Here is a 133,262-nt window from a genome sequence, read left to right as displayed (position 1 = left end):
GAGTCCACTCTGGGCTCCCATCAAGTCTTATGGACTGGTGAGCCAAACTGGCATTCTTTGCCTGGTCTTGCCCAAGTTCTCTGTCCCCCTCTCATCTCCTGGGAGAGCAGGAGATCTGTATTTATCCACCTCCTTTCCCTTCCCTACAGAAGCCCTTGTCCTACACTCCCTCCCTACTCCAAGACAGCTCCAGAACTGGGCAAACCTTGACCCAAGAGGGATGGAGAAGGCACTCTAGGCAGGAGAGACACTAATGAGCCTGGCTATGGAGTGGCCTTGGAAAGGCAGGCCAGAGTGGCTGAGAGGCTGGGGGTGGGGGGTACCTGTTCTCTCAGTGATAGTGATGGGGGTGCCTTTCAGGGGGTGGGTTGGGGCACCACAGGGGTGGGGGTAGATAGGGTACATTCAGGAGGATTTGCCTCCATTTCCTTTTTCTAACTGCGTGGATTCACCATTGGATTTTGTAAATGGAAAACAAATGAACAATGCTATATTGGATGTTTTCTCTTTCTGTGTGTGTGTGTGTGTGTGTGTGTGTGTGTGTGTGTGTCCTGTCTGTGTGACTACATGTGGGGAGGTATGGTCAAGTGAGACAGTGTATCTGCGTGACTTTGTTGGGGGGCACTCCTGCCTGGGGCACACATGTGAGCAAATGCCTGTATGTGGAGACATATACAGTGCACGCGTGCACACATGTACACATATGCACCTAATTGAGAGGGGACAAAATAGAGTATGTGCCTGCAGCAAGAAGTAGAGTGTTCGGAGAGATGGAACTTGAAAACGGTACGTATGTATGTAGCAAGAGGGTAGACTCCCATCTCATAAGATCTTCCTCCCTTGGCCCAGGCTCTGAACATGGGCGACAGGATACTTGAGTACCCCATCTCTTTCCAAAGGCTGGAGCCCCCAGGTACCACTCCCAACTCCTGTATCAGTCTCCTTTCAAAAAGCCAGATAAGGTGTTCCTGAAAGTGGACCACCATGGAGAATGGAGACTGGGAATTGGGGATCAAACTATTGGGGTTAGGTAATGCCCGCCCCCCAACACACAAAATAATGGCTTCTGGAGGGACTGCTCAGTCTGGGATAGGAGCCCTTCGGAAGGGTCCACTATATACAGCTCGGATTTTGGTAAGCTTTGATTAAATTCAGAGGGAGGGATGTCACAGGGGAAAAAAAAAAAAGCCTGGGAGTCTCCCCAGCCAGCCTGTTCCCTGGGCATTCAATTACTTTACTCTCTCAGATGCACAGAATTGAGTTGACCATACTCCTCAGTTCTTGGCACACTATATCATCATTGGTTCATATGAGGCCCTTATATTTTTTATTTCGTTTTGTTTTGTCCCCTTCATCACCCATCCCTGATCCCATGTCCCCTTCCACATAGGCACCCACTCTCGTGTATTTAACGTACCGTCCTTCCAATCCACCGTTCATGTGTTTATTTACATATATGTGTATCTGTGAAAATGTATGGTATTGTTATGTGTTTTAATTTACATAAACAGTATTGTACTATAAATCTTGTTCTGTTTCTTTCTTCACTCAACATTCTGTTTTTGAGAGATCCAGCCATGTTGCCGTATGTAGACCTAATTCATTCTAGTGGTCCATCTTATACATGTATCACATTTTTCTTATTCATTCCCCTGGGTGATGGGTCTCTAGGTTGCCTCCAGTCCTCTGCTACCACAAGCCTGCAATGGGCAGTTTCCTACATGTCTTTTTAGGGACTCCTTATTTAGAGGAGAGGAAACAAGCTCAGAGAGAGGCAGTGATTTGGTTAGGGTTTAAGTGAGGAGCAGATGCTTGACGCGAATCCCACACCTAAGCCAGAACCCCACCACCATGCCTCACGAGAGACCATCCAGCTGGCTCCCCAAAATCTAAAATAGAACTTAAAACAGCATACACTGAGGAAATGGAAAGGAAAGGATGGGAAGGAGAAGTATGGAGTCGATGAACACATAGAAAGTCCTAGAAAGATCTAGCAGATGAACTGAATCACAATCATTTTCATGACGCAGAGGAAGTTACTTTTTTTGGTGCGATTATTATTGCTAGAGCTATTTTGCAGAAATGGGAAACGCCACGTCAAAACCTGGCCCCAAACCAAAGACCCTCGATTTCTAAACCCCAAGCTCCTTGAGTGCCCCCTGAGCCGCGAGGAGCCGCCTCCGAGTTCGCCGCCGCAGGGGCGAAAGCCAGGGCTGGGGCAGGGGCAGATTTAAGAAGTGCGTAGTTGCTGACGGGGAGGGGAGAGGAGGGGGAGAACGACAGCGAGGCTCTCGAGAGTCTATCTGAGCACATCCTGCTCACTGCTTGCGCTTGTTTTTTGTTTTGCGTTTGGGTCTTCAGAACCACTGGTACTTATCCCATTGGATAAGACGTCGGCAGGGTGAGGTAGAGGGTCTTCTTCCCTTCAGCTCTCCCCGAGGCCAATAGTCCTGCACCGTCTCTAAGGTCGCTAAGGGAGGTGGCCCGGTGACTGGCGGGCCCGAGGATAGCCAATGGGAAAGTGATGAGGTGCGGTGTTGGCAAGCAGATTGCGTGCGAGCGGGCAGGGGGCGGGGGGCCGCGAGAGCAGCCGCGGCGGCTGGCAGCCAATGGAGAGGCGGGATGGCCCCTGGCGTCAGCGAGGGGGCGGGGTCTGGCGCTTGGCGCGGAGGGAGTAGGGCAGGCGCTGTGGGAGGGAGCGCCAGAGCGAGGCTGAGAGCAGAGCTCGTCGCGTGAGGCGCGGCTCTGCTTCAGGTGTGACAGGCAGCGGCGGCCTGGCTGAGAGCGAAGGGGCGAGCGCGAGCCCCTGAGCTGTGCGAACGCGGTCACGATGGACGGCCCGGATGAGGGGCCTCCGGCCAAGGCCCGCCGCCTCAGTAGCTCTGAGACCCCTCAGAGCGAGCTGCCGCCGCCGCCGCCGCCACCGCCGCCGCCGCCGCCTCCACCTCTCTTGCGCCTGCCCCTGCCTCCACCTCAGCAGCGCCCGAGGCTCCGGGAGGAAACCGAGGCGGCACAGGTGCTGGCTGACATGAGGGGGGTGGGACTGGGCCCCGCTCTGCCCCCGCCGCCGCCCTATGTCATTCTGGAGGAGGGGGGGATCCGCGCGTACTTCACCCTGGGGGCTGGGGGTCCCGGCTGGGAGCCCGCGATCGAGTCAGGGTACGGGGAGGCGCCCCCTCCCACGGAGAGCCTGGAAACGCTTTCTCCCTCGGAGGTTTCTGGGGGAAGCCTGGAGATTGACTTCCAGGTGACGGAGCCCAGCAGCTTTGCAGGAGAGAAGGCCCTAGAAACCTGTAGCGCAGGGGGGCGGGGGTACCAGAGGTTAGCCGGTCCAAGGGGGAGGGAAGAGACCGTCATCATCGTGGAAGACGACGACGAGGATGAAATGGAAAGTGTGAGGAAGAGGAGGAGGAGGAGGAAGAGGAAGCCCAGGAAGGTGAAGAGGGAAAGCCGAGAGAAGAATGCCGAGAAGATAGAGTGCATCCTGCAGGCGCTGGAAAACATTCAGCTGGACCTGGAGGCGGTGAATATCAAGGCGGGCAAGGCCTTCCTCCGTCTCAAGCGCAAGTTCATCCAGATGCGAAGACCCTTCCTGGAGCGCAGAGATCTCATCATCCAGCATATCCCAGGCTTCTGGGTCAAAGCAGTATCCTTGTCATCTATATTCATGGGCCAGGAGCCCATGACCAGAAATGGGGGGCGGTGGGGGGGAGGGACAGGCTGGGTGAAAGGGTGTGGGGGCGGGCCCCTATTGGAAGAATGACGAGGTCTGGTGGAGGAGGGATGGAAGGAGTGTGGCAAAACATCAGAGAAGCTGGACTGGAGATGGTGAAGGGGGGAGGGGGGCAACACAGCATAAAAATTGGACCACAGATGGGAAAGGGGGAGAGGAGGAGCATAGCATAAAAGAAAATGGATCACAGACGGTGAAAGGGGGAGGATAGTAGAGGGGCACACAGCAGAAAAATTGGACCAGAGATGGTGAAAGGAGGAGGGGAGGGTCACACAGAAGATAAACTGACTCAGAGACAGTGAAGAGGGAGGAGAAGGGCACACAGCAGAGAAATGGCCCAGAAAGGGTGCCCAAGTCACACATGGCTGTGCAAGCCTAGGTCTCTGCTTAGATACTAGGCAAACCCCAATTCTGGCTGGAGAGGAGGGGGCTAGTAAGGGACTGGAGCCCTGAAGGATCAGGAGAAGGAGTAGCTAGGAATGGAGAGAAAGGAGTTAAATGAAGGAAAGGGAAAAATAACAAGAATTCACTATTGGTGATAAGCTTATCTCTAGGGGACCATGCAACATGTTAGGAACACATGGATTTAACATCCTAATAGAATTATATGGACACAGACCCTTGGCACTCTCAGTATCACATGATCACAGGCGCTCAGTACCCAGGCACAGTATTATGTGGCCACAGGTCCTCAGTACATAGACCATAACATCACCTGGAGACAAACCCTCAGACTCAGATACTCAACATCATGTGGACACAGACCCATAACACCCAAATATATATAACATCGTGTGATGACAGGCCCTCAGCAACCAGATATAGCACCATTTGCACATGGGCCTTCAGCCCCCAGACACACAATGTCTGGTGAACACAAGCCCTCAGCACCCAGAGACACAACATCACTTGGACATAGACTCCCAGCACGCAAACACACGGCAAATATGAACCATGGCAAGGCCACTTAATACAGAGGTTTGACATTTTATAAACATAGGCTCTTACCACACAGACAGTATCATGGGAATAAAAGTATGGGTCATGTCCCATTGACCACAAAAGGAATTCTCCTTCTCCAGCCTCTCTTTTGTTCAGCCCTGCCTAGCCCTGACTGGCCTTCCTTCCCTCCTTCTCATTGAACAGTCACTCCTTGACCTAAACTGCTCCCTCCATCAGTTCCTCAACCACCCCAAAATTTCAATCTTGATCAACCAACGTGATGAAGACATTTTCCGCTACTTGACCAATCTGCAGGTCAGGCCAAAGAGATATCTTTTCTACCAGGACCGGGCAAGGAATCTGGTCCTTGGAGGTGAGGGGAGGTTGGGTGGGAGGGGTCACGGTGTGGTGGGAATTCCACCATTACCCCCACCCTGAGCAGGTACAGGATCTCAGACATATCTCCATGGGCTACAAAATGAAGCTGTACTTCCAGACAAACCCCTACTTCACAAATATGGTGATCGTCAAGGAGTTCCAGCGCAGCCGCTCGGGTAAGAGGCAGTCCCAGAGCAAATTCATGCCCCCCGCCCCATCTATCCTTGTCCAGCGCCCTCTCCATAGCCTCCTTTCCCCCCAGGCCGGCTGGTGTCTCACTCCACCCCAATTCGCTGGCACCGGGGCCAGGAACCTCAGGCCCACAGGCACAGGAACCAGGATGCCAGCCACAGCTTCTTCAGCTGGTTCTCAAACCATAGCCTCCCAGAGGCTGACAGGATTGCTGAGGTGGGGCCCCTCCTGGCATTGCCAGGGAAGGCCTTGCTAGCTTGCCCCTGGGTGCGTGGGGTATTGGGAGTAGGCTCTGTGACATGTACTCATAGCTTTGTTCTCCCTTCCCCCGTCTCTTTCAACAGATTATCAAGAATGACCTGTGGGTTAACCCTGTGCGTTACTACATGATGGGAGAAGGGGGCTACAGGGCAAGCAGAAAGAAGCAAGAAAAGGAAGAAAGGTGATGGTGGGGGTTGGTGGCTGAGAGGTGGTTTGTTAGGGGTGGGGCAAAGACTAGGCTAGTGTCACACAGTATTTGTAGAGCCAAAAGGGACCTTTGAGATAATCCAGTCCACTATGTTTTACAAGTGGGGAGTGATGCCCAGAAATGGGGTGTGATTGGCCTGAGGTTATGTAGTCAGGGGCAGAAATAGGACTTTCCCCACCTAGCCTCGTCCCTGGGAACCCCTGTAGCCTACTGCCTCCCCAGTTGCTTACCACCTTTCAGTGTCTGCTCTGGGAACACCACCTCCCACCAACCCTATACTCAACCCCAGGCTTCCCCACAGTAAAAACAGGGATGAATATGAGGTGGTGATCGTGGAAGACTCCGATGACTATCACATCATGGAAGACATTACTGGAGAGACCTCAGACAGTGATGGTATCACCGACAATGAGACCATTCATGACATCAAGATCTCTGACTTCATGGAGACCACTGACTGCTTCGAGACCACTGACAACGAGATAACTGACATCAGCGAGAGCCTCTGTGACAGCGAGTGCCCTGACCACAATGGGAGCATTGACAGTGAGACCACTGACAATGAGAGCCCCAATGACAACGAAACCACTGATAACAATGAGAGTGCTGATGACAACGAGACCACTGACAACAATGAGAGTACCGATGACAACAATGAGAATCCTGATGACAACAACGAGAACCCCGATGACAACAATGAGAACCCTGAAGACAACAACACTGATGACAATGAAGAGAACCCTGATGACAACGAAGAGAACACTGATGATAACGATGAGAACGCTGATGGTGACGAGAACACCAATGGTGATGATGAGAACCCCAAAAGTGGCAACCACAGCAGCAACGGCAGCAACCAGGACAGCAGCGACAGTGACAATGGAGACAATGACGGCAGTGATATTGAAGATAACGATGGCAACGAAGGTGACAGTGAAGGTAGTGATGATGATGGCAATGAAGGTGACAATGAAGGCAGCGATGATGACGACAGAGACATTGAAGACTATGAGAATGACCTTGAAGACTCTGACAAGGATCACCATAACAGCGCCAACCAGGATGACTATGAGGACGAGGTAGAGAACATCTCCGTAGAAGAATCATCAGTGGAGGAAGAAGAGGAGGGCAGTGAGGAAGGTGAGCTAGACCCTCACCTCTTGTCTTACCTCCTTTCTCTTCTCTCAGAGAAAATCTGCCCATGGTCAGAGTATCAAGGCATGAGCACAATCTGCTCTTGTAGAGAAAAGAAAAAAGCATTCTGAGTAAGTTTTTAAATAGAGCAAGGTCAGGGAACATTTAGCTCACAAATGTAACAAAACCAAAACAAATTTCAATTCTTGGTGATGGGTAGATAGGTTGTAACAGAGCACAAGACAAATGAAGCAGAGAGAAGAGATAGGAGGCAGTGGGTGATATACTAAGTAAGACAGGTTCTCACACAGAGAGAGGGGAAAAAATGTCAAACATATTGCAATTCAGCACACTCTGTACCCAGCCCTGGCCTTCTGGGAACTCCCAGGCTTGTTTGGGGGGCTGGGGGTGAAGTGAACAGTGTGCTCAGTGAGTCCAGAGGAGGGAGGAGCTAATTCTATCTCCAGAATCAAGAAGGAGAGAACTAGAGAAAAGAAGTGACATTTGAATTGGAGGCTGCCTTCACATTAAGGAGCATTATGGGGCATTCTTGGTGGAAGGGATCACATGAAAAAGAACCTGGAAGGGTGAAAATGCATAGTATGTTGGGCAGGGTTTCCCAAATTGTCATCTGAGGACCCTTCACTGGTTCCAAAGCTGCTCACAAAAAGGTTCAGTGGTCAAATATGTTGGGGAAATACTGCATACAATAATATCCTTATGTAGAGTCACATGTATGTTGGCACCTTAAAGGCTCTGATAAGTCCTGCTCTAAGAAACCTATTTAAACATTGTGGAAGTCAGCATTTCCCAAACATCTTGATCACAAAGGCCATTGTTCACTGTCCACCAAAGAATACATTTTGGGAAATGCTGAAGAAGGGTTGCATATGGGGGGTTGAGGGAGAAGGCGGTATTTAAGGTGACTGCTAGGTTTGGTTCTGGCCTGTATGACTGGCCAAAGGAGGCACCATTTCCTGGGATGGGGAAGGGCGTGGTGGTGGGATTGATGGGATGCAGGGAGGAACATGGAGTTGGAAGGGCTTGTTGGACATAAGGTACGGGTGGCTTAGAGGCAAGTGGTTGGTGATATGCCTGGGAAGTCAGAAATTGTAAAGAAAGGAGATAAGCCAGAGCAGAATCCTACCTCTGGATTCTGGAGCCAGTTAACATTAATTGGGTCCAATTAACATTAATGAAGTATTTACTATGTTGCCAGGCACTATTCTAAGTGGTTTTCTTGCTTTGACTAATTTAATCCTCACAGCAACTCTTATGAGGTAGGTACTACTAATCCTTTTATAGATGGGGAAACTGAGGCTCTGAGAGAGTAGAGTTAGGAGGAGCACTAGGTCGTGGAACATTCTGAGAAGGAGGGGATTGTCACCGGTGTCCAGTGCTCCTGAAAGGTCAAGTAAAATGAGGACTGGGATGTGTCCATTGGATTGGGGGCTGAATAGATCATCTGTGGCCTTGGAAAGAGTAGTTTCAATGGATTGGTGGGGTAGAGCCAGACCACAGTAGGAATGGGAAGGAAATGAACAGGGGTTAAGGCAGTAGGGTCAAACCTTGGCTAGGAAGGGGATGGCAGAAGGCAGACAAGGGATATGTTTGAGCCTGGCTGTAGGCAGGCAGATGGAGGAGAGGCAGCCCCCTGGGGTAGGTGGAAGGTGCAGGAAGACCAACCACTCCTGGGGGTTTTGGCCATGGGATCCCTGGCAAACTTCCATTGAGGGCACTGAGGAAGGAGGAATTGAATGAGCAAGTAGACACAATCTAGACATATTTCTAGGTAGGGAAACGGAGAGAATTGCTGGCCCCATACCCTCCTACTCGGTGGCATCTCTTCTTTCAGAGAAGGGGAGGCAGAATTATCTGTACAACCCTAGGGTGGGAGCTGGGGTGGGGAATTGGGCTGAAAAAGACAGACTGAGGCCTATTTGGATCAGACTGGGGAGAAAGAGAGAGGGAGCTGCCTCTGGATGAACAGAAGTTCTATTCAGCTGAGGTCAGAGCTCAGGAAGAGACACACATTGCATACAGGGGGTGAAAAAGCTACTTTCAGAGATGTATCAATTTTGATAGGACAGAGGCATCCCACTCTGCCTTCCTGCTTCCCTCCCACTTGCCCTTACTTTCTGGACTTGAGTTCACACAGACTTGGCTGCTTGTTCCAAGCAGAGGCTTTTGGCGAATGGTCCCGCCCCTCAAAAGCCCTGACTGTGGACTCTGTTCCCTGTTAAGAGTGACATCTACCTGTCCACCTAACCATCCTCCTCCATTTTTCCCTCCTTACTTCTCTCTCCCCTGTACAGGCAGTGAGCAAGAAGGTGAGGACAGTGATGATGAGGAAGGAAGCGAGGAGGAGGAAGGAATCGAAGAAGACTCAGAAGGAGGGGAAGACTCAGAAGACTCCGACATGGAGGAGGTGCTTCAGGTCCCAAACCCTTGGGCCAACCCGGGGAAGAGGGGCAAAACGGGATAAATGTCTTACCTTTGCGGGGGCTGCCTCTCTGTATCCCTCTCCCCCTGCCCCATTTGCCCTCCCTATCAGCTAGGGCCGAGCGGCCCCATATTGCACTTCTGGGGGATGACTGACTTCGTACACGGGTTTAAAGATTATTTTTATGGTTTAGTAATTGCAGAGTTCTTATTTTGGGGGGAGGGAAAGGGGGATTCCCCCTTCCTTTTGGCCCTCCTCTCCCGCAGGCTTCTGTGTGCTGCTAAACGTATTTATTGTGATGCCTTGGTCAGGGCCCCTCTATCCCCCTCCTCGTGCTGTGTGGAGTGGACACCCTTGATCCCAAAGCGGGGAGGGCCGCTGTGGCCTTGGGGGTCTCTGCCGCCACCCTGTTCTCCCGTCTCTCTTTCCCTCCATCCCTCGCCCTTCCCCGCTGTGCCCGCTAGCCCGCCTCGGTGTCTATGCAAGGCCGCTTCGCCATTGCGGTATTCTGGTCCCCCTCCCCCAGAAGTCCCGCCTCGTTCCCTGTGAACCCTGGTAATCCTAATAAAATTCTGAGCAAATTCACAGTGCTGCTTCGAGTCTTTTGTCCCATCCGGTGCGCGGTCCCCAGCAGCCAGTCTCCCTTCCCACAGGCCCGCAAGTAACCACCTCGCCTACGCAGTGGCCTGCAAGATGGTAGTTGCTGGGGGTGGGGGTGGCTGGCTGGGGGCAAGCTCCGCGGGACCGCAGAAATGTTGCGTCAGGCCAATGCGGACCATCCTGGCCAATGGCAGGGCGAGGCCGAGGAAGCCCCTCCCTCTCCGGGCGGCCGCAGCAGACCCAGGCAGGTAGCAAACAGCATCCCACGCCTTCCCCTCCGCGCACGCGCACAGGAACGCCCTGGGCCCTAGAACATCCATTTATTCAGTGATTCATCTTTTTATTTATCGTGCGTCAAACCTTTCCTCGGGCCTAGTATGAGCTGAGTGTGGGGGAGCCAGAGGAATCCATTTTTCTTGTTCGCATGTAGTAAAATAAAAATGATACCGGTCGGGACTTAACAATCCAATAATGCCGGAGTGCTCTCTCGTCTTAGGAAGGGGGTGTAGGATCCCTGGAGCTGGACTTGGGAGAGAAGGCAAGAAAAGACAGCCCAGGCTGGGGAGTTTGCATAGAGATAAAAGAAAAGCAAAGGAAAATTACTATGTAGCTGTGTGACCGGGGGGGGGGGGGGTGGTCGGGAGTTGGGCGTCTGAAAGACCCAGTGGCTTTAAATTTTGGATACAGTAACTTTATTTCCACGGACACCAGAAAAACCTCCCAGATTCTTTCTGGATCATAACGATAATTTACACAGATATCCAGGTATGTCTTCTGTAATATACCTCCCGAACTTTCCATCCAACGCCCTTACTTTGCTGGAAGTCTTCAGACTCTGGTCAGATTTGCGTTGTACAGAATGCCCTCTGCTGGCTGCCGGGAGCATAGATTGGAGGGAGGGAGAGCAGTGAGGAAGCTGACGCTATACCTAAGGTGAGAGTGGCGTGATGGGAGCAATAATGGAAGGTTTTTAAAATAAATTTTTTCTTTTAGAAGTTTTAGATTTACAGAATTATCGCAAAGATAATACAGAGAGTGTCCGTATACCCTACAGCCAGTTTCCCCTATTGTTAACATCTTACATTAGTATGATACATGTAGGTGGCTCCGTGGCGCAATGGATAGCGCATTGGACTTCTAGTATGATACATGTGTCACAACAAATATCAATACATTATTATTAACTAAATTCCATATTTTGTTCAGATTTCCTTAGTTTTTACCAAATTTCCTTTTTCTGTTCCAGGATGCCATCCAGGACACAACATTACATTTAATCATCATGTTGCCATAGACTTCTCTTGGCTGTGACAGTTTCTCACACTTTTCTTGTTTTTGATGACCTGGAGTCATCAACATTTGAGGACTACTAGTCAGGTATTTTGCAGAATGTCCCTCAACTGGGATTTGTCTGATGTTTTCCTCATGATTAGACTGGGGTTATGGGTTTGGGAAAGGAAGACCACAGAAATAAAGTACCATTCTCTTCATATCCTATCAGGGGTACACGCTATCGATATGCCTTATCACTGTTGATGTTAACCTGATCACCTGGCTTAGGTAGTATATGTCAGGTTTCTCCACTGTAAAATTACTCCATTCCCCCACCTTCCATACTGTACTCTTTGTAAGGAAGCCACTAAGTGTAGCCCGTGCTTAGGGAGTGGGGAGTTATCCTCCAACTCCTCAAGGGGGAAGTATCTACATAAATTAATTGGAATTCTCCTGTACGAGAAATGTGTGTATTCTGTGATTTTAAGATGCTGGAATCAACAGGCTTTAGATATAAGAAGAGAGGGATTGAGAGAAGTCAGGGGTGACTGCCAGGTTGCTGTGGGACCTCCTCTGTGAAATGGTTGGAATACCAGATCTTGGACATACTCCAGATTCTGATAAATGTTTTGGGGAGAGCATGGAAGCTTGGATGCCTCTAGTTCTGACCTGGGACCACACTGTCAGAAGTGGATAGAGGAGACTCTGGCTCAGAAAGGAGAACATCTTGCCCCAGGGCCAGAGCTGAGAGTGCAGGATGCTGAGTCAAGGCATCTTGTGCAGAGGGAAGAGACACCTATGTGCAGTATCTGGAGCCAGTCCCAATGAGTATGTGATGAAGTGGAGGGGCAGAGTAAGCAGGAGGGGCAAAGGACCTGGAGTGGGCCAGGAAGAGGTCAGCCTGGCAAGAGGATCCCTGTCAGTTCAAGAGGGAGACGGCCTGGGTATCCTTGCCTCAATATACTCTGGCTCACAACGTGACTTCCTCACCCTCTATAGAGGGTCTCAGTTTTCCCATCTGCAAATAGGCTAATCATGCTGGGGGATCAGCCCAGCAGAAGCAACCAGCCTAAGATCCCAAGATGGAGTCTAGCTTTGAAGCAGACCTCTGAAGCCTGGCCTTCATCATGCTCTTACCTGATTCCTCTCTGTTTCTCTAATCAAATCCCTAGCCCCTCGTCCTGGCATTTGAGGCCCCTCTTCACTCACCCTGTTAGAGAGGGCCTCTGACTTCAGGGACACTGTTAGGACCCAATTATGGGATTCTAATATAGCTGGCCAGGATGCTCATGTCCTGGACTGAGGCATGGGAGGAGAAGATGTTCTTTGCCTAGGGTGACATCTTTTCCCTGTGCCCTCACTCCTCACTGTGTGGTGTGGCTTCATTCAGGTCCTTCCTAGTCTGGTCCTCCAAAAGGGAAGACTCTCCTAGAAGGTCTTTAAGGTCACATCCAACTCCAAAATACAGTCTTTGCTGAAGACCAGTGAAGACAGGCCCTTTTGCTGGGACCCCAAACAGAAACCAGGAGGAGAATGAGGAGTCATAGGCCCAATGTGCCCCAGGGCCTTTCCCATGCTGAAGCTACTTGTCCTTGTATCCTTCACAACTCACCCAACTCCCTTGGAGCAGAGGGCCCTGCTCCTGAGGGTAAGGTTCCAAGGACTTCCTGGGGCCAGACCTTAAAAGTACCACCCACTTCTGTGAATAAAAGCAGATTGGCAGGGACAAAACTAGATTCAGGAAACTAGATCCCTCTTTCTTTGGTGATCAAAAAGGCCATCAGTGGCTCCCTCAGTTGGGGGTGTGGAGGATCCTGTTTTTCATTAGGAAGCATCCTATTTTTCATTCAGTAAACATTACTGAGCACCTGCTGTGTGCCTGATAGAAACTCGGTGATAGGACTACAACAAGGAAACATGAATAGACCAAGTCTTTGTCCCCCTGGAGCCCAGAGTTGAAGACAAGTGTTCTTAACATTTTTTGTGTGCCATGGACCTGTTTGGTGATCTGGTGAAGCGTATGCATCTTTTCTCAGAAAACAATATCTTTTGAATGCATAAAATAAAATACCTAGAGCCACAAAATATTGACTATATTGAAAAATAGTTACTAAAATATGGAAAAGCAAATACGTTATAGTAATATATATGATCCTTGTGAGATCTAATGGAGAGTCTAATGACAGTCATGATTTTGAGATAGAGATGAGATTACATGATATTTCAAGAAATGTACAACATCTATAATATGATATAAAAATCTCTGTGATTTCTATTAGTAACAGAGTCACAGGGACTATCACTATTATACTATGGTCAGTTACATTCTTTACTGAAAAGATGCTAAATTTCAATTAGAGGAGAGTGAAAACAAAGATGTAATTTTTTTCCCATCCAAATTCATGGACCCTTCTAAACCCTGTCCCTGGACTGGATTGGAGGGAGATCTGTGAACCCAAATTAAGAAACCCTGGTAATAGGAAGGGCCTTCCTGTATCTCCTTTCTTCTTAAACCCCTTTCGTTTGGAGGAGAGAAGCCTAGGTTTTATGCTGGGTCTTATTGCTGTGTGACCTCAAGCCAAACAGTTTGCCTCTCTGGGCCATAGTTCCCTAAGTCTGAAACAACGGCAAAGGCAAGAATTGGGAGGGGAGACCTTAATTATTTATGCTCCAGGCAATTAATTTATGTTCTCTCATTGAATCCTCCATTGAATGAGTGGCATTTTCAGGGAAGATTTTTTAAAATTATCTTCCCATTTCACAGATGGTTAAACTGAGGCTCCAAGCGAGGCTGTCACTCGACCAATGTCTTAATCAGTAAGTAGCAGGGGCTGGTGGGTGACTGGCCAGACCTCTATAACCACCTCATCCTCCAGGGATAAAACTAGGAACTACGTTCACTTTGAGAGAGAGAAACCTGGCTCAGAAATCCCTGCAGGTGGGGGTAAGCTATGGAAAACTGAGGGCAGAGTCGTGTCTCTTAGCGGAGCGGTGGCTTACGCAAGGTGGCTTACGGAGAATAAGACGTCAAGAAGCCGCGCGCCTCCGATTGTCTTGTGACTCGCGCCAGGCCTCACTTTGGGGTTCGCGCCTGCGTGCTCCCAACTAACCGCCCGAAGACCTGTCGAATGGACTGGCAAAAAGCGATGAAGATCCTCCTCCTGGCCAATCCTATTAGAGGGTGGGCTTGGCTTATAAACCAATCAAAGACCCCCAAAGGGGCGGGTTTTCTTCGGCCTGGATCCTGGCTTGGGGGGTAAAAATAAAGTGTGTCCATCTCCAGCCAATCCCAGGGAAGACAGGAGGGCACTCCTCCAATGGGAGTCTGGGGCCGTCGGTAGCGGTGGCGGCCTGCGACCCCGCTAGCGCTCTAGCAAGCGGGAGGGACGCGTCCAGTGCATTCGCGAGATCCAGCTGCCGGTCCCTGGAATCTACTCGCGCGAGGCAGCGGCTGCACCGACGGCCCGAGGTTCCCGGTGAGACGCTGTAAAGACGGGGGGTGGAGGACGCGGTGGGAAAGATGCCGGGCCGGAGCGCGTGAGGGGTGGGACCTGAGCGAGCTTTTACCTGGGCGGCCTCTCAACCCTAGGTCAGCGGGTTGCGGAGTATCGTGCGGGTAGCAAGGGGAGGGCGAGTGCTCCTGCGGCCCCCAGACGACAACCAGGTGAGTACCCTGCGGAGCCCACCGCCCATGCCCACCCTCCGCGCTCCCCCAATTCCTGTCTCTTGGGAAACGGTGTACTGTGCAGGTCTGCAGCTCACGTGATCGTCTGCTTGCGTGTCTGTAAGTCTCCGTCTGTCTCTCACTCTCTGCCCACCCCGTTCCCCCTTCCTCTGTCTCTATCTCCATCTTTCTGTCTGTTTGTCTCTATCTTTCTGTCTGGCTCCCTCTCTGAGATATAGTAGACCGCCCAGACCTATAAGGCTGAATCCTGACCCAACCAGTTAAAACTAGCCGTAAGACCTTGAGCCTCACCCAGCTGGGCCTCAGTTTCCCCATCTGTCAAATGGGAGTCTAATAATCTCCGCCTGAGACAATACAGTGCATCACTTTGCCCAGTGCCTGGCCCCTTGAAAAGTTTCAATAAATAATGACAGTTATAATTGAAAAGAATATAGTCTCTCTTGGCCTTTGGCTTTATTTTCTCCCTGTCTGTCTCTGACCCTACCCCCACCCCAATTGGTTCTTCTTTCTGAATGCTTCTGTCTTTCTCTGTTATTGCTTTTCCTTTTTCTGCCTCTTTCCCATCCCTAAACAGGTTAGAGGTGCATTGTTTATAGCAATGAGCTTGGCCTGAGAGTGCCTATGAGCTTAGTCTGGGGTTCTTGTCTGTTCTGGGGGTAAACAAATGGAGCTGGCCTTAGGCTGCTTCTGGCCTCATTGAGGAGACAACCCTTTTTGTTCCCCACCCTACTGTGTTAAACAGGTGAGACACCCCCCCCAGGGTGGGGAGCAGCTTAGATGAAAAAGTGGATCAGGCCCTTATCCTGTATCGTGTTAGTCTCCACAAGAAGATCAGAGACCAGGGGTCTCCTAGTTACATTCCCATACAGCCCTGGAATTGACCAGGCCTCTGTAACTCACCTTCAATCATCAGCAAAATCCCCTTCATTCTCTCCCTGATTTCTGAATAGTCCCATTGTTTTCTTGCCATGCCTTAGTGGTTCTCATACCTTTTGAACACAACACTCCATTTTTATGATGTATGTTTTGAAACATCTCTTTCACTGTTCTGAATTGAAGTACATAGATAATAGAATCTGTCTACACACATAATTCCCCCCCAAACCAATAAAATGTCTAATTCAATATAAGGGAGACGTAAAGGGAAAATAATTTATAATAAAACAATATGTATTTCAATATGTAAAGGCTGGGATATAATTCCACTAGAAGACATAATGAAATGGTCTTGCACATACGATGCTTGTACCTGGGAGTGTGACAGCTACACTGTGACTCAGAAACCATGGATAGGGTGATGCAATTTTCCTAGATGATGAACAATTCTTCATAAGGTTCTAAACAAAACAAAGTGCAATCTTCCCTCAATTTATATGGTTGTTGAATTACTGTAAAAGTCATTATATATTAAAATCCATGATCTGGCTCCCATAACCTCTCTGACCTCATCTCCTACCACTGTCCCCATTTGCTCCCTCTATTTCACCCATCCTGACCTCCTCTAGGCTACTTGAACATATTAGGCACACATCCACCTCAGGGGCTTGTACTAGGCCATCCCTTGTACCTAGAATGCTTGCCCCCCACCAATATCCACAAAGCTCATGCCCTCACCTCCTTCAGGTCTCTACTCAGATGTCACTTTCTCAATGAGGCCTACCCCGACCATCCTGTTTAAAATTGCAACTATCCCCTAGCACATACCCTTATCTGTTTTTTCCATAGTGCTCCTCACCCTCTTACATATCTTTATTATGTTTGTTGTTTATTGTTTGACTCTCCCACTAGATTGTAAACTCCAGAAGGGCAGAGATGGTTGTCTTTTTTGTGCCTTGATGCATCCCTATTACCTAAAACAGTGCTTGGACACAGTAGGCTCTCTCAATAAATGTTTGTTGAATGAATGAATGAACACGTTTTTCACCTACATGATTGTCTGGTGGAACATTCTAAAGTCATATGGGATGCAGTACGATTCTTTGCTGTGTGGAGCTGTCTTGTGCACTGCAGAATGCTGAGCATCCCTGGTCAATGCCCACTAAATGTCACTATAATCTCCAATTATTTTGACAGTCAAAAATGTCTCCGAAACACTCCTTGACTGTCTATTCAATCCCCCACTGAGAACCACTGCTTGAATAGAAATCTGGCTTTCCCCTGAGCACTCTGCTCCCCCAGCAGCCTCCTCATACCCCTCCTGCCAGGAGGCCAGGACATGGGGGTAGGTGTCCTCACTCTATATGTCCTTCCCAGACATTTTCTCTCCCTCCTCCTTAAACGCTCTGGTTTTTTAGAATTAAAATTTTTTATTTTTAATAATTTCAGACTTTTAAAAAGTTATAAAAATAGTACAAAGAATTCCCATATATCCTTCACTTACATTCCCCAAATGTTAAGAAATTATACAAGTACAGTTCAATTATCAAAATTAGGAAATTAGCATTGGTACAATACTCTTAATGAAAGTACAGAACCTATTTGAATTTCATCAGTTTTTCCACTAATATACTTTTTCTATTCTAGGATCTAATTCAGGATCCCACATTGTGTTTAGTTGTCATATCTCCTTAGGCACTTTTAATCTGGGACAGTTCTTTAGTCTTTCTTTGTCTTTCATGACTTTGATACTTTTGAAGAGTCCTGGCCAGCTATTTTATAGAACTTGGGTTTGTCTGATGTTTCCTTGTGATTCAAGTTAAGTTATGTAATTTTGGCAAGAATACCACAGAAGAGATGTGTCTTCAGTGCTTTATATCAGGAGGCACATGATGTCAGTTTATCCCAATACTGGTTTTGTTCACATTGACTATTTGTTTAAGTTAGTGTCTCCAGGTTTCTCCATTGTAGTTACTCTTTTTCCTTTGTAATTAATAAGTAATTTGTAGAGAGATACATTAAGATTATATAAATATCAACCACTTTGTTTTAAATCTCAACTCATCAGACTATACCATCACCTACCTGTGTGTTATAGTCAGGTACAGACATACACACATACCTGCCCCGGTCACGCCTCATTCCTAGAAGGATTTAGCTACTAGCTCACTGTCACTCTATAACACTACTCCAGTCCTACTTCTTGGTGATTTTAATATCCTCGTAGATGACCCTTCCAGTGGTCTTGTCTCTCAGTTCTGTCTGCTCTTCTACAGTGCTCTTGCCTTTCAGCCCCACCTCAGCCACGCACCCTGATAGTCTTACCCTTCTTATCAGTATCTGTGACTGCATCTCCTCCATAATCTCAGTTTCAGGCATCCTGCTCTCCAACCAGTACTTATCCTTCTAGCTCACTCCCTCTAGCACCCCAATTCCAACAATCCTTCAATGCCACTGGAACTGAACGTTTTCACTACCCTCTACTTCCTCCATGTTCCCATGTCCTTCCTTCAATCAGCTTAGATTCCGTGGTCCATCATAATAATCATTCCCTTGCATACATCCTCACTTCCCTTGCCCTCTGTCACTTTAGCATACTTATCAGGCAAAACCCCAGCCCTGCTTAAATCCACCTCTGCCAGCTCCACTGTACTTTCTTAGGCCATTCACTGTCCTATCCTTCTAGATAACTATTTCATACCTTCTCTCTCCTCAAATCTCCGACACCTCCTCTCCCATCCTAGGCTCAGGCTGCATACTTGACTGAAAATTTTAAACCATCAAAAGAAAACCTCCACTGATTCCCACTACCACATCCAACCACCAAGCAGCATCTGTACTCATATACTCTGCCTTCTTTTCTGTTATTATGGAAAAACTGTCCCTGCTGTCATCAAAATCCTGTCCTTCCACTTTGGCACTAGATCCCATCCTCTTACCTACTTGAGTACATTGCTTCAGCAATATCTCCCTCTCTCTCCTACCTCAATTTCCCCCTCTCTACAAATTCATTCCCATTAGCACACAGACATCCTGTTATTGCTTCCATCTTTTTGTTACAGCTTTATTGAGATATATTTCACACACCATAAAATTCACCCTTTAAAAGGGTACTATTCAGTGGTCTTTAGTATATTCACAGTGTTGTGCAGCCCTCACCACAATCAATTTTAGACCATTTTTATTCCCCCCTAAGAGAAGCTTCATACTCATTAGCAGTTACTCCCCATGACTCCCCTCCCCACAACTGTAGGCAGCCACTAATGCACTTTCTGTCTCTATTGATTTGTCTGGTCTAGACATCTCATATAAATTGGATCATACAATATATTGGCCTTTATGAGTGGCTTCTTCCACTTAGCATACTGGTTTTGAGGTCCACCCATGTTGTTGCATGTGACATTTGCTTTTATTGCCAAATAATATTCCATTGTGTGAATATACTACATTTTGTTTATTCATTAGTCAGTTGATAGATATTCCAGTTGTTTTCACGTTTGGCTATTTTAAATAATGTTGCTCAGGACATTTGTGTACAAGTTTTTGTGTGAATGTATGTTTTCTTTTCTCTTGGGTAGATACCTAGGAGTGGGATTGCTTGGTCATATGGCAACTCTATGATTAACTTTTTGAGGAACTACCAAACCGTTTGCAAAAGTGGCTGCACCATTTTACATTCACACCAGCAATGTCTGAGGGTTTCAATTTCTCCATATCCTCACCAACACTTCTTATTGTCTGTCTTTTTTATTATAGCCATCCTAATGGGTATGAAGTGGTGTCTCATTGTGGTTTTTATTTGCATTTCCCTAATAATTAATGATGTTGAACATCTTTTCATGTGTTTATTGGCTATTTGTATATCTTTTTTGGAGAAATGTCTATTAAAATCCTTAGCCCTTTTAAAATTAGATTATTTGTCTTTTTACTGTTAGATTGTAAGGATTCTTTATATATTTTAGATACAAGTCTCTTAGCAGATATATGAATTGTACATCTTTCCTTCCATTCTGTGGGTTATTTTTTCACTTTTTTTAAGTTTTTTTTTTTTTTGATGTGAACCATTTTTAAAGTCTTTATTGAATGTGTTACAATATTGCTTCTGTTTTATTTATTTATTTATTTGGTTTTTTGGCCACGAGGCATGTGGGATCTTAGCTCCCCGACCAGGGATCTAACCCGCACCCCCTGCATTGGAAGACGAAGTTTTAACCACTGGACCACCAGGGAAGTCCCTGTTTTTTCACTTTCCTCGTGGTGTCCTTTGATGCACAAAAGTTTTTAATTTTGATGAAGTTCAATTTATGTGTTTTTTTCTTTTATCATTTGAGCTTTTTGTGTCGTATCCAAGAAACCACTCCATAAACCAAGGTCACAAAGATTTATTCCTTTTTCTTCCAGGAATTGCATGGTTTTAGCTCTTAAATTTAGGCCAGTGATCCATTTTGAGTTAATTTTTGTACATGCTGTGAGGTAGGGAGTCCAAATTTCATTATTCTACTTGTGGATATCTAGTTGTTCCAGCACCTTTTGTTGAAAAGAGTATTCTTTCCCTCATTGAATTGTCTTGACAACCTTGTGAAAAATCAGTTGACCATAAATCATAAATGTAACAGTTAATTTTTGGACTCTCAATTCTATTCCACTAATCGATATGTTTGTCACTATGCCAGACCACACTGTCTTGATTAAATTAACTGTGTAGTAAATTTTGAAATCAGGAAATGGGATTCCTCCAACTTTGTAATTCTTTTTCAAGATTTTTTTTGACTGTTCTAAGTCCTTTTCATTTCCATATGAGTTTTAGGATCATCTTGTCAATTTCTGCAGAAAATCAGCTGAAATTTTTATAGGGATTGTGTTGAATCTATATATCAATTTGGGAAGTATTGCCATTTAACAATATTAAGTCATCTGATCCATGATCATGGGAAATCTTTCCATTTAGATCTTCTTTCTTTCAGAAGTGTTTTGTAGTTTTCAGCGTACAAGTCTTGCACTTATTTTGTTAAATTTATTCCTAGGTATTTTATGCTTTTTGCTACTATTATAAATGGAGTTGTTTTCTTACTTTCACTTGCTGATTGTTAAGTGCTAGTGTGTAGAAATACAGTTGATTTCTGTTTATTGATTTCTGTCCTGTCACATTTCTGAACTTGTTTATTAGTTCAAATAGTTTTTAGTGGTTTCCTTAGGATTTTCTATGTATAAAATCGTGTCATCTACAAATAGAGATAGTTTTACTTTTATTTTCCAATTTGGATGCCTTGTATTTATTTTTCTTGACCAGTTATCCTGGCTAGACCTACAGTATTGACTAGAAGTAATGAGCGCAGACATCCTTGTCTTGTTCCTGATCTTAGGGGGAAAGTATTGAGTCTTTCTCCATTAAGCATGTTGTTAGCTGTGGGTTTTACATAGATACCCTTTATCAAATTGAGGAAGTTCCCTTCTACTCCTAGTTCTCTGAGTGTTTTTGCTATGAATGGGTGTTGGATTTTGTCAAATGCTTTGTCTGCATCTACTGAGGTGATCATGTGGAGTTTATGTTTGTTCTATTAATATGGTATATTACATTGATGAATTTTCAGGTAGTAAACTAACTCTGCGTTCCTGAAATAAATCCTAGTTGGTCATGTTATATAATACTTTATATATGTTGCTGGACTTGGTTTGCTAGTATTTTGTTGAGGATTTTTACATCTATATTCATAAGGGATATTGGTCTGTAGTTTTCTTGTGATGTCTTTGATTTTGGTATCAGGATAATACAGGTTGTATAAAATGAATTGGGAAGTGTTTCCTCCTATATCTTTTGGAAGAGTTTGTGAAGGATTGATACTTGCTTTGTGTATGTCTTATGTCTTTTCTGTTTCTTTGTTCTTCGATTCCTCTCTTCTTATGTATCAAGTAGATATTTTCTAGTATAACTTTTTAATTTCCTTGTTAACTATATATTTTTGAGTTAAGTTCTTAGTGGTTGCCCTGGGGATTACAACTAACATCTGAACTTGAGAAAATCCACTTTGGGTTAATTCTAACTTAATTTCAATAGTATATAAAAACTTTGCTCTAATATATCTCTGTTCCCTCTCCTTTCCTTCATAGTATTATTATCATACAAATTACCTCTTTATACATTATAAGCCTGCCAATGCAGTTTTATTATTATTGCTTTATGTAGTTATCTTTTAAAACAGATAGGAGAATAAAAGTATTACAAACAAAAGTACTTTCTCTTATAATACCTGTGTAGTTACCTTCAAGTTACCATTTAGTGTCCTTTAACTTCAGCCTGAAATTAGTATTTCTTGTAGGATAGGTCTACTAGCAACAAATTCTTTCCGTTTTTGTTTATCTTAACTTTTCTTTTATGTTTGAAGGACAGTTTAGCTGGATAAAGAAGTCTCCATCTCTTTCTTTCAACATTTTGAAGATATCATTACACTGTCTTCTGGCCCCCATGGTTTCTGATGATAAATCAGCTGTTAATCTTATTGAGTATCCCTTATATTCAATAAGTCATCTTTCTCCTGCTACATTCAAGATTTTCTTGTCTTTGACTTTGATCAGTTTATTCTACTTGAGCTTCTTAAATGTATAGATTAATATCTTTCATCAAATTTGTGATGTTTTGGCCCCTTTCTAATCCTCTTGTCCTTCCAAGATTCCCATTATGTATATGTTGGTACATTTGATGGTGTCCCACAGGTGTTTGAGACTGTTTCTTTTTTTTTTTCATTCTTTCTTCTTTCTGCTTTTAAGAAATGGATAATCTCTATTTGACCTATCATCAAATTTACCTTTTCTCTCTTCTGCCAGCTCAAATATGTTGGTGAGCCCCTCTAAGTGAAATTTTTATTTCTGTTATTATAACTTTCAACTCCAGATTTTCTATTTGATTTTTTAAATGATTTCTATCTCTTTATTGATATTCTCTATTTGATGAGACATTGTTCTCACACTTTCCTTCAATTCTTTAGATATTGTTTCCTTTAGTTCTTCAAAAATATTTATAATAGCTACTAGTATAAAGTCTTTGTCTACTAAGTCCCAAACATTGGCCCCTTCAGGGACATGTTCTTTTGGCTGCTTTTTCCCCTGTATATGTAACATACTTTACTGTTTCTTTGTATGTCTCATAATTTCTTGTTAAAAATTGGGCATTTTAGGGCTTCCCTGGTGGCGCAGTGGTTGAGAGTCCGCCTGCCAATGCAGGGGACCACGGGTTCGTGCCCCGGTCCTGGAAGATCCTACATGCCGCGGAGCAGCTAGGCCCGTGAGCCATGGCCGCTGAGCCTGTGCGTCCGGAGCCTGTGCTCCGCAACGGGAGAGGCCACAACAGTGAGAGGCCCGCGTACCACAAAAAAAAAAAAAAAAAAAAAAAATTGGACATTTTAGATATTCTACTCTAACAACTCTAGTATCAGACTCTTCCACCCTCAAGGTTTGTTGTTGTGTGTGTGTGTGTGTGTTGTGTGGTTGTTGTTATTGTTCTTGTTGTCATTTATTTGTTTGGCAACTTTTCTTGACAAATTCTGTGGATTCTATATTCCCTGCATTATGTGGCCTCTGAGTTCTCTGCTACCTTTTTTTTTTAAAAAGATCTTGTTTTTATTTTTAAGCCTGGATTCCTAGGGGTCACACCTGGTAAGTATAATTTGGTGGTCAGCCAGTGATTGGTCAGATGTCCTTAAATACCTTGTCTATATGTCTTCTACCCTCTGCCAAGGGGATCTGTGTGAGAAAGCATGCCTTCAAACTTCAGCCAGATTATAGGCCAGCCTGAGTTCTCACTTTCTGCTTGCACAGGGCCTCACAGTCAGCCATAAGTAATGACTTGGGCCCTCTCCTTTTCCAGCTCTTTCTTGTGCACAGCCCTTTAGATTCCCAGGAATATGTCAGAACTTTTCAGAGTTCTCTATAGTTGTCTCATTCTCCAGGATTTCCTTTTAAATTCCTGACCAAGGCATCTCTCTGTTTTCTGGAATTTATTTAGCTTTTGGCTACTGAACCACTAAGCTGGAGAGGGAGGGAGGATGGGAATAGCCACAAGTTAAAATGTCACACACAAAAAAGGCACAGAACCTGCTGTCTTGCCAAGATTCAGTCGTTTCTCTTGGATCAATGGTTTTCACTTCATTCTATGCCTTTGTTAATTGCCAGAGTTTTGAACTGATTGATTTTAGTTTGTTTGCCCTTATTTTCATTGTCTTAGAGGGATAGCTGGCTCACCAAAGTCCTCACTCTGCCATTCCATTGATCTCCTGTTGCTCCCATCTTTAAAAAATGTAAAACTCTCTTCATCCCACATCCCCTTGCAAATATGGCTTTATTTCTCTATTCCTCTAACAACAAAACTCTTCAAAAGAGTTGTCATTCTTCACTTCTTCCTACTCTTCTCCCATTCCCTGTTTGTTCATATAAAATATCTTACACATATAGTAAAAGAATATATACATTATGTACATAAGTTATAGAGATAATGAAAACCCAGGAACTCCAACCCCGCCCAAGAACAGCATTAATGATAGCATCTATCCCTGTGTCATTTTCAGTCCCATTTCCCACCCCTCCTGCCAGAAATTAACACTCTCCTAAGTCTTGTGTTTAACATTCCCTTGCTCTTTTTGATTTTTTTTCATATTTGTGGAGATGCTTAACCAATACATTGTGGTTTTGGCTTGGTTGTGAGCTCTGAAAAAAATAGTATCATACTGTATGTGGTCTTCTGTGACTTACTTTTTTCATTCATCATCGTGTTTCCAAGATTCACCTGTTTTGCATGTAGCTGTAGCTTGTTCATTCTCAATGCCATATGATATTTCATTGGGTGACCTTAAATTATTCATCCATCTACCTGTTGAGGGACATTTGGGTCATTTCTAGCTTTTTGCTCTTATAAAAAGTGCTATTATGAACATTCTTGTACATGTCTCCTTGTACACATGGACACCCATTTTTCTAAGGTATATACCTATGTATGGAATTGCTGGTTAATAAGACATGTAAACATTCAGCTTGACGGGATTATGCCAAAATGTATTTTAAACTCTTGGTACCAATTTACACACCTTTCAGCAATTTGTAAGAGGTCCCATTGATTCATATACACCTTATTAATACTTGATATTGTGCCACTTTTAATTTTTTGTCATTATAGTGAGTCTTTGTGAACTTAATTAGCATTTTTCAAATTACTAATATAATTGAGCATCTTTTCACGTTTATTGGCCACACATGTTTCTTCTTCTGTGCAATGACTGTTAATATCTTTTGTCCATTTTAAAAATTGATATTTTTATAATTTTTATTGATTTACAGAAGTTATTTAATTATTTGCATACTCATCATTTGTCAGGTATATGTGAATATCTTCTCTCAGTTTGTGGCCTTTTTTTTCTTTATAGTGTCTTTGCATGAGCAGAAATTCCTAATTTTAAATGAGTTGAACAATTCAGTTTTTTCTCTGTAGCCAGCACTTTTTGTGTGTTGTCTTCCCTAACCTATGGTCATGAAGATATTCTTTATTTTCTTCTAATAAAAGTTTAAAGGTTTACCTTTAACTTTTAAGTCCTTAATCTAACTGGAATTGATTTTTGTGTAGTGTAAATTATGAGATAGGAACCCAGTTGTGTTATTTTCCCCACAGATAGCCTAATGATCTGAAGTGCCACTTCTATCATACATCAAAGTTTCACATCTGTGTAGGTCTGTTTCTGGGATCTCTGCTACTGGCCAACTTTTTGCCCCTGAATCAGTACCACACTACCTTTAATTACTTTAGCTTCGTAAAGAATCTTGATATTTGATAGAGCAAAATCTTCCCATCATATTTTTCTTCAGGAGTATCATATATTCTTGGCCCTTTGTTATTTCAAGCACATTTCAGAATAAGCTTGTCGTGTTCTACAAAAATATTGGAATTGGAATAAATCTGTAGATCAGTTTGAAGAGAATTGATATGTTTATGATGTTGAGTCTTCCTAGCTATAAACATGATGTATCCTTTCATTTTAAATAAATTATTGAATGTCTTTTGGTAGAACTTTATAATTTTCTGTATAAGGTCTTGCATATCTTGTGTTAGATTTTTTTCCTTGGTATTTATGGCTTTTACTGCTATTATGAATGAGATCTTGTTATTTAATGTATTTTATCTCTTTTGCAGGTATATAGAAATGAAGTTAATTTTTTATATTGTTATTATAGCCATTCACCTTGCTTTATAAACTTTCATTACCTTTAAGCAAACTTTTAATTTTAGAATAATTTTAGTTATAAAAAAGTAAATAGAGACAGTATGGAGAGTTCCTGTGTACTCTTCACTGTGATATTTTTGTCAAAACTAAGAAAACAACATTGGTATATTACTATTAACTAAACTTCAGACTTTATATAAATGTATCAGTTTTCCCACTAATGTCCTTTTTCTGTTCTAGGAGCCAATTCCAAATACCACATTGCATTTAAGTTGTCATGTCTCTTTAGTGTCCTATGGTCTATGACATTTTCTTAGTCTCCTTGTTTTTTATAAGCTTAACAGTTTTGAGATGTACTATAGAATGTCCCTCAATTTGGATTTGTCTGAAGTTTTCCTCATAATTAGACTGGGGTTGTTCTTGGAAAGAATACCACAGAGTTGAAGTGCCCTTTTCATCACATCATATCAGGGTTATGTGAAATCCCTATGACATCCCTGGTGATGTTGACCTTCACCACTTAGTTAAGGTAGTGTTTGCCAGGTTTCTCCACTGTAAAGTTGGTATTTTTTTTCCCTTTTCATTCTCTGTTCTTTGAAAGAATCTAGCCCACCCTCAAGAAGGGAAGGAATTAAGCTTCACCTCTGGAAGGGGATGTAATTACATATATTATTTGGAATTCTTCTGTAAAAAAGATTTGTTTCTTCTCCTTTATTTACTTACTTATTTATTCAGTTACTTGTTTATATCAGTATGAACTCATGCCATATTTGTTTAATAATTTGAGATATAAATCCAATACTGTTATTTGTCTTGTGGCTCAAATTGTTCCAGCTTTGGTCACCGGGGTTTCTTTTAGGTTGGCTTCTGTGTCCCCTTGACATGGGCCCATCCTTTTGTTTTTAAGTACTTCCTTACTTGTCAGCACTACAAGATACTCCCTACTCATCTTTTATCTTCCTGCCCCAGTCCCAACCCCAGAATCGACCATTTCTCAAGAAACCCTGCTTCCTTTTAAGTTGTCTACATATTCTTTTGTGTCTTCTATGTTGACAACCATATCAGCTATTAATAATGAGAGTTTTGTTTTTTCCTTTCCAATCTTTATGCTTTTAATTTATTTTTCTTGTCTTACTGAGATGGCCAGGGCCTCCAGTACAGTGATGAATAGAAAAGATGCAGTGGGCATCCTTGTCTTGTTGGATATTTTAGAGGAAACACCACTAACTTTTCTCTAGTAAGAACGATATTTGCTGTAGATTCCTACAGGCTTTATCAGATTAAGCAAGTTCCATCCTGTTCCTCCATGCTAAGAAGTTTTTGTTATTGTTTTTAAATCATGAAAGGGTGTTGAATTTTTTATCAGATACATTTTCTGTTTCTTAGGATGATTATGTTTTTTTCCCTCCAATAATCTGATGATGTGGTAAATGACATTTATAGATTTTCCTTATGTTAGACTACCTTTGCATTTCTGGTATAAACATAACTTGGTCATGATCTTTTCCTTTTTCTATAATACTAGATTCAGTTTGCTAATATTTTGTTTAGGATTTCTGTATCTGTGTCCATAAATTGGTCTTTAATTTTCCTTTCTCATGCTATCCTTATTTGCTTTTGGCATCAAGTTCTGCTGGTATCATAGAATGAGTCAGTGTTTCCTCATTTACAATATTCTGGAAGATGCTATATGACTTTGGAATGATCTGTTTGGTAGAATTCTCCTGTAAAACCACCTTGGTCTTTTCTTTTTAATATTAAGTGAATATTAAACTTCTAAATAAAATATTTTCAAAATTTTGAATGAGAAACTTGAAATCTGCTTCCATAACATGTTTATTTTATATCAGGTTTTATGCTTAAAATGGCTACAGAAAAATCCTGATCAAGACTTTTTAATGATGTATTCTTCAAATTCTTAATGGTCACCATCAATACAAATCTTTCTTTGTACAATTAGGTGATAAAGTATTTCAAACCAACTTTTAAATTGTTCAAAAATGTTTAAAAAGTGAAGTTATATCTAACAGCTTTTCTTTTTATTTCACTGACAAATATATTGTTAAAAATATCTTGTGATATGATTAGATTTCAAATCCAATTGAACTCTTTCATATTAACTATTTCAAAATAATGATAAAGCTCTTATTTGCAGAACATGCATCATTGTTAGAACCATCACCCTGCAGCTAGCTTGGACACCATTAAAAGGGCTCATCAGCTGCAAATGGATAGAAGTATCTGATATTCGCGAAGACAGAGTTTCAGGGCTTCTACCTGGAGCTACACTCTCCAAAAGCCCCTGCTTGGCCTCCCTGCACCCAACCCTACCCCATCCAGTCACAACTTGGGTCGTGTGGTGTTTCTTGGCAACTGGAACACAGACTCCTCCAGCAGCTCCGCAGGCCCCTTGTCCTCAGTGAGCAGAAGACTACAGAAGCTGGCTACTGAAGAGGCTGTCCAAGTCTTAGAGCTCCTCTTCGGCCCTGCTTAGCACATTTACTACAGAGCAGTAACTGAGTGCTGGATGTTACTCATTCGCGTTCACCACCTGCAGGGACTGCAGAGGGATTTGTCAGACCCCATTTCACTAAGGGCCACCCTCTAAGGATCTCCACAGGAGGCTGCCCATAGAGAGAAGTGGCCTGCCTAGGGTCTCCACTGCCTTAAGGCCTACGTGGACACTTCCAGGCCTAAGGGGATTAATATTTCTTCACCTACCTGTCATCCACATATCAACTGGAAAATTCTCCCTCCTGTTGTTTTTTGTTCTTTTGTTTGTTTTTTAGTAGGAAGAGTTTTAACTACTGCTTCAATTCCTTTAGTAGTTAGAGGACTAGTCAGCATTTCTTTTTCTTCTTGAGTCAGTTTTGGTAAGTTATAGTTTTCTAGGAATTGGTCCATTTTGTCCGCCTTCTCAAGTTTATTGGCATAGTTTCCTTATTTTTTTATTCTCTGCTGTATACAATCTGTAGTTATGTCTCCTTTTTCATTGCTGATATTGGTTATTTGTGCCTTCTCACTTTTTTTCTTGATCAATCTCACCAGAGGTTTGTCTATTTTACTAGTCTTTTCAAAGAACCAACTTTTGGCTTTGTTGCTCCTCTCTATTTTGTCTTTGTTTTCTATTTCTTTAATTTCTGCTCTTATCTTTTTTGATCTCCTTCCTTCCACATTTTTTGGATTTATTTTGTTGTTATTTTTCTAATTTCTTAAATTGGACACCAACCTTATTAATTTTCAGTCTTTCTTGTTTTCTACTTTGCACATTTAAGGATGTAACTTTCCCTCTAACTACTGCTTTTCTACAAGTTCAGCCATGTCATATTTCGTTACTGTTCAGTTCCAAGTATTTCAGCATTTCCATCATGGTTACTTCTTTGACCTGCAAGTTGTATAGAAGTGTGTTTCTAAATGTTTAGAGATTTTAAAGTTTATGTTATTGAACTCTATCTTTAATTGCATTATGGTCAGAGTATGTGATCTGTGTGATAAAAATTCTGAAATTTATTGAGACTTGTTTTATGGCTTAATAGGTGATCAATATTTTTTAATGTTTCCTATGTGATTTATAAGAATGTATGTTCTCTAACTGTTGAATACAGAGTTCCACATAAGTCTGTTATCAAATTTGTTAATCATATTGTTCACATTTCCTATATCTAAACTGATTTTTTGGTCGTAATATACCAATAATTATAAGGTATGTTAATATGCAGTTATGATGGTGGATTTGTCTATTTCTCCTTGTAGTTCTTTTTTTTTCTTTTACTTATTTTGAGGGTATTTTATTAGGAATATTCAATATGAGAATTGTTATATATTCCTGGTAAACATGTAATGACCCTCTCTATTTCTGATAATGCATTTTTTCCTTGAAGTCTATTTTATCTTACATTAATATAGCAACACAAACTTTTCTTCTTCTTAGGATTTGTGTGGTATATAATTTTCCATCCTTTTACTTTTCAACATTTTCATGCCTTTATGCTTTAATCATATCTCTTGGAAATGGCATATAGTTGGACCTTTTAAAACATCTAATATAATAATCTCTGTCTTTTAATGGTCAAGTTTAGTCTGTTTACACTTATTGTGATATATTTGGACTTGTTTCTACCATCATACTTTTTTTTTTTTTTGCGATACACGGGCCTCTCACTGTTGTGGCCTCTCCCATTGCAGAGCACAGGCTCCGGATGCGCAGGCTCAGCGGCCATGGCTTCCGGGCCCAGCCGCTCTGTGGCATGTGGGATCTTCCTGGACCGGGGCACGAACCCATGTCCCTTGCATCGGCAAGCAGACTCTCAACCACTGCGCCACCAGGGAAACCCCCATCATACTTTTTTATTTCTATTTCCTACCACCACCTTTTTGATGCTTCATTTTTCTCTTTTTTTTTTTGCCTGCTTTTTAGTTTTGAAATTTGTTTGTTTGCTTTCTTAATCATTTTTTTTCCTCCCTACTGTTTGGAATTTACCTATTCTTTTTCCTTTCTTTCTGTGGTTATCCTTGAAATTTTACCATGCATGTTTAACTTACAAGGTTTAAAGTTAAACAGTATTTTAACCTCCCTCTTGAAGAATGCAGGAACCTTAGAAACCTTCAACTCTAGTCATTCCTATCTTGACCACATGTTATTTTTTTGAGTGTGTTAGTTTGTTCCTTCTTCCCCTGACCTCACTATTATATCATCATTAGTATTAATTTATATAGATGGTATGTGTTTGGATTTACATGCGTACATTCTTGCATCTCAGAACATCGTTCTGGGATCATTTTCCTTCATTATGATTACGATGTTTAGATACTCTTTTAGTACATATCTGTTGGTGTTAAATTCTCCTAGTCTCTGTTATATGTAAATGTATTTATTCTCATTCTTAAAAGGTAGATTGTTATAGGTAATATTAGAAGTCCACTATCAGTCTAATTGCTGTTTTTTGTAGGTGTTTTTGTTTTCTTATATTCTGACTACTTTTCTCTCTCTCTTTTTTTTGGAGGGGAGGGGTATATTCAGGGGGTTCTGCAGTTTCATTCTATCAATGTTTAGGTATGTATTTCTTTTTTATTATTCTACTTTGGAAATGTGCTTTATGCCTCTGGATTCATGTTTTTCATAATTTCTGGAAAATTCTCAGCCATTATCTCTTCAAATATTGCCTTTCTTCCATTCTTTCTATATTTTCTTTCTCAGAATTCAGTTGGTCATATTTTTGACCACCTCATTCTATCTTCCATATCTCGTAACATTTCATTGATATTTTCTATCTTCTTGTCTTCCTGCACTTCATTCTAGGCAATTTCTTCAGATATATCTTTCAGCTTATTGATTCTCTCTTCAGCTCTGTCTGATCTGCTGTTTAATCTGTCCACCGAGTTTTTTATTTCAAGAATTGTATTTTTCATTTGTACAAACTTCATATATTTCACTTTCTAATCTTCCTAGTCATCCCTAATAGCCTCTTGTTGCTTGCTCATCTTTGTGGTTGCATTTATTATTTCTTTAAACATGTTATACAATTTTTGTTCAGCCAGTAATCACTGTTTGTCTAAGTATGGCACTGTAAATATTGTTCACATCCAAACAACATAGTACAGTCTGATTACATATCCTCTGTTGTATACCTTTTTGTTTTCCTAGTAGTTGTCTGTTTTTTTTTCCTTTGCCTGGTGTTCTAATACCATTACTAGTTCTTCTCTGAAATTCTTTTTTTAAAAAACTTTTTAATTTTTTGGCTGCGCCACATGGCATGTGGGATCTTAGTTCCCCAACCAGGGATCGAACATGTGCCTCCTGCATTGGAAGTGTGGAGTCTTAACCACAGGGAAGTCTCTGAAATTCTTTTTAAAATCCATATCAGATCATGTCCCTCCTTTGCTCAAAATTCTCCCATGGCTCCCGGCTCCCTCAGAATAAAAGCCAAAGCCCTCACTGTGGCCCAAAATTCTTTACACAGTCTTGTCCCCATCATCTCTCTGACCTTGCCTCCTATCACTTTCCCCATCACTCACTGTTCTCCAGCCACACTGGCCTCCTTGCTGTTCCTTAAACATGTCATGTATCCCCCCTCTTCAGAGCCTTTGTACTTGCTAGTCTCACTGTCTAGAACATTCTTCTTCCCAGATAATCTGATGACTTGCCCACCCACTTCCAGTAGGCTCAAATGTCACCTTCCTAGAGAAGCATTCCCTGACAAACATATCTAAAATAGCCCCATTCACCAGCACTTTCTATCCCCTTATCCTACTTTATGTGTTGTGTTTTCCTACAAAGCACTGATCACCACCTGATATACTTTATTTATTTATTGTGATTAGTGTTTGTCTCTCCACAATAGACTATAAGCTCCACAAAGCAAGGACTCTTGTTTTGTTCATTGTTGTATCTCTAGTGCCAAGAACAGTGCATAGTAATATTTAGTAGACACTCAATAAATATTTGTGGAATAAACTGAATGAATTAATGAATGAATTAATGTGGAGGATAGAGGGAGAAATGCATTGAGAACTAGGCTAGGCATGAACGCCTTTCATGGCATGCAAAGGAGCTTGGGTGTCATTGTTCAGAAGGGTGAGGGCTGTAAAGAAGCAGTGAGGGTAGCTCCTGGGTTCTTTTGAGAAGCAAGTTCAGAGTTGGTAGGGTGGTAACAAAGCCCCATGTATGACTCGCTCTGTATCCTGGGCTCCTAAAGGTGGACCTGCCTCTTTTTCAAACAGCCCTCAAACTGCTGTGTTGTCATGCCTGCCTGTTACTTAGTGAAAACCAAAGCCCCAGCTCTCATTAGGCCTTCTGGTCCCAGCTAGGATCCTCTTTTCTCCTGCCTGTGAGAAACTGTTTCTTGGTCCCCAGGCCAAGCAGATCACCCCCATTAGACTTTTTCTGTGGTACTTGGGTTGTGGGGGAATTGTACAGGAGCTGGTATAAAGCCTGGTACATAGTAAGTGCTGTCATAATGGTGGACACTTCACGGAAGTAAGTTTCAGCTCAGAAAAACTTTTTTCCATTGTAAAGGCTACAACAGATTGTGAGGTTTTAGTCCTGACTTTCTCCCTAACCCCTTTGGGAGCCAGCATGGCTCCAGTGTTTCTGTTTGTCCATGACTGTTTGGATACTAATTCTGTTTAATGTGTGGACTACTCCCCTGGTTTTTGTGTAACCCACTAATTTCATCAGAATGCCATCAATACACACAGGTCCCTGTGGCACACCCCTAGAGACCCCCCCCGGGCCAACATCAGTTCATTAATCATTATCACACTGGGTTTAACCAGCCAGCTAGTTATAAGTTCACTTGAGCAAAGTTGACTGAACACCTACTATGTATCAGGCCTCCGGTTCTGCACCGAGGACACAGAGATGAACAAAGTGTGTTCTCAGACACAGAACCATCATTTCAGGGCAGTGTGGTCAATGCAGTAATAGTGATGGGTACGAGAGACTGTGAGAGCCCCTATGGAACACATGACCCAGCTCAGGGGACCGAGGAAGGTTTCTTGGAAGAGATGGTATATGAACTGACTCTAAAAAGATGAGTAGGAATCTTCTAGGTGACTAACAAGGGAGAGGAGGGCAGCCCAGGCAAAGGGTACAGCATGGGCAAAGGCCCAAAGATGGGAAGCAGCATGGTGTACACCAACCTAACTGCATTCACTGTTCACCTTTCTTTCTACGAGATCATTCTAGGAGACTCTGGCACATACCAAAATTCTGACATGAGGAGTTTGTGACCTCCCTTGACATGCTAATCTGTTAACTCTTCAGAAAGGTAATGAAAAGTTGGTTGGACACAACTGTCCACAAACTTTTTCATACCAGCTTCCAGTGTTCCTGGCTTCCTTATCTAGATGATGGTGTCTATGTTACCTGCTTCCTTTGTAACTCCCCTGGGGTTGGGGTCATTCCCACTGTCCTGGAGGTTATGGAGTCTCCCTCAGCTCCTTGTGTGGAGATCTCATTGTGGAGAGGAGTTTTTCTGACTCCTGCTACCAGCTGTGGCATAAAGACTATTCATCTTTCAGGGAATGGGCAGGGCCTGTCTGTCTTGTCCTCAGACATTAGGGTTCACCTCCTCTGGGATTCATTCATACCTGTAATAATCTAGGACAAGTTGGTTGTGGAGTCTGGTAAGCCCAGCTTCAAGGTATGGAGCCCTCATGTCTTGGTTGTGTGACCTTAGCCATGTCACCTGTCCTCTCTAAGTGTCAGTTTCCTCATCAGTAAAATGAGTTGAATACCAATGAGTTGGATAGTTGTTGTGGGTGTTAGAGCATATGTGAGTTACCTGGCACCTGGCTACCATTTATTGAACACCTACTACTATCAATATTAAAGGGACAGTGGCCTGCCTAGTGGTTAAGAACATGAGCTGAAGATCCAGACCAACCTGATTTTGGATTATAGCTCAACTACTTACTAGCATTGGGACCTTGGTCAAGTTTCCTAACCTTTTTTAGCCTTAGAACATTTGTAAAATGAAGTTACTGTACCTACCTCAGAGTTATCATGTGTGTTCTTGTAGCAGGTTATATATGCGAGGTGGGAGCCTTCACAGGCCCCAGACTCCTCCCCAACCTGCCCTCTCAAGAGACTGCCCCCCCATCCCCAGGGGACCTACCTTTAGCTTCCCCCTCTCTCTAAGGCTAACAAAGAGGACTGAGCTGGCCTCTCAGTGTCATAGGGCTACCTCGTTATGGAAGCTTTCTAATGTTAATTGGCTCTTGCATTTCTGGAGTAAACCCAACATTTTTATCTTATGCTAAATCTTTTTTTATTCATTTGGTTTACTAATAAATTGTTTAGGATTTTTGCACCTTTCGTCATCTACCATGTTTGTCTGGTCAAGTTTATTAGTGGGCTCATCCAGTAAATAAATTAGTTGGTCCAGTTCATCTAAGTTTTCAAATTAATCGTATCCTCTTATTTTGTCATTTCTGCTGTATCTTTTATATTGTTCATATTATTTATTTGTGCCTTTTCTCTTTTTTTCTTGATTAGTCCCTCCAGAGATTTTTTTAGCGGTTAGTCTAGAAAATTTACCATACACATTCAACCTAAAGTCTAAAGTTAAACATTATCGTAATCCCCCACCCAAACAATACAAGGATTTTATAATTTTCTTTTCTAAGGAAGATATTAACATATACACTAGATGGACATTAACAATATTATTATTTTGTGCAGTGTTTAAATGCTTGTTTACTATTTTATTTGTTCACCTTCCTTCTTAAACCTCAGACCTCCTTTTTGGGGATAATTTTCTTTCTTGAAATATATACTTTAGAAGATCCTTTAGGGCGATCTCTTTACAGGAAACTGTCTGAATCTATTTATCTGTAAATGCCTTTATTTCACTTTATTCTTCTTGAAAGATAGGTTTGCTAGGTACTCAGTTCTGAATTACCTTTTTTTTTCTCTTAACACTTATAAAATATTATGGCGCTGTCTTCTGGTTTCCACTATTACTGTTGAAAAGTCTGCTGTTAGTCTAATTGTCTTTTTTCTTTCAGGTGTTCTTTTTCTCTGGCTGCTTTGAAGATCCTTCTTTGATTGTTGCTTGATTCTAAGGGCTTTTTATCATTGTTGTTCTCTGAATGTCCCTTTGTATAGCTTCCTGATCTTGCTTCATGAATACAATATTTTTTCTTGTCACTCTGAGGACATTAAATAATAGTGTCTTTCAAAAAAGTGTTCTTTTCCTTGCATAGTTTTTGTTTCCAAATATGTGTATTTGGGTGTCAGTGGCAGTGAGAAACACTCACTGGCTACCAGATTTGGCCAAAGGCATCACAGATACCAGAGACATAACCTATTCTGAAGCCCTAGAGAGAGTTTGTATGATATTGAGGGGGGCTCCATTAGTGTTTAAGCGTGGGTCAGTGCCACAGTTGTCACTTGATAGCATGGTAGTGCAGTATACTCTAGAGCCAGACTGCCTGGGTTCAAATCCTAGATCTGCCATTTCATACCTGGGCAAGTCATTTCACCTCTATATTCTTTAGTTTCATCTTCTGTAAAAACGGGGATAATAATAGTACTTACTTCACAGAGTTATTGAGGGTATTTAATGAGTAAATATATCTAACGTGTTTAGAATAGTGTCTGGCAGATAGTAAGCACTATATATGCATTTGCTATTATTACCATTATTACTTTTGTGCTGAGGGAATTGAAGGGAGAAGAAGAGCTTCTATGGTGCAATGAGGAAAGCACAGAGTATATCTTGCCCTGTGTGTTCTCCTAATATCTTAAAATAAAAGCCATTAACGAAAAACACAAAGTCGGGAATTTAGAGGAGTTATTTGGGTACTTTAGGCTGTGGGATATCAAGTTCATTAGGTAGTCAGGATGGGTTAGGGTTCTTCAGTGGGAAAACGGGAAGCAGGGTTTAAGGGTAGGCCCCTCTTGAGAGGTGACCCACATTGGCTACTTCCTCATTGGAGCAGAACAATACCAAATGGGCGAGCAGTGACAGTGAGGGTTAATCTAGGGTAAGGGATTTCCTAAGCATTTAATAGTGCTTTTCTCTTTGGAACTAACCTGTCAGGTACTGAGAGGCTTTAAAGGGTGTGATGGCTCTTCAGGCTGGGGACATGACTCTGTTGAGGGGCAAGTCTGCTCCCAGGAGTTGATTCACACTCTCAGAGGTAGGACTGACCACATCAGAAATGCTTTCAGTCTTTGTTCTAAATTCTCCTGGGCCTTCTCTGAGTTTGGGAAAATTCCCAGCCTCAGTAACTATCTCAGACACAATCTAGAGGATATGAACAGGAGGAGTGAGTCATACTGAAAATAAGTGCTTGGTGGGGAGGCATATTTGAGGAAAGAGTCAAAAGTGAAAGTTCAAGAGATGCAAAAATTTTAAACAAGATTTTATCAAATCAAATCCAGCAATGTATTTAAAAAGATATCACAACCAAGTGGAGTTTATCTCAGGAATGCAGCATTGGCGTAACATTAGAAAATAAGTCAATGCAGTTCACCATGTTAACAACCTCCCTCCAAACGCCATATGATTATTGCAATAAATGCAGAAAAACGTTTGACAAAATCTAATGTCCATTCCTGATTTAAAAAGAAAACCTCTTGGTAAACTAGGAATGTAAGGGAACCTCTCGACCTGATATAATAGGGCATTTACAAAAAACCCACAGCTAACACTATATTTAGTGGTGAAAGACTGAAAGTTTCACCCCCCCCAACATCAGAGACAACACAGGGATGTCTGCTTTCACCACTTCTGTTCAGCATTGTACTGGAGGTTCTTGCCAGTGCAGTCAGACAAGAAAAGAAAATGCAAGACATCAAGAAAAGAAAAGAAAAAGCAAGCCATCCAGATGGGAAAGGAGGAAGTAAAACTATATTTTTTATAGTTATAAAAAACTATATTTTTATAGTTATATAAAACTGTATTTTTATAGAAGATGACATGACTGTAGAAAATCCAAGTGAATCTACCAAACAGCAAACTACTAGAACTAATAAGTAATTCCCCAAGTTGCAAGATACAAGATCAATATACACAAAACAATTGTATATGCCAACTGTATATAGCAATGAACAATTGGACATAGAAATTTTTTAAATTCCAGCTGTAATAACATCTAAAACTATGGATTAGGAATATATCTGACAGAAAGACCTGTACACCAGTATTGCCGAAAGAAGAACAAAATAAATGGAAAGATACACCTCGTTCATGGGTTAGAAAACTCAGTGTTGTTAAGATGTCCATTCTCCCCAAACCAATCTGTACATTCCTCATAATCCCTTTAAAAGTCTCAGCAGGCTTTTTTGCAGAACTTGACAAGGTAACCTTAAAATTCATATGGAGGGACTTCCCTGGCAGTCCAGTGGTTAAGACTCTGCACTTCCAGTGGAGGGGGCACGGGTTCAGTCCCTGGTTGGGGAACTAAGATCCCACATGCCACGTGGGGTGGCCAAAAAATTTTTTTAATTAAAAATTTTTAAAATTCATATGGAAATACAAAGGCACTACAGAATGTGTTACAGAGTACGGAAGCCTTGGTTAGGGTCCAGCCTTCCCACAGGATCAGTGCTGTCAGTAGAGCCCACACTGGAAAAACAGTAGAGGGGCCTCCACAAACAGGCCTACAAAGGATATGAACAAGCGATTTCCTGAAGTAGAAAACTGAAAAAACTAACGGGCATAAGAAAAGATGCTCGGGCTTCCCTGGTGGCGCAGTGGTTAAGAATCCACCTGCCAACGCAGGGGACACGGATTTGAGCCGTGGTCCGGCAAGATCCCATATGCCGCGGAGCAGATGGGCCCGTGAGCCATGGCCGCTGAGCCTGCGGGTCCGGAGCTCCGCAACGGGAGAGGCCACAACAGTGAGAGGCCTCCGTACCGCAAAAAAAAAAAAAAAAAAAAAAGGTATGCCTATGAGGTAGGATTTGGGGTGGAACGGGAGTGTGGATAATAGGGAGTAAACAAAACAAGCAAGGGAGAAAGAAAAAAATAAACAGGAAGCATGTATTCCTTTGTCTTAGGTCACCTACTCTCTATGGCATTCATCCTTTAGCATCTGCTCTTCACTAAGGGGGAAACAGCCCCATCTGTCCTCTGTCAACCTGAGGACAGAATGCCCAGGTGAGCCTGACTCAGAATATCTGGACTTTGCAAATTTGACCACATGCTGCCGAAGCTCCTGCACCCCCTCCCTCCAAGTACGGCACAGCCTGGATCGGGCATGCACATACATTCCACCCAACAGAAGTTATCTGCTGTCTTCTGCTCTTGCGGGGGGAGCAGGTCATGGGGAGATGAGAAGTCAGAGGGGCCCACTCCCCATCAAACCATATTGTTACCAGACAACTAATTTTTCTGGTCTGCACAACAGCCCTCTGGTGCCCTGACTGTGGTGAGCCATGTGTGTTTCCCTGGACTCACATGTGACCTCACCCCGATGACCTCCCTAGACTCGGCTCTTAAACTCTTAGGGAAGCTGGAGCCGGACTATGACCGAGAGACTGTTCAGCTTATCCCTTCCTGGGTATCTTCACCTAACAGTAACTTCAGTAACCAGCTAGGTGTGTGTTTGCCACTCCGGTTTTCAAAACAAAATAATATATATTATTTAGGTAAACTATAATGAAAAGCAAAGGAATGAGTAACACAAAAGTCAGGATAATGGTTTCCTCTGGGGCAGGGGAAGGAGGTATGTGAAGGGATACACAGGCGGCTTCTAAAATACTGTAAAGTTCTAGTTCTGAACCTGGTTGGTGGGTATATGGATGTTTTATTATTCTTCCTTAAACTGTACAAGTAAGTTTTAGAAACTTTTCTATATGTTGAATGCAGTTAAAATTTTCAAAGGAACACAGTTTTCAAACCCAATAATATTTACACCTGACAGAACACATAGAATCGAAGAGAATCACAGTGAACACATTAGAATATCTACCTATGGAGGCAGAGGGTTGGAAATGGGAGTAGAGAATGAAGAGAAAATGGAATGCATGGATAAATAAATAAAAAGACATCCATTCTAGTGGTCAAAGATAACGTGGAGTACAGTTTCCTCTACCTTCTGCACCTGAATATTGAATTTGAATATTGAATAAAGCAGCTGGGCCTTATAAATCTGTCCAAAACCAACAGGTGCAAAGTCAAATCACATGAAGATTATTATAATAAAGGGTCGCTACAGAAAATTTCCCAAGGCGGAGGATTTTGAAGGCCCCTCTGAGTGGTCGTCTCTCCAAAGTTTTATCTGTAGACTCCTACCCAACGTTCCTGGAGGATTCCAATACAGCCCTTGGCACACCAGCCCATTTCACAATAAAACTCAAAAACAAGCAGAGAAAACAGGAGACTAAAGTCATGTCCCTAGAAGAGCAGAAGAAGCAAAAGAAATTTCCTCTATAGTTTTAAAAACAAGAAACAAAAAGCTGGCAGTTGGGAAAATGAGTGCTTGAGTAAACCTCAGCCATCCTCAGCCTGGAAAAGAATCATGGGGGTTACGCTGAGTCTACTCACATCACTCCTAGCCACACTGTTTCGTTTTATCCCCCAATCCTAGCATCCCCATCTACATTGACTGGCAAATGGGCATTTCCCCCTCAATACTAAGGCCACCTGCTCTACCTAGTCTCCCCATGCTCAGTTTGCCTCGTTAGGTCTGTTGTTCGCTGGGATTGAAATTGAGATAAAGCCAATTATCCCTAATCTTAGGAAATGGCTCCCTATTACTGTGTTATATACAATATACCTTCCTGCCTCACCCCTGTGTGTCTACTAACATATCAGGTAGAAATACTACTTACAAATGAAGCATAGTGATGTGCTGTAGGCCAGTTGGAGTATAATGCCCTCTGTAACAACCTGATCTGATCCACAGTAGCCAACTTTCTGGGTTGGGCTCTTACAGATGTCCCAGTCAAAGCTGACCTTAACAAGGGGGAGCAGCTGCTTAGGACATTCCCATTAAAATCAAAGTTACACAGCATATGCTACCGCCTTCCTGTCCCAAAGAGCCTGTCATCAACGTCCTCCTCAAACATGGCATCTTTTTTTAAAAAATTATACTTAATTTACAGTGTTTTAATTTCTGCTGTACAGCAAAGTAATTCAGTTATGTGTGTGTATATATATATATATTCTTTTAATATTCTTTTCCATTATGGTTTATCACAGGATATTGAATATACTTCTCTGTGCTATACAGTAGGACCTTGTTGTTATCCACTCAAACATGGCATCTTAATACCAACTCAGAGTCTATGCAATAGCCCTGTCCTCCTGGTAAGAAAGGCAATTTATTCCTAAGAGCCAACAGGTCTGCCACCACGTTCAGGACCCACACCACATTAATGAATATGTCACCCCTTTCATCTCAGAGTTCTAAACCCACCATCATCTTCTCCATGAATCCAGCTCAGACTCCTCTGAGATTGATCTGAGCATCTCTTTGTTTCTCTGTTTCAGGACACTCCAATTCCCCAAAACTCTGTCTTCACCCACCATTGACAACAAATAACTTGAACTGTCACTTCCCAGGCTGTACCATCCATAGGGAAACTAGACTGTCCTGTTGGTCCTCGATATGCCTCAGTGTCACCTGAGAGCAGTAAGTCTCAACTCATCAGACCCAATGTACCTTTTACTCTCCTGAAATGGGATTCACTACTAATGGAACCCACCTACACAGTTCTCAAAAATCAAGATAATGCACTAATTTCAACGTAAAAGGAATATATCAAATGATTTTTTTCTGCATCAATTGAACTAATCTTATGACTTTTATCCTTTAGACCATTTATATAGTGACTTTTGATATTGAACCATAACATCCTTATATTCCTGGGGTAAACTCTACCTGGTTATAATCTATACCTTTGAATATACTGTTAATGTCTGTTGGCTAACATTTTATTGGGGATTTTCATTTCATAAATGAAACAGCCCTAGAATTTTCTTTTCTTTGTTCTCCTTATCTGGTTTTGCAATCTAGGTTGCACTAAGCTCAAAAAATTAAATGGATAGGTTTCACTCTTTTGTTATTATGCATAAGATTGGAAACTTGAAAGTTTGCTACAGCTCACCTATAAAATCAACTAGGGTTTTGAAGGAGAAGAGTTCCTTGACTACCATTTCAGTTTCCTTAATACTTGCTGGACTATTCAAGACCTTTCTTTTGTGCCTATTTTAGCATGTTATATTTTTCTAAGAATGTATCCTTTTCATCCAGATTTTCAAATTCATTGGCATATCATTCATAATTCGTCTTTTAAAAGAACTTAATTCCGCATTTTGCTTTTGTATTTTTCTCCCCCTTCCCCCTTTTTTTCTTGATCACTCTTGTCAGAGGTCTGTCTCCCTTATGAGTCTTTTCAAAAACCAATTTTGGTTTGGTCAGTTTTCACTATTGTCTGTTGTTCTCTATGTCATTTATTTCTGCCTTATCATTATCATTTCTTTCTTATTTCTTTGAATTTAGTAATATAAACAGTGTGGCACTGGCACAAAAATAGAAAAGTAGGCCAATAGAACAGCATAGATACAGACCTGTGAATATAAAGGAACCTAGTGTATAACAGATCAATGGAGAAAAGACAGTTGCTTCAGTTGATGGTGTTGAAAAAACTGACTCTTGACTTGGAGAAAAATAAAACCAGACCCCTGCCTCACACCATGTAAAAAAATGGACTCTAGATAGAGGACCTAAATGTGAAAGATAAAACTCTAATGTTAATAAGAGAAATTGTAGGAGGATATCTTTGTGACCTAGGGGCTTGGAATGACTTATTAGATAAAACTGCAAGACTATAACGCATATGGTAAAGAGTTGATTGATTCGCTTACATCAAAATTAAGGATTTGTGCTTGATGAAAGACACTATGGACAAAGGTAAGAGATAACCTACAAATTGGGAGAAGGTATTTGCAATGTCTAAATCAACAAGGGATTTGATATCTAGAGTATCCAAAGGCTTCCTGTGGATCAACAAAAAAGAGACCACCACCACCAGTTGGGCAAAGCATAGAACAGACAGTTTGCAGAAGAAGAAATTTGAAAAACCAACAGCATATATGATGAGGTATTCAAGATCATTGGAAATCTGAGAAGTTAAAATAACCGTGAGATATAACTTTACATTTATGAGACTGACAAAATTAGAAAGCAGGATAATGCCAAGTGCTGGTGAGGCTCTAAGGACCTATAAACCCACCTGTGTGGCTGGTGGGAGTGTGGACTTGGGCAGCCATTCTGAAGGCTGTCTGGCAGTACCTTGCCAAATGAAATATGCATATACTGTATGACCCAACAGTTCTGCCCCTGAGTATAATAAATCTTAGGGAAATACACACATATATAAGGGGACATATGTGAGGGTGTTCATCACAGCATTAAACCCAAAAAGAAAAGGCAAAAAACTAAACGTATGTCTCTTCAAATGAGAAGCTTCCAAGGGCAAAAATACAAGCCTTCACTCTTTAAAGTGGATTTTCCCAGCACATGTGTCCAGGAACCCTACAGTGCTGCAAATCAGTTCCACGGGTGGGAGTTATTGATAGCTGTAACTTTAAAAATAATGACAAATGTTTTAAAAATATCTCTAACATTTACAACTGGTTTTTTAAACCGGTTTTAAAATACTTTGAAACTATATTTGAACAGTACAGTACTCGCGTGGTTTTCTCTGTGAACTTCTAGATCCCATGATTATTATGCTGCCAGGAAAGACTCCATGCGTAGCTTCCACCATCAGAGAGCGGCTCTGTGCAGGCTGCACTATGCAACACTCCTCTGACCTCTGGGAATCGTTCCACTTAATATGATTTTTACTTTGCTCCTGCTCATCAAGATAATTTGTTTTGTGTGCATAAGTGTAATATTTAAATTTTTATTAGATTCAATCTGGGGTTTTAATTTTTTTACATTTTTTTCTAGTAATACAGAAGTTATGGAAGTTATATCTTATCAGAATCATCAGCATCTATTAGTAGATGCTGCTATAAGGAACATCATTAATTTTGTTTATTTTCTCTGTTGTTATCTCCCATTCTCTCTTTCCCCTCTCTCCCTACCTTCTTTCCTTCCTTTCTTCCTTCCTCTGTCCCTTCTCTTATTCTTTATTTCTCTCTCTCTACTTTCTCTCTGTCACTCTCTCTCCCCAATTTCTCTTTTTCCCCATCTCTTTGTATTACTGGATTTTGATGTTAACAATGAACCAAATGCTGATTTTTGATGGAATTTCATTCTGGGTTATCATTTACTTTTAGAAAAAAACTATGAAAACATAATAATGGGATTATTTAATTAAGTCTGAATGGGCTGTTATAGGCCCTTATCACTTCAAAAACGCTGTTATTCAAAATATGTTCATATGTGAGTATAAGTAATATTTATTTTGAATATTTAAAAGTTTTAGAATTTTCATTATGAAGTTAACCAAAAATTAATATTTCATTTACCACATGTGGATTTTTTAAATGTCAGTGAAGTTCATTTTAAGTACTCTTCATGCATCCTAATATTAAATATCATTTTTGAGAACCTAACATATAAATAGATTTAATTTATAAAAATATTTGTTTCCAAATCTGTATTAGGGTTCTCCAGAGAAACAAAACCAATAGAATGTGGGGGGGGGTGCAGAGAGAGAGAGAGACAGACAGACAGAGAGAGAGACAGAGGTATTTATTACAGGAATTGGGTCACACAATTATGGAGGCTGACAAGCCCCAAGATCTGTAGGGTGAGTGGGCAAGCAGGAGCCCTAGGAGAATTGATGGTGTAGTTCCCATCCAAAGGCCCAGGAAGAGCCAATGTTTCATTTCGAATCCAAAGGCAAGAAAAATCTTGATGTCCCAGTTCAAAGGCAGTCAGGCAGAAAGAATTCTCCCTTAATCTGGGGAAAGTCTGGCTTTTTGTTCTATTCAGACCTTCAACAGATTGGATGAGGCCCACACACATTGGGGAGGGCAATCTGCTTTATTCAGTCTACCAATTCAAATGTTAATCTCATCCCAGAGCACCCTCACAGGAACACCCAGGATAATGTTTGGCCAAATAGCTGGCAGTGTGTGGCCCCGTCAAGTTGATACATAGAATTAACCATCACAAGTTCACCCCCTGTCAACTTGACACTCATAGGCATCTCCTTAAATCACACTTAATCTCTAAATGAAGATAATAAAAAGGTTATCCTTCCACCTAACATGATACAACTATCCTGTATACAACCAAAAATGCACTAACCCCTTCCCCAGAAGAGGAGGTAAAGTCCTTGTGTGATGTTTACTCTTCTCTTTGACATCCCATAACTTAAATACTATGATGTAAAGTTAACAATACTTAAATATTATGATATAAAGTGAATACATCTTATTTTACATGATAAGGGGATAAGAAAGGGAAGAAAACAAAGATTTTATATATATATATATATATATATATATATCTCAAAATAAAGAGACACTAGTCATGAAAGTTGTCCTCATTTCTGTAAATGACCATATTGTCATGGCTGGTATTTATAACCACCTTCTTCCACTACCCATTCCGTATTTCCTTTGCCTTTAGCAAGCACCTCAGCTGGTCGTAGTTCTTTACCCAATGGAGTGACGCAGTCCTTCATTCCTGAAGGATCTGGACCATTACTAATCCTGCCTGGATTGGGTTGTTGTAGTTTTTCATTTAGTTTAATCACAGGATATATAATACTAAGAGATACCTAGGGCATCTCCTGTGTTGCAGACATGCTCTTTCTTACCTCTGTTATGGAGTAGCAGCCCAGTTTTCCCTTGGTAGTCGAGATGAGTCACCCCAACCAGCAAAGTAACTCCCTTCTTTGCCTATTGATTCAGAGGCATGAGGAGCCCAAAGTGGTGGGGCAGCTGGTCTTAACTCCCAGTTCAGTGGAATCATTGTTGTGTGTCCTTGTGGAAGCATTCCTCCCTTTGGGACTAAGCCCTCTAGGCCAACAGAGCATAAGGTCATGGGAACGGGAAGCAAACATTTTGCTAGTGAGTCACCAGGGATAATTTGAGTGGTGCCACTCCTGTTTCTACCCGATTCCTGGACCCATGAATCCTGACTATGGGAGAAACAACATCACATACTGCTCTAGCCCTGCAAGGCATTGCCACCTAACTGACCCTGTAACTGACTCTTCTAAAGGCCATTCAACTATTCATCAGGCCAGCGGCTTTGGGATGGTAAGGAACGTGGTAACACCAGTGAATTCCATAAGCATGGGCCCATTGCTGCACTTTTGGTGAGTTCCTTTATCAGAATCAGTGCTGTGTGGAACACCATCATGGTACATAAAAGAAAGCATTCTGTAAGTCCATGGGTAGTGGTTTTAGGAGAAGCATTAAGTGTAAGGAAGGCAAACCCTTATCCAGAGTAAGTGTCTATTCCAGTAAAGACAAAATGCTTCCCCTTCCGTGCTGGGAGTGGTCCAGTGTAACCAACCTGCCACCAGGCTGATCACCCCGGGGAATGGTGCTGTAGAGGGGGCTCAGCGTTGGTCTCTGCTGCTGGCAAATGGGTTATTCGGTGGTGGCCGTAGCCAGGTCAGCTTTAATGAATGAAAGTTCATGTTGCGGAGCCCCTGCACAACCCCCATTGCTGCCACCTTGGCCACTTTGTTCATGAGCCCATTGGGCGATGAGACAGGGGTAGCTGGGGAAAGAGGCTGACTGGTGTCCACAGAATGGGTCATCCTATCCACTTGATTATTAAAATCCTCCTCTGTTAAGGTCACGCTTTAGGGAGCATTCACATGGGATACAAATATCTTCATGGTTTTTGCCCATTCAGAGAGGTCTATCCACATACCTCTTCCCAAAATTTCCTTGTCACCTATTTTCCAATCATGTTCTTTCTAAGTGCCTGACCATGCAGCCAAACCATTGGCCACAGCCCATGAATCGATATGTAATCACATGTGTGGCCATTTCTTCTTCCAAGCAAAGTGAACAACCAGGAGTACTGCCCAAAGTTCTGCCCACTGGGAGGAATCTCCTTCACCACTGTCCTTCAGGAATGTCCCAGAGAGGGGCTGTAGTGCTGTAACTGTCCTCTTTAGGGTGGTGTCTGCATGTTGTGCAGAACCATCTATAAACCAGGCCCGAGACTTTTCTTCCTCTGTCAACTGATCGTAGGGAACTCCCCATGAGGCCATAGGTGCAGGAGAGAAGGCAGTGTAGGGGGAGAGAAGGCAGTGTAGGAGTGGGGGCCGTGGACATTTGGGCCACTTCTTCATGTAACTTACTTGTGCCTTCAGGACCTGCCCGGACCCGATCATATATTGTATATACTAATTCCATTTGATGATGGAGTGTTGCTGTGCACGCCCAACTTTATGACTGGTGGGTCACATATGCCTAGTTCATGATGGGAAGCTCAGGTCACATGGTAACTTGGTGGCCCATGGTCAAGTGTTCATTCTCTACTAAGGCCCAGTAGCAGGCCAAGAGCTGTTTCTCAAAAAGAGAGTAGTTATCTGTGGATGATGGTAGGATCTTGCTCCAAAATCCTAAAGGCCTGGGCTGCGATTCACTTATAGGAGCCTGCCAAAGGCTCCAAACAGCATCCCTATCTGTCACTGACACTTCAAGCACAATTGGACCTGCTGGATGACATGGCCCAGGTGACAGAGCAGCTTGCACAGAAGCCTAGCTCTGTTGCAGAGCCTTCTCTTGTTCTGGGCCCCACTCAAAACTAGATTTTTGGGTCACTTGGTAAATGGGCCAGAGTAACACACCCAAGTGACTATGTTGCATCCCAAATCCAAAGCGGCCCACTAGGCACTGTGGCTCATTTTTAGTTGTAGGACCTCCGGCTACAATAATTTACTCTTCACCTTAGAAGGGTTATCTCAACATGCCCCATGCCACTGGACCCCTAGAAATTTCACTGACATAGAAGGCTGCTAAATTTTGTCAGATTTATATCCTACCTTCTGATGTGTAAATGCCTTACCAGTAAGTCTACAGTAGTTGCTACTTCTTGCTCACTAGATCCAGTCAGCATAATGTCATCAGTGTGATGGACCAGTGTGATATCACATGGAAAGGAAAGGTAATAAAGCTACGTGCGAACTAAATTATGACATAGGGCTGGAGAGTTGTTATACAACTGTAGGACAGTGAAGGTGTATTTCTGGCTTTGCTGGCTGAAAGCAAAGTGCCTCTGGTGGGCCTTATGGACAGGGATGGAGAAGAAGCATTTGCTAGGTGAATAACTGCATACCAGGTACCAAGGGATGTGTTAATTTGCTCAGTGAAACCACATCTGGTACAGCAGCTGCAGTCGGAGTCACCACCTGGTTAAGCTTGCAATAATCCACTGTCAATTCTCCAAGATCCATCTGTCTTCCACACAGGCCAAATAGAGTTGAATAGGGATATGATGGGAATCACCACCCCTGCATCTTTCAAGTCCTTGAAGGTGAAACTAATCTCTGCAATCCCTCAGGAATGCAGTACTGCATTTAGTTTACTATTTTCCTAGGTAGAGGCAGTTCTAATGGCTTCCATTTGCAATTTCCCACCATAATAGCCCTCACTCCACAGGTCAGGGAAACAATGTAGGGATTCTGCCAGCTGCTGAGTAGATCTACTCCAAGTATGCATTCTGTGACTGGGGAAAGAATCATAAGATGGGTTTGGGAACCCACGAGGCCCACTGTGAGACAGAGCTGAGCTAAAACTCCATTGATCCCCTTACCTCCATAAGCTGCTACTCTAACTGGCGGACCAGAGTGGTCTCCTGGAAACAGTGTCAGTTCAGAGCCAGTGTCCAGTAGTCCCCCAAAGATCTGATTATTTCCTTTTACTCAATGCACGGTTACCCTGGTAAAAGGCTGTAGGTCCCTTTGGGGAAGGCTGAGAGAAAGATTAACAGTATGAACTTTTGGCAGTGTTCCTCAAGGAGACCTGGGCTCACCATTCCAACTTTCAGGATCCTATTCGTTCCCCATCCATGCTCTCTCACTTTAACAGGGGACACACCCTGTAAGGCCAGGAATTCAACTTGTGTTGAAATTCAGCCAGTTGCAGGATGAGATTCTGGGTTTGATTTTCAGCAATCTCAGCCCTGCAACTACAGGAGATAAGGGTCTCCAGGGCACACCTACAAGCTTTCAGGTCATTTATGTGGCTCTTGTGCTGGGAATTCAAATCCTTGAGCTGGTCTTTACTTTCCCCACTTTGTAGAGCAACATTAGGAGCAACCAGCCAAGCTCATTATAGTCATTAATTTAAGAAACATGTTCAAAAATACACAGTCACCCAGATCCTTGCTTCTTATGAGTGGTTGATTATGAGTATCCACTGGTAATATTTTGTGTATCTCTATAAGCAGTTCATGCGATGGAATATCCGTGCTCTCTTTACTACTGGGATAGTCATTAGTGTCTCTAAAATCTAATCAGATTAGAAAGCCAATTCCAGAAACCCCAGAACCAATTCAGAAATTCATCCTTAAATTCTGTTCCTCTAGGGGCTTCCCTGGTGGCGCAGTGGTTGAGAGTCCGCCTGCCGATGCAGGGGACACGGGTTCGTGCCTTGGTCCGGGAAGATCCCACATGCCGTGGAGCGGCTGGGCCCGTGAGCCATGGCCGCTGAGCCTGCGCGTCTGGAGCCTGTGCTCCACAACAGCACAACGGGAGAGGCCACAACAGTGAGAGGCCCGCGTACCGGAAAAAACAAAAAAAAAAAAAAAAAAAGGAGGAAAGGAGAAAGGATAAAGTACTCAGTATATGGCCTTAGGAACACTGGTTATCCACTTGGTTTTTCCTCTTGGCCCACAAAGCCTAAAATAGTATCTGACACTGTTCTCCCCCACCACAGAGAAATGCACTTCAGAAACATGTTTCCAAAAAATGTTGCTAAGGGTTTTATTTCTAACAAGAGGAAAATAATAAAATAAAATTAAAATAGGCTTCAGTTGGAACCAAGTTTCTTGTTTTGCTTTTTTTTTCTTTTGAACAAATTAATTACACACCAACAATCTTCTTTTATTACAACATGAACCCAGGAGGAGGAAAGGAGACAGGGCAGGACATGGAGGGAAGATCAAGGTGGTAGTGAGGACAAGCACCAAAAGCTTTCTTCAGATCACAGGGAGCCCTGCTCAGCTCCCAGCCAAATTCATTTAAAATAAAAAACTGTGAGCACAGCTATGTGAAGTTTCCTCCTCCTGGGTGGAACAGTCAGGGGAAGGGAGGAGAAGGAGGCAAAGGGAGGAGGGAGGCAGGAGAAGGGGGGAAGGAGGAGAAAGAGTGAGAGGGAGAGGTGAGGTTAGTGTAGCATGGCCTGGCGAGGGCCACAACTGGGGAGAGAAGGGAGAGGAGATTCCCCCAGTTTGCATATGCACTGGCCGTGTCTCTGGAATGGTGCCGGCCCAGCCCCAGCCACCCCCCTGCCCACCTGCCCATCTGTCTATCTGCCTCAGGTGTCTGGGAATGCTGGTTAGAGGCTACCAGGGAGGGGGACTCCAGGGGCCGGCCCCCAGGAGCTGAGGTCTGAACAATACCTTGGAGTCAGAATATAAAAGTCAAGGGACTCGGGGATGGGCTGGGGTGGGGGGGTGGCCATCCCCCCTACTCGCCCACCTCCCAAGAAGCAGGCCTGATGGTCAGAAAGAGGATCCTTGAGGCCAAGGGGTCTCTGTTGGGGTCTGTGCTAGGCTCAGCCACTGTCACAATTGTTGCTGAGGCGGCTGCTGCGGGCAGGGCACGTGCAGCCGGGGAGTCAAAGTGGAGAAAGGGGCCGAGGAGCCTGAACTGGCCCCTAGCACTGGCTCCAAGCCATTCTGGTTCTCCTGGGTGCCGGGGCTGTCAGTGGTGGGCAGGGGTGGGCCCTCACCCCCAGTCTCCTCCTCCAGCTCCTCCTCCTCCTGGGCCTCCTCGGCCTCTGGCCCTGAGCTCCGTACCCTCTTTGGCTCTAGCTCCTCTCGGGCTGGGTCATCGCCCTCCCCACCCCGATCCACCTTCCGCCGCCGCCGCCTCTCCAGCGCCCGGCCCCGTGCTCGGCTCCCATGGCGCTCTGCCTTCTCCAGCTGTGATCACCAACGGGCAAAGAGAAGTGCGGGACAGTGGTCAGGCCTGGGCTCCCTGCCTGCTTGGCCTGACCTCCCATCCCTGCCCATGATCCCTCCTCTCCTCACCTCCAGAAGTGTGCGGATCCGCTCCAGGTTTGGAGGCTGCCCAGCCTGCAGCAGCTGCCAGATGCTGTGGTTCTCATCCAGGGTCACCTCAAGCAGATCCCCCTCCAACATGAGCTCCTCCAGGGGGGCCCGGGTTGCCTCAGGCAGCTCCAACACAGGGCCAGTCAACTGTGGCAACAGCGAGGACAGCAGCTCCAGGTCTGAGGGGTTGCGGGGACAAGCTGGGTTAGAGGCTGCTCCCGGTCGTACCCTCCCCCCCGACAGAGCCGAGGACCACGTGGGTCACTCTGGTGAAATCCAATAAACAGCCTACCCACACCTAAACCTACCTCTCTTACCTGAGCCCTCCCCCGGGGCTACCTTCTCGGGACTGGTCATGCTGTCTCCATTCTCCAGCAACCCCTGCACCTGCCGAAGAGAGCAAGGACTGGTAGCGGTAACTGAAGAACCAGGCCCGATTGCTCCCCCACAACCTCAGACTTGGGACCCTCCACCTCCGGGAGGAGGGCAGACACAGGCTGCCGGCACGGAGCATTGCAGGGATCTGGAGAGGAGGCAGAACGGGGCAGGGAGGCCAGGCCAAAGGAGACCAAAAGTCATAGAGCAGGGACAGGGCTGGAGCCTAAGTAAGGGTGAGGGCTAGGAGACAGGAATTTGAGGGCGAAAGAGCTGGGCTGTGCAGCTCACCTTAGGCATATCCTTGCCACTGCCTTCTCTGAGAGGGTCAGAGGCAGGGGCTGAAGGGTAGGTAGGGGGCTCCTCGGGCCTGGGTTCAGCCTGCAGCCGCTGGCGAAGCTCGGCCAGCCGTCCCAACACAGCAGTCACATCCTCAGAGGCCAGAGCCTGCCTGGCACGGCCTTGCCAGCTGATGGCCCTCTCTGTGAGGCACTGCAGGGCCTCACCCTCAGGCAGCCGCACAGGCAGTCTCTGCAGCGCTACCAGCAGTGCCAGGATGGTCTCCAGGCGTGGGCGCCGTGAGCGCATGCACAGCGGACACAAGAATTTGGTGTCCCACTCCCACCAGGCCAGCAGTGGGGATGAGGTGGGACTGGGCCTTGGGGAACTGAGGAGGCGGGGTACCGACACACATCGCCCATGGAACCAGTCCTGACACAGGTCACACTGCAGAGCTCCCACCCCAGCTGGCACCTGCCCACACACACAGATGGAGGTTGCAGAGGAAGCTGTGGTCGATGATGCCAGTGGACTGGGCTTGGCGGAGTTGGTGCGACGCAGCTGCAGAATTCCCTCCTTCTCCTTCTGTTCCCCCTCCTTGAAGGCCACGATCTGCCGTGCCCAGGACAGGGGAGGAGAGGTCAGCACCCCAACCCTCCTTCTCTGGCACCATGAATACCCCACTCCCAAACCAGGAGAACTGAGGCCCAGGGAGCAAGCAGTCTGCTGCTCATGGCCACCTGGCTCAGACACTACTGTCACCAGGCTCTTCTCCCCATCTGGGCCCAAGCTCCTTACCACAGAGCCTGGGTCCCTGAGGTCCTGCGCAGACAGCCCCAGCAACTCTGTGTCAGATTTGTACAACCCCAGCTCCTTCTCCATCCACCGGCTGCGCTTGGTGCTGTCTGAGCCGGCGTCTGCACATGGGCAGAGCACCTGAGGCAAGCAGACAAAAGAGGAATGTCCAGGCTTCCCCTCACTCCCACCCCCTCCCTCCCCTGCCCAGCACCCCCAAAGCCCCACTCATATGAGCTGTCTCAACAGCTGGGCCAGAGGCAGGAGAGGCTGTGGGTTAGGGTCCTAGGCCTCACCTCCAGCAGAGTGTAGCAAGAATTCTTCTTGAGAAAGGTCTTGGAGGCCTTCTCCCTCCAGGAGTGTGCCGTCAGTACCTGCAGCTCTAGCTGTCTCAGCTCCTCCAACCCCACAGGTAGGTCCCGGCCAACAGCCACCAGGCCCTCCAAGTCATCCAGGCAGGGGTAGTGATCACCATTCTGGGACAGGGGCAAGAGAAAGCTCAGTTCAACTTGCCAACATCTATGATGCTACTCTGTGCCTGGCCCTGAGCTGGGAAGACAGACTGGAATCAGTCTTGAGGCAGAAAAAACAGGGATCATCCTAAGGAAGGTACACCCACCTGGCTCTCTCTTACAACTCCTACATCCATTGGCTCAGCCTCTGGATATCCAGTCAGTCCCCAGGACCACCAGACTAGTTATTTTGTTGTGGTTTGCCTCTTCTATCCTCCCTGCCCCCCACCATTCTCATCCTAACCAGCATCCTATCTTCCCTCAGGCCAGCCTTGCAACCCTTCTTCACAATGCTCACCAAGCACGTTTTGCCTCCTCACGATGTGCTGTGACCCCTTCCTCTTTCTAGCCAACCCAACTCAACCCAGCACAAGGCAATGTATGCCATCTCTCCCAGCTGGACTGAAGGTGTCGGGTGAACGGGGCGGGGGGGGGGGGGTGTGCAACAGGGTCCTCACTTGGATCTCGTCCACATCAGCAATCCAGGCCCGGGCCTTAGCAAGAGCCTCCTTGAGAGCCTGGATGTTGGGCAGGTGAACAGGGATGTTTTCTGCCTCATGAATTATGGCCTCAAGCGTGGCTGGTGGATGCTTCTGCCTAAAGGTAGGGAAAAGAGAGGCCTCAGTGTGGGGTGGTCTGCCTAACCAGAAGCCCAGCCTGACTTCCAGATACAGCGGTATGAGCCCCTGGGGCTGCTGCTTGGGCCTATTTGCTTGTATTTTGCCTACGCATGGCTGTCAGTCCCTGCTTGCTCCAGATTGCACGCACCCAACTTCTGCCATACCTCCATGCCTCTGCTTGTCCACCAGTCTGTCAGCCTGTTGGCAGTGCCTACACACACAACCTGCAGTATTAACCTGGTGCTGCACTTTGTCAGACTGTCCCATGCATGGTGTCTTTCTACTGACACCTGTCCATCTGCCTTTTGGTACTTGTGCTTGTGAGTGTGTGCACACGTCAGCCTGTGGAGCTAGTCCTCTATATAGCTCTGTATCTGTCCATCTCTGCTTCTCCGTAAGACTATCTCTGCCTCTACGTGTACTATGGAGTTTAAAAAAAAAAAAAAGATAGGAAACAAAAAAGGCGAGGATAGTCAATACACCAACACAGGAGTCTGGTGCCCAAGGCCACCCATGGGAATCATCTTCAGCTTCTCTGCTAAACTTTGAAGGTTGCAGTAGAGCAGGGAGGGGAAGAAGCTAGACCCACCTGGCCTCCAGGCAGAGATGGGCCTTCTCCTCCCAGCGTTCAGCAATGGTCAGTAGCTCCTGCAGTTCAGCTCGGGCCTTGTCCACAGCAGGGCTAGGGGCTACACTGGCACCCGCGACCAACAGTCCCCGCATGACAGCCAGGGTGCCCCTTCGGGCTGAGGGGGCCAGTGTGCGTTTCATCTCATCCAGCCATCGCGCCTGTTCCACCTGCCGCTGGAGCTGCTGGGCCTCAGGTACCTCCACCCCCAGCTGCCGCCCTCTCTCCAGCAGGGACTGCAGGAGCCCCGGACTGGAGGGCAATGAGGCCAGGGCCTCACGGGCTTCAACCTGGTAGGCTTCCACCTGTTCCAGAATACCCTACCAGGACACAGATAAAGAACAAAATCCTCAGCAGGGCTCACACAGAAGTCCCACCACCACGTACCCCTGCCCTACCTACCTTCTTACCCTCCAGTAATTGCGAGGAGAGCCTAGCATGGGCTGGGCTCTCTTCCTTTGCCAGGCCCTAAGCAGTGGTTCCCAACACTCACTGCCCGATAGAATACCCTGTGGCATCTGTTAAAATGCAGATCTCTGGGTCCACTCCTTGAGATTCTTAATAGGGGTTGGTCAGGAGCCTGTGCTTTATTTAAGTCCCCAGAGGATTTTGATGTATAGCATCAGGAGACCCTCTGTCCTAAAAATGCTCTGCTATGCTTGGCCTTCTCACAATCTCTACACTCATACTGGTGTCCACTGCCCTCTCCATCCCACTCCTCTACCTTCCTGAACTTGACTCAGCTTTCCAGGCCCACAAACATCCTTGTTACTTCCTTTCTCCTCTTCCACCTCCACCAGGAAACCTTCCCTTGACTATATGCATCCTGTACCTGTACCCTTGTCACCTGCCCCTCAAATCCCATTTCTAAGAGGCAATTTGCTAAAAACCCGTTGCCTCTTACCTCCTGTTATTCTCACACGTGCATCCTGTCTTGCCCAAATACTTGCAACTTTTGAAAGAAGCCAAGAATGGCCTACTGCTCAGGTCCCCCAACCCCCCACCCCGATCCCTCAGCAGCACTTCAAGTCCACCCTTCCTCACCTTGACATCCCCAATCTGGTGCATGGCACAAGGCAGGTTGTTCATCTGGTCCAGAAAGGCCTGGAGCTCAGCCAGGGTCATCTGTAGACCAGCCACCCTGTAGGGGCTATGGAGTTTCACATGTAGGGTTTCAAGTCCAAACCCAGTCCCCTCCCTCCATCTCTGTGCTAAGGCCCAACACCTTTCCTCATCCCTGCCCACCTTGACCTCTCATACTTCACAGTTCCCCACAAATGCCCAGGTTAGAGGGAGGGTTTTCAGATACATGCAAGTTCATATGATGGGGGGAAAGAATTAGAAGAGAGGAATATAGTATATATTTGGTGGGGGAAGCTTATAAATTGATGGTAACAGAAGCTGGACAATTTTAATCCATCTTCTACTGTGAACTCTATGATCAGTTTATGCTTCTGTGTCCTTTTCTTGTCCCTAAACCTCCCACAACACCTCCCTGCCCACAAAATCCCTCGGCCTCTCTGAAATCAGTACCTTCAGGTACCGATAAAAAGAAACATTCCTAGCTTTCTTAGCACTGGGGCGCTCCCCTCCATTCTAGTTGCCTGGCCTCCTTGCCCTCCCCAACGCCTCCAACTGCAGTGCTTGTCAGCTTCCTGCTGATGTCATCTGCCTAATGGTACTCAGAGTCCACCCCTCCCCCCGCCATAGTCCTTCTCTTAGGTGCTGGCTCCTCAGCAGGCTACCTGTGCCCAACGCCTCATGCTTCCATACCCAGCTTCCTGGCCGCTGACCAGCCCCAGAGCCCGGGACACGCAAGCCTCTGCCTCGCTCAGGCAGTTCTTTAGTCGCTGCAGCAGCTCACTGTTAGGAAATCTCCGCTCACGGGCCTCAGACTCCAGTGCCCTCAGCTCTTCAAGGCCTGGAGAGAGAATGAGAGCAGCAAGGAGCAGGCAGTATTGAGTAAAGGCAGAGGAAGGGGGTGGGGGAGTACAGAAGAAAAGGGAATAGAACTTGCCTGTGGAGTCCCTCCGTCCCCCCATCACTCACTGCGCTTCCGCCCATCCTCCACCTCCAGGGCCACTCGCACTTTGTTGGCCCAGGTGTCAAAGGACTCAGCCCGGACCTTCAGCTTATGGAGCATGGCAGGGAGCTCATCCAAGGTGTACCGATATCTGGAGGAAGAGGGCAGGGAAGAGCACATCTGGCCCAGTTCTGCATCCCCCTCCTCAGCCCACTTCCTCCAGGTAGGCCCCCTGCTCACCGCAGGTACTGCCGGCTACTGGAGCACTTGCAGAGGTCATTGATGTGGGAAAGGCAGACAAGGCCGTCTGGGCAGTCATAGCAGGCTAGGGCTGATAGAAAGCACGTGGTCTTGCACTTGATGCACTGGCGCTCATCATCCGGGAGCAGCTCAAAAGCCTCTCGCTCAGCTTCCGTGATGCCCTGGGGGTGTTCATTATATAGAACAAGAAGAGGGCTGCAGAAACCCCTAACTCAGCCACCACTGAGCCCCACAGTAGACTCACTGAGCCCCACATTAGACTCAAATCTGTGCTAAGAGCTGTGGGGGAGACAAAACTCCACAGAGCACACTGCCTTTGTGAAGTCCAAACTCTCAAAGCTGGGGGAATCACATGAAGCAGGGTAAGATCAGTGTGGGCTGAGAGCGAGAAAAATCAGGTAAGATTCAGATCAGCAGAAAGGACCTTCGGGGTGAGAGAAGGTGAGGAAAGTGGTGGACTAAGGCTCCAGAGAGATGGCAATATGTGGAAGTGGCCAAGCGAAGTGCCATGTGCTGGGGAATAATGCTAGCTTCCAGGCACTCAGCGCCCACTGTGTTCCAGGCACTGTGCTGGCTGCTTTATCCACTGCACACACATCTATAACTTAGAGAAATAAACTCTACGTGCTTGTGTTCAGTGTTTAAAGATACAATTTTCCCCCCCAAAAAAACATGGCCTCCAAACCTAAGCCAATGACTTTATCTGTTGATTAGATGAAGAAAAAGCAATCCCTTCCAAAAATGGAGGAAAAGCCAGCTATCTTGGAGTAATTGAAAGACAATATAATGCTATACATTATGGGCAATTTTAGGGATTTTAGAGGGAAATTTTGATTCTAACATTTTTGTCTTCTATACCAACCTAACTTCTGCATAAGTCCATTGTACATTACAAATCCCGCTCCGCCACAAATGCGCTCTGCACATTACAAATCCTGCTCATAAGATGAGTCCACTGAACATTACAAACCTAGCTGCGTTGATATTGAGTAAATTATTTAAACCTCTCTGGGTTTCAGTTTCCCTACTTTGTAAAATGGAGACAACAGTACTATCGTCATTGGGTTGTTATGAGGATTAACAAAGGTAAAGTGACTAAGGACCTAGAAAAGTATCTTAGCACTTAGAATAGTGGAACTACAAAAGGCCCTGAATAGCCAAAGTAATCTTGAGAAAGAAAAACAAAGCTGGGGGTATGAAGTTTCCTGATTTCAAACTATATTACAAGGCTGTAGTAATCAAAACAGTATGGTAATGGCATAAAAACAGACCAATGGAACAGAATTAAGCCCCAAAATAAACTCTCGTATATATAGTTAACTAATATTTGGCAAAGAAGCCAAGAATACTCAATGGGGAAAGGACAGTCTCTTTGATAACTGGTCCTGGGAAAACTGGATAATCATATGCGGAAGAATGAAACTGGACCTTTATCTTATATCACTCACAAAAATTAACTTGAAATGGATTAAAGACTTAAACATAAGACCTGAAACCATAAAACTCCTAGAAGAAAATATAGGGAAAATGTTCCTGGACATTGGTCTTAGCAATGATTTCTTGTACGTGATACCTAAAAAGCACAAGCAACAAAAGCAAAAATAAATAAGTGGGACTACATCAAACTAAAAAGCATCTGCACAGCAAAAGAAACTATCAACAAAATCAAAAGGCAACCCATGGAACGGGAGAGAATATCCGCAAACTGTCTATCTGCTAAAGGGTTAATATCCAAAATATATAAAGGAATCATACAACTCAACAGCAAAAAAACCAAACAATCCGAATAAAAATTGGGCAAAGGACCTGAATAGACGTTTTTCCAAAGAAGACATACAAATGGCCAATAGGTACATGAAAAGATGTGCAACATCACTAATCATCAGGGAATGCAAATCAAAACCATAATTATCACCTCACACCTGTCAGAATGGCTTATTATCAAAAAGACAAGAGATAACAAGTGTTGGAGAGAATGTGGAGACAAAGGAACCTTTGTGCACTGCGGTGGGAATGCGAATTGGTGCAGTCACTTTGGAAAACAGTATGAAGGTTCCTCAAAAAATTAAAAATAGAACTACCATATGATCCAGAAATCCCTCTTCTGGGTATATATCCAAAGGAAATGAAACCAGGATCTCAAGGAGATATCTGCACTCCCATGTTGACTGCAGCATTATTCACAATAGCCAAAATATGGAAATAACCTAGGAGTCCATTAGTGGATGAATGGATAAATATGTGGGATGTGTGTGTGTGTATTCATACATACACATATAAAATGGAATATTATTCAGCCATAAGACATAAATCCTGCCATTTGTAACAACATGGATGGACCTTAAGGACATTATACTAAGTCAAACAAATCAGACAAAAAAGACAAGTATTATAGGATATCACTTATATATGGAATCTAAAAAAGCCAAACTCATAGAAACAGAGTAGTGGGAGTTCCCTGGTGGCCTAGTGGTTAGGATTCCGGGCTTTCACTGCCAAGGCCTGGGTTCAGTCCCTGGTCAGGGAACTGAGATCCTGCAAGCCGGCTTGCAATGCAGCCAGAAAGAAAAAAAAAAGAAAAACAGTAGCATGGTGGTGGTCAAGGGCTAGGGAGGTAGGGAAAATATGGAGACGCTGCTCAAAGGATACAAACTTCCAGTTAGAAGATAAATAAGTTTGGGGGATCCAATGTACAACATGATGACTATAGGAGGGGAAAAAAGAATAGGTGCTCAACAAATATTTACTGATATTGGCTCTAATCTTCAGATAAGGATACCTATTTCACAGGCCTGTCTCATTTTGCTAAGGAGGAAACTAAGTCTCAGAGAGAGTAACTTGCCCAAAGTGAGAATCTGTCTGCAGCCTATTTTGATTCTGAAGCCAGAGAATGCTGCTAAAAGGATGAAGCCCCTAGGTATTCTTGGATCATGGACTCCTTTGAGAACTGGATGCAAGCTATGAGCCCTCTCCCCAGAAAAGGACTCAAACACACACACACACACAATCTTTTACAGAATTTACAGGGTCCAGAACCCTTCTCCTTAGGTAAGGGCCAAGTGTAGAGAATTCTGAGTGTTAGGATGGAAACATCTTTTCCCACCTTGCTTTGACTCCTTCTGTAGTGTAGCACAGCCCCAGAGTGATCATTCAATAACAGCACTGAACAGAGAGAGCAAATGATGCCTAGAAAAGCCCAGGGGCTCACCAACTAATACCACAGACTGACAGGCCCCAGACTTCCAACACTTACCATAGCTGCAATTCTCCTTACAACCCATGCTCATAGGAAAGTTATAAATGAGCTTTAAAATAAGAAAGTATTACCCTAAATTTTCTTATTTTAAGAAAAGGGATCCAGCAAGGGATTCCTCAGGACCAGCATTCCTTTGTAATCCTATGGAGGACTCTCACTAAGTCAACTCCCTAACTGGACAAGTTTGGAGCTTTAAAAAGGCAGCTGGGGCTTCCCTGGTGGCGCAGTGGTTGAGAGTCTGCCTGCCGATGCAGGGGACACAGGTTCGTGCCCCGGTCTGGGAGGATCCCACATGCCGCGGAGCGGCTAGGCCTGTGAGCCATGGCCACTGAGCCTGCACGTCTGGAGCCTGTGCTCCGCAACGGGAGAGGCCACAACAGTGAGAGGCCCCACGTACCACATTAAAAAAAAAAAAAAAAGAAGGCAGCTGAACTACATGAATAGCGGTCCCACTCATCTACAAACGAAACTGACATGTTATGAGAAATCTATTAAAGGAAGACCGCCTTCTACTCAGTAATATTAACCTAGTTTGAGCTACTGAACTATATGAGTGTAATAAAATGGCATTTCTTAAGAAATGTTCCATATTTCTATCATTTTCTTCATGTACTAATATTACCAATAATAGCATCTGCTACACTGCAAGTGCAGCAATAGATGCTTTGACATAAATCACCTTACTCAAGCTTTACAACCACCCTGCAAGTGAGGTATTTATTCCCATTTTACAGAGTGGGAAAGTGAGACTATGAGAGGTTAACTAACTTGAAAAGGTTATCCAGCTTACCAGCAAGTGGGGGTTTCATATGTCAGTTGGTCTTGGGTTATTTAAATAATGATGTAATAACATCATTAGCAATAACAGCACCTGCTATGGGTCACTTACTTAACAAACATCTTAAATCCACTCAACTATCCCAAAAAAAAGCACTATTATCATCCCCATTTTTTTTCAGATGGGGATACTGATGCTCAGTGAAGTAAATTAACTTACTAACAGTTATTAGTAAATGGTAGAGAATGGAATTGTAGTTTCCAATCCAGATGTGTCTAGTTCTTTTCACTACTCCCTAAGAGAAGTGGCTACATCTTCTACTTCTTCCTCCCCCCCACCTCTGCCAGACTAGGGTACCCAATCCAGGGCACTCTCCCCACCACCCACCTTCTCTAGCAGGGCCTTTCGTAGACGCCGCTCCTCCTGAACCATGATGAACATCTCCTTATGCACAGCTGCTGCCAGGTTCAGGTCCAGCTTCTCTGGACAGGCAGCCATCTTGCAGATGAGTTCCTCATGGGAGAAGACACAGTATCTTCGGAGCCGGCGGTAGTGCTCAATGCACTGGCGCCCAGCTGGCAGCTGTGGACAGGTTCAAGGTTGAGTATGGCCAAGTCTGGAGGCGATGGTGCCTTAGCCTCCCCACAACCCTCCTACTTCTCCCTGCCATCCCATCACACTCCAGACTCACCCAGTCAGCAGTGCAAAAGTTGACAGCCTCAGCAAAGTTGTAGCCTTGGTTAAAGCCACTGTGGTAAGCACGAGGGAAGGTAATGACAAATTCTCCTGCACACTGGTTTGTGCGGACAACCTGAGGAAGAAAAGCCAAGGTCATTGAGACAGAGATCTAAGTCCAGGGTTCTTAAGGAGAGGAAGGAAAGTCTCAGGGAACACAGTCTGACAACAGATTCCCAGACCCTCCAACTCCGAAAGAAAGGACCATTGGTCTCTGCTCTCAAGGTTTTGATTTGTGATGACAGGAAAATTTGAGTCAAAAGCAGGAAATGTACGTATACCAAAATATTTCAACTTCCCTATTTTTTTTTTTTTTTTTTTTTTTTTTGCAGTACGCAGGCCTCTCACTGTTGTGGCCTCTCCCGTTGCGGAGCACAGGCTCCAGACGCGCAGGCTCAGCGGCCATGGCTCACGGGCCTAGCCACTCCGCAGCATGTGGGATCTTCCTGGACCGGGGCACGAACCCATGTCCCCTGCATCAGCAGGCAGACTCTCAACCACTGCGCCACCAGGGAGGCCCCCTAATAATTTTTTAAAAATTCAAAATATCACTTTTCATTAAGCTGGACGTGTTTTTTCTTTAATTTTTGTTACCAGTCATGTAAGCAGTTTCAAGAACCAAGTGGTTCTATAAGATTTGTTATAAAATCAGCAGACCCGGGGCTTCCCTAAATAACATGCTTCTAGACTATATTAAAAATAGCCTCCTATGTCTCAATTTGCTTAGTTTTCTGTGTATGTATTAGTAATTTAATCCCAACCTTTTGGACAAGTGTCCAACTTTCCTCTCTCCTATCACTTTTCACCTTTCTGTAGCAGTCTCTCATGGAGCCTTATGATCTGTTTCAATTGGGACCAGCTGCCCTCCCTGGACTGTCACTCTCCCACAACAGATCTCCTGTTTCCTAGATCCCATGTCTTCCTCTTTCTTGGTTTGTTCCTTTGCTGTGCTTAAGCACGTCGTCCAACAGCTTCCTGAGAAACGGTGGGAAGAACTTTTAAAAAAAATGCCTCTATTCTACTCTCAACCTTGATAATCTGACTGCACATAATAAGTTGAAAATCATTTTGAAAAAAAAAAAAAAAGAAAGAAAATAATTTTGAAGGCACGGCTCTAGTCTTCTAGATTCCAGTGTTGCTTTTGAAAAGTCTAAAGCTGTTCTGACTCCTAATGTTTTGAATGAAACCTGTTTTCTCTCTCAGAAAGCTTGTAGGAGTCTTCTGGTCCCATTGTTTGATATGAAAATTCACCAGGTATACCTTGGTGTGGATCTATTTGCATTCATGTACTGGGTAGGCCCTCTGATTCTGGAAACTGTCATTCAGTTCAGGGAAATTTTCTTGAACAATTTCTTAACAATTTGATCCTCTCAGTTTTCATTTATTCTCTTTTCAGAGAGAATTATTTGAATATTGAACCCCCAGAGCAAATTCTCTAACTTTCTCTACCTTTTTCCATCTTTATCTTTCTATTCTATTTTCTGGGAGATTTCCTTAACTGTTTATCTTCTAAGATTTTTATTTTTTTTTTCGTCTTCCACTTTTGCTATCTTAATTTTAATTTTCGTTCTCAGCATGTTCTTTTAAAATAGCATCCTGTTCTTATTTTATGTTTGCAATATATGCTCATCTCTGAAGGTATTAATAAGGTTTCCTTTCCTTTTCTTTTTGAAGTTTACTTCTCCCTGCCTAGGCTCTGTTTGTCCAAGCTGCTTTCTTACCATTTGGTTCTACTTTGTTTATTCTAGAACTTTCTCAGTTGTCTGGTAATCTGTGGCTATCTAGTTATATTCAAGAGTAAGAAATGAAAAGGCTGAATGAAAGTTCTGAGTACAGAGGTGAAGTTTGTCAACTGTGAGCCACTGTAGAGTGAAGCCACTTAGTTTGGGAAACTCTAGGTCTTTCCTTTTGGGCCAGTCAGATTCCCCAGAGAAAACTCTCCTATTTTTTTGCCTGAAGGAAAAAGGTCTGGCTTGCTATTGTTCTAAGAGCCAAGTGGAGGAAGATGGCTGAGAACCTCAGCATTCAGTAGGTATACAGTGAATCCTACTAGTTTCACTATACTTCTACTCTCAACTGTACCTAGAAGACCTCAATCCAGAGATCTATTTCAACCTCTTTGAAAGTAAATCTCACAGTCTTTTGCTAGAGTGAGGGAGGGTCACGTTTCCAGCTGCCCAGTGTGGGTGGGGATCCCATAGCTGCTGCTCTTTTAAAATCTTATTTATTTATTTATTTATTTATTTATTTATTTATTTATTTATTTGGGTCTTCGTTGCTGCGCGTGGGCTACTCTTTGTTGCGGTGCTTGGGCTTCTTATTGCGGTGGCTTCTCTTGTTGCGGAGCACAGGCTCTAGGCGCATGGGCTTCAGGAGTTGTGACATGCGGGCTCAGTAGTTGTGGCACGCGGGCTCAGCAGTTGTGGCACACGGGCTTAGTTGCTCCGCAGCATGTGGGATCTTCCCAGACCAGGGCTTGAACCCATGTCCCCTGCACTGGCAGGTGGATTCTTAACCACTGTGCCACCAGGGAAGTCCCTCCCATAGCTTCTTATATAAATATGAACCAATCTTTATTTTTACCCCATTCGTCTTTACTCCCTGGTCTTTACTCCCTGGAATGTCTGCTGCAACCAACTACTGAACCCTTGCGGGGTACTGAGGTATAAATCAGATTGGTTCTCAGATATTCCAGAACTGGCTTAAGATTCAGTTTTCTTATTTCCTCGTTTCAAGAATTTTGTTTATCATTGTCTCTCTTCTTGTTTTCCCCATCTCTGTGATTTTTTTTTTTTTTACCTTAAAAAAAATCACTTTGTGGCATTTTGTGAAGTTTCAGTAAGGAATGGAAGTAGCCATGTGTATGTTTAATCAGCTGCCTTTACCAAGAAGTCTTGCAAAGTTTTTTAAAATGAACATTCCATGCTGATGAAGACACAGTGAAATAAGTACAGTGCTGTTATGGGGACCAATAACTTCTCTCTGGAAAGCAAAATCGCTGACACATAACCAAAAACCTAAAATGTTTACAGCCTTCAACCCAACAATTCATCTGCTAGGGTTCTAGACTAATGAGGAGAGAATCAGCATCCTAACAATACTGAATCTGCACATTTATTCAGGCCATGTATCAGTTCCCACCTCCAGTACATTTTCTTCTCAAACCTTTCCCTACTTAGAGGCAACATCAGTATTTACTGCTTGTACTACTGCACTGGCCCCCATTACCAACCACTAGAATTGTCTTCCCCAACCAAAATGCAAACCTGATTATGTAATGTCCCTGTTGAGAACCCCCCCTCACTTGAATCCCCATATCTACATGATAAAGCCACGGCCCCAACAGGCAAACCCTTACTCTTCCTTCAAGTGTCACCACTTCTACAAATGCTTTCCTGACCTCCCCCCGCCGCCCCCACTTCCTAATGACCCAGTCTGTTGTCCTTTTGTAGCACCTCTAATATTTTATTCCAGTTGTTTACTCACCTTTGTCCTCTACTCAACTGCACATGACTAAAGGCAGGGATTAGTTTATTTGCTTTCAGGGTGCTGACCAGAGGCCTTGCACACAGAGGGAGTTCTAGCAGTATTTGCTGAATGATCTAGTCCCAGCCTTAATTTTACAGATGTGAAAACTGAGTCCCACAGAAGCCTCAAGTAGCAGAGCCAGAAATAGAACCTAATGCACCCTCATTTTGGCAATGTCACTTTACTGTTTCCTATGCAGTTTTTTTTAGAAAGCTCTCCTCACATTCTGCAGCTATTAAAAAATGACCCAAAAGTCCATCAACTGGTGAATGGACAAACAAAATGTAGTATATCCATACAATATAATATTATTCCATCACAAAAGGGAATGAAGTTCTGAAGCAAGCTATAACATAGATGAACCTCAAAAATATTATGCTAAGTGAAAAGCCAGACAAAAAAGACCACATATTATTCCATTTATATGAACTGTCTAGAAAAAGCAAAGTTTTAGAGTTAGCAGATCAGTGGTTGCCTGGGACTAGGGGTTGGAATGGAGAGTGACTGCAAAAGGGCACAAGGGATCCTTTTGGGGTGATGGAAATGTTCTAAAACTGGATTGTCGTGATGGTAGCACAACCCTGTAAATTCACTGAATGGTGCATTTAAAATGCGTGATTTTTATGGTATGTAAATTATACTGCAATAAAGCCGTTTTCCAAAAAAGATGGTTATAAATAGTTCATGGTGAGGAAGTAAAAAATTATTCTAGACCAGCATTGTCCAATAGTAATATAATGCCAGCCACATATGTACTTTTTAAATTCTCCAGTAGCCACATTAAAAAAGTAAAAAGAAAAAAAAAAAAAAAAAAAAGTAAAAAGAAACAGGTGAAATTAACTTCAATGTATTTTATTTAATATATCCACAATATTATCATTTTAATGTATAATTGGTATACAAAAGTACTACTGAGATATTTCACATTCTCTGTTTCATACAATGTCTTGAAATCCAACATATGTTTTATACTTTCAGTACATTTCAGTTGGGACTAGCCATGTTTCAAGTGCTCAATAGCCACATGTGGCTAGTGGCTACCAAATTGGACAATGCCATTCTAGATGATCAAACTTAACAAAAGAGATTATAAAATCCATACCCTGATTACTGTCATGTCAAAACTTACATAAAAAAGATGGAAATGTAACAAAATGTGGAGGATATAGAGATGACCTCTCTACTGCCACTTTTTGGAAAGGGGGGATGTTTCTTTTATAATAAAAATACTTATACTATGTATCTCTATAAAAAGAAATGGCCCTCGGACTTCCCTGGTGGCACAGTGGTTGAGAGTCCGCCTGGCGATGCAGGGGACACGGGATCGTGCCCCGGTCCGGGAAGATCCCACATGCCGCGGAGCGGCTGGGCCCGTGAGCCATGGCCGCTGAGCCTGCGCGTCCGGAGTCTGTGCTCCGCAGCGGGAGAGGCCACAACAGTGAGAGGCCCGCGTACCGCAAAAAAAAGAAATGGCCCTCTCTCACCAAAGGGGAAGATGGGTGAGGTGGAGGGGGGGGCGCGGCCAAAGACAGCTCTGAGGGACCTCCAGCTGGCTAAACTGCAGCCTGCCAACATGTGAATATGAAAATCAGATGTCCTGGATTGAGGGGATACTGCCAAGTCCAAAGAGCCTGGAGATGCTGGGAACTACCTATAGAAAGGGCCTGGCAGACAGAGGGTGGGGTGGTGAAACAGCAGCTGGCCAGAGAAGCTGGGGAGCTATGAGCAGGAGAAATGCTGTGAAGGTGGAAGCAAAAAAGTCTGTGATAAAAGTTTTTTTAAGAAGAGATTAGGGCTTCCCTGGTGGTGCAGTGGTTGAGAGTCCGCCTGCCGATGCAGGGGACACAGGTTCGTGCCCCGGTCCGGGAAGATCCCACATGCTGCGGAGCAGCTGGGCCCGTGAGCCATGGCCGCTGAGCCTGCGCGTCCGGAGCCTGTGCTCCTCAACGGGAGAGGCTACAACAGTGAGAGGCCCGTGTACCGCAAAAATAAATAAATAAAAAGAGATTAGAATTGAATGAATATATATATGTGTGTATATATATGTATGCATGTATGTATGAATCTTAGCTGTCTGAATCCTTAAGGAGAATCCTCTTCTACTCTCATAATTCTCCTTGACACTGTGGGAAAGAACTGATGCTGTGGGTCAGGAAGAAAGGAGTCTGAGGAAAGGTCAGACCCGATGTCTACTTGTGAAGAGCATAACTTGAAGGGCCCTTGGTCATTTCTACATCTTGAGTCCAGTAATTCTTTTTTTTTTTTCCCAGTAATTCTTAAATGAGGTGATGCAGAGAGGGAAAAGGAATGCGTTTCCTCTAATTCCCTAGATATCTCAAACCTTGGTTAAGTATCACTAAAATGCATAATAAAAAGTATTACTCATAGGTTATATAGTATAGCAAAACAAGCTGAAGGCAAGAAGAAATTCAGGCGAGAACCACTGACCTACTGTACAGATGACCAGGGATTTCAAGGAGATATTAATTCAATATGTACTGACTGCTTACTGTCCCACGCACTAGACTAAGCAGCAAGGTAGCCAAGGATGGTTTTGGGGGGACAGGGTTGAAGGGAGTGGGGAGGAGTAGCAGCACAAAATGAATAAGACTGAAAGCAGAGGTGGAAGATGTACTCATTCCTGTTTCTACAGGACTGTTGATCAGGTTATTTTAAGATCCACACCAGAAAACTGGCCGATACTATTCAACGTCAGAAATTCCCAGGAATATAAAGCCCCTTATAGGTAAGCCAAGATGTATACCCACGGTGGGAGAGAAGTCCACAGAGAAGGAGAACAGGACAAGTCAGGACTCTGGGTTCAGCTTTTTTTTTTTTAAATGCTGAAAGATATTGGCACTTTTTTTTTTTAGGTTACTTCCCCCCACCCCGTCCCAGCTTTACTGAGATATAGTTGACATATAACATGTTGGTGTACAACATGTGGATTTGGTACACTTATATATTGCAAACTAATTACCACCATAGAACTCTGACCTGTTAAATAAGTAAACAGACCTACCCACTGCTCCAAGAAGGGTCACAATATGGAAAGGATAGCAGAGACTGCTAGTTGTCCCCCTATATTCATTCTCACCCTCTTTCTTAATAGCATGACCTCCAATTTGTAGCTGGTACATGACCATCCTTAGTAAAAATCAGATTGTCCAGTTTTCCTCACAGCTAGATGTGGCCATGTGACTAAGCTGTGACTAACCAGAGGTGAATGGAAATGATGTGTGCCCTTAAGAGTAAGGAGACTTGCCTTGCCCAGTCCTTCCTCTATTTCCCCTTTCCACTGGTGGAAGCCATCCCTAAGGTGTTGCCCTCAAACATCAGGCCCAGAGGGCTCACCATCACATTGTATCTCTAATCACTATTATTTCTGTCAAACCTATAGCCTGATTAAGATAGAATAGGAGGGCTTCCCTGGTGGCGCAGTTGTTGAGAGTCCGCTTGCCGATGAAGGGGACACGGGTTCGTGCCCCGGTGCGGGAAGATCCCGCATGCCGCGGAGCGGCTGGGCCCGTGAGCCATGGCCGCTGAGCCTGCGCGTCTGGAGCCTGTGCTCCGCAACGGGAGAGGCCACAACGGTGAGAGGCCCGCGTACCGCAAAAAAAAAAAAAAAAAAAAAAAAGATAGAATAGCAATGAGAAAGGGGCAGGGGTAGATTCCAGACAATGACCACCACCACCACCACCACCACCACAAAGGACACCACTAACTCATTCCTACACCTTGCCCCTATTTCCTGGACACTCACCGGCACACCATGGGACATGAGGGTGTTGGGATTCATGAGGGTGACAAGTTGGTGCAGAAGGTCAGGCTGGCTATCAAAGAGCTCAGGCGTCAGCTTCTTCATCACCTCTTCCAAATGTTCTGCTGCAAGTGAGGGTACCCCATACCAGGTCTTCGGCTCACCCCTGGCCAAGCAGAAAGGAGGCATGTAGAGTGGACACACCTATGGTACTGAAGGAGCCCACCCTGACTGCTTCCCTAGCTCTCCAGGACCCCACTCACCAGTGGAGGTAGTTAATGGAGTAACTCCAGTGATCCTCAATATGCCAGCAAAAGGCTGAGAAGACCATGCCCACGTAGAGCCAGGGCACCTTCATGCCAGAGATATCTGCATTGATGTGGCACAGTACGGACTGCTCCAGCACCGGCATCACATTCAGGTTCCAACCACTAGTAGCATACTCCTGTCAGGTCAGGTATTTGTGGAAAAGGGATGAGAGTTTTGCTAAGGAGTGGAGATCTTTAACCCAGGGAACCTTAATTTCGAGGTCACAGACCTTTCTGAAACATCTAAGAAATAATATAGGTGTTCTTCCCCCTGCCTCCGTCAAATGCATACACACAAAATTTCAATCCACTTGACTTTACTTCAATTTTAGGGAGGTTTATAGATGTGCCCACCCACCAAAATATCTGCAAGTTAAAAGCCCCTGCTCTGGACCAAAATGCACCCTTCCCTTGATACAGGCCTAGGGCCTCATTATTTCCTGAACTTACAATCCCAGTCCCTGAACACTTCTTATGAATGAGCCAGGCACCCTGCCAGGTACTTCATATACCTTCTCATTTAATTCTTATAAAATTTGTAAAATGGATACTATCCCCATTCTACAGACAAAAAAAAAACAGCCAATATCATGGCTGGAGATGCCATGCCAGATATTAGGCTGTGTTCTTTACACACATCATCCCATCTACATCTCACAGCAACCATATAAGGTAGGCATAATAGTCCCCATCCTATAGAGTTACTGAGTCTTTCAGATACTAAACGACTTGCTTAAGTCACACAGCTGACATAACCATGAATCACCTACTCACCTCCTCCTCAGGGGTTAGGTGCCGCTTACTGTCACTGACGGGGAAACCGCTACCAAATTCTTTGGAATGGATGTCAGCCCCATACTCAACAGTCACATCTTCCTCAATGCTATTCACCAGCCGCCAGAATTCCTTCTCCACGAGTTCTGTGGGCACCATCTAAGGAACAGGGGTAGCAGATGACCATGGCCCATCATATCCTGGCCCCACTGACCCAGGAGAGCTATTGACCATCAGGCACCTATGACCCTAGCCCTGACACTACCCCAGCCCTCCATCACCTACGTGTACGGGCATGTTGAAGTAATCGGCTTTAAAGGAGTCAGCCATCTCGCCAAAGCTCTGCAGAGTGTATTCCCGGGTAGCCTGCTCAAAGCCAAAGGCTTCGGGGGGGCGCTTACACTCCTGAAACCCAAAGGAGAACACGTCACCAAGGCAGAGGCAAAGAGGTGGAGAATCCTCAAAAGCGGAGCTGGAATATGGGGTAGGAGTCAGAAGGAGAACAGCCCTAGGTCTGTACTGAAGGCCCCTGAGGCAGGTCTCACGTCATAGCTCTACCTTTTCCTCCTAGCACTTGAGCAGTTAGTCTCTTCATTCCCCACATGCACTTCTACCATGCTCTTGCTCTTCTCTTCCTTTAGGACTTTACTATCTAAACCATGGGCTCCGACTTAAATATGCTACCCCATGCTCTTCTGCCACTATTTTTTCTCTCAAGATAAAATGTGACTTTATACAGGATGCTTAGAGAAGTTTTATGCCCAGACTGGAACTACAGACCTGGGAAAATGACACTGAATATTCTAGTAGCTTGGAGGATGGGAAACGAAGGCACCAACTCCTAGTGTCAAACCCCACACTATTCCTGTTCTTTACACTGTCTCAGAAGACAGGACGTGTGTCTAACTCACCTTGTATCTATGTTCGTGGTTTTAGATGAGAGATGTATGTACCCCAGTCAGACACACCTTCTGCTCATGTCTGAAAACTAAAAGTCAATCTGGTCCACTGGCCCACAACCACTTAGAGAAGAGAGCCAAGTAGACCTGACAGTCTGTTGTCTATGATACTTTTGGTATCCAAACTCCTCCCTAAAGGAATCCCCACCACTACCAAGGCAATTATGCACTGCCCTGGTCTCTTTCCTCATTTGTGTGTGTCTAGTGTGTGTGCACGTGCACACCTGGTCTCTATGACCACAGTTGACAGGGCAAGAAACTGTCAGCGTCTACTCTCCAGAAACCGAGGGAGAGATGTAGACAAGCACCCGGAATTTGGATCAAGGTAGGAGGCTCATGAAATGGAACTGAAAGACTTCCCAGGCCTCTTAGCCCTCACTGCTGCTACAGCTGCTCTCCTCACTGCCTCTCTTGCACTAGGTACACTATCCCCATGTATCCTTACTCCTGCACTCCTCCATCCCCCAGTCTAGAAAGCCTGCCCACCTCTTGTAGTTAAAATCTACAACACTGCAAACCAATCTAATTATCACAACAGAAGGAAAATACCTAAATAAATATTATACCCACATGATGGACCCCCTACAAGGGAAAAAAAAAATCATACCCATGAATAAATTTAATAATATAGAAAAATGATTATAAAGTAACAAATGAAAATATACAGTAAGATCCCAAACTTGTTAAAGATAGTTATATATACGCAACAACGAAAAGATGAGAAGAAAATATACCAGACTATTAACAATGGTTGTCTCTAGGTGGTGAGATGATAGGTAATTTGTCTATTTTCCAAGCTTTCTAAAAGAAACAAAGAATAAAAAACTTGGAAATCAAAAGAACATTTTTTTTCATATTCCTGTCCTCCAAATCTCATTGCTGACACCTTCCCTGATTACTACCCTTAGTCACTTTCCTGTCCTCTGAACTTCTACATCTGAATTTCTAACACACAATTTAACATTTGATTATATGTCATCACATATGATCTGTCTAATCATGACTCTCACCTCCTGGGGTGGTCTGAGAGCTCCCAGAGAACACAGGCTGAGTGTCCTCCTTTTCTTTCTCCCAAAGTTCTGCCCAACCTAGCCCCACCCCAGGGACCCAAAACATAAGACTGTGGCTGATCTAGAAGGCTGCTTTCAATAAGACCGGATGAAGGAAGGCAAGGATAGCCTATGAGGCAGACATAGACTGGGGCTGGGAAGTCCTTACCGCCATGACACACTTTGGGCACCGCCAGACACCCTTGGGAATCTCAGGCAAAGGAGGCAGCAAGCAGAAGATGTGGTAGTTGTCATCACAGCCATCACACAGCAGGAGCTTGTCGTCCTCATCCCCTCGGGAACACATTCGGCATACATATGACTCAATCTGCCAGGGGAGGGAGGCAACAGTTCATCAATCTAAGCCCTGTCCAGCCTTTCAAACATCAGACTCCTCCAGACAGCACCCTAGTCCACAAAGATCTCCATTAGAAACCCACCTTGCCTGCTGGCTGGATCATTCATGGCCCTGTACAGGTTAGTCATGCTAGGCCTGGAGTTTAACTGCATGCACGTACCACCTCCGCAAATAAACTAACTGTAGAGCTGTGACAGCACAGCCTTTATCATTCAGTCCTGAATCCCCCATTTTTATTCATTCAATACTTACTGAACACTTATGTGTTCAACATTACGCTGGATTCTTCAGTACAGCGATAAATAAGACATGGCATCTGCCTTCTAAAGGCATACAGTACTCCAGAGGCACAAGTTCATAAAAATTAAAGGGCAGTGTGGAAACTGCCAATAGCAGCCCATAAAAGGGTACTATGGAAACCTAAAGGAGGAAGCACTCAAATCAGCTGGAGATAAGGAGGAACAGCCTTGAGAAGAACTTCACTGAAACGGTGACACTTGAAACTGAGACCTGAAGGCAAACTGGAATTTGGCAATGGGGCAGAGCACAGGGGAAAACTCTTCCAGGCAGAAGAAACAGCATGTACAAAGGATGGGGAAAGAAAGCATGGCACATCTCGGGAAAAAAACAAACATACCTACAAGTAGTTCAGTGTGGCTATAGCAGAAGGAGTAAGGTGGGCAGTGCTGGGGAATGAGGCTAGAGGTCTGCAGGGACTGGATCATGCATTGTAATGAGGAGCTTAGCCTTTATCCTGAAGCAATGGAGAGGGAGTCTCCTCCTCTGCACCCTTCCAGCACTTCATGTTGACAGCGCTTGATCACCCTTTCTTGTTCTTTGTTCCATGTGAGTTGGCCTTGTTTCCCCAATTAAGTGAGCTACCTGAGGGCAGGGCCCACCAGGCCCACTTTTCTGCTTAATGCCACCTGGTCCAGTGCCATGCTGGGGAAATGCTCGTTGAAGGGATGAGAAGCAGAGCATTAGGAAGGCAGGGCTAGGTCCTTACAAACTGGGCATTGCTGTGGTTCCTCCGCAGCCTCATGGTCATCTTGGTGCAGGGCTCTGGGCTGTGACTCAGCTCCTCCTTGCTCTCCAGGAAGGTCTTGGGTGAGGGTGACTCCACCTTCACGTCCCCGCCTGACTCCTCCTTCACCACTATGGTGGGGGGGCACTCGGGCCCTTCCTTATCTGGGAGAGAGGAGAATGGCTCTAAAGTACAAGTCTGAACAGTCACGGCCCAGGCTCCTCTCCCCTGGTGAGGCCATTCTTCACACTGCCCCAGCCTGTCAGGCCTCACCTTTTTTCCGCAGGGTCTTATCCTTGGCCATGAGGCCCAGGCCCATCATCTTGGGGCCTGCCCCATAGATCTGAAGCTTCTTCAGCTCAGGATTCTTTTCAATGTCTTCCTCTGTGGGTTCCGGCTGGAAGGAAAGAAGGAAATGAATCAAGACTATCTTGGGCAGACTGCCCCATCCTAAAAGAACAACAGCTTGGACTCTATCACATGAGTTCATGCCAGGGTGGAGGCATAGGTGGGCCCAGGCAAGAATTCAGATTGCTTTTTGGAGACTGAGGGTAAGTGAACTCCCTCCTCATTCCTCTCTTGGAATGGAATTAAGATGGGATCTCAGTTTTTCCAACTGTAAAATGAGAATATTAACTCCTATCTCACAGTTATAAGGGGTTTGAGGAAAACATATATAAAGAAATCTAAGTATTTGAATCTACCAATAAATGGCAGTGACTAATATGATCTGGTAAATTACATGCTTCGGTGAGCCCAGGGACAGTGTGTATCTTGTTCTCTGTTGTATCCCCAATGCCCAGAAGAATGCCAGCACATAAGCTTCTTCCTGAGGCTAAGATTTAGTTATAAGGAGAAAAAGAAGAGTTCTTCCCCTATGAGCAGAGTGAGTCAGGAAAGGAACAAGGCAGGCAAGAACACCAGACATAGGAAAGATATTATACAAACAGATCAAAACCCAGCTCAGAAGCTCAGCTGAGAGTAGAGGAAGAGCAAGAGTGAAGCCAGAAAGAGGCACACTACTGCTCAGAGCTCAGAGAACCAAGAGAAGGGAGAGTGGAACAGGGAAGAGAACCTTGGTCAGAGGGAAGGGAGAGGACTCTCTTCACCACCAAAGCTCCAAGTTAGAAGAAGGGAAGTACTCACATCAGGCTGTAGTCTCTTGGCTCGCCGGCCATAGCTGTTGAACTTGGAGGGCTGCACAGACTGTCGAAGGGGGATACTGTGGGGTTTGTATTCCTTGTCCTTCTCCTCATTATCAAATGGACGTGTGTTGCACTGCTGGGGACAGGTGAGGGGTAAGGGTCAGGGCATGGGGCCCCAGCTCCCAACAGCAAGGACCTCCCTTTACCCTCATCCAATAGCAACCAAAGCCGTGGTTTCACACCGCCCGCCACCCACCCACCCAACAGGCCCTGCTCAACTGGCCACTGACACCAGCACACACTTTGGGAATTCTTCTCATGCCTCTGCTTATGCCATCCCTCCTTCCAACCACCTCCCCGCAACCATCTCCCCAACTAAACCAAACTCCATCTCTTCCCAGACCTCTCCAGGTCTCCAGTCCACTCCACTGAACCAGTTCCATTAAGAATAAGTGTGGAAATTTGCATCTGGCAGGGGAAAGCCTACTCCCACCCCGGCTCGGCATCCTTACCACCAGGTTGGCTCCAGACTGGTACATCTCATAGGGGTAAACGATGCGTTCATAGTGGGAGCGTAGCAGGGAGCCAATGTTTTTGCCTGGCGGGTAGTTGAGGCGTTGGGCCACCCGAGCCCATCGACGGTCCTTGCAGATGGCTTCATAGCCACCTTCCTCCACCACGATCTGTAAGGACAAGCAGAAAGGGACGTGGATGTGCTGTATGTATGTACAGAAAGGACAACGAGGACAACTCCAGCCCCTCACTTCACTGGAGGCTACCCCCTCCTACCTCCACCACTCAGACTCAAATTGCAGCCAAGAGATGCCAAGAAGTTCTGATGACAGCTTGTGTGCTACCAGGCTGTGCCCCTTCCACTGTAGCCTAGAGATCCAATATCCAAACCAAGGTGGCCCCCAGAGTACCAAGGATATTAAGGTGTGGGGTGGGGAGGGGTTTGAGAAAAACCTGTTCTTACTTTGCTGAGGCTGTAGAGGTCCAAGATCCGCCGTTCTACATTGGGAATCTTTAAGGAGGAGCCCTGGATTTCCCAGAATTTGGCAATCTGATCCAAGTAGTTCAGTTTCACTCTCGTCTGGGCCTGGAGAAAAAATGGCTCAGAGAGGCCGGCCTCCCCCTCTACCTGACCCCTATCTTCTGGCCTAATCTTAGGGGAGGAGAAGGGATGCAGAGCAGCCCACTACCCAGGGCCTCTCCCAGTGAACTGGATCCCCAACTCTAGGTAGCACCTTGCCCACCTCTCTTATCTTTGCCACCTTCCAGGCAACAGGAGAAGCCCAAGGTCCCAAAACAGAGCAGGTAGAGTCATAACAGCCAAAGCTTTACATATACTCTTTCTCAATCTCCCTGACAGGGCTGTAGAAGTATTGTCATTTCTTTTACAGAGTCCCTGCTTCCTCAAGTCACACAGCAGGTACCAAGAGATCTGAGTGTCAAATAACGTACGTATTTGCTTTTCCTCTGCTAATAATCTGCTGTATAGTCTTGAGTAAGTCAGTTCTATTCTCTGGACCCGTTTTCTGATTATGAGGGAAATAAAAAACTGCCCAGTCCACTCACCCCAGAAGGGTAGACTTATGAGAGGAACAGTGAATGCCCTCTGGAACTTTGGAATTAAATCTAAGCTCTAGGCATGTTTCAGAGAATGAAGGCTCCAAAAGAAAACATTCACCTCTTCACATGCACCATGAAATTTGTTCCATGGTAGCTGAAGGGTGAGAGTGTATGCTAAAGATAGAATGGCCTAAAGAACTGAGATGGTGTACCAAAGCAGCACTGCCACCTGGCCTACCCAGGAACCAATGTGGGCCAAAGATTCTAGGAACAAGGCATGTACCATGCTTTCCCGAAATCTCAGTGACCCAAGAAGGGCTCCCCAAGGCCCCAAGTCTATAACCACCTCACCCTAATCAGAAGGCCTAGTTCTAGGGAGAACTGGGTGAGTCATTATCATTCATTACCTTGCTCTGATCCCATTAGGGGGAAACAGGGACAGTTCTTTCACAGATGAGGAAAAGTAAGGTCTATTTGTGGAAAGGAACAGCCTATGGCTCCTTTGCTATGAGAATCCCTAAGGGGCCAGGAACCCTACTCCCTCCACCTCAACCCCTTAGCTTTCCAACCTTGGCCCATCCCTGTCCCTCCCCCTCATTAGCCAGCACTATCTCTCTAGAAAACCTGCCCCTGTCCCATGGTAGGCTACACCTTGTCCTAGCTATACCCCAGCAGACCTGGTCAGATCCATTTCTCTAAGGACCTTGTACCCCATACAAGAGATGATTTTTGCCCTGACCAGCACAGCACCTAGACCGACTCTAGAACAGTGATTCTCAATGAGGGGCAATTTTGCCCTCCAGGGGACATTTAAGTAATGCCTAGAGACATTTTTGGTTGCCATAACCGGGAGAGGGTACTATGTGGGTAGAGGCCAGGGATGCTGACAGACATCCTACAATACACAGGACAGCCCTCCACGACAAAAAATTACCTGGCCCAAAATGTCAATAGTGCCAAGGTTGAGGAACTGTGGTCTAGAAGACAAGTACGCTTTTAGGTAACGGGTATTCGGTTGGGCCTAATAGTCACCCCCACACCCCCAGACATCTAGTAAGGCTTGAGGATACATAATAATGAGGGAGAGGAGTGGTAGCATACCTCTACCCTACACCTTCCATGGGAAACTCCAGAACTTTACCTCTGGAACTGGCTTGAGGGCATCTACTCTCATTGCCCTGGGGCATTCTCAAGTCCTTAGTGGAGAGCCTCATCTTACCCATGCAAAGGGCCTAGATTTCCTGTATGGAACATAAAGGAGAGGGAAAAGCCTACCTGCCTGACCCTCTGTCCAAGTTTGTAACCATTCCAGCTTCCTCACAGACCAGTTCTTGTGTTGTTCCTGCCCATCCACCTCACCTCCCACCTTACCAAGCACCATGGAAGAAAGGTAGGAAGCACAGGGCTGTAGATGAATTGGATAGATGAGGACACATTCAGCTGGCCAAGCAAGAAAGGGTCTCAACCAGCCCCATGTTTCTCTTTTGTTGACCCAAGCAGGGTAGGTTAGTTGACAGGGGAGCTTCAGAAGTAGCAAACCTTTGTGGAAAAGGGCCACCGCCAGCCTTGGGGCTATCAGATTTGGGATGCTAAATGCTCCTGCTCTAGGTTATATTCAGAGCTCTAAAGCTTCTTCCATGCCCTCCAGGCAATTTCACAGAAGAGAGAATAAAGGCCTAGTAGGTAAAGTACCTTAGACAGAGAAGGTAGGAGGGAAGTGGGATCAGAGCTCAGGTATCCATTCTCCCAACCCCACCACCAGTTGCTAGTCATCTTACCTCTAGTTCATTCAGCCTCTGGATTCGGGGAGTAAACCTGAAGTTGTCCACTTCTACAGCAAAGGGTGGCTGCCAGTCCTGAGTGGGTACAGAGGAGAAAAGGGTTATTCCAGCATAGTGCAAGACCAGAGGTGCACCAAAAGCAGCTCAGCACGCCATTCATGCCTTCCCAGACCTCTAGCCACGTCACACCTTTTAACCTGGCAAACACACAACCCATACACACACAACTCACTACAGGGCTTTAGAAGCCCCTCAAGTCCACATCCAACACCCCATGCACATACCCTGGTAAATGTCTTCAGAGTCCCTGCAACAGTACAGTGCCAGGATTTTAAGAAATAGAGAGATGAGGCCCAAACAGCTGACTTCAAACTCTCCCTATGCCCATATTAACTCCTCATCCCCTAGGCATAGGACACACAGTCTGGAAGTACTGGAAAGCACACAGGATCTGGAGTCAGAAAACCTGGGTTCATGTTTTAGCTCCACTACTTACTACCTAAGGGATTTTACCTTTCTGAACCTGTTTTCTCAACCGTAAGGTGGGAATATGAACTCCTGCCCTGGCTTCCTCATAAGACTGATATGAAAATTAAACTGGTTTTCAAATGAAAATGTTATTCAAAAGAATCATCATTAAGACTTGACATCTAAGGCTGACCTCACTACCCAATACATATGCAGGGTAGCTCATTTCCAATTTGGGCAGGATTTAAAGGTTTGGGCCTTTAGTGTCTGTTCTCTCAGTTTAAAAGGCCTGAGATAGACACTACAGGGAAGAGCAAGGAACAAGGAGCAAGAATTTGCAATACTCACCTGGTCAGAAAGGCTTCCTGTGGGTCCTCTCTCAAACACCTGCCCAGTACAGGAAGAGGCAGGGGAGGAAGTGGGGAGGGGTGTCCTAAGTGCTGGGATGCACCACTGACTGTGGTAGCAAAGACTGGGAGGATTTGGGGAGAAGGAGGGAAGTCAGGGAAAGATAATGAAAGTGGGGGAGACTCTGTCCTGCCAAGTCAGAGCTTGTTGTGTCCTGCCCAAAGGGCAGCTGTGAAGAGCCTTCTCCCCAATGCCCGCCTGCCCACCCCACCCCCCCGTCACGCCCCATGCAGTCCTTTCCTCCTCAGAACCCTGGCTCCTGCTTGGGTGGTGAAAAGAACCTCGAGTAACTAGACCAGTGCCCTCATTTAATGAATGGAGAAAGTGAGGCCCAGAGAAGAAATATGATTTCTCCAGAATCACATGCTGAGTTAGTGGTAGAGCCAAGACTAGAACCCCTGTCTTCTGACCTCCAGTCCAAGGCTCTTTGCACTACACCAGGCTACGACTGTTCACGCACATGTGCATACACATGGAAGCGGGGGAGGAGGACGGTAAAAGAGAAGAAAAGCTGTTGGCCTCTTCTGTACACACACTTTGAGAAAAGGGGCCAGGGACTTCCCTGATGGCGCAGTGGTTAAGAATCCACCTGTCAATGCAGGGGAATGGGTTCGAGCCCTGGTCCGGGAAAATCCCACATGCCGCGGTGCAACTAAGCCCGTGCACCACAACTGCTGAGCCTGTGCTCTACAACCCACGAGCCACAACTACTGAGCCCGCGTGCCACAACTACTGAAGCCCGCGTGCCCTAGAGCCCAGGCTCCGCAACAAGAGAAGCCACCGCAATAAGAAGTCTGTGCACTGGAATGAAGAGTAGCCCCTGCTTGCCCCAACTAGAGAAAGCCCGTGAGTAGCAACGAAGACCCAATGCAGTCAAAAATAAAATAATTAATTTTTTTTAAAAAAGAAAAAAACAGAAAGGGGCCAGAGGACTCATACTTGCATGCACACATATTTCCCCCCCCCAAAGCAGGTAGCAAACACATGGGACTCAGTGAAGCTGGGGCAAAAACAAACAAACAAACAAACCCAACAACGACAAAAAACCTCAAACTAAAATGATATGGCTCAAGCCCAGACAAGCTCCCCATGCCCTCTTGCCTCCCATCAGTAGGACACTCCCCTCAGCGCAGGTAATCCAGGCAGAAAGGTGCTCAAACCCCAAACTCCAGGCACCTTTCTTTCCTGCTGAATCAAGTTCTAGATAAGAATAAGCGCAACATCAAGCAACCTGACAGGAAATGGCAGAACTGAAATCCTAGAGCAGGAGCTGTGCATGCAACAGATAGCTGGGAAAGGTTCAACAAATCTCCCTGCCTGGCTCTCCCTGGGACCTACAAGCTCCCTCATCCTGCCTTCAGTCCCATACTCCCATGTGCCAAATACTCACTACGTCATGATGGTGATAACAAGGTTGGCTACCTGATGCAGGAAGCAAGACCCTTCCAAGCTCCCCTGCGTCTACTCCAGTATACCAACACTCTCCTCTCACCCACCTTCCCCAAGAGTAGCAGTCACCTGCCTAGCAATTCAGAATCCAAATGGCCCTTCAGGCAAACCTTCAATTTCCAAGCACCCACCCATACAAAGGTTCTCACTCTGGGCCCAAGCACCACTTGGGTGAGTGCTTTAAATTCCAGCCAGAAGTCCTGGCTGCCTAAAGGAGGCCTAGGAGCAGCCCTACCGGAGGGGAAAACAGAACAAAAACCAGAGAGAGCCAGGTCTCCTGGATTAGAGGGAAGTACAGTGTTGGGGTAGAGAAGAGAAACATAACAAAGGACGGCCCCCTGCAGGACACGGACACACACACACACACACACACACACACACACACACACACACACACACACACACCAGGGACATGTCACCTATCCCACCCCTGGTCCCCCAAAGAAGGGTAACAATACCCGCACAAGGCCAGGCTGCCCCAAGAAGTCCAAGATAGAAAAATGGGATAGAAAATTCAAGCCTCAACTACCCCTTATGTCAGATATGCCTCTTTCCCACAGGTCTGCCGGGCCACTTCAGGGAGTGCCTCCTTGATGCTGTCCAGGACTCCAGCCTCTCCTTCCTGCTGGCCTTCCCGACCTCTCACTACCCACTGCCACTTCCTCACCATGGACAAGGAAACCTCAGAGATCTGTGGCCAAGCTCCAACAAGGAAGAAATTAGCTTACCCAACACCTCTCAGAGGATCCATCTGAAACCAGCCTAGATGTATGGCTGAACACCAGAAAGCACCAAGTTGAATAAGGAGGCCTATGGTGCCCTCCTCAGGTGGCAGCAGGGTTTCCCATTTGGTTTCAGCCAGGAGACACCTACTCAAAAATACCCTGTTCCAGACAAACTCAATTCCTGCCCTTGGAATCCCAAGTGGTGACTGAACAACGCATATCATCATTTCCCCTCCATGCTAGCAAGGTGGCAGCCTATCCTAGCCCTTGGGGGACTTCTCCTGGCCTGAAGCCAGGCCTAGGAGCAAAGATATGCCCTTTGTCACTGACATCTGGGAATCAAGGGTTCCAAAGGAGGCAGACTTGCATCCGTCCATTCTGTTTCTGGGAGTCCAAGAATATCCTATCCTCTGGGACCTCCTACATCCTGGGACAGGTCAGAGTAGAAATCTTCTGGGAAGGACTCATATACCCCACTCCAAACTGACTGGTCCAAGACTCTCCAGAGAAGTCAAGCCTGGGCGGTGATGTGCAGGAAAGGCCCAGATATTGCCTTCGACTAGGAAAAGAAGGGAACAATTCCCTGAACCCATCTCAGGGGAGCCAAATAGAGCCTGTGAGACTGATTTCCTGACTGGCTTACCAGCCCAGAATATTATCATAAATGGACTAGCCTGGCAGGGTGTGAGTAAATATGAGTCAACCCACTATAGGAGCAAACCAATGACCACATCAAACACCTTTGCAGTCGCAATAATTACCACTTATCTAGTGCCTACTACACACAGACGCTACCTAATTTAATCCAATTCTCGAAATAACCATTCATGGGACCCATTTCACAGGCTCAGAGAGATTACATTACTTGTCCAAGGTCACAAAGCTGGTAAGCTGCAGAGTGGAGTTCTGAACTAAGATCTATCTCCCTTCAGAGCTGTGATCTTTCCATTACACCACACTGCCTGCCTGAAGAGAAATGATGCCAGTAAATGGGAGAAAAGCCTTATTTAGAGCAGCCTTGACCTAGGTGGTTTGGGGTAACCAAGAGATGTGCGGGGTGCCTCTCTGGGAACTCTCCCCGGGGCCACTAGGCATCCCTGTCTTGAACCTTACTAGGAGTAGTTCTGAAGGGCGGGGTGGGAGTTGGGGGGTGGAGGTGGGTCTCCGACTTAGGGCCCTCACACCACGAAAGGACCCCTGGCCCCAGCACCCTTTCTCCGACCCGCGTCGCATCCACAACGGTCCCAGCCACCCCATCTCCCCACAGCTCGAGCTGCCCTCCGCTCCAGACTTCTCCGCCCGCTACCCTAGTTCATCATCCCCGGCCTGGTCGCCGGCGACCACCAGCCCAGGGCCTTACCGCGGGTGGGCGGATCTTGCAAATGCCCGACTTCTCGGCGATGGGCCTGATTTTCGCAATGTAGCCGAGAGGGTCTCGGAACTCTGCCCAGCTAGGCTCGAACACCGGGCACTCCGGCGGCGGTAGGAAGTCGTCAGACCCCGGCTCCATGGTGGGCCCTAGGACTGGAGGGCTCGGACGGCCCTTAAGGACTCATGGCGGACGCCGCTGTACGAAGCCGAGGCACTGCTCGGGGACTAGGCCCTAAGCGGGGCGGCCGCCGCCCGCCGAGGGCCCAGGGGGCGTGTAGCTGCCGCGCTCTGAGAGGCTCAGGCTGACGTTACTGCTACCACCTCTTCGTCCTGCTCCGTTCCTTCCAAACTCTGCCGCTGCCTCGCAACTACCGCAGCCTTCAACACCACAGTTACCTCCCAACCACCGCGGCCTTCATCGCCGCCGCCGCCATCTTGGTTTGTCAGCGTCTCCCCCCTCCCTTCACCACAACAAACCAGATCCCTCCGCAGGGTGTCCCTCCGAGCCTCGTATAACGTGCGTGAGGCCAAGCCCTAGGGAGCCTTCATCCCGTGGAGACTGAGCTGAATCGGCAGGCGTGGGTTCCCTATCAGGAAGCAGGAACTCAAAAGTGCTTCCCACACTGAGAGCAAATAGTCCGCCTCAGCGGCGGAGGAACAAAGTGTAATTAACTGCCGGATCCTCTTTCCGGCGGACCGGCGGTGCACGTTTAAAGGCCAGTGCTGCGCATGCGCGTTATGGAGACAGACCGGAAGGGGAGTTGGCGTTGGTGGGTGGTGGGTCCGAACTGGCACCCCCTCGATGACCTCAGCCCTGGCGCGAGCCCCGCCCCAACACGCTCTCTTTCTCCCGGGTCTTTCCGGTGTGGGCCACAGAAGGCGGCTTCGGGTGCCTGATTGTAAGGCACCCTTCTGCAGGCCCGCAGATTAGGAGAATAGTACACAGCTCCCAGCTCTAGGCGCTGATACCTCTGGGGCTTTGAACGAAGGAAGTGGGGATGCTGCTCCCTCCCCGGGGATTGCGGATTTTTTGAATCCTGGGTCCCGAGGAGAGGAAGAAAATATTTATTTTGTCCAAGTTTGCGTGTAGAGGCCTCTCAGAGATGGGGCTTCCATTCTTAACCCCAAAGAGCCATTGTCAGTCAGCATTTGAATGAACACTTTCAACTGTTATGTGTGCACTTTTATCGTGCCCACATTTGTGGCATGTACACCTACAAAATAAGCCTGAGTGTATCCTACCAGTGCCCACCGTTTGAAGCACCTACTGTTTGCCCATTTGTGAGCCTACAGTGTACTTATCAAATATTTGTGTACATGGATTGTATTTATTGTGTATAGCCTGTCTTGCATTTGAGTACCTACTATGTGTACATCTGCTCCTATTGTGTGCATGTTTGTGAGCAGTTTCTGAATAGGTTTATTGCATCTACTTTGAGTATCAAACCAGTACTTTGCCCATATGTCAGACGTCTACTGCATTTGAGGAGCTCTAAGTTATTCATCAGTTGTGGGCCTACCACATGTAGTTCGAACACCTACTGTGCACATATTAGTTACATACATGCTGATAAAGTGCTTATTTTATGTTCCCCCATCAGACTGTGAACTCCTTAAGGGCAGGAGTTGTGACCTTATACATCCTTAGCACTTGGCATGGTAAGCAGTACATTAATGTTGAGTAAACAAAAGAAAAATGAATATTTTTGAGCAGCCTTAGTATATATTGACTAAAAATAATACATACTCTTTGCAAACATTTCCTGGATATATTAAGCATCTGCTGTAAGCTTGAATATGTTTGAAGGTGATGGACAGTGTCATTCCTTCATTCAGTTAACTGTTTCTAATCGCATACCATGTCCCAATTAGGTATATCATTCTGCCTACTTCAGGACTGAGCTAAGGGCATCCGCTCTGAGGGAGTGGGGAACACTGGTAGGAGCTCACACCCTGGAGTCAGAGAGTCCTGATTTCTAGTCCCACCAGCTCTGCCATTTTCTAATTATGTGCCCTTGGGTAAGTCCCAACTTATGTAACTGAATGATGTTGTATGGAGATGATAATCCCTACCTTGCAGGATTGTTGTACAGTACCTGGCATATAGAAGGCCCTCAGTATCTGTTAACTGTTATTTTTACTTCTGAGAGTCAACAAACAATGTGTCAAAACTCATTAAGAATCTCCTTTGTGTCAGGCATTGTGCCTAGTGATTTCAGATTTTTTTTTTACCACCTGAACCCTTAGATTGCCTTGAATGTTTGGAACCTTTATCCCTACTTGTCTTGTGAGGAAACTTGTCCCAAGTAATACATATAGTAAGTGACAACTCCTTTCTAGTTTTCTAGGTGTCAGGGGAAACCTCAACCCTTCTCCACCTGAAACACAGGTGAATGACCCAACTGAACAACTGTCTGGACAGGAAACAGAAAGCTAGGTGAGGTGATGCTAATAACAGTAAAAAATAAAAAAAAATTAAAAAATCACTAGTCTCTCACATGTGTAAGCATTTAACAGCCCACATAGCTCTTTCATACCAATTATTTCCCTTAATCTTTGCAACAGTCTTGGGAAAGATGTAGGTCAATTTACCCATTCTGTAGATGAGGAACCAAGTTCCAGACAGATTAAACAACTTGCCCACTGTTACACGGGAAGTTGCTGCCTCGGGGTCAAATGCTCTTCCTGTCATTTGCTCCTACCAGTGATAGAACTAGGCAGGAGAAGGGTGAGGAGAACAAAGAAGATAAAAGAATATGCCAAATCCTAGGTTGAAGGAAGTTTGGCCTTTCCATCTTGAGGCAGCTCAGTGAAGGGCAAAGAGCATGAATTAGGAGTCAGGAGACCAGGCTTGGGGTCTCAGCTCAGCCTAGCCTTCCCAAAGCCTTCTCTGAGGTCCTTAGCTGGGACACCACCCACACCATCCTGGAAGGGCAAATGGAAATTGCATAGAGTCTTTGAAGTCAGTCAGATCCAATTCATTCATTCATAAACATTTATCAAATTCCTACTATGCACCAGGCACTCTTCTGGGCCCTGGGAATATAATGGTGACCAAGACAGACATGGTCCCTGCTTTCTTGCAGCTGACATTCACCTACTGAGATCTACCAAGTACCTCACCTCCATGAACCTTGATTTTCTCATTTATCCAATGAGACTATGTAAACCCTTCCTCGCAGGGTAGTTATGAAGATTAGAGATCATGATAACTACCATTCATCAAAGGCCAGGTGCTATGAAATAGGTATTGGTATCCCTGTTTTACAGATGAGGAGACCGAAGTTCAGAGAAGTATAAACTTAAGCAAGTCACATGGCTAGTAAGTGGCAGAGTTCAAACCCAAGTCTGTCCGACTGCTGTACAATTCTGCCTGTAAAAATCTCAGATGGTGCCCCCTCCCCCCTCCAAACCACAGGTGCTAGGAAATGGAATCCTTTCTCAATCCCTGGATCTTGCTGGAGACCTGCCTGAGTCTGGGCACTGCAGGGTTAAAAACTGGGAAGCACCAGGGAGCTCACCCTGGACTGGGGGTTCGGTTGGCCTCACCCACCCACCTGGAAGAGAGGGTCTGGCATGGAACTGGTATGGAGCAGTGATTGGAACGCTCAGCTGTGCTCTCGACCACACTCACTCCATCCACGTTTTCTGGATGAACTGTACAGTGACTTTGTGCCTCACTTTCTTGATTTGTAAAATAGGGTCCCTTCCAATTCTGAAGTAGGTATGAGCTGTGAGTTCTAACTCCTAAATAGCTCTGACATTTACCCCCTCCTCCCCATGCCTTTTTCTAATCTTCTGCTCCCCATGAGAGCCATTTACTAACTCTAGCCTAGATTATTAAAAGAGCCTCCTCAAGATATCAAGGTCTCTATGTGAATTTATGGAGATATATATATATATATATATATATATATATATATATACACATAGAGAGAGAGAGAGAGAGAGAGAGAGAGAGAGAGAGGGAGAAAGAGAAATATAGATGCATATTATGTGCTTAATACATATGCATGACAATAAAATGATATATTCAAAATAATGATAATTCCAAATGAATTATGATAGTAGTGGATTATAACTCATTAAAATAAGAATCCGTGACTCCACACTGATAGAAATAAATAAAATGAGGGAAAAGGGAAAGCTCTTCCTTCAAAGAATGATGGAGTTAGAAAATCATCAATAGATGCTCAAACTTTTTCCAAATAAAAAAGCAAACCCTGAAAACGTAGCTATAACACTTAGTGCCCAAATCTTGGTTCCTAGATGCCATTGTCAACCAGGCATGTCCAGGTCTCCTTGGAAAAAATGGTTGACTCCAGGGCTGGGGCAGGGAAAGTACAAGATGAGCCTGGAGCATCTTGTGGTGCCAGAAAACAAGGAAGTGCTCAAGGAAAGATGGAGACCTGCCAAAAGGACACAGGAGCCAGCTTGGAGGGCCTCTTGCTGGCCAAATCTGGGACATTTTGAACATCAAAATAAAGAATGACATTAATGTGTTATAACTCACTGAAAATGATAGACAAGCATGGTCCATGAGAATATAAATACATAAACATAGGAGAAGGGAAAGCTCTCCTTTACACTGGAGAGCCAACTAATCCATGTCAAAAGAATGATGGCATTGGACAGTCACCATTTGGCAACCCCAAGAATCATCAGCAAATGCTAAAACTAGTGAGTGAAAGTTTGAGGAGTAACAAGACAGTTACATAATGCCAGTGCATCTCCCCTCAAGATACTCATTAATTACAGAGGGAAAAATAATAGCTTTACAACAGAGACACTACGTAGCCCAATGTGTCACCTGGTCTTTCTTCAGCTTCTACGGAGACCCCGGAGGCGCGAGGCCTGGGTGAGAAAACCTGTTGGCAACAGAGGAATGAGGATATGGGGGCTGCTCACCTCTGCTTTGGGATGTGCCATGCCCACCACCTGGGCTGCCCTCTCGCATTCCTTTCTCATTATTCTGCTAACATTACATACTCGCACACCTCCAGGCTTTTGCACATGCTGCTTCCTCTGACAAATGCCCTCCTTTACTGGGCTAATTCCTACTCACCCTTCAAGACTCAGCTAAAGGAGCGGTTCCAGAAACGCTTACCTGACCCCTGCCCCAAGCTGGGTTTTCCCTTTCTTTGTGCTCCCACACATGCTGTGCTTCCTTCTGGGACTGCACTTATTACTATATTGTATTGACATCATCCCCCCAGGCTGTCTACTTCTGAAAGTCTTGTCCTGCATTGTCCAATATGGTAGCCAGTACCCACATGTGGCTATTTAAATTTAAATTTAAAAATTCAGTTCCTCAGTTCAGTTGCAACCAGCCACATTTCAAGTGCTCGATAGCCACATGTGGCTAGGGGTTACCATACTGGACAGCACAGGTATAGGACATTTCCATACTCACAGAAAGACTTATAATAGGACAGCACTGGTCTAGATAGAGATAAGAACTCCGTGAGATTCTAGGACCTTTGTCCTTTGTTGTGTGTCATCCCTCCTCATCCACATTGCCAAAGAGATCGGCAGTAGAACGTTTGAGGACAGCCAGTGAACTCCTTGTCTTCAGGTCCTCAGGGAAATGGGGAGGTGAGGAGCCCAACACCCCTCCACAGTCTGGATGGTGAGCCTCCAGGGAGAGGGGGAGGGTCGAGCAGGGATGGCCCAGTGCTGGGACTGCAGTGAGGAAGGGAGGAGGAGGAGAAGGTAGGAGAGAGCTGAGAGAAGCATGAGGGGGGTTCCAGAGGGGCCTGTAAGCTTGCATCAATCAATAAATCAACCAATGCCAAGATACTTTAAGATTTAGCTTAGAAAGAACTATTCATTCATTCAAATCAACAAACATTTTAGTGTCATCTGTGCTGTGCCAAGCACTGTGCTGGGCAATACTCTGGACAGAGGTGATTCAGACCAGTGTCATATCTGTGCCAGCTATGGCCTAGTGGGGAAGATAGATAATCATGTGAGGGATCTCAGAGAATGTGATCAAGGGCACTTTGTGAGGGATGGGTCCTTTAAGGCCAGCTCATAAGAGTGAGAAAACCTTCATCAGGGATGTTAGGGGAGTACATCTGGCAGCGGGGAAGGCACAGGTAAAATACTGAGTTTGGAAATTACACACAGATCTTTTCAGGAAGTGGTGAGTGGATGGCCAAAGTGTAGGCGAGAAATGAGAGGATTACAGAGATTGGCCGGGGCCACGTGGTGGAGGACTTCCAACGTCAAGGCAAAGGAGTTTGTACTTGTTTCTGTAGGTGGCCGAGAACAGCTGACTGTGTGTCTGGCAGGAGGTAGGCATTTCACATCCATCTATTAACAACTGCCCTGTAAGACTATTATCCGTATGCTACAGGTGAAAGACCAGGCTCTGAGAAGGTGACTTGCCAAAGGCAACAGTCAAGTCTGACTGAGTACTAAAAGCTGAGCTTTGGGAAGACAAAACGAGCATCAAGCTGAAGGTGGGAGAAGTGGGAACAACCAAAGGCAGTCCAGCTTGGTCCACCAGGGAAGGAACAAAAAAACTGCTGACTGGACTTGATTCTGGACCAGATGCTTAGATGGCCCCAACTGCTGCTTTTGCTTAAATGTGCGTATGAGGAAGAAAACAAAGACATTGATCCCAGCTGCTTAAGAGTGGGGCCATCCAAACTGCTCCCTCTTAGAGGCCATTCCACACTCTAAGAAGGCCCTCCAAATATTTACTGACTGCTGCTTCTGGGGACCCTGCTGACCCTAACCAAGAGCCAGTGTCCCCCATTCCTCCTAGGCTCTGCCGAGACCCAGGACATGATTAGTGGTGCTGGAAACATGTCCATTTTATAGGGAGGCAGTTTTGGGCACTGGAAAAGGGCCTGGACTAGAAGTCAGGAACGCCCCATCCTGACTTGCTGTGTGACCTTGGGAAAGACGCTTCCATTCTCTGGGCTTCACCCTTCCTCTGTAAACTAAATAGAGCTCAACTATTTGTTATCTAACATCCCAAGTACGTACACAGAGCTCTTAAAATGGATGTATCTAGCCCTCACTTCCTGGCCCAGGTCACCATCCGCCCCGCCCCCCAAACCCTTAAGGACACAAATGTGGCCCAGCTGTGGGGAAGGAGACAGGGCTCCAGGGCAAAGCCTGGCCAGTCACAGGAAGGGTGAGAATAGATGCCACAAGAGTAGAGGAAGTATCCAACCTGTGAAAGCAAGAGAAGGGAACTAACTTGCTGAGCACCTACTCCATGCTGGCTGCTGGACATTCGTTACCTCATGCCTTCATCACAATCCCACGTGGCAATGGCTTATCACCCCAAGTTTTCAACTGAGGAAACAGAGACTCAGTTTCCCGAGGGCGCTAGGAAGGGGAAGCCCCAGGATCTGAACTGGATCAACTCCAAAGCCCAGACCCTTGCCGCTCTGCTCTGTCATGCAGATCGTTAATGAAACGAGACAGGAAAACCTCCCTCACCCCCACCTCCCACCCAACCAAAGCATCTCACCCACCCAGTTGCCTGAGCTTCTACCATCAGCGCCTCACCTCCCTGGGCTAAGGCCTCTCTCCCGGGTCTCCACTGTGGGGGAGGGGGCACAAGTAGGAGGCAGAGGCGGGAGGTGAGCACAAGGTCTTTTATGAGGCATCAAATATACATTCTTATATACAAGGAGGAAAAAAGACAATGCCTAAACCCCAGCTCCTCTCCATACAGCCCCTCCCGCTGCTGCCCTTCCCCACCCCCAAGCCCTGGGGTCCCTGGCCCTTCATACAGCCAGGGTCTATCTGTCTGTCTGTACTGCAGCCCATGGTGGAGAGGGGAGAGGGAGGCAGGAGCTGAGAAAGGAGCTGGATATGCGGGGCAAGAAGAGGAGCTGGGGCTTGTAAAAAATATATTTATAATAAATAAACAGGGCTGTAAAAGGGCTGGAGAGGCAGCGGAGAGTTTGACGGACAGAAGGACTCAGGCATCCTGGCTCCCAGCCCCCACTTTGATGGCTCCAATCTCTGCCTCAGGAAGGACATCTCAGGCTCACGGTGGCCCTCTGGGAGCCCCTCTCCCCAGGGCTGATGCTGGGTGCCCCGCCCCAGCAAGGTGTGTGTGGGCAATATCTATAAAGTGCATTGTCTTCAGCTGTAGGTGGGGTAGGTGTGAGGGAATGGGGGGCATGCAATATGGGTGAGGGAGGGCAGCGCCCTTCTCATCCCAGACCTGAGCCCCCCCGCCCCAAACCTGTCTGGACTTTGATCAGGATAAGAACGTTGCAAGGAGAGGCAAGGTCCTGAAGCTGAAGAGGTCTGGGCTGGGGCCCACTGGAGAGAGGGCAGAGATTGGCTCCAAAGAGGACGCACTGCCCCACCTGGGGACCAGCATAAGTGGGGGCCCACCCACCGCGTGCACTGACACTCCATGTCCTCCAGCAGGTGGAGAGACACATGGAGGTGCGTGGCCAGGCCCTGAGGTCAGAGAGAGGGCCGAGCCAGCTGAGGTTTGGCCACAACTCTACAGAGCTCCCTCCTGGCCCTACGCGGCCAGAGGTGCCCTGGGGAAGCCTTCACCCTCATTGTTCCCGACACCTGCCCTTCCCTACCAGCCAGAGCTGACAGGGAGCTCACACTGGCCCGGAGGTCTGAGGCCACCCAACTAGACCTCCAGGGAAAGGGAGGGGGGAGGGTGAAGAGAGGAAAGAGGACGAGGATCTCTGAAAGGTCCTCACCACTCCCCAGAGTTTGAGAGCCTTGCGTATAGGCTTCAAGTGGCAAGGAGTCTCGAATCTGGAAGGAAATCCCATGGAGACTGTTGGGGGTTAGAGGAGGGGTCCCAAGGCAGGGAGGCAGTGGGGAGGAGGACATGTCTATGTGTATATATGTTTTGGAAAAACTGAGGAAGCAGAGAGGGTGTGAGGCCCCTCTCCTGCAGATTCCCCAGACCTCCCTAGTCCCCAGCTCACACTCTCCCTTCATCAGACCACGGTGCTGATCCGGCTTGGCTTGGCCTTGGGGTTTGCAGTGGGTGGGTTGGCCGTGCCAGGGGGCCCAGAGGCGTGCAGTGGGCCGTGGGGGGAGGTGGGCGGCAGGGGCGAGTGTGGGGTGTGGGGTGAGGGTGGGGGCAAGGGTGGGTAGGAGGGGTGGGGTGGGATGGGTGAGTGCGGTGACAATGGTGACTGGGGGTGGTGGGGGTGGGAGTAGGAACCCCCTGGTGGCCGGGATCCAGGGCCCCCAGCGGCCCCTGCTGCTGGCATCATCTGTGGGTGGTGGCTGAAGATGAAGTGCTTTGGGCCCTGTTTGTGGGCTGGAGGGTGCTGGGGGGCAGGACTGTACAGGGGCAAGGGGGAGGTGGGCTGGTGCAGGGGGTGGCGGCCATGTGGAGCAAACTGAGGGTGTCCTCCGGCCCCCCGTCTGGGAGCTCTGCCTGGCCGGCCCAAGGTATAGTGCTGGGGGCCTGGGACTGGGCCATGGGCATGGAAGTGGCGATGCGGCCCCACGGGAGGAGCTGAGGCAGGAGGCGGTGGAATGGAGCCCAGCTGCGGCAGGGGCGGGGGCTGCTGAGGAGGTGGGGGGAGAGGGGGCTGCTGGGGTGGGAGGTAGGGGGGTGGGGCCGGGCCCGGTCCTTGGCAATACTGGGCATGCAGGGCCTGGAGCTTGGACTGCCCATCAGGCAGCACCCCCAGGCCGCCGTGGCTGTGACCGTGGTGGTGGTGGTGGTGGTGGTGGTGGGTGGAAGAAGCAGATGAAGAGGAGGCAGAGGCCTGGCCTGTTGGCGGTGGTGGCATCTGGAAGGGCCCCTTGCCCCGCTTGCTTCCAAATAGGGAGCCCAGGAAGGATGAGGAGTTGGAGACGGGCCTCTGGCTCTTGTACTCCTCTGGCGGCGGGGGTGGGGGCGGAGGTGGCATCCTCTGGTGAGGGCGTGGACTGCTAATAACAGACCCCTGGAAGGGGGGAGGGGTGGAAGTCAGGCCGGTCTAGATGTCCTAAACCCCCAACCCTAAACTCCACCCGGTCCCTGAGGGCTGGAGCTGGGGAGACAGGACCCCCCCACGGCATAATGAAAACCAAGTCACAGTCCTGTACTTGTACATGGAGCGCCCCCAGCTTGCAGAGCTCTGCTGTCACATCCACTATCTCATCTGAGCCTCAGCTGGGAGAGGAAGAGTTAGGAGTACCTCCTCCTCATCCCCATTTTGCAGACAGGGAGCATGTTAGGCCCAGAGAGACAGAGTGACTTGCTCAGGGTCAAAGAGCAGGACTTGGAGGTAAGAGCTTCTCTGGGCCCAACTCCAAGGGCATCACTACTTGGAGTCGGCCCTGGGGTTGAGAGGGGGCTTGGGAGAGTGGAAGATAGACTGAGAGACAGGCAGAGTGAGGACAGACAGAGTTGAGGACAGATTGAGAGAGTGGTTGGCTGGGAGAGGTAGCCGCAGGGTTCCCGGCAGGGAAGAGGGGGAAGCAACAGGTCCCCTCCTCTTCTGGGGCTCCGCGGGCGGCGGGGCAGGGCTCATGCAGAGGACAAGTGGGGCAGGAGCTGGCACTTACTTCGATGGTGCTGTCCAGCGATCCCACGCTGTTACGCCGCCCCCGCTTCCCTGCACCCACAAGCAAGGAGCCCAGCGTCAGAGCAGCAACCCCCCCTCCCCACCCTGCTGGGCTCCAGAGCTGGGCACCAGGTCTGGGCCCCTCCCGGGGACAGACACCCCTATTCCCTTTCCCCTGCTGAAGAGGGGGAGGTGGGGAGGAGGAGAGGTGGAGGAGGAGGAGCGAGAGGAGGAAAAGATGGAGGAGGAGGAGAGGTGGTGCTGGACAGACAGAAGAGGAAAGAGAGGAGAGGTGGAGCGGCGAGAGAGCGGGGCTAAGACCGTGGCCCCATTCGCGCTCCCTGGCCCAAACCCTGGGCTCCGCCTGTTCTGACCCGGCTCCCAGGCCCCCTGTGGCGCGGCACCCAGGGCTCTGGATGAAGGCAGGGTGCGTGCACGTGTGGCGGGTGCAAGGAAGGCTGGCAGTCAGTGATAGGAGGCGAAGAGGACACCCGGTCCCACGGCTCCCCAGCCTGGGCAGGGTCCCCGGGAGACTTGCCTGCATCAGAGAGGTCTCGCAGGGAACTGCTGAGCGCTCCCCGTTTGAGCCCATCGCCTGCCCCATACGTGTCCTCCAGGCTGCTTCGGGCCAGCGTGCCGTTCACCGAGTCCTTGGCCCCTCCGGGCTGTGAGGCGTTAGGCCGCATCATACCTTTCTGCTTCTCCAGCTCCGCTGGGTGGCAGGTGGGGAGACAGGGAGCGAAGGTCAGGGACAGGAGCGAGAGGCCACCTGACTGACCCCAGCCCTCCGTGGGCCTTCCCCCTCCTCACCTGCTCTGTCCTCAGGCCTCCTGCTTCACCCCCTGGACAGCCAAACCTCAGCTACATCTCCTAAGCACTGTGGCGCCCAGCCCGTCTCGTGCCATCTCCTCTGGCTCAGTCTCCCCTTGTCCCTCTCAGTGTCTGCTGCTCCGGCTCCTCTCCCCCTCCCTGCCTGGTCTCCCAGACCACCCCTACCTTTCAAAACTGAGCTTTACATTGGCTGCTTTGTTCCCAGCAGGGGCAGGAAGGCCCTTCGAGCCTATGGTGAAGGGCACTCACTCCAGAGCCCTCTCCATTCTCAGATACCTTGTTCCAGAGCAGAGGGCTCCTGGAAGGACAGGAGCAGGAAACCAAAGGGAATCAAATCATCTATCATGTGCCAGCAGTATGCTGGGTGCTATGCGTACTCGATCTCTCTCAATCCTTACACCAGTTCAGAGGTAAGTATTAGTAGCCAGTTTTCAGAGGAAGAAACTGAGGATCCAAGAAGTCACAGAGATTGCCCAGGGTCATACAGCTGGAAGTAGGGGAGGCGACATTCTGGAAGCAGGTCTGCCTGAGTACAGAGCCCATACTCTCAGCCTTACACTCCTGCCTCCTTGCGGAGGTCACGGAGACTTCTGCCTATCACCCTCCCCTCAGCCTGGCATGCTCACCCTCTCTCTGAATGCCCCAGGGTCTCAAGGATCTGGTGAGCTGAATGAGTGACCCCGCCTTGCTGAGGAGCACAGCAGACCCTGGGACTGTGAAGGCCTCACCGAGGAGCTGTCCGCCGCCTCTGTCTCTGTCTCTGTCTTTCTCTGCCTGCCTCTTTCTCCTTAACACCATGTTACTTAACTGTGACTGCTTAGCCTGGAGAAGAGAAAACTTAGAGGGCATTGGGAGGAATGAGATGTAATCACTATTTTTCATCATGTATGATCAAAATGACTTGATATGGCCCCTGGAGGCTGGGGGAATGGGTCACCAGGACTCAGCTCGGGAACTAGAATGTGGGGAGAGGAAAGGAGAGGCTGGGATGGGGGCTAACATTTGTCGGACACCTAGGATGTTCAACACTCATGTCCTACGAACATGTAGGACACACATTCCACCTTATCTCATTGAATCTCCACAACTCTGCGAAGGAGATTTCACCACCCCAATTTCATGTATGAAGAAATTGGGGCTCAGAGAGTCAGGCACCTTGCCCCAGTTTACCCAGATAATAAGTAGCACACCTGGCATCTGAACCTAGAGTCCTACCTCCAATACCCTGATTCTTTTCCCTGCTGCCTTTCAATAGAAGGAAGAGTTGGCTCATAATTAGGGCTTGGAGTAATAATCTGAGGCTGAGAGGTTAATGAGCCCCTTGTCACTGAAGCTATTCAAGCAGAGGCTGAAGTGTTCCTGGAATGAGGGTAGGAAGGTTGGACAAGCTAACCCTCAACTCTGAGCTTCTCAGAGGACAGGATTCTTAGTGTTTGCAAGGCACTGTATCAGGAGACGGGGAAGGAGACGTGGCTGGGCTACTCACACTCCACGCGGTATTTCTCCATCTCCTGCACCTCAGCGATGGATTCTCGCAGGTCGGATGTGAAGCGCAGCCGGTCCTGGAGGCTGGGGGCATTGAAGATGATGAGGACTTTGCGCTCCCCGCCAGGTACTGCAGACAGCAACTTGATCCCAAACTGGTAATCTGTGGGGAGAGGGGAGGTCAGGCACCTCTGTCAGGACTGAAGCAAGGTGGCTCATATGTGAAATAATTTTTTTCTAATGTCCAACTCTGACCCAGCCTCTTCTCTGCATGAGCATCAGCAGCAGCCCCCCTTTGCTCCAAAGCCCCCAAACTCCTGGTAATCATGGCCCTGGGTTGTAAAGGCAGACTGAACTCTGGCTGCTCTCTAGAACCCCTTTTCTCATGCCTCTACCTCTACTCACATTGCTTCTGCTGCCCAGAAGGCCACCCATCAAAGCTCCTCTGGTTTAGTCCTTCAATGCATACCATGATCGCCATGCCTCTGGCCCACCAAAAAACATACATGCTGCAGTTCTCTGCCAGACCATGAGCTCCCCAGGGCACAAGTCATACTCCACCCTGGCCTGTCTTACATCCTGGGACCAAGTAGGTGCTTTGGAGACCTTAGCCCAGTTGTAAAGGAGTCCAAAAACTGGAGGTTGGTGTGGAAAAAGGATGAGCATGAGGGCCACGGCAAAGACTCTTGGGATGCTGGGATCCAAGAACGGACTCACATGAATTCTGGAAGAGCTGCATGTGCATTTCCACGAGGGGAAAGGACTGACGGAAGCTGTACGTCACCAAGATCTTCTTCTTCTGGAAAATTTTGGTGACCTTCGGCAGGGGTGGGGAAAAAGACAAGAGGCAGGGTTTGGGGTGGGGAATTTCCACATGGCACCTATTGCTTGCAGCTGCCCTCCCCTCTACCCCACTGCCACTAACAGACATATACACACAAACACACATACCCACAAGCTGGGGCAAACTGAAGCTTGTGGAGCAGAACAGGAAAGACGGGAGAAAAATGCAAGTTCCTGATGTAATGATGATGCACAACAGGCACTTTCGATTTTTACAGGAACTAACTGAATGCTGCTCCCTCCAGGAAGCCTGTTCTAACACCTCACATAGATTTCCCGCCACTTTCTGAGCTTCCAGAGTGCTGGTTCAGTGCCTTTCACTGCTAGGCTTTAGGAGAGTACTCTGAGTGTGTGATTGCTGGACTGGGAGCGCCAAGAGGAGTCTGGTTTTCATGTATCTTGCCCACCTGGACCAGACCCGGGGCACATTAGCAATCTTCAATAAAGCAATGTATAGAGCTAACAAGTCTTCTTCTCAACAACCCAAGGTCTTTGTCAAGTACTTGGGCACTCTGGACTGAGCTAATATAAGTTGTAAACACCTCAGACCACCTGCAAATGGTGTTTAAAAGCACATGATTTGATTTCGGGATGGTTACAGTGCACAGTTATGCGAAGCATCTTTTTAGCCCTTCAGACTGTGAGCTTCCCGAGAACGAGGACCGAGTCTCCCTCATCTCTGGGAACCCAGTGCCTAGCATGGGGCTGGGCACCCACAGGTTTCAGCACGTGATGGATGGTGAAACATTTACTCAATACCTGCGTGGGCCAGGCCCTCCTCTGGGTTAGGCTAGTCCACATCTAACCTCTTATTTCATCCCCATGACAACCCTGAGATAGGGATTAGCTCTACTTCATAGAGGAGGAAATAATGGCTCAGAGAGGGCACTGGAGGAGCTTCATCTAAAGCAGCAATTCTCAACTAGAGGTGACTTTGCCTTTCAGAGGACATTTATCAATGTCTGGAGACATTGTTAGTTGAGGAGTACCACTGCTACCTAGTAGGTAGAGACCAGGGATGCCGTTAAACATGCTGCAATGCACAGGACAGCTCTCACAACAAAGTAGCCCACATCTGCCCCAAATGTCAATAGTGCCGAGGTTGGGAGACCTGCTCTAAAGGACAGAAGACCAAGGGAGGACAGGTCACTGTCCTCAAACCCCTGAGGAGCTGTCTCAGAGCAGAGGGAGAACACTTGTTCTCTGTGATCCCAAGGGTTGAGTGAAGATTATTGAAGGAAACCCACTGGGAGACAGATTCTAGCAGTCAGTGCTGTCTGAATGGGAAACTGGCTGCCTTGGAGGAAGGCAGCCTTCTGTGCCTGCACTCATGCAAACAGAGGGCCATGCAGGAAGCTGGCTCCTGCGTGGGGTAAGAGGTTGGACAGGAGACCCTGAACTTCCCTTCCCACCTGCAGAGTCCTAGTTCTAAAAGACACACGTCTACACTGGTGATGAGCTCGGTTTTAAGAATCACTTCAAGCCGCCCGACCACCGGAAGGTTTCAGACTGACCCCAGGGTCACAGGTTCACTTCCTCCAGCCAACTCACTGGGCTATTGAGGTGGGCAGGGACTTTTTCTACCACTTCCCAGATTGTAAGCCTGTCATCTGCCCTGGTCCTCACATTTTCTGCCCCCGTGTGGCTGCCACTACCTCCAAATGGATCCTCCAAATGGTGAAGTAAAGGAGGGGCTGAGGCACTCACATCACATGGCAGAGCTCCTTACCTGCCAAGCCTCCACCCACCAATGTTAATATGGTTCACACCAGACCCGGGGTCCAAGCTCACCACCTTCCCTCCTTCTCCCCTCAGTGCTCATACCACAAGGAGATCGTTGAAGAGGAAGACCTCTCGCTGATGCAACCCTAGCCTCTGTGGGCGGTTTGGATCTGGCACCTCATAGAGCTGGCAGCAGCACACCAGTCGACGGTGAGGAAGAGACAGGACCTAGATAGGCATGAAGAAATAGGTGTCCGCAAGGCCAGCCCACCAGCTTCAGGCATCTTAACATTAACTGCAAGAGGAAGTTCACCTCTGGTACATATCACTGTCACTCTGACACACGAGTCTAAGCAACTAAGCCTCGGCTTATCTTTGTCCCGGCAGCTCCCTGTGTCTGGAATGCCTTTCTTGCCCAGCTCCCTATGGCCACATTCCACCCCTCCTCCAAACCCCAGTTCTAGGGTTCTCTTTTCCAAGAAGCCATTCCTGATCTCCCTGGGCTGAAATGACCTCTCCCTCCCGTGTACTCCCCTAAATTAACCTAACTATAAGGTGAAGGTATTGTGTCTTTGTCTGACACCTCCCCACCCGGTCTGGGAGTGCTTCCAAGGACAGAGATCACATCTTATTCATATCTGTGTCCCCAGTGCCAATCGAAATGCTGGGCTCAGTGGAAAGGCACCTGTAGATGTTTGTTGACTACAAGACTAGAGTGTGTTCTTGGCTTTGGTCATCAGCTAATTATTATCTTGGCTGCTCACTCGGGATGGACAGGCAAAACCAGAGGTGTGAAGGATGCTAATGTTTATACAGCACCCATGATGTGCCTTGCCATGTGCCAGATGCATTCCCATAGAGCATCTCACTCAACCTGCCCCACCACCCCTGAGGAATGCATCACCACCCACTCCATTAGGCAGTTGAGGGGAGCCTGAGGCTCAGAAAGGGGCATGGACTCACCTCCCAAACCCTGTCCCTTCTGCAGTCTCCCAAGGCGCTTACCGGTTTCTTGCCCACAATCATGCGCTCCACGGCCTGCACCTGGGACACGTGGTCGTCATTGGTCCGCAGCTCACGCCCCTGGATGCGCTGGTAAATACCCACCAGGAGGTCTCGGGGGATGTCTTCACCGTTGTCAACCCCTGGGTGGAGGGAATACACAGGAATATATAGTATACGTGTGGGGAGTGGGTGGCAGGGATTCTCCACAACACCCCACACCCAAGCGTGGGCCATAACAATGGCCAGGACTGGAGGGAGTGGGCACCCTCGGTCCCTTGGTCAGGATCGGGCCAAGAAAGGCGCCCTTCAAGATAGTCAGTTGCTTTCTTCCCCAAGGTGGGGATTTTATCTAAACAACTCAGAGTACAGTGTGACTAAAACAATCAGACACTTTTTTTGGCCTTTCTAACTAGCAAAAATAATGTTAAATGATAATATCCAGTGTTAGTAAGAGTTCAGGGAAGCAGGCAGATATACTGACGTTAACTATTTTGGAAGGTAATTTGGCAAGCCTAAGTATTCAGTGATTCCTCTTCTAGGAACCTACTCTAAGGAATTACTCAGAAATATGGGCAAAGATATATGTATAAGTACAACTTATGGGAAAAATTTGAAACAACCTAAGTTCTAACAGCAGAATACTTAAGTAAAGTTGAGTATACCTGTTTCATAAAATAATTTACAGCTATTAAAAATTTGATGTTATCAAAAAAGCATGAGAAAATTCCTGTAGCAAGTTAAGTGAAAAGAGCAAGATAATAAATTGCATGTACAGCCTGATCTTAACTGTAGAAAAAGTTACATATGCACAGGAAAAAAAGACTAGAATACACCAAAATATCAACCATGGTTGCCTCTAGGGGGCAGAATTTTGGATGGTTAAAATTTTTAATAACTTTCTATATTTCTAAAATTTCCAGAATGAGCAGGTATTTATTTCATTTGTTTGTTTGCTTATTTATTTAATAATTGGAGGGGGAAATATATACACATATACATACATATATAAAATATGTATATGTATATATGTATACACACATACATATACACACATATACATACACACACACACACACACACAAAGAGAAAGAGAGAAAGAGAGAGAGCTAGAGAGAGAGCGAGGGGGGAAGGGAGAATGGATGAAATGAATGAAGGAACGAACGAACGACTAATGGCAAGATTCTGGGAGACAGCTCCAGATGGCCTCTGATCTAATTCCCTCCTCTCAAGTCTACCATCCTTCTGATTGTCTGCTGAGCGAAACCCACTCACTCTTCTCTCTAAACCTTCCGCTAAAGAAAATGTTTTCTCCTTTGGAAATGCCACACCTCCTCCTTGGACACCAGGTGCTAAAGGAACAGCCTTCATCACACCGCCTTTTTACCTCAGCTGCCAGAGAGCTTAGAGCCCAACTGTGCAAACCGCGACAGTCAGCAAATTTGTCTTGTCTGTTTGTTTTTCCTCAATTATACTTCCCTCTTTCATTTCTGTCTAAATAATCCTAACATCTGTGCCATTTTTAGTAGGCTGCTCTTTGGTGAGAGGCAGGGCTTGACATCGATACAATAAACTGAGAAAAAAGGTCAAGGTGACACCTTTCATCTGGCACTCAAGGCTGCTGGATACTGCTTCCAACTGACCTTACCAACTGGATTGTCCACCCCCTCTTGATTGTTCTCCAAACAACTTAACGTTTTCCTACCTCTGTGCCTTTGTTATTCTTACTGCTAGGTAAGCCTCCTCTACCACTGTTCCATCACATTATCTGTGCCTTCAAGAACCACCTGAAAATGAAAATACTGCTTCCTCCAGGAAGCATGTTGGAGGTAGGCTCTCTCTCCCCTGAGCTCTGACTGTACTTTTGGCCTGACATCACAGTTCACTTCCTGTCTTGTGCTGGGTATCTCTCCCACAAACCGGGAGCCCTCTTAGGGCAGGGACTGTGGCAGATGCCCCTCCCCAGTCCTTAGCGCCCACCACAGGGACTGGGACACATGAGGCACCCAGTGTCAACTGCCTGGCTGGTTGGTGGAGTGAATAAATGAATGCATAAGTGGAGGAAAGGGTACCTAAAATAAACGAGTCTTCATGGGCATAAATAAACAAGGGAGGGAAAGAGGGAGTGATGAGTAAACAGACATGTGAGTGAATCAGTGTAAGTTCCGTAAGAGCCAGGGCTTGTGCCTCCTGTTCAGGACCTCCTAATCAGTCAGTATTCCGTGTGGGAACGAATGGATGGACAAATGACTATTTGAGTGAATTAACAAGTAAATGCTGTGGGCACATCCAGCCTTGGCAGAAATTCAGGTTAATTTCCAGGGAGGAGATGTGATCTCCCTCTTCCTTCCCCACCCCTGCCACCCAGCCCACTTTCCCTTCCCAGGTAAAAGATAGGGAAAGCTGATGGGGAGGTCTGGGGTCACCTCTCAGGTTCTTGATGAAGTCATCTAGTTTCATCTTGCGTTCAGCCTTGACGCTGGGACTGTACATGTCGGTATTGAGGAGGATGATGGCAAAAGCAAGGATGAAAATGGTGTCTGGATTCCGGAACTGGCGCACAAGAGCTGGGTTACACACACAGTACCGCTGGCTGCAGGACAGGAGGGGTCAGGGCCAGGGTCAGGCACCAGTAACCTCCACCTACCCACTATCCTCCCATCTGGCACCACCAACTCCTTCCTCCAAGACATACTCCCAAACCCTTTGGGTCTCTCGTCTTTCTTCAGAGTTTCCTCAAGACTAGCATGTAAAAATCACAACCGCTACCTTTCATGGAGTTTTGCCAGGGGATTTATGTACATTATCTCATGTAATCCTATCACAGTCCTGCAAGGTAGCTAGTAGCAGCCCCATTTTACAGATGAAGTGACTGAGGTCCAAAGAGGTAAGGTAACTTGCCCAAGGCAACAGAGCTGATAAATGGTGAAACCAGGATGAAAATGCAGATCTTTCTGACTACAAAGCAAATCCTTCTCCCATGTTGGGAAACAAGCTCTCAGTAACTCTTCTGTTTCTCCTCTAAATACCTCAAAGTGGTGGAGCCAGGGTTTATAGCCAGGTCTGATGCCTGATCCCCGAAGCATTCACAGAGGAAGATAATAGTTAAGGGCATGGGTCATGGAGTCAGACACACGAGTTCAAATACTGGTTCCACTGCTTATTCACCACATGACTCTGGGCTTGTTACTTACCTTCTCTAAACTTCCTATTTCTCATCTGCAAAATGGGAATAATAAGAGAAGCACCTACCTCACCAGGTTGTTGTGAGTATTCACTGAAATAATCATGTAAAGTGTCCAGCTCAGTACCCAATATCTGGCGAGCACAGTATCAGCTCAGTGAATATAAGCTGTTGTTGCTGATGCTGTTGTCACTTGTTGGATGCCCTTGTCCCAGATGCTGAGCTGGATACTTTAGGCACATTACCTCTGATCCTCACAACTGCCTTGCAAGATAGGATTTATAACTTCCATTTTCTGGTTAAGAAAGTATAATGCTCAGAGAGGTGATTTGTAGACACATCCTACACTGCCCCCCAAAGTAGGGAAGGGCAGCTTCAGGAGTGGGAAGTGGGCACACCTGAAGGCTTCGATGAGTCGTTCCACTTTCTGGGCCTCACCCTGAACCCGGATATGGGATTGGAACTTCCGGAGTGCATCATCCAAATCCATGGAGGAGAAATCCATCTCATCCACCACACAGCTGAGGAGCAGAGAAGGGTGTGTGAACTCTCAATTTCCCTGCAGAAAACCTCTGACCCACCCTGACCTGCTCCAATGAACCAACACCCCCACTGACAGACTTCCAAAATCTGGACCTGTGGCCTAAGCAAGTACTTATGAGGATAGAACGTCTGAAATGGAATCCATCCCAAAAAGTCCAGGCCAGACACATGGTTACTAATGGTCTGTTCCGTCAACCCACTCATATCAGGGATGGGAAAACTGAGGCTCAAAGCAGGCCAAAGGACAAGCATGCCTTGCCTGGGGCCACCCAGAAGACTTTAGGACTAGTTCCAAGAGAGATCAGATCTCTTTGCGGCAGAGAGGTATGGGAGCAGGAAGGTCTATTCATCCTGTTTTGCAAAGTTTATCTCCCTCCTGCCCTCCTTTTCCAGGAACCCCTGGCCCAGTCTGCCCCAGCCTGGGGTCCTCACTCCAACACATCTCTGTTGAACTGCTTCTGCCGGTTCCCTAGGAATTCCCCTATCATCTGTCGGCTCAGGCCTTTCCGTTCCAGGATGAAGTGAGCCACTCCCACCGGCGTGTCTGACAGGAAGCCCCGCTCGATCAGATACTGGATACCCTTCTCTGGCTTCCTGCAGAAAGAGGGGAGGTAGATGAGATGACTGTCCTCCTGGAACTCTGCCCCCGTCCCATCTCTTGAACTAATTTTGGGCCCAACCGTGTCCTCAGAGAACTAAGGAAATCGAATATATAACTTGGTCCACTCCCTTCATGGTACAGGTGAGAAAACTGAGGACCAAGGAGAAGAAGACAGTTTCCCATTTCACAGTGCTTCAAAATTCCAAGGTATCCTCAACCCAACTTCCTCCTGCACTGGAGCCACACTACAATTGAAAGAAAATTAAGATCTAATGAGAGCCTGCTGTGTGCCAGGACCTTTGATATTCCTCACAGGCACTGAGGAGCCCTGGGAGAAAGCCTGAGTTCCAGGCTAAGTCCTTCTCCCTGAGTCACAGACCCTCACAGTAGGAGAGAAGTGAAAAGATTACTTTGTCCTCATCCCACATCCCACTCAGACAGGTATCACCCAGCCTCTGGGAGTGTTTCTATAGACAAGCTGCTCCCCATTTTCCACTAGGCCATATCTGGGTCTGAGCTATCCCATATTCAGAACCCCAGAGCCTTAGGGTCCTACGAGGCTAGAATTTGGAAGACTTTGGTGCCACAGGAGTCTCAGATCCATCACTTACTACGCATGACTTGGGACAATTCCCTTTACTTCTCCAAGCCTCAGTTCCTTCTCTATAAAATAGGGACACGACTGCCAACCTTCCTGAGTTAGCCTGAGAACTAAATGTAGAAGGCCGTGTCTCATAGGCTATGAAGATGTTAAGCATTTGTTTTCTAATTATTTTCTAATCAAACGTCACACTCCCATTCCATTGCTAAGCACCTGGCACAAGACCAGGTACCTAGAAAGAGCTCGGTCCTGGTCACTGACTAGTCCAACACAGCACCCTGCCCCCAACACCTCAAATATCCACACCCTGCTAGTTAATAGATAGAAACACTGAAGCCCAAGGAAGGGACACACCTTGCCCAGGGCTACCCAGTGAGTCTGGCCCAAGTCTCCCGTTTCTGAGAACAGGGTTCTTTATACACCACATCGCTTCCCTACCAAAAATGGAAGGTGGGCGACCCAAAGTTCAGAATCCATCCTATAGACAGAGAACTAGGGCCCAGAGAGGGAAGCATCTCACCCAAGATGACACAGCCAGTCAGAAGCAGAACTAGGACCAGAACTGCCTCTCACGGGGGTGGGGGCAGCTTTCTACTATTGTCACCCTATTGCCAATTCTTTTCCCTGAACAGCTGAAGAGAAACACCATCCACAAAATGAGAGGATAGTGGCAGCAGGATCACTGCCTCCAGGGGTCAAAGTGTCCGCAGCAGGGTAGGAAGGGGTGAGGGAGTGGGAACGGGAGCACGTACTTATTGAAGAGGTTGAGGCCGATTCGGTAGTGCCGCCTCTGCACCACGTCATTGTTGAAGGCTGGCGAGTCCCAGCTGTGCCTGGTCTCCCGCTGGTAAGTCTGCTTGCACAGGCCGGTGGCTGGAGGCTCCCTCAGGCTGTCCCGCGAAGAGGAGCCAGAGCTGCAGTTGATGGTCTCGTTGGAATTGCTGGAGCTCTCAAGGCTCTCATTATCTCCACCATCAGAGTTCTCGCCTGCTGCCTCGCACTTCCCCAACCTCCGACCCCCAGCCACACCACTGGGCCCAGTGCCACTGTTGGGGGCTGGTGGCAGGGGCCCTGGCGGGGCTGGGGCTGGGCCCTCCGGGGCTGGGTAGTGGCGGTGTGGGATCGGGGCCCTGCCTGGTGGCCCCTTGTGCTTCAGGGTCCCATGGGGGCTGCAGCCATCAGCCTCATACACGAGCTGACGGTGGACAGAGCCGCGATCTGAGCGGTCACTCAGGTCCACGGAGCTGTCACTAGGAGGCTCAATAGTAAGCAGGGGAAGGTGGGCAGCTCGCAGCCGGAAATCCCGGCATTCCAAGCACCCAGGACCCCTGCGAGCGCCTTCCTCACGGCTACCATCTTCCCGGGTCCCTGGTGGCACTGGTGGAGGAACTGGTGGGAGAGGGGCGGGTGCCCAGAACTCAGGCCGGCCCTGGGGTGGGGGCTCTGTGCTGGGCAGTCGCTCAGGGGATGGCGGGGGAACTGGGTCATCCAAGTAGAGGGGAAGGTCACTGAAGGATGTGGCCGAGCTGTCCTCTTGCTGTTCCTTTGACTCTCGCTTCTCCAGCTGGGCTGACCCTGGCTCCTCAGACATGGGCCCCGATGGGTGGCAGTTCAAGGCCTCGTCAATGGATTCAGCCAGAGACTTTACCTGTATGGGAGAAAAGGGGAGGAGGGAAAGGGAGGAAAGATGAAGGATGGTGGGATGGTGGAAGGGTGGGAATGAGGGAGGGAGGGAAAGAAAAAGGGGGGAATCTTCCTGGTGGGGCAGCCAAAAAAAGGGCTTCCCCTCCCCGACCTCCACAGATTCTCTGCAGCATATAAAATAACTCCCAGGGAGCCACTGTGAGCTCACAGGAGCTGGAACTAATGCCCACAAGTTCCCTTCTCAGATATCCCATTACCTCCTTCATGTCCATGTAGACCCAAGCCAAATGCCACCTCCTCCCTGATCCAAGCCACATTCCTGCCTCTGCCTTCCCTTAGGGTAAACCAAAATCCCAGCTGCCTCTGGGCTCCCAGAGCCCTCTGTCTGGTTCTCTCTTAGGAAATCCATAATATTTAGCCTCGAGAATCTGGACCATGGCTGGTAACTCTGCCTATGGTTTTCAGCCTCCAAACTGGCCCCTAATGATCCCTGCCTCCTGGTATTCACACCCTCGTGTACCATAGTATCCCAGGGTTGGTCTATGGGACTGACAGCATCCGGCAGCAGTGATGGGATGTCACTTCTGAGGTTATGAAAGACTGCAGCTTCCATCCTGAGCACTCTCGCTCACTTGTGCTCCCTCTCTTAGACCCCTCACTCTGGGGAAAGCCACACCGTGAGCAGTCCTATAGAGAGGCCCACGTGGTAAGGCCCTGAATCCTCCTGCCAACAGCCAAGAAAGTGAGCTTGGAAGCAGACCCATCAGCCCCAGTCAAGTCTTCAGAGACTACAGTCCTGCCCTACAGCTTGATCACAGCTTCATGAGAGACCCTGAACCAGAACAACCAGTCAAGCCACTCTGAGATTCCTGGCCCTCAAAAACTATTTGTTGTTTAAGCTACGTCTTTACATTCAGTTTTAAGCTGCTAAATTTTGGGGTCATTTGTTATGCAGCAATAGATAATGAATACACTTCCCCATCAGACTTGAATAGCACTGAGAGTTGGGCCCAGGCCGGATTGTGAGCCCAATGCTCCATTACCCCCTTGAGGGATGGGTCCAGGCCAGGTTTCTCTCTTTTTAGCTCAGCTCGACACACATTGCTTGACACAGAAGAGATGTTCAATTAATTGTGTTGTATGAATGAATAAATGACTGATTTAGATCTTCCCTTTAATACTTCTTTCCTTCCCTCTACCCGCCCCTGCCCCCCCGCCCCCGGCCCCAACACACCTCCAGGGAAGCATGCCCAGGTTTATGGCAGGGCCAGATCACAGAGGTTAGAGCAGAATAATTTCTTCTCTTATAAACTTTCTTTTATTCAGTCATTCAACAATTTCTGCCAAATACCTCTTTGGTTTTAGGAAGGAAACTAACATGTACTTAGCAGCTACCATGTACTACGTGCTTTCAGATATACTACCTAGCTGAACTGAACCTTCCAAACAGCTCTAAAAAGAAGGTCTTATCTCCATTTTATTGATCATGTTTCAGTGGGGTTAAACAGTTTGCCCAAGGTCACATAGCTCGGGAATAGCAAAACTGGGATTTGCAGCTGATCAGCTATGCTGACACACCACAAGCCTAGAGTGATCTCCTACCACTATTGCTGCCGGTTACATTCCCACCCTTTCCTGCTTTTGCTGATGCAATGCCTATGCAAGCAACACCCTCCCGACCATCTCTAACTTGCTAACTCTTAACTGTCTGCTAAGGCCCAGGTCCAGTGCTGTTTCCTCAAAGAAGCCTGCCTGGTCCTCCCAGAAGAAAGTTTCCTCTCCCTCCTCTGGGTTCCCATGTGATCCCTTCTCATGGCTCTGAGCACATTCTTTCAGGAGACAGTCCTGTGCACATGTGTCTGCTATTTCCTACTGGCTTGGGGAGATCCTTGAGAAAAAGAACCCTGGCCGGTTCATCTGTCTCCCACATGGCGCCCAGCACAGAGCCTGGTCCATGGTCGTATGGTATAAGGGAAACCTTTGGAACCAGTCAGAGCTGAGTTCCAATCCAGTTTGGAAGTCACTTCACCTCTCAGGGCCACAGAGCCTCAGTCTCCTCCCCTGTAAAACCAAGATAACAACACCGGTCTGGAAGGTCATTTTGAGGCATATACAGCACCTGGTACAGAGTAGGAGCTCATCACCTGTTAGGCCTTTATCTGATAGTGGCTCACGTTCCAAAGAGTGAGAACTTTAATTTTCTTATGTGTTCTAGACACCCAGATTTTTAACTTCCTTGTTTAAACGATATAATTTTTCTCTTGCCAATCCTTTCTCATTATTCTCACAGTCCCTACGCAGATGGTAGCTATTCGTTGTTATCAAAAGCTTGTTGGGCAACTTCTTTCGGTTTGAAGTACAGGTAAAAAGGCGTAGGAGTAGCCAGAGCACAGGGATGGGGAGGAAAGGCTCTTTTCAGGGATGCTGACCTGTTTGGAGAAGGAGTCCTCAAGCTCTGTGATGTCATTAGAAAACTCTCCAGATGTGGTGACGGAGCTTCCCCCACCATCGATGCCCCCTCCACAGGAGCCTCCATATGGGAGCCCCCGTTCAAGCCGGTGGCTCCGGGCACCAGCCATGGCACCCTCGTCCAGCGAGGCAGGCTTGCCCTCGAAGTACGCGGGGTTCTGTGCCTTCTCATATTCCTCAAAGGAGAACTGCATCCGCATGTTGGAAAGGATGATGCGGCGGGACATGCGGCTCTCTGAAGCTGAGCTGCGGAGCCGCTCAAAGTTCTTGTTCATGCGGTACTGACGGAAGGCCGTCTGGATGGTCCTGGCAGCCCTGCGGCTCAGGAAGGAGCCCCCGTACTTCCTCTCCAGCATTTCCACCTGGCAGGGGAGGGTGGAGGGGAACAAGGTCAGAAACTCACTACAGCCTCCTCATCTCCCTGGGCCTCAACCACACCACGCCCGAGTCACAGCTAACTGCTTACAGCTGCCTGGATGCGCCAGGCTGGGCTCTCAGTGTCGTGTTCTCACTTTAATCTCAGATAGCACATGTCACACGGGACTGAACTGTGGTTTTTTTTTTTTTTTTTTTTTTTTTGCGGTACGTGGGCCTCTCACTGTTGTGGCCTCTCCCGTTGCGGAGCACAGGCTCTGGACGCGCAGGCTCAGCGGCCATGGCTCACGGGCCCAGCCGCTCCGCGGCATGTGGGATCTTCCCGGACCGGGGCACGAACTCATGTCCCCTGCATCAGCAGGCGGACTCTCAACCACTGCGCCACCAGGGAAGCCCCTCTTTTTTTATTTACAAGAAGTAGATGTTCAGTATTTTAAAATAAGAAAAGAAAAAACACAGAGAAGCCAAAAAAGGAAAGAAAGGAAGACATAAATTGAAAGCAAGAAGGAGAAAGAGAGAGGAAGAGAGGGAGGGAAGAAAGGAAGGAAAAAAGGAAAGGAGGAAGGAAGGAAGGAAAGAAAATTGAAAGAGAGAGGAAGAAAGGGGGGAGGACGGGGGAGAGGGAGGGAGGGAGGGAGGGAGGGAGCGAGGAAGGAAGGAAGGAAAATTGAAAGAGAGAAAGAAAGGGGGGAGGACAGGGGGAGAGGGAGGGAGGGAGGGGAGGGAGCAAGGAAGGAAGGGAGGAAGGAAGGAAGGGAGGAAGTTTGGTTCACCTAAAGTCCCAACACCTGGCATAACCACAATTACATTTTGGGATATGTCCTTCCAGTTTTTTTCTTTTGTACATAGTATTTTGTGTCCCCTTTGTAGCTAAACAATACCTTGTGTGACACATGTGATATTTTGTAACACACTGTTCTGAACTTGTCAATTTATGTGTGTGCTTCTCCCCTTACACTGAGATTTTTGAGGACTAGGTCCAGGTGTTTCATCTTTACATCTCCAGTGCCCAGCATGGAGCTCCCTCAATGTTTGCTGAGTGAATACAAGACTCAGTGGATGGATGGTGAATGGGTCAGTGAGGCCCTAGTAGGGTGAAGGGTTCTGGAGCCAGTCTTCTCCTGTTCTAGTCTCACTATCCCTCCCTGGACACCACCTTTGAGTGCCATATTCCAATCCCTCCCTTGGTCCTCTCACACCCCCACCCCCACCCCCACTCCCGGCCAGAGCCATCTCGTCGGCACCTTCTTGTCCTGCAGGTCCGTGGAGAGTTCATAGCTGTCCGACAGGGCCTTGGAGCGCTTTATCTCCTCTTCTTCCTGCTTCCTCAGGGCAACACTGGCTGGCTGGAGGCGAGCCCGCTGAGCCCAGGGAAGGCCCACCCCAGCAGGGGGGCCCCCCATGTGGCTGCTGGTGGGGGGCAGCTGGCTCAGCCGGTAGGGGGGTTGGCTCCCGGGACTATCAACCGCTGTGCTCAGGTCACTGCCTGGGGCATCACCCTCCACACTGTGGGGATGAGATAAGATGAGCCAGGATGTGGGAACAGGAGACAGGCCTGCTGGGCCAGACTGAGAGTGGGTGGACCAGATCCTTTCCCACAACCCCATCCTCCCCAGCGTCCTCACAGATACAAGGACCCCAATACTTAAAGGCCAGAGGGGAGTCCTACCCCCCAAGTAGTCTCCTCACTGCCCTCCCAGTCCTGTCCTCACCCCTTCAGCCCTGTCCCCTCACAGCTCCATCCTTTTAGACTCCTTTCCCTCCAGCCATGTCTTCTCACAGTCTTGTCTCCAGTCCTACTCTACTCTCACAGCCTGGTCCCCTCGTGGCCATGTCCCCTCACAGCCTTATCCTCAGACCAGTTTCATCCCACTCCTGTCCCCTCAAGTTCCTTTTTCTAATCATCTCAGCCCCTAACAGCTCCATCCCCAAACCCTTCCTCCCCTGAGGGACCAATTCCCTTGTATCTCCACCCCCCCAGACCTCTTCCCCTCACAGCTCTGTCTCCAAGAGGAGACAAGACGAGACATGCATCCCTCCCAGCCATATCCCCAGCACCATCCCCGATCAGCCCTGTCCCCAGGCCTGAGGCCCACTCCCACATCCTGCACATCTAGGCTCTCCCCTGCTCGCCCAGCCCTGCCCCCTACAGCCCTGCCTCTGCCCTCAGAGGCCTGGACTCCGGGCTTGGCCAGTTCCCAGGGTTCCCTGGCCGCCAGGACACGGGCTCAGTGACAGTGGGAGGCACCTCCCATCCAGCATCCTCACAGGTAAAGAGCTGCCCTGCGGGGCAACTTCCTTGTTCTCCTCATGGCCTCCTCTGTTCAGCTGGGGGAGGGGGACAAGGGTCTCAAGGCTGAAGGGTGGTAGGAGCTGGGCACTGGGTCTTGCCCGCCCTGGTTACCCGGAGCTGTTGTTCTGCCACACCTGCTCCCACGGTGCCATGGCAACCAGGCTGCCAGGGAACTCAGGTGGCGACAGAGCCCAGGCGCCCTGAGCTGGGCAGGCACGATGAGCAGCCGCAGAGACAGGAACACTGGAGGGGGGTTGGGAGGGGGCGACAGGCAGGGGGAGGCATGGAGGGGGTTGTGGGGAGAATAGATGTGGCTGAGGCCGGCAGGCACGGGGGTGAGGGGGCTCTTGGCTGGCGAAAGGGTTAAGGGGCCATTCCCCAGCCCCTACTTGCAGAGGCCCAGGGTGCAGAACCAGAACGAGGGCAAGCTGGGGTGGGTGGAGGGGGGCTCCATACCGTTTCAGGAGCTTGAGCTACAACGGGCCTGCCAGCCTGGCAGAGAAGAGCACTTTGGTCTGGGGGCTGGGTGCGGTGGGTTACAGCGTTGGCGCTGGCTCTGTCCTGGTGGGGGCTCCCGCCCACTGCTCACCCTCTACCCTCCCAAGTGTTGTTCTGCTACACTGTCAGGAGCAGGGCGGAAACAGACTGAGGGGCTACCCTGCCCAGATGCTCTCTCCTTCTGGTCCTCTGGGGCCTGTGAAGTCCCCCTTCAGGGGTCAGACCCAGCCCAGCGCCCCCCAGGCATCTAAGGTGCTCCTCTTCGCCCCTTCAGGACTGCAGGATCCTGCCCACCAGCCTCTCAAACCTCTCCCCTCCCAGCACATGGCTCCCAGTTTTGATCAACTGTCGTCTCCTTTGTTCACGAACCATCCATGGTTCCCACTGCCCACAAGAGATAGCCCAAGTTCCTTATTGTGGCATTTGAGGCTTCTCCAAGATACAGTAGCTAATGTTTAGTAAGGCACTGTTCTTACCACCTCACATTTAATAACTTGTTTACTCTTCAAAACAACCCTATGAGGTAGGTATTGTTATTCGTCTTCATTTTACACATAAAGAAACTGAGAGGTTAGTAATGTATCTGTGGTCACACAGCTATTAATGATAGAGCCAGGATTCAAATCCAGGCAGTCTGACTCCAGAGCTCACAGTCTTAAACATTAAGCCATACTGCAGGGTTGGCTGCCAGCCCCCCACCCCATGAACCCTTCCCTCCAGCCAGCCCAAATCCTGTTTCTCCCCAATACTCCTGTCCTTTCCACCTCCCAAACTGCTCATACAGTACTTTCTACCTGCAATGCCATCCCTATCATCTTCTGCCATCTGCAATCTGAGAACCCCCCCACACCCTAGTGCCATCAAGATTCAGGTCATATGCCACCACTAAGAAGCCCTCCCGAAGCCCACCTCTAGCCAGAAATGATTGCTGATCCTGTTCAGGGCTCCCACACACAGCACATGTCTGTCCTTCTTTTTATGGAGCAGGTTAGCTTTGGCAAAGCGTGACAGCTATTTGTGTTCCTGACTCCCAGAATCCCAGCACAGGAAGAGAATTTGGTAATCTCTCCGCTAGCACAGAGCACAAGGCCTGGAACAGAGTAGGTGCTCAATGAAAGCTTCTGTGGGGAGGAAGTCAGTGAATGAGCTCTGGCGGCTGCGGTAATATATCCTCTCACCTGAACTTTGACCTCAGCCTCCAGTCTCCTCTTCCCAATCCGTTCTCCATCCTGTGGCCAGAGAGAGCTTTCCAAAGTAGAAATCTGACCGTTTTGCTCCCCCACTAAAACCCTTCCGTGGCTTCTCATAACTCATTCAACAAACAACAACTGAGCCCCTTCTACATGCCAGGCACAGTGCTAGGTGCTGGAAATACAATTGTGAGCAAGAGGTGTAAGATTTGTTCCCTCGTGGAAGTGACATTCTAGTGGGAGAAGAAGACTATAAATATATACTATCATTTCAGGTAGAGAGAAGTGCTAGGAAGGAAAATACAGCAGGGTGATTAAAGGTGCTGTTTTAGACGCGGTGGTCAGGGAAGGGCTTTTTGAATAAATGGCATATAATCAGAGCCCTGATGGAAGTGAAGGAGTGAGCTGTGTGGTTATCTGACACAAGAGCAGTCAAGACAGAGGGTAGAGCCAGTGCAAAGGCCCTGAGATAGAACTGTGCTTGGCATGTTTGAGGAACAGCCAGGAGGCCAGTGAAGCTGGAGCAGAGTAAACGAGGGGAGAGTGATAGAAGATAAGATCAGAAAGGTAATTGGGGCAAAATTGTGAAGGGCATTGAGCCCACGAAAAAGACTTTGGCTTTTCCTCTGATTGAGATGAGCAGAGGAGGGGCGTGATCTATTTAGGTTTTACAGGAATAATCATCCATAGGATAACCTCCAGCTTCCTTACCATAGCTGAGGATGGTTCTCCTGACCGGACCTCTGCCTCATATACCTTCTGCCCCTTTACCCCAACCTGGCTACCTCCTGCTCACCCTTCAACATTTAGCTCCGGTGTTCCCTTCCATGCCTGCCTGAGCCCTTCACACAGGATTGCTTACAGGCCCCTCCTCTGTGCTGCCATAGGACCCTAGAGTCACCTCTATCCCTAGGGCAAAGGCATTAATTAGCTCATTGAAGCCTTACAATTTACTGAGGCAGGCACCATTAGCCCCATTTTATAGATGAGGACACTGAGGCAAGAGGTGATGTAAACTTGCTCAAGGTAACACAGCTATTAAGTGAGAAAGTCAGGATGCAAACCCAGGGCCTAGGCTGTCTTCTCATGACATGACATCTTGTTGCCTATCCCCACTTCTAGCCCCTTGCGGCCCCTGGCCCTCTACCCTTTGGCAGTTCTCCTCTCCCTTCTGTTTTGGTTGCAAAGGTAATAGTGGCAGGGAGGTCAGGCTGTCAACACAGCCCCCCAAAAAGGACAGAGCTGGAGGGCATCATACACACTGCTAAAGAAATGGGACCTGGGGACGTGGGATCCCTTAACTCAGAACTCCCAAACACTCAGCGCACTTACAGCGCACCTTCCCTGCGTCAGGCACTTTCTGCACATTATTTTAACTGCGTGGCAAATGCTGATCACATGGAAAAATCTCTCTTCTCTTTCTTACATCTCACAATAGACTCATATTCATTCTCTCTCTCTCTCTCTCTCTCTCTCTCACACACACACACACACACACACACACACAAACACACACACAGAGAACATGTTGTGCAATAAGAAGCTGGGCAGACCTAGGTTCAGGTCCTGACAGCCATTTATCCGCTGTGTGAGCCTGGGTGTGTCCCTTTACCTCTATGCACCTCAGTTTCTCATCCGCGTGGAGCTCAAAATGCAATTCCCTCTTTGGATTCCTGCACTTCAGAAAGGGCCTGGGAGATCTACCTCTCTGGGACTCCTCCCAGCCGGGAACAGGAGCAAAGAAAACACACACACGCGCACACGTGCACCCATGTGTGCTGTCTGCTGGGCTATTCTGTGAGGGAAACTGGGGAGCATCCTCTGCAGCGGGGGGAATAAATCACGTTACACAACTAACCACAGTATAAAGCTGAAAGTTCTCAGGGCTGGGGAACAGAGGAAGTGCTAGGAGAGCTCAGGAGAGATTCCTCCTGCTGCGGGGTGGGGCAGGGATGCTGAGTGGAATAAAAATAAACTCGCACTTACAGCGCACCTTCCCTGTGTCAGGCATTTTCTGCACATTATTTTAACTGCATGGCAAATGTGAAGGAAGAATTAGGATTCCGATTTTGCAGGTGAGGAGAAGGCTCTGAGGGGGAAAGTGATGCCAAAGGTCTCAGGACTAGCAAGTGGCAGAACAGGGATTCAAAGCCCAGAGCCTGTGCTAGTTCCCCTGCTGCCTCGAAGGCTTCATGGGGCAGTGGTGGGGTGGGGGAGCTACTGAATAGGGCCTTTCCTAGGAGGAGTTGGTAGAGAGAAGGAGTGAGGGACCTTGTGAGCCAAGGCATTACGATGGGGAGAAGCGGGGCAGAACGGGCAGTAGGGATTTGGGGTGGCCTGCCCTTGGCGGGGGCACTGACCCACTCTGGCTGCTGCTATTAATGGGAGGTATCTCTCTCTCCTTCCCTTTATTGGCACTGACCGGAGCCAGGCAGCCAGCAGGGGATGGGATCAGGATGCAGTTGCCATGGAAATGAATGGGGGCTGTTGCTATGGATACCATAAGATGAGGGCAAGAGGAAGCTAGGGATGCTGAGGACTATCCCCATGACAACTTGGGCTGAAAGCGGGGTGGGGGGGACCGGAAGTGAGAGACAAGAAAACAAGACAAGGAGGTCAGCACACCTAGATGAGGCCAGGGGCATTGGGCTCTGGAGGAAGACTGGGCAAGGAGACCAGACCCAGCGGGGGGTGGGGGCAGAGGGGCAGAGGGACTCCAGTCACCTCCCTCTCCCCCGACAGCTTTTCGACAAGCTGTTTCTGCTGTCCAATCCCAGCGCCACAAAGACTCCAAACCTGAGGCCAGCCCGGCTTGGCACAAGGACTGGCAGGGGAAGAGGAAGCCATCGGAGGGGCTGATTGGGTACCCAGCGGGCAAACATAGGCTTGGGAGCACACAGATCAGGGTTTCAATCCTGGCTCTGCTTCCTTTGCAGCCCTAAATATAGTAGTTGTCATTTACTGAGGACCTACCTTTAGCTAGGCCCAGCAACTCTGCAAGGTCTGGGTTGTTCCCCTTGAAGGGGATAACACAGATGAAACTGAGGTACAGAGAGATGAAGTAATTTGCCTAAAGTCTCAATGCTCAGCAGTGGTGGTGCCAGGAGTCGAATCATCGCTCATGCCTGTACCCACCAGCCCAGCACTGAGCAGTCCCTCTGAGGCAGAGTCCTTGCATTCTCCAGCTCCCTGTGCCTTCCCACAGTGGCACACAGAGGGCCAGATGCTGAGTAAATATTTGTGGAGTGTGTGAGTGACAAAGCGATCCAGGAGGAAGCAGGAAAGACTGAGGTTAGATGGAAGAAGTGCCTGACTTTGAGAGCAATGACTCACTGGTTTGGCTGGCCAAGCGTAGAAGATCCACAGAACTGGGATGGACTTTTCGAACCATCTAATTCCAGAGATTCAAATTAAGGCTCAAAAAGTCTAAGTGACTTGCTTGCTCAGGGTCACACAGGACGAGAACCCCAATCCCCTATCTTCCAGGCCAGCGTAACTTTTTAGCTGAATCCGTCCAGTCCCCACCCCTGCCCCCCGGCACCTTTAAGCTCCTAGATGTTGGTGGCAGCAGGCTCCTTGAACTTTCTAGGCAAGGTAAGCTGATCCACAGCACCACGCCTGTGCCCAGGCTCTTACCTTCTTCTGCCCAGGATTTCCTCCCTCTCCCCTCTACCTGCAGCCTTTGTCGGTCTGGCTGAGCTTTTCTGAATCTTGTGGCGCCCTGAGCCAGCCAGCCCTCCTGGGAAGTTGGTTCTGACTCACTCCCACCCCCCCACAGAACCTGACAGGGTCAGTTATCCCCCCTCTATGTTTTGTGCACACTCATGTCACAGGCCGTCCTTATCACCGGCTAACTTGAGATTCTCTCTTGAAGTGTCCATTCCCTACACTACTCCCGTTTCCCATGGGCAGTGGCCTGGTATAATTCACCTCTGTGGACCTCCCTATGCCCAGGCCAGGGCCCAGCAGCCACCTTGGTCCCCTAAGACCACAGGTGGCAGTCATGTGTGTCTGTGTGACCATCCTGTCTGACAACTGTCACCCTAAAAGCCACAGCACCACAGGCTCAAAAGCCACTGACACACATTCTTGTGATTATCTCCACCGGGGCACATGCAGAGAGACTGCCAGGCACAGAAAGTTGCCACCTCACACAATCAACCTCACACACTCAGAATCCCTCACGCCCAGCCTCACACAATCACATTCCCTCAGATACACAACAGTGCACAGCCTCTCACTCTTCGCTCACCTGCCAGCCTCACGCACACCTGTGCACAGGCACACACGTTTCCCTCACAACAGATAGAAACCTTCCCCTTTCCCATAGCACAGGCCCTCAGCCAATTCAGTTGCCTACACAGGAGTCTACACCCCCATGGCTCCCACAACGGCTATCTGACCTTTAGTTGAGCCCCTGTGCCCCCTAACTTCTTTCTATCTCCAATCAAATGAAGGGTAGAATGGTCTCCCCCTCCACAGCCACAGGTCACCTAGACTCACACGCCCAGCTTGAACCGAGCAATGTATGTATCATTCCCCAACACAACCCCTGGGGCTTTCCACCAGGTTTTGGTCCATGCTGTCTCTGATTCCTTAATGCCTCACCTCTCAAACCATCTATCCAAATCCTTCCCGGCCGTCTACTCTTGCCCCTGTTCCTCCAGCAATCCTTGGACACCACCACCCCCAGCTCATCTTGACATCGCCCTACTCTTTGGGCCAGGAACATATTTTGCTCATTACTGAAGCCATATCTGCTCAATCACTTCTGCCCTTCACACCCTGCCTACTTTCCCAAAGGAATTCTTATCTCCCCTGAGAGATGGAGAACTTATGGAGAACACAGCCACTGTCTTACTTTCAGTCCCTCACTGTATTTAGCTTGAAACCTTGTACACAGTAGGTGTTTGAGCAATGCCTTCTGGAAGAGTAAATAAAGGAGAGAGGAAGAGAGAGGGAGGGAAGAAGGGAGGGGAGAAATAAATGAGAATTTGAATGAGTGAGTGAGTAGCTGAGTTGAGTGCCTAAGTGAGTCAAGCAACGAGTGAAGAGTGAGGCGAGCCTCTGGAAAACTACCAGGGCGTGTGATGGGGATGCTGAAGGGAGGGGGGAAACAAAGGAGAGGAGGGACTCTCACCTGGGCCTTAATCAAAACAAGAGCCGCCAATCAGTACACACTTGGCAACTGTGCACTAGACCCTATGCTGAGCTCCTTGTGCTTTTTCTTGCTAATCTTCATGACAACGCAGAGAGGTAGATCTATTCTCACTGTACTTGGGAAGAAAATGAAGCTCAAGGAGAAGAAAATACTTGTTCAAGGTTATACAGAGAGTAAGTGGCAGAACCATAAGGTAAACTCAGATTTGTCTAATGAAAAAAAAAAAAAGGCTCAGAAAGGGAAAGCAGGGGTATGAGCCCACCTGGGAGTCTCCTGGCTTTGCTCCTAACACAGACTCATCATGGAAGGTGTGGGTTCTACAGCACATAGAGGACACCTTCTGCCTTCCTGCCAACAGCCTCTGGGGATTCTTAGAACTAGCTTTTGGCACGTGCAGGAAATACTTAGGGTTATTGCATCTGGGGGCAGTGGCTTTCCCTCAGACTCAGAGATCCCTAAAGCTGTAGAATCAGAACCTTGAAAGTACAGAATCAAGGACTATTAATATCACAGAATGTTAAAATCACACCATCAGAATTTGTTCTAAATGGTAGAATCATGAAATCTTAAAACCACAGTATTGTAGAATCCCCAAATCACAGCATCATAGAAAGAGAAACCACAGAATTGGATGGAATGTGTCACTGAATTATCCTCTCTTAAAGTCATGCAATCATAGTTTCTTAAAATTGTACCATCTCAGATTCACAGAATGTCAGAGCTGGAGGAGCCCTTGGAGATCCTCTGGTCCAGCCTCCCTCCTCCTTTTACACATGGGGAAACTGGGTAGCAGGGAGGCCAAGAAACGTGTCCAAGTTGACCAGCTCGCACCACCTCAGGCTGAAGAAGGCGCTAGGCTTGCACATGGTGAGAGCGCCACATCATTCATTCATTTATTGAGTGCCTTGTGGGTGTTGACAATAAAATCAAACCCTACTCTCTCTCCCAGCCCCTGTTCCCAGCCCTGGATAGGAAAGAAGGTAAGACCCTGGTGGGGATGGGGAGAGGGAAGTGGGGTGGGGTGGAACATACATCAGACAGAGAGAAGAGATCAGCTTTTATTGATGGAAATTCTTTTGTACACAGCGACACGCACTCTGAAAGGCCTTTTCCTCCTGATCATATTTACAGAGCACTATGGGAGTGGCAGGAGGCACGGGACAAGGCCTCCAAGCAGTAGAAGAGATGGCAGCAATGGCCACAGCGAGGGAATGAGCAGGCTGGGTCCCGACCCCATCTGGTCCTCTAAGCCCTAGGCACCCTGCATCTCTGTTTGTGCTCACAGAGGACAGAGGTAGGTCCTTGGGATGTCATTTGGAGACCTCTCCAGGAGTGGCAGGCTCCAGGGTGCCTGGGAAGTGGGGTGCGGGTATGGGAGGGTCCAGGTTTCAAGCTCCAAGCTCCAAGCTCTGCTGCTCCCACATTTTAGTCAGACCTAGGGCTCCAGCCTTTATAATTTGGGGGCTGGGGTCCAGGGGAGACAGCAGTGAGGGTGGGAATTCCAAGAAGGGGGTGGGTGAGGACGGGGCACTATGCCTGCCCATCTGGTTCCTGAAGCAGGGACGGGGTCCCATGGGGGATTGAGGGGGCAGGGGGCAGGGGGCTGGTTAAGGCTTTTGCTTCTGCATAGAAAATGACCCTTGTCCTCTCAGTTACCGAGAGGAGGGACTACTGCACTCGGAGGCCGGACAGCAGAACTGATGAGCGTCTTCCTCTTCCTCTTCCTCAGTCTCCTCCTCCTCCTCCTCTTCCCTGGGGCCAGGAAGGGCAGGGTAGAGGCCACAGGCGGCGGGTGACAGAGAGAGGCAGAGGCATTAGTTTGCAGAGCAAGGGAGACACAAGAAGGGCTGGAACCAGGGAGGTAGGGCTAGGATGGGGGTTGGAATGGGAAGGCCAGTGTGACCAATGGGGCCACATCCATCTGAGTCTTGAAGGAGCCTGTTGCTGGTCCCCCTCCTGGAACGGCCCTCCCCCACACTCAGGCTGGGCTCAGGCTTAAGGTTACACCCAGAGTATGTAAACTCCCTTTCTGACCTGACAGGTGCCCAACCTTAATTTTAACATAAATAGTAGCAACCAGCTCTCTGCTGGCACTTTGCATACGTCATCTCATTTAACCCCTGCAACAACTGTGCAACATTTTAAAGATGAGGGAATTCAAGCTCAGAGAGGTTAGATATCTGCCCAAGGTCACACAGCTGGGTGAGCGGTAGTCAGGATTTAAACCTGGAAGTTCTTGGAGCTCCAAGTCTCAGACTCTTCCCAGCAGGTCCTTAGGGTGAACTTGGTACTATCTCTAGAAATCCACTGTGCCCTTGAAGGACAAAGATTTGTATTTCCTGAAGGCTTCAGCGTCGGGAATGTAGGAGATGCTTAGAAATGGTGCGTGGAAAGTCCACAGCTTTGGAAGCAAACAGACCTGGGTTCCAAGGCCAGCTCTACAAGTGCTTCTAGGCTGCGGCCCCAGGCATGTTAATGCCCCTCTTAGAGCTTCAGTTTCCTCATCTGTAAAAATGAGGCTTATGATGCCAACCCCACAGGATTGTTCAAAGGACTGGAATACATGTCAAATGCCTGGCAAACAAGAGTGATGGGAACATGGTGGTGGTTATTGTTAACTGCTCATGAACTGAACCTAATTACCAAGGTGGCCGCTTGCACCCACACAGAAGCGCCACAGCGGCGGGGAGGAAACATTGCAGGAACAAGCACCTGTTCCTCGGGTCCTGCGGAGCAGTACCGGGGCCAGTCTGCATGTGGCAGTCACTGGAGCTGGACTACATTTTCATGGGGTGGATGGACAGGCAGGAGGGCTGGGGCGGGACCAGGTGTCTTGGGAGTGAAAAGGCTGATCTTCTAGGGATTTCCAAAGAAACAGTCTCAGCCCACTCCCAGACCCCCTTGGCTCAGGAGATGTAGGAAATATGGAATCCAGGATGCTGGAGGATTGGGAAGACATGGGAAGGAAAGAGAAGGCAAGGGAAGGCACTGCTGTCCATCTGACAGACAATCGCGTGCAGGGGTGCGCACGCGGGGACACACACACACACACACACACACACACACCCTCCTCATACTCAGAGCTCCCTCTGACACATTGTTCCACAGAGTCACTGAGTCAGCAAAACCACATGAACCAGTGCTCAAGTCCTGGGCAAGTAGCTCCTCCTTTCAGAGTCTCCCATTCCTCATCTATAAAAGGAGAAGGGAACTCCACACCTCTCAAGGCTGTCATGAGGAACAAATGATCTTCCAGTCCCCCTGCTCACTCCCCTCCTATCCAGGCCAGGCCTCTGCTACCCTTCACCCTGACACTGCAGTCACCTCCTGATTTCTTCTCCCTACTCTTTTGGACCACATTAGCCTTCCTAAAGCCCACCTTTGAGTGTGAATCTCTTCTGCTCAGACACCCACCTTGGCTCCCCTTAGCTTCCTGGATAAAGTTCAGATTCCTCTACTTGGCATTCAAGGCTCCCCCACCATATGGCCTCACCTGGCCTTTCCTGTCAGGTGGAAAAAGCCCAGGCTTTAGAGTCAGACAGACGTGGGTTTAAATATCAGCCCCACCACCTACTAGCTGGGTGACCTTTAGTCCATTTCTTCACCTCTCTAGGACTTATTTTCCTTATCTGCAAAATGAGGAAATACCTATTCTGCAGGATGTGGTGGGGATTAAATGAATTCAAGTATGTAAGGCACCTGCCACAGGGTAGGTTTGGTGCCTCATACATGGTAACTATTACTGTTACTGTCAGCATCAGTGCCATCAACGTTATACCGCCCAGCCTTCATCAAACTAGCTTGTTCGTTATTACATCAGCACGTCCAGCCTTTTCACGCCTCTATGCCTTTGCTGACTCTGTTTCTTCCTTCTGCACAGAGCTTTGCCTGTTGAAATCCTGTCTGAACTTCACAACCCGGCTCAAATGCTGCTTCCTGCAGGAAGTCCTCCCTGACTTCCAACCAGAAGTATTCTTTGCTTCCTCCTAGCTCCAGCATCCGTGCTCTTTGTCAGGGATCTCCATGTGTTGCTTTGAACTTTTCTGAAGCATTTCTTTCACTAATCCCCTCAACGCCCTTGAATTCCCCTGACCACCACTATCTCTGCTTTCCTTCCCTGTGAGAAAAAGAGGGCCCCTATACTATTTAAGGCCAGTCCCTACACCCAGGCTCTGGAGCCCACCCCTGCTACCACCTCCATAACAATCATCCCCTCTCGCTCCAGTATTTCAACCTCTCCCTCTCTGTTGCCTCCTTCCTACCAACATTTATAGAAGCTCAAGTCTCTCCCATCTGGGAATAAAAACCCTCGATCTGCCCCCACATCTCCCTCTAGCAATCAGTGTCCCTCTCTCCTCTTCACAGCTAAGCTTCTTGAGAAATTCGTCTATACTGGCCATCTCCACTTCAGTACCTCCCACGGGCTCTTCAACCCACTGCAATCTGCCTCGTGCGCCCACCAAGCCACAGAAACTCTTCTTAGTAAGGTCGCCCAGGACCTCCCACTGGTTAAAGCCAATAGACTCTCTCCCACCCTCATCTTACTTCCCCCAGCTGTAACATTTGCCACTCTTAACAAGCCCCCCCGTGCGCAGACGGCTCTTTCCTTCCTCTGCTTCCGTGAGCCCACTCCCTGCTGGTTTTCCTCCTACTTCTCAGACCACCCCCAGCTCCTCTTCCTTTCTCCATTCCTTATGTGTTAGTACCTCTTCCCCAGTTCTGCTCTGGTCCTCTTCTCTTTCATTCCACACTCTCTGTCAGTGATCTCATTCCATTCCATAACTTCAGGTATGGCTGATGACCCCACATCTCTCTCTCTAGCATGGATCTCTCTCCTGGGTCCCAGACCCATCAAGCCTAATTAATGCTTGCTGGAAGCTCCACCAAGATGGCCCTTAGGGCCTTCAGAGTTCACAGGGACCTCTAATGCAGCATCTTACCGCTGCAAACCTGTCCTCCTGCATTTCCCACCCTCGTGAAAGGCACCACCACCCAGTGGCCCAAGCCCAAAACACACCTGGAAGTCACCCTAGGTTCTTCCTGTTCCCTTACCAAGTCAGCCACTGAATCCTGCTGATTCTACCCCCTAAATAGCTCTAAAAGACTACACATGATCTGGCCTCTGCTAACTCATCATCTACTCCCCTTGCCCCTCGCTCACTCTTTCTCCAGTCATACTGGTCTCCCTGCCGTCCCTCAAACATAACAAGCACACTCTTGCCTCAGGGCCTTTGCACTCGCTGGAACATCATCCCCCAGATAGGTGTGGCACCAGACACATTCTATATATTTAGTTGCTTATTTATTTACTATCTGTCTCACCCACCGTAAGATCCATCAGGACAGGCATCTGTTTTGCTCAGTGCTATATCCTTAATGCCCAGCACAGTGTCTAGCACTCGATAAATATTTGTTGAATGAATGAATCCATTGCCAGGCCTGAACACGGGCAACTCACCGTGACCACCCTCAGTCATCTCCACCCCCCACTTCCACCCCCATTATCTACTCAGTCTCTCTGACTCCAGCTCTCTCTTCTACCCCATCACCTCTCAAATCCACCTCCTCTGCTCCATCCCCACAGCCACTACCTCAGCTTACCTCTCTTGGATTACTGCAAAAGCCTCCTCCCTAGTCTCCCTTCCTTCTAAAATGCTAATTTGATCATGTTACTTTCCCTCCTCAAGAACTGCTCATGGCTCTCCAGCTGCCTACCACGAGAAAGGACCCTGGGCTCCCCAGACAGCTGTTTGAGGCGTGTCTAACCTCCGCATCAGTGTTCAGCCTTACCATTTCTCACCTCCAGGCCTCTGTGTTCACTCTCAGAGCATCCTCTCCCATCTCTACCACTCAAAATCTTTACAGACCCTGGATGACTGGCTCAAACACGACTTTCTTCAGGAAAATACCTGACTCACAAACCAGAAGTAATTCCTCCCCCAAATACATAGAGAAATAAGTGTCTCCAGTGTCACTCAGAATCTCCGAGAATCAGGAGTAGGATGGAAGTTAGTAATTATATCTGAGACCACGGACTTTGGGTGCTGGGCGAGCCTTAATAGAGGTTCCCTTCTCCTCCTGCACTATTACCCTGGACTCATGTCCCTCTGGCCCTCTGCTAACACTGATCCATCCTTGCCTCCTCCCTTTCTCTCACCTGCTGTTGGGTCTATCTCTCAAAGAATTTAGATTCCATAATTTGAAATTAAAATGGTTCTTTGCGAATGGTGCCCACGGGAGTAGTGCAACATAGTAGCCCTGCTCCAAGCCACTTCTTCTATGCCAATATCCCAGTGTAGGCCTTCCAGCTGGCCTCCATGCATACGATCCATTTTTCATACCGATTGCTAATGTGATATGTCTAAAACACAAATTTTACCAAATTTCTCTCCTATTTAGAATCCATTCACATGATACTTCATCACCAGCAACATTGGTTCTTAACCTTTTTTGGAGGAACCCAAAACCCTTTAGGCATTTAATGAAAGCCACAAACCACCTCCCCAACAGAAAATGCACACAACTAGACACACACAACATTTTTCATTCAATTTCAGGAGGTTCATGGGCCACCTGAAGCCATTTGGGACCCATGCAACCCAGGCTCGTAACAAACCTCTGGCTCTTCCCAACAACATCCAGGTTCTTTTGCATATGCTGTTCCTTCTGCCTGGAACATTCTGCCATACTTCACCCTTCTGCCCCTGACTGCCTCCGACTCATCCTCTAAGACTCAGCTCTTAGGCTGAGTTGGCCTGCACCAGCCCTAGGTGGGGCCAGGTCTCTTCCACTGGGCTTCCACAGCAGCCCCCCACCCTGTGCTCTCCTCTGTCATAGCCCTCCTCAGTCTCCCCAGCTGACTGGGAATTTGTGGAAGGCAAGAACCATTACCCAGCATAGGCCCTGCCATAGCAGAACTCCCTAAGTGTCTACTGAAACAAACACTAATAACAGCTACCCTGTTTTGAGTACTCATTATGTGCCAGGCACTCAACAACATGAATACTATTTATGATCTCTTCTACTCCTCAATAAATAAACCCCATGATGTTGGTATTCTTTTTAACAGATAAGGAACTAGGCTCAGAGATGTGAAGTGAGTTGTTTAAGGTCACCCAGTTAGTGAGTGACAGAGGTGGGATTGAATTGAGACATGTTGACATCAATGCAAGTATTGGTCCACCATGCTTCCCTGCCCTGCACTGTGAGAATAGGAGATGGTATCAGTAGCAGAATAGGACCAAGAACCAGGGCCAGAATGCCCTCTGGGCTCCATTTCCCAGGGCCGCCTACTCTTATTTTCCCTCCTGTGTCACCTTCATGTCAACACCAGGGACCTGGCTCGCTCTCTCTCTCTCTCTCTCTCTCTCTCTCTCTCTTTTCTTTTGGCCATGCTGCGAGGCTTGCGGGATCTTAGTTCCCTGACCAGGGACTGAACCCGGGCCCCAGCAGTGAAAGCACCAAGTCCTAACCACTGGACTGCCAGCGAATTCCCTGGCTCTCTCTTCTTATGGTGTGATCCCCTCCATCCCATGTACTACTCTCAGCCTCCTCATCCCAAAGCCCCACTATGGTCAGGCGCATCCTTTGCTCCAGAACCATCCCTAGACACGTACAGCTTTTAGATCCAATCCAATCCAAGGCTACATATTAGCTACAAGGAAAACAAGACATGGGTAGTCCCTGCCCTTCAACAGTTGACAGTCATCCAGGAGTTTTACATGTACCTTCTCCAATCCTAAAATCAGCCCTGAGAGGTAAATAGGCATTGTCCTCATTGCACAGATGAGGAAATAGAAGTTCAGAGGCTTGCCGAAAGTCGAGCTTGGAAGTAGCCGAATTTGGACTTGAATAAAGATACTGACCCAACTATTCTCCCCCATTAGGTCATCCTGCTTGGAAGAGCCAAAAAGTAGGCAACCATTTCCGGCAGGATTGGGGGATAAAGGAAAGCTATTACTTTTTCAAGACTTAGTACACATGTCCCCTCCTGTAGGGGACAGGTGGGGTTAGGTACCCCTCCTCTGGCAGCCCTCTGGGCCTACTTCTGTTCTATCCCAAACCACACTATGCAGTCATTGTCTATGTGTCTCTCTCTCCCTTCTAGACTTGAGCTCCCTGACTGTAGGACCAGATACAGCTCATTCCCATATACCACCAAGGTTCAACACAAGGCCTAACTGAGAGCAGGCAGAACAAATGCTTGCTGAATGAATCAGGTGGTATTTGAGCAAGTTATTAAAAGGAAAAACAACAGGTGGATACAGGAAAAAGGTATAGAGGAGGAAGGAAACAAGTTAGTAAAGGCAAGGAAATGGGACCAAGAAAAAAGGCCAGTAATTTTAAAATTGTGACAGGGTATGTATAACATTTTTTTCATTGTTGTTATGGGGGTTTTCTTTTCCTTACAAAAATGGGATCATACTATAAGCCCTGTTCTGCAATTTGCTTTTTTCATATAACAATAAGTCTTAGAGGTCTTTCCAGGTGAGTATCTAGAGATATATCTTTTTCTTTTGATCTGCTACAGAGTATGGATGGATCATGAAGGAAAAGCTGTTTCCTACTGATGGACATGTAGGTTGTTTTAATTGCTTGCTATTATAAACAATGCTGCAATGAACATCTTTGCATATGTCTGAAAGTAGTTTTGAAGGATTCCTAAAAGTTGAATTGCTGGGCAAAGGGAATGAACATTTTGTTTAAAATGTAGATAAAAGGTATTTCCGTGGCTTTAACATTTTTATAAACTGGCTAAAAATAAAGATTATTCCTACTCATATAATCCCGTCTTTATTTAAGAAGCATATATCATGCAACCTTTTCATTAAGAGTTGGTTGAGAATGCTACCCTACAAAAGGGCGTGTGATAGAGTTGCACAGTATGTCTTATGTTTGCAGCTGGGGTTGGGGTATTTTAGAAAAGGCCTCTGGCTGGCCAAATTGGGGTCTACCTAGTAGTAAAACTCTAGAGAAACCTAACTCTAAGACATAGTTCTCAGCTTGGAAGTATATGCACATTTAAGTTTCTAGGGGCAGCTAACAAACTGGTCCCATAATAAAATGAAACCAATCCGTACTCTTATCAAGGAATATGAGAGATTCTGTTTCCTCACAACCCTTTCAATCTTTTAAATTTTGGTACTTTAAAGTTAGTACTTCGCTGTTGTTTTAGTTACATTTCTTTGGCTATTTGTAAGGTTGAACATCCTTTCTCACTCATTAGCTGTCTACTTCTCTGAATTGTCAAATCACGTTATTTCTCCACTTTAAATGGGTAAGGCACCTTTTTCTTATTGATTTCCAGGAGACGATATAGACAGAGGTATTAACCTTTGCCTGATGTCTATGTAGCAAATACTTTCTTCTAGCCTGTTGTTTCTGTTTTAACTTTGTGTATAGTATCTTTCTCCACACAGAAGTTCTTAACTTTAATGTAGTTGAAATTATTGCTCTTTACTTTATGGCTCCTGAGTTCTTAAACCCTGATCAGAAAGGCTTCTCCACGCTGTTATAAAAATATTCTGGATTTTCCTCTGGTACTTTTACAGCTTTATTTTTTGCATTTGTTTTTGTACAAGGTAGGGATTTAACTTAAATTTTTTCCAAATGGTAGCTAATAGTCCCATCTTATTTACTGACTTCCCACTGATCTGAAATGCATTCTTTGTCACAAATTAAATTCCCATATGAATATATGGGTTTGTTTCTAAATTCTCTATTTTGTTCCATTTATGTATTCCTCTATTTCTGTGATGATATAATATTTGTAATTTCTGTAGATTTATGGTAAGTTTTTATATCTAACGGGGCAAGTCCCCCCTCATTGCTCTTCTTTTTCAAAATTTTCTTAGTAATTCATGGGCATTTACTCTTCCAAATGAACTTTAAAATCCAATTGCACAATTCCCAAAGAAAATACCACTGAAATTTTAATGAGAAATACATTGAATCTTTTGATCAAATTGGGGGGGAAAATGTCATTTTAAACCATATTGAATTCTTCCCGTCCAAGAATAGGATATGACTCTTGATTTATTCAAGTCTTATAGCCTTTGATGAAATTTTAGTTTTCTACAGAGAAGTATTTTAAATTTCTTATAAATTCGTAGGAATTTTATCTGTTTTTTTTTTTGCTATTGTGAATGGGAATCTTTTTCTATTATGTCTTCTAATTAGTTATTGATGGTATTTAGAGAAGTTGATGGTTTGGGTGTATATTTATCTTGTATCTACCCATCTCACTGAATTTTCTTATTAGTTCTAATAATTTTTCCTTTTATTCTCTTTGATTATCTAAGTAGACAACTATATCATCTTCAAATAATGCTAATTCTGACTCTATTTCTGATATTTATACCACTTATTTCTTTTTTTAATCCCAATGATTAAAACTTCCAGAAAACACTGGTTAGTGACAGTGATAGTAGTCATCCTTATTTTGTTCCCAAATTGAATGGAAATTTATCTAGCACGTCATTGTTACATTTGATGATTGTTTTTGGTTTCTGATAAAAATTCTTTCCAAGTTAAGGAGGTTTTCATTCATTCCTAGTTTACTGTACTAGTTATCTATTGCTGTTTAACAAATTACCCCAATGCAGCAAGAGATAACTAAGGCACTAAGGGTTTTAAAATCAAGAATGGATGTGTGATTTTGTCAGATTATTTTTTCAGCATTTATGGAGATAGAGTAAAAAGATTGTATAACTATTAGTATAATCAATTACAATAACAGCTTCCCTAATGTTGAACAATCCCTGTACTCCTGGGACAAACCTTCACTTGTCACGATACAGTCTTCTTTTAATATACTGATGGATTCAGTTGGAGAATCTGTAATTTAAAACATGTGTTGCTCTATTAATATGTGAGGCTAGGCTATAGTTTTCCTTTTTTTTGTCTAAACCTGTCCAGTGATACCAGCCTTCTAGAATGAACTAGGAAGCTGTCCATCTTTTCCTATTAGCTGATCTTTCAATATTGGATAGAACTTCCATGATACCTGAACTTCCATAATACCAGCTGGGCCTGGTACCATTTCTGAGGAGAAAACTTTGACCATCTTTTAAACTTCTTCTATACTGTTCCATTCTATTCAGGTTTTCTGCCACTCCTTAAGTGATTTTGGTAGTTTATATTTTCCTAGAAAATCACCCATCTCATCTAGATTTTCACATTTATTGGTATAAAATTACACAAAGCATTTTCTTATGACTTTTTCATATACTCTGAATCTGTGGTTAAATCCCCTTCATCATACCTTATTTTATTTATGTTTTCTTGCCTTTTTCTCAATCATAACTGCCAGAGGAGGGTCTGTCTAGTTTGTTGGTCTTTTCAAAAAACACCTCTTAGCTTATCAAACCTTTTGTTTTCTATTTCATTAATTTCTGGTTTTATATATAGTAATTACTTGATTCTGCTTTCTTTTGGTTATTCTTTTTCTAGAACTTTCTAGACTCTTGATCAGAATAATTAGTTCATTTAAACTGTCTTGTTCTCTAATAAAAGCATTTAAGACTACAAACTTTCTTCTGGGAACCCCCATGGTCATATCCCATAGGTTTTGATCTATGACATTTTCAACTGACATTTATTCTAAATAGTCCATAAATTCCATTCTTATTTCCTCTTTAACACAAGTATTTTTAAACTTTCAAATGGACCTAGGCTTTTTGCCATTGCTATTAATATTTTATTTCATTGCATTATAATCAGAAAATGTAAAATGTGTTTTCAAATTAACTTGGAAATAATCTCCTTCCCCAAAAGTATAAGCAGATTGTTCTCTCTGTCTAAACACCCTTCCCCATCCTATCCAACTGACAAACTCTTACTCATCCTACAAAACAGCTCAAATGTTATATATTCTAGGACCAACCACTCCCACTTCGGGGTGGGGGGAAGGTATCTAGAGAAGGATTTTTAAGGAAGGACAAGCTACAAACAGGCTGTGAATGTCCTCTTCGGTCTTCTGGCCTGGTCCCCCAGTCACTCTCCTCACACGCTCAGACACCCATTCCACAGTCACTCCAGAGGCTAGAGGGAGATGGGGGAGGGGCTGGCAATGATATTGATATTTGTCTGGAGGGGTGAGGGATTGGGGGAGGGGTGGGTCTAGCTCTTACCTGCTCTCTGCCAGCCTGCCTGAGGGGGTAAGCTTCATGGAGTCAAGGACCTGAGTAGGACAGCAATACTGGTGTAGAGTATGAGACGCTGTGGACCTGAGAGACAGCAAGAGACAGAGAGAGAAAGAGAGACAGAGAGAGAGACAGGGAGGGAGGGGAGAGGCAGGGTGGGGAAGGGGGACAAGGAGGTGAAAGTGAGTGGGGTAGGGGAAAGGGGAAGACTGGGAGGAATGGGTGGTGGAGGATAGGGAATGGAAGAGGAGGGGTGGGAGGGAGGGAGGGAGAGGGGGAAGGCAGGCAGGCAGGCAGGCAGGCAGGCAGGAAGGAAGGAAGGAAGGAAGGAAGGAAGGAAGGAAGGAAGAAAAAAAGAAAAAACCACAAAGTCAAGAAAGAGAGGACGGCACTCGAACCACAAACAGAACACAACGACAACAGGGGGCAGCAGAGACGAAAGAGCTGGGCTGGGCCTCCTGTGTTCCAGGTGACTCCGTGGGGACCTCGGCCTCAGAGACACTGGGACACCACAGTAGGGAAGGGGGAAGGGAGCCCTCCTCACACCAGACGCCCCGGGTAGGGAAGAGGGGAGAGGGAAGGGTGGATGAAAGAGAAAGGGAAAAGGTGTATGGGGGGGTTCCCCCTTAGAGAAGACCCCCCTCACAAGAAAGGAGGGAGGGATGGGGAGAAAAGAGGCTCTGGGTCCAAAGTGGGGGAAGAACCCAGGCCAGGGCGGGGTGGGGGTGGGGGTGGTGCAGGAGACACTGGAGGAGGAGAGGGAAAGAGACAGAGAGAAACCGAAAGAGACAAGACAGAAAAGGAGAAAGACAGAGAAGGAGGAAGACAGTGAAAGGGCGAGACAAAAGACACAGAGAGAAGACAGGGAGAGGCAGAGAGTGCCAGAGCAAAGGACAGGAGAGGCGAGGGCGGAGGAGAGCTGACAAGGTCTCAGTGGTCTTGGTGACAGGATGGGACTCAGGCTGAGCGGGCGAGTGGGGCCCAGCGAGCCAGAGGACAGGGTGGTTCTTTGCTTCTCAGGCCAGTGCTGCGCCCCCAGCCTGGGGCAGGGCCCAAGCTCCGCCCCCCAGCGCTGTGCTCCCACCCTTAGCGTGGGGTCCAAAGGCCCCTCTGCCTCCTGCTTCCCACGATTAAAGTCCAGAGAAGGGGAAGGGGGAGAAGAGACAGCAGGGTAGTGAGGCCGAGGGCCCTGTCCCTGCCCTACCCAGCACAGGGCAGATACTGGGAGTGAGCGCCAGGTCAGCCAGCCCCTGCCCCCCACGAGCCCCTGAAGGCAGGTTGTGGTCAGGGCCTGGCCATTCAAGAGCCGAAGTAAAGGCCAGGAGATGTGGCTGCAGGCCAGGCCAGCTGCCCACTATCTCGCTTGCTGCGAATTGGAGAGGATGCCTAAATCTTAGAACCTTAACAGAGAATCCTGGAATCTGATACTCTTCTTATCAGAGCCTCTGGAATAATTGTCATCAGCAGAACGACTGTTTCTCAAGTGCCATCTAAGTGCCAGTCACTGGCCCAAGTCCTTGACTCATTAAACCTGAGACTCAGAGACCCTTAGGCTGCTGGAATGTTGGTATCAGAGAGTCTCAGCGGTTGTGGACAGCCCCGCAGCGCCAGGCTAGGTGCCAGGGCAGCCACCAATCACACCCCTCACAGGCCACCGACTGCGCTGCTCAGGGCTCCAGGGTTCTTACAGAGCTGGGCACCCAGATGCCCCTGGGCTCACCCACTTGAGCTGGCTCCCTCCCCCAAGCCAAAGGCCTCCAAGAATCCAAGAGGAGAGCCAGGAACCAGGAAGCCAGGAGGCTGCTGAATCAGCAGCCCAGGGACCAGGTCCAGGCCTGGGCAGGAAGGGAGGGGGTCGGGCTGCAGGGTTGGGGGTGGGGGCCAGGTTCCTACCTGCTACTCCTCCCGGGGGGCTCCATGGGTCTGGACCTGTCCCGAGGGCAGGCCCCCTGGCCAGGGCGGTGCCTCCACCGCTGTTGCCACCCCCTCCTCCCCAGCCCTTCCCTAGAAGGAGGAACCAAGGAGGCGGGGCCAGGCCTGCTGGGCTATAGGCCAGACTGCAACTGGAAACTTTGCTCCTTCCCCTGCTCCCCCAGGAGGGCTGGGAACTCCTAGTACGAGGAAGCAGCTTTGAGAGCTTGAAGTGACTCCTCTCGGCCAAACCTCAGGCTGTGCTCACTATATGCACCTCTGCTGGAATCTCCCCAAGTACCCTGTCAAGTACGTGTCACTAGCCCTATTCTCCCGAAGAGAAAATTGAGATGTAGAAACATTAAGTAACTCGGCACAGGTAATAGAGCTAGTAAGTAGCAGAACCCCAAGATCAGGACCTGGTTTGGCCATTCCCAAATCAGGACTCTGTCCCCTTGGCCATATTGCTGCCCTGTGAATACAGAAACCTTTCCATAGAAGCTTTTCACAAACATTCTCATCTTCCACAGAGTTAAAGAGACTCTGTGTGGTGGTTATGCTGGGATGCTCCAGTTCAAGTAAAATTCAAATCACCCATCTGGGGAAATCAAGATGAGGGCCCAGCCGATATTCTTGACCATTGCAATAAGCTCTCACTTTCTTCTGCGTTGTTTTCTGAACTGGCTAAGAGAAATGCTCCCTAAAGAGAAAAGCAAAAATCAGAAGACACGCCATTCACAATCTAGAGGCTGTTCTTCCAAGGAAATTGGCCCACCTGATTTTACAGAGGGGGGAATTGAGGCCTGGAGAGGGGAAGAGTCTTACTAAAGTTCATACAGCCAGTCAAACTAGAATCCCCATCGACCTACCACAGTAATCTCTCTCTCCTCCTTATGTGGGGGGCTGGAGAAAGGAGACAATTTGGAGGATTTGAAGGGTGTGGGGTTCCTGAAGAGTACCCCAGATCCAGCTCAGAGGGCTCCTGTCCTTTCACAGCCCCAGAGCCCAGGCCCCTGGCTGCTCTGAGCAGAAGGCATCCCTGGGAGGGGCCAGGGGGCCAGTGATCTAGAAGGAATAGGAGTTGACAGGCAACAGGCCAGCCTTCCTGCCTTCCTGCCTTCCTGCCTCCCTGCCGGGGCAGCTGGTTCCTCTCAAGAAAGCCAAAGCTGCTGAGAGAGATAGGCCCTATGGACCACCGCAAAGTTGGCATCTATGGGCTCTTCATGGCCTCTTCTCCCTCTGCCCACCCCCTAAAGCCCCTTGGTCTTCAAGGCTCTGGTCTCAGCCCCTGCTTTTCTTTCTCTCTCCCTCAGCAACTCTCTTGGCTCTTGTGGCAGCCGCACCTTGTGCCCATTTGCAGTTATTGTCCTAAGGGTGGCACCTGTGGCCCAAACCTTCACCTTGGCCTGGCAGAAGCTGAGAGACAGAAATTCTAGTCCTGGCCCTAAGGCTGATGCTGTGTGACCTTGAGCAAGCCCCTTCCCCTCTCTGGTGAGGCAAAGAGCTTACATTTTGGTGCCTGGCAGAGAGCTGGGTACAAGCCCCAGCTCTACAACTTTTCAGCTGGGTAACCCCTCTGAGGCACGGTTTGTTCATCTGTAAAAGGTGAGTGGCAACTCCTATCTCACAGGTTCTTGTGAGGTTTCAATGAGACACATATGCACATGCTGAAAAGTCTCAGTCTGAGCCTGAGAGAGTATGATCCTTCTCCCAGGGAGGTAGGGGAGACTCTTGGGAAACCTGTTTGTTTCGGGCAGGGGAAGATTTCTAGGAAGATACCTCTTCATCTGGGCCACTCTTGGAATTCAGGCATATCTGAGCCTGTTGGGGTGACTCATGTGATAACCCTCTAGGGGCTGAAGGGAAGAAGGAGCTAAGGGTGAGGAGCCTGACCCAGCCGCAGGGCACTGGCAGGGCCTTCGTTCACTTACACTACAGATCCTGTGAGCCAGGCACTGAGCTGGGGGACAGACACGGCAGTGACTAAGGGCAGTCAATGTCCCGATCTCATGGAGCTCATATTCAAGTGAGAGGAGACAGACATTATTCAACCACTAATGGAATTAAGCTGGGCAAAAAGTGGAGGTAGTGGGGGAGAGTGTTCCAGGCAGAGGAAACAACTTGGGCAAAGGACCTGAGGTGGTATTTCCAGGAACTACAAGGAGGCCAACGTGGCTGAGTGGAAAAAGCAAAGGGGAGGTGAGCGAGACTGGAGATGTAGGCGGGGGCCCAATCATGCAGAGCCTGGAGGTCCTGATAAGGTTGCAGTATTTATACTAAGAGGAATTTGGAAGCCTGTGGTTCACGGATAGGCCTGGGGCGGGGAGTGTCTCTGAAGCCCCTAAAGTTGTATGAAAAATATGAGTGAGTATGAGTGCATTTCCGGGGAGAACATTGCTTTCATTAGATCCTCAGATGGGTTTGTGATCCCAAAAGGGCAGGGAAACTCCTTATATGAGTCCATTCACTAAGTGCTGACTATGAGCTAGTGTCAGGCATCCCGGGACCTTCTGTGAGCTGCCCCTCCCCACCACTTCCCCGTGGTCTCAGCCTCCCCCCACCCCACCTTCAACCTGTGCTCCACCCAAACAGAAGTGCCTACAATTCTCTGCCATACTCTGCTGTCCGCCCTCACCTTTGCCTCTGTTCAAAAGACCGTTCCCCACCACCCTGCCCCCAGTGCCACCTCCCCACCTCGTTAGCTCCCCCTTGTTCCTCA

At 47.1% G+C, this 133,262-nt stretch overlaps 3 protein-coding genes and 1 long non-coding RNA gene across 17 annotated transcripts; 2 read left to right on the top strand and 2 right to left on the bottom strand.

Moving 5' to 3' along the window:
* Positions 1 to 2,691: 2,691 nt before the first annotated feature.
* TSPYL2 (TSPY like 2) lies at positions 2,692 to 9,896 on the top strand. 2 transcript variants are annotated; one of them, XM_022566340.2, is made up of 7 exons: positions 2,692 to 3,646; positions 4,913 to 4,990; positions 5,118 to 5,229; positions 5,316 to 5,461; positions 5,590 to 5,687; positions 6,016 to 6,854; positions 9,164 to 9,896. In XM_022566340.2, exons 1-7 carry the CDS (start codon positions 2,831 to 2,833, stop codon positions 9,331 to 9,333), a joined length of 2,259 nt encoding a protein of 752 aa, XP_022422048.1. In that variant the 5' UTR covers positions 2,692 to 2,830; the 3' UTR covers positions 9,334 to 9,896. The 2 variants fall into 2 exon arrangements, with proteins under 2 accessions (XP_022422048.1, XP_022422049.1); XM_022566341.2 differs by having other exon boundaries at positions 2,694 to 3,016; positions 4,880 to 4,990.
* A 4,335-nt stretch (positions 9,897 to 14,231) lies between these two features.
* On the top strand, positions 14,232 to 50,011 carry LOC111170786 (uncharacterized). Its single transcript, XR_016391369.1, has 3 exons — positions 14,232 to 14,639; positions 14,753 to 14,827; positions 48,904 to 50,011. It is a non-coding gene; the product is annotated as an uncharacterized LOC111170786 (long non-coding RNA).
* Positions 49,984 to 82,039, bottom strand: KDM5C (lysine demethylase 5C). 12 transcript variants are annotated; one of them, XM_089904530.1, is made up of 27 exons: positions 81,523 to 82,039; positions 77,110 to 77,187; positions 74,736 to 74,858; positions 74,272 to 74,442; positions 73,761 to 73,895; positions 72,888 to 73,011; positions 72,597 to 72,778; positions 71,402 to 71,560; positions 71,194 to 71,271; positions 69,510 to 69,629; positions 69,225 to 69,383; positions 68,406 to 68,587; positions 68,146 to 68,308; positions 60,811 to 60,930; positions 60,507 to 60,701; positions 56,065 to 56,246; positions 55,851 to 55,975; positions 55,575 to 55,722; positions 54,846 to 54,951; positions 53,763 to 54,121; positions 53,012 to 53,150; positions 52,338 to 52,517; positions 52,045 to 52,182; positions 51,259 to 51,858; positions 50,901 to 50,979; positions 50,572 to 50,771; positions 49,984 to 50,463 (listed from the first exon to the last, which is right to left on the bottom strand). In XM_089904530.1, the coding sequence occupies exons 1-27, from the start codon at positions 81,670 to 81,672 to the stop codon at positions 50,104 to 50,106; spliced, it is 4,755 nt and encodes a 1,584-aa protein (XP_089760656.1). In that variant the 5' UTR covers positions 81,673 to 82,039; the 3' UTR covers positions 49,984 to 50,103. The 12 variants fall into 12 exon arrangements, with proteins under 12 accessions (XP_089760656.1, XP_089760652.1, XP_022422035.2 ...); XM_089904526.1 differs by lacking the exon at positions 71,194 to 71,271 and having other exon boundaries at positions 50,901 to 50,983; positions 51,260 to 51,858; positions 73,761 to 73,892; positions 81,523 to 82,038; XM_022566327.3 differs by lacking the exon at positions 71,194 to 71,271 and having other exon boundaries at positions 73,761 to 73,892; positions 81,523 to 82,037.
* Positions 82,040 to 91,345: 9,306 nt separating this feature from the next.
* On the bottom strand, positions 91,346 to 131,235 carry IQSEC2 (IQ motif and Sec7 domain ArfGEF 2). Of its 2 annotated transcripts, XM_089904523.1 has the most exons (14): positions 130,526 to 131,235; positions 128,621 to 128,716; positions 108,592 to 108,853; positions 106,933 to 107,334; positions 103,612 to 104,507; positions 102,090 to 102,251; positions 101,513 to 101,635; positions 100,357 to 100,523; positions 97,934 to 98,073; positions 97,031 to 97,156; positions 95,081 to 95,180; positions 94,365 to 94,526; positions 92,586 to 92,759; positions 91,346 to 91,444 (listed from the first exon to the last, which is right to left on the bottom strand). In XM_089904523.1, exons 1-14 carry the CDS (start codon positions 130,549 to 130,551, stop codon positions 91,431 to 91,433), a joined length of 2,850 nt encoding a protein of 949 aa, XP_089760649.1. In that variant the 5' UTR covers positions 130,552 to 131,235; the 3' UTR covers positions 91,346 to 91,430. The 2 variants fall into 2 exon arrangements, with proteins under 2 accessions (XP_089760649.1, XP_089760650.1); XM_089904524.1 differs by lacking the exon at positions 128,621 to 128,716.
* Between the last annotated feature and the right edge of the window lie 2,027 nt (positions 131,236 to 133,262).

Source organism: Delphinapterus leucas, chromosome X (genome assembly GCF_059928025.1).
Source record: "Delphinapterus leucas isolate spDelLeu-1000000601 "Yukka" chromosome X, BTC_Dleu_Yukka2, whole genome shotgun sequence".
In the NCBI taxonomy this organism is placed as follows: domain Eukaryota; kingdom Metazoa; phylum Chordata; class Mammalia; order Artiodactyla; family Monodontidae; genus Delphinapterus; species Delphinapterus leucas.
This window is presented reverse-complemented; position numbering and strand designations above follow the sequence as displayed.

What these genes read in the sequence shown, in the direction of transcription:
- TSPYL2 (XM_022566340.2), top strand. Translation starts at nt 2,831, where the DNA reads ATGGACGGCCCGGATGAGGGGCCTCCGGCCAAGGCCCGCCGCCTCAGT. An exon ending in GCTACTTGACCAATCTGCAG is followed by an intron (nt 4,991 to 5,117) that starts GTCAGGCCAAAG and finishes CACCCTGAGCAG; the next exon opens with GTACAGGATCTCAGACATAT. An exon ending in AGAGGAGGGCAGTGAGGAAG is followed by an intron (nt 6,855 to 9,163) that starts GTGAGCTAGACC and finishes TCCCCTGTACAG; the next exon opens with GCAGTGAGCAAGAAGGTGAG.
- KDM5C (XM_089904530.1), bottom strand. Translation starts at nt 81,672, where the DNA reads ATGGAGCCGGGGTCTGACGACTTCCTACCGCCGCCGGAGTGCCCGGTG. An exon ending in TCATGTCCCATGGTGTGCCG is followed by an intron (nt 60,931 to 68,145) that starts GTGAGTGTCCAG and finishes TTTCTTCCTCAG; the next exon opens with GTTGTCCGCACAAACCAGTG. An exon ending in ACTTTTGCACTGCTGACTGG is followed by an intron (nt 60,702 to 60,810) that starts GTGAGTCTGGAG and finishes ACCTGTCCACAG; the next exon opens with CTGCCAGCTGGGCGCCAGTG.
- IQSEC2 (XM_089904523.1), bottom strand. Translation starts at nt 130,551, where the DNA reads ATGGAGCCCCCCGGGAGGAGTAGCAG. An exon ending in GGCCTCAACCTCTTCAATAA is followed by an intron (nt 102,252 to 103,611) that starts GTACGTGCTCCC and finishes CTCTTTCTGCAG; the next exon opens with GAAGCCAGAGAAGGGTATCC. An exon ending in GGAGAAATACCGCGTGGAGT is followed by an intron (nt 92,760 to 94,364) that starts GTGAGTAGCCCA and finishes CCTGCCACCCAG; the next exon opens with CGGAGCTGGAGAAGCAGAAA.